Here is a 144,179-nt window from a genome sequence, read left to right on the forward strand (position 1 = left end):
GATCATTTGAGGAACGTAATTTATTAAATTAAAATGAAAGTATCTTCTCAATCTTTAGGGCACATTAAGAAGTTAAAGATAAAGTGATTTATCAATTTAAAAATAAACCATTCAAAGTACTCTGCATTTTTAAATTCAGAGGGATAAAAAAATAAATAACACCGTCTAGCTGGTCATCATAACCATGCCCTCAAAGTTTTTCTTGGCTCTCCAAACAAACTCACCTCCACAGACCCCCGTTACCCCACCCTCTTTGCTCACTCACTCGAGGATGTGGGAAGACTCCCGAAAATGTCTCCAACATCAGCCACCGAGAAAGATGCAAGCCATTTTCAAAAACCACTGTAGAGATCATCTAAAGCAAGACTGTTATTCTTCGCCTGTTGCTTTTTTTATTGGTGGCCAAGAGGCATTGAACCCAATAAAGCCTCACAGGGAATCAGGGGGCCATGGGAATGAAAGTGCCATTACACTTTCATTACCCAGCTGAAAGAAGTCTTGCCACCCTGATGGGAAGACCTGTGGGAAGGAGGTGGCCCTGAGACCGCATCCAGCGGGGAGAATGGCCAAGCGTGCCAACAGTCCAGCAGAGTCCAGTTCCTCTGCCGCCCCCACCCAGGCAGGCACAGAGCATGTGAGCGAACCAGTACTGGAGACTCCACTCCTTCTGCCCCTCTGGAACTCTAGGCCCAGCTGACATTGAGTGAAAAGCAGGAAACACGCCAAGTCAACCCACGAAGTCACAAAAAATAATAAATTGCTGTTTTTAAACCTCAAATTGGTGGAGTAATTTGTTATGCAGCAACGGACAATCAAAGTAGCAATTGCTGCAAGGAATGGAATGTTTCAATAAAAAAGCTAAAAATCGGTGTGGCTTTGGAACCAATTGGCTGGTAGGGGTCTATACAAGACTGCTTGCACAGCTGGAAGGTTGCTAAGAAATCATTTGTGGAGATCTAAGGAAAAGGCCACCCGTGTTTGCGGTTGTAGAAAGTTTTCTACGTTGTCACCTCTAGTTTTAGGGAACACATAGAGTATTTAATTAGTTAGTGTTATGGCTGGGGGAATCCCAAGAGAATGTTCAGTGTCTAGTTTGCTCTGGGTTGCTTTCTGTGATATAAAGCGATTTACTAAAGAAATAATGGTTCCGTTTTTAAAGGGAAATTTAAAGGAAAGATACAGATCCTAAAGTGGGAGTTTAGGCAGTGGCTCAGTCAGTAATGCGCTTGACTTGTAAACACGAAGATGTGTGTTCTGTGCTTCCAGAACTCGCTTAAAGAGCTGGGCATGATGATCTGAGCATGCTGACCTGGGCTTGTGATTTCAGTGCTGGGGAGACAAGGATCAGGGGCTCCCTGAAGCTCCCTGGCCTGCCAATCTAGCTGAATCGATATGTCAGTCTTGCTGAATTGATGATGCTTAAAATCTCACCCTGAGAAAAGCTTGGGGCTACACTGGGATCCTGAATATCCATTGTAGTCACCAGTGGCTAATAAAGACTTTCTATTAGTTTAACTCCATGTTCAAGCAGTCTTTCTGGTGGCTACCCCAAAACAGAGCATGGAGATAAAACAGTTCTCATGAAGAGTCAGCGCCGAAACTACTCAGTAGATTGAGATTATTTAATGCCATCCAGATGACCTGGGGAAGGAAAAGCAAAGTCTCAATAAATTCAGAATAAAAATTAATATCCATCCCCCTAACAGAGGAAACCAAAAAAAAAAACCCACACAGATACATAGGATTTAACATATTTCTATGTTTTGTTAAAACAACCAGACAAAAATATGAATGTAGATATAAAAAACTTGAATATTACTGATAAGTCAACAATTTATAAAAATGAATAGCTGGAAATATTAATATAAATGGATACAAACTGACCGCTATTTATTTATTTGTTTGGTGATTGGTCAATTGTGATTACCATGACATAACACCATTGCTCTTTATGCTAACTCAGGAAATTAAAAGAAGAAAAAGCCTTAAAGGTAGTGAAAATGTTCCTCTCACTGTGAATCTTACAGGCATTAAAGATATAGTAAAAAGATGTCAGGAATATTATTTTTGCTTGATTCAGTATTATTTTAAATTGAAGTTTGTAGTTGAGATGAATGGAAAGCAGGCTTAGGGTCTCCTGCTTGTAACCTGTTAGTCCAGAGGCTATACCAGGAAGACTGTAAGTTCAAATCCAGCCTCAGTTACATAGAAAGACCCTGCCTGGGAAAAAAAGTAATCATTTGTTGTTGTTGCTTTGTTTTGAGTCAGGGTCTCACTCTGTAGCCTTGGTTGACCTGGAACTCACTGTGTAGAGTAGGCTGATCCACCTGCCTCTGCATCCTGAGTTCTGAGTTGGGTGCCGGGATTAAAAGTGTGCAACACCATACTTGATCCCCCCCCCCACCTCTCTCTCTCTCTCATCGCTTGGGTAAATAGGTAGAAAAGAAACCTCCCAACAATGCCCACAAAGTAAACAGAGCATCCTGATAGCCCTGTATCTGCCACAGCCTGTGAATCTGTTCTACCCTCCTGGCAGAGAAGCTCAGACACAAATGGCACCATCAGGGACTTTTCTTCCTTCCTGCATTTCTCAGCTATTTAAGGACAACGAAAAAGAAAAAAAAAAAAAGCTATCAAATTCTTCATAAAGAAAGTAAAAGGAAAAACACTTCTCGACTGTTTTATGGTGTTGTTATTTTTGTTTGACCAACTGAAATGAAACTGAATTCTTTTTGTTGTTATTGCTGTTTTGTTTCTCAAAACAGGATTTCTTTGTGTAACAACAGCTCAGCTCTGGCTGTCCTGGAATTCTGTTCATAGACCAGGCTGGCTTTGTCTGGCCTCAAACTCACAGAGACCATCCATATTCAAAGATTCAAAGTTGATTTAACATTTGAGAATCAATAGGTGTGATTTCGCATGCTAACAGAACAAAGGGGGAAAAAAAAATCACAGAATCAGGAAAAAACACTTCAAGAAATTCTCATCCACTCGGGTAAAAGTTCTTAGGGATCTAGAAAGGGGACACTCTCTTGATCTGATAGAGAGCACTGACAGAAGTCCTGCAGAGCTATGACCCTGTGATGGGCACAGAGCAATGAGAATTCTTTCACTCTTGCAGCTGAGAACATGCCCGAGGTCCTGGCCATCAGATAAAGTTGATGCAACAAAATATTCAAAAGGAATTAAGGTGACAGAACTGGGAAGCCTGAAATGAAGCTGTCATTATTTACGGGTGGCATGATTGTGCACACACCCAAGAAAGCTCATATCTCATAAATAAGGAGTTAATTTAATAAGATAGCTAAATGAAAAATGGACAAAGGTCATTTGTATCTTTATCTGCCAGGCGTACAGCTAGCAGAGACATTTTGAAACAAAATGGACCATTTACAGTAGTCTCAATCGAGCACCTAAGACTACATTTAATAAAAGTTCTTCAATAGCAAAGAATGAAGAGCATAAAATGCCAGACAGAGTGAAGAAACTTTAAGCGAAGTCAGTTTTCAAGAACCAATAATCACTATGGTGAGGATGTCAATCCTCAAATTGGTCTATAGGTCTGATGTAATAGTAATTAAAATCTCAGCAAATATTTTGTTCTAAAACCCAACAAGACAATTTTAGACTTTTATGCAAAACACAAAGAGTCAACAATAACACCCTCTCCCCAATAAATTATACAGTCCAACTTAGAAAGCTATATTGCCAGATACCACCGGGGCAATAAAAGCACCATTCTTGCACAGGCTTGCACATAAGCTAAAGAAACAGCATTGAAAAGCCCAAAGTGGACCTACACCTACGATTAGTGACAGTAAACTGCGTGATGATGTCACACCTACCAAAGGGGCTGAGTAGAGCAGTGGGGGAGGCTGTACTTTGAAATCATTGAGAGCCCCGCCAGTTGAAGACATTCACAGAGAAGAACAGTTCAATTCCAGGCTGACACCGCAGACGGAAATCTCAGGTGGATCACCATCATCGTGAAGTTTCGTTCTTAACCCTTAGATTCCAGGAAGGACACGTTTTTTTATGGTATGTCATCATGGAAAGGGGCAAACGTGACAGGCTCCTCCTCCTTTTCTTTCTTTGCTTGTTTACTTCCAGGAAGAAGGATTTACTGTTCACCATGGCAGGAAAGGCATTGGAACAGAAAGCCAGTTGACCACATTATGCCAGCAGTCAGGAAGAAGAATGTGAACAGGAAGTGAGACCAGACTGTGAATCCTGCTGCCTACCCCTCCTAATGCATCTGTTATAGCCAAGAATCTAATCTCAAAGGAGCACCACCCTCATAACCTTGTTCAAAGACCTCAGTACCTAATGCCAGCCCACGAGGGGCTGAGGTTTCAACATACGAACACAGGAGAATTATTATGTAGTCCAGAACAAGTATTCCTAGTGGCTCTAAACCATCTGCTACAACGGCAATTGATTATAAAATGAAAAAGCTGTGGTAATCTTAAAAAAAAAAAAAAGATGAACTGGTTGTCATATGCCTGTAATCCTTAGACTTGGGAGGTGAGACAGAAAGGGAATGGATTCCAGGATAGCTTGAGCTATATAGTGATACTTGGTTTCAATTATTATTATTATTGTTTTGAGGCAGGAGTTTTCTGTGTAGCCCTAGCTGTCCTGGGACTTTCTCTGTAGACTAGGCTGTCCTTTAACTCACAAAGATCTATTTGCTTCTGCCTTCCAAGCGCTCGGATTAAAGGCATGAACCAACATACTCAGCTAATAAGAGTGATAACTTAAAAGGGAATATTATATAGTAGTGAGGTTGACTGTTATGTTAGCATTCCTATCAGTGAGTCCCACAGAGAACCCAGCCCCTGTGACATAAAATTTTAAGATAGCATTATCCTATGATGTTGGCGGTCAGACTACTTGTCCTTGTCAAGAGCAGCTGCAAGGGGAGACTGAGGACACATCTGTACAGATGTGAGTGGTGACAATAGGTGGACAAAGCATTGTGGTGACTAGCACAGCTGCCCAAGTGTCAACTGTACAATTTTGTATACATAGATCGTACTTTCATAAAAATTCATAATAAAAAAAAAAAACACCGTGCCAGGGTGGGACAGATGACTGGTTTACAGGGTGCAGCTTGAGAGGCACACACATTGTTTCTGGATAGTACCTCCTTCCGGAGCCTGGTGATCATAGGTAAAGCACCACTCAAACCTCAGTAGAGGAGCTATCTTCTGAAAAAGGGAAAGGAACATTATATTCTTCAAGACTGGCAGTGTCTGATACACACATGGTGGCGCACCCTTGTGAGCCCGCATGAAAGAGAGACGGGGTTACAGAGTAAGACTCTGAAAGGCAAAAAAAAAAAAAAAGCAAAACAAACAAATAACAGTAAAGAGAAGAGAACAAAGGAAAACCAAAAAGGAGCCATGAAAACATTGTCCAATTATTTTTTTGGCCAGTGTGGTTCAAAGAAACTGAAAGACTGGCTCCCCTGTTCCAGACCGATATATATATATATATATATATATATATATATATATATATATATATATATATATAGTGTGTGTGTGTGTGTGTGTGTGTGTGTGTATGTGTGTGAACAAACAAAGAAAGGTGTGGAAATCCAGGGATGGCAGAGACTAGAGCTTCAGCTTGCTGATTGTGGCATAGAGGTCCCTGCTCTGACCCTGCAGTGCAATCCTGACCTTGGAGAAACCTTGGTTTTGGCCTCCAAGACTTGGGAACCCCAGAGTGTGGTGATGCACACCTTTAATTCTCACACTCAGGAGGCAGGGGCCAACAGATCTCTGTGAGTTTGAAGCCAGCCTAGTCTATATAGTCCTCACCCAGGATGTCTCAAAAAACAAAACAAACAAACAAAAAACAGAAGTCCTCAGAGTCCAAGGGCACAGCAAAGCTACCTGGTCCACAGCCCATTTTCTGATCTTGCCCTTTCTCCGGAGTCACACCTATAACTAAATGTCTCCTGCATATTGTTACTTGGATCATTAATAGGCATTTCATGCATGTTGAAATTCACATGTCAAAAACCAATAGTCAAGTCTTCCTTCTTTCCCGCAGAATTCCTGTCCCATCCCTGTAACATATATCACCACCCACCAAAAATTTTAAATTGAAAATATTAGAAGTCATTCTTGATTAAACCCCATCCCCTAAACTAGCTTAGTCCATCAGCAAATCCCTTTAGTGCCACCTCCACATTAATTCTGACTGTTGCTGTGCTGCCCTCTGAACCAGGGGTTTTGTCAGGTTGCTGGAGGTTTGTTCAAAAGAATGGAAGGCTCCAGCCAATAGCAAAGTAGCAAAAGGTGTCATCCAAAGGCAGAGGGAAAGTACAAACTGGACAGACTGCAGGACGGCAGCAGGCTCTGAGGGAGGTTTGCTCTCAGGAGCCTGCTAACTCCTGGGGCTTCCTTATGCAAGTGGTGGTAAGGTTGGTTGCTAGGGGTTTATGGGTGATTTTCTGTTTTGACTGACAGGCTTGAACTATATACACCTTTGTTAGCTGTGCACCTCCTTTCCCATAATGCACCTGTCTTAATCATATGCACATCTAACCATGTACAACTATATTATGGAGTCTTTCTCTGAAATGTTCACTCATAGGACACAGTTTGCCTTGTTGCACAGGCACCTAAAACCAGTTCAGACTGGATGAACACACTACCTCTGTTCCCAAAGATGTGTGTGTAGATTGGTGCAGGCATGTGTAGATTGATACAGGTGTGTGTAGATTGATGCAGGTGTGTGTAGATTGATGCAGGTGTGTGTAGATTGATGCAGGTGTGTGTAGAATGATGCAGGTGTGTGTAGAATGATGCAAGCATGTAAAGATTGATGCAGGTGTGAGTATATTGATGCAGGTGTGTGTAGATTGATGCAGGTGTATGTAGATTGATGCAGGCATGTGTAGATTGATGCAGGTATATGTAGATTGATGCAGGCATGTGTAGATTGATGCAGGTGTGTGTAGATTGATGCTGGCAGGTGTAGATTGATGCAGGTGTGTGTAGATTGATGCAGGTGTGTGTAGATTGATGCAGACGTGTGTAGATTGAAGCAGGTAGGTGTAGATTGGTGCAGGTAGGTGCAGACTGATGCAGGCATGTGTAGATTGATGCCGGCATGTGTAGATTGGTGCAGGCAAGTATAGATTAATGCAGGAAAGTATAGATTGATGCAGGCAGGTGTAGATTGATGCAGGCAGGTGTAGATTGATGCATATGTGTGTTGATTGATGCAGGCATGTGTAGACTGATACAGGCATGTATAGATTAATGCAGGAAAGTGTATATTGATGCAGGCAGGTGTAGATTGGTGCAGGCATGTATAGATTAATGCAGGAAAGTGTATATTGATGCAGGCAGGTGTAGATTGATACAGGCAGGTGTAGATTGGTGCAGGCAGGTATAGATTGATGCAGGTATGTGTGGACTGATACAGGTAGGTATCCCAGCGTGGTAAGCAATCTTTGCACAATACTTGCCTCATTACCATCTCTCAAAGCCCTCACTGTAGCCATGGTGATCACATCTATGTTCTCTCTCACTCTTGGCCCTGGCAGTCATTTCCTGCAAATATAGGCGTTTGCTTTCTTAAATCTATTATTATTGTGTATATATGATGTGCCTGAGAGGACATACAAATGCCACAGCACGTGTGTGAAGATCAGAGGACAACTTTGAAGAGTCACTTCTCCCCCTCCACCTTCATGTGGGTTCCAGAAATCAGAATCAGGTCATCACGTTTGTGTGGCATGCACTTACCAGCTGAGCCATCTCTCCCAGGGTGACCATTTAAGACTATGAATTGGTGCTGGGGCTATAACTCAGTAGTACAGTTTTCCCAGCATGCATGAGGCCCTCAGTTCAATCCCCAACATCACCACAAATAAGTAAAGCAATAAATTAGTTCATATCACTTTCTGTTCAAAGTCCTCCACTGACTTCCCACCGTACTTAAAAGAAGAGGTAATGTTTGCCATGATACAGGACATTTGTCATTTTCTGGTTACCCAGAATCCTAACTCAGTTTCTACAAGCTCCAATTTACCTTTGGAGTTTTGATGGGAGGATGACAGCTACACTTTCTACAACATTCCATGTTTTCTCTTTTCTGAACTTCCTCATCCCCAGAAAGTAGACGTATGACTCTTAGCTAATCAACAGTACTCACCCACTGTGGTAGCTCATGCTGTGTGTTATTGCCACTGAGTGGTGGGTGTCTAGATATTTGGTAAAACATTATCTTAGGTGTGTTTGTGAAGATATTTTTTGAGTGAGTTCAATGCTTGAATGGACAGAATGAGTAAAGAAGATAAAATCTCAGTGTGGGTCTCATCCAAATAGTTGAAAGTCTGGGATTAAAGCAAAAGTCTTAGGAGAAAAGAATCCACTATCTGCTTCCTTAACCTCAAGCCTGGACGTCAGTTTTCTCCTGCCTTTAGACCTCGTGTTGTAAGGTTTGGGCTAGACTCGTATTATCTTTGTTCCTGGGACTTCAGCTGCCTAGAGGAATATCCTTGGGGATTCTTGCTCTCCACAGTCAAAGCCAATTCCTTACAGCAAATCTCTGGACATCCCTGTCTAATGTTCCTGCCATTGAATCAAGCTTTGACGTGGGGCCAGAGGAGATGTCACTCATTCACTTGGAGCAGAAACAGGGCTGGGGCTGCTGTCTGGTGCTCTGGGGCTGGCACTTGTAGGGATGGCAGCAGGAGCACCAGCTAAGGCCAGCTATGGCTACGTGTTCTCTTTTCCACATCTGTCCCTCACAGTCCCTTGGTCCTGAGAGCCCCTGGATGAACACCTTTGCTCATAGACTCCTCCATCCCATCTCTGTCATTCCCAACACAGACCTAGAGACACGGCTTACAAAGACCATGCATACTGCGATCACTATCACTTTCCCAACTCCGTGGTCCACCACCTTCCATCTGAGGATGCTACAATCCATTTCTGGAGTCTTTGCTCCCTAAACCCACCTTCCTTCAAACTTTGGCATTGAGATGGGGTGCCCTGCCCAGGTCTCTCTGTGGCTACTGAGACCCTTTACTGAGGACCCTGCTCAAAGTGCAGACCCATAGGTAGACTTTGCGGACCGTGCATCTTAAAGCTAGCTGCCTCCCTGCACAGATGTCTTCATTAACAACTGTTTTATTTTCCTCACAGGAAAACAAAGCATTCTGTTTGCAGTCTCGCTCACTTATGGTCCACCTTCCCCTTGGAAGCTGTCTCAGATCTGGGACCCTGCTTGGATAGTAAGTGCCACGGCTCTCTACCTTCGTTCTGAGAAAGGGCGGGGTTGGGCATTGTCTGCCGAATGGAAGAACCAAGACCCCACTTGAGACAGCAAACCAGATTTCTCCGCAGCCTTCTGCTGTGGCTTCTTCTTCCTGCCTGTTTCTGAATGTAAGGAGTTTGGGGTGCGAGGGTGAAAGGGAATGACACCCCAGCTCTGCAACTGTGCTTCAGCCATCGCTCCTCACTGTTTATGTAGTTTACACACTCCCATCAGAGCACCTTCCTTCAGGATTTCTGGAACTTTCCTCTTGTTTCTTAGCTGTATTTAAAGCCCTGTCCTTTCTCTTCTCCTCCCTGCAGCTCCTATTCATTGCCCGCAGTCATCAGTAGGCCCTGGGAGCTTTTTCTATACCTCAAACTCTGTGATAAGCATCACACTTCTGTCAATCCTTAATCCTCACCGCAGAGGGAAGGTCAGAACAGGCAGCCCCATTTTCAGATAGAAAAGCTATCTGAGACAGAAGGTTTTTGCTTCCAGTCACCTATTTGATAGAATGGGAGCTAGATTCAGTTCTACAGAGCCTGTCCCTAGAGTCCATCATCTCGACTGTCACTTTATTGAATGGCTTCTGTGTCCCAGGTATCTTGAAATCTCTTTATATCAAAGCCAATTGGACTCCTCTCTGTGCTCCCAAGGCATTGCACATACACCAGATTCCATCCAAATCAGTTGTATATTCATGATCCGTCTGCCCCATGAGCCCATATGCTCCTTAAGGACACTGTCTATGTGTGCCTTATTTGTCTCCGTGCCTGGCACCTAGCTGTGTGCTTCATACCGAGCAGGTGCTCAGAGACGTGTTGGATGGAAGACTGTAGGGATTCGGTGATTATCTCCTACCATCTGCTCTGACTTCAGAGACAATGTCTCGGCTTCTAGGACCTGTGGGTTCCACTTGACTAATGCAGACACTGCCTGTACCCAAGCAGCAGGTAAGGCAGCTGGCAGAGAGATTGTGAGATTGCCAGTTAGGATCCTGATTCATCTACCTCAAACTTATATAGCTCCAGGCAAGATCAGACAGCGGTGGGGGCGTTATAAACATTCTTAGACGCCAGGGAGAAGGTTATATGGACAGGAGGCCCTGGTGCCCTCAACTCTGGTTTCCCAGTCCAGGGGAATTCTTTCTGTTACTTCACCTCTGGGTTATGGTCTAATAACCACAACCCCTCATGGCCACCCTTTGGTTGTTTCTAAGAGGGGAGCTCTCATGGGAGAACATGCTAGAAAGAGGCCACCACCCCTTCTCAGCAGACTCAGCTGCAGACATGCATCTCAGACCCTGTGGATACACCAGGTCAGAAGTTTTCAGCCCCTTTCTTCTTCATTTAAGTAGTAGAACTCCTTCCTTTTAACTAGATGCATAAGCTACATGAAGTATCAGGGCTTTAACGGTTCAAACTAAATCAGAGAACTGCAGTCTCATCCACCTCAATGCTCAAGGCCACTGAGTGTACTGGGAATCATCAGCGTGCCCCAACTACCTCATGTCAAAGGTGCCTCCAGCTCCTCGGAGCTTCCACACCCTGCACAGTCACGGGTTGCTTAGCTCAGCGTACTGATGTCACGAGACAGATCTGAGGGAGGTTTGTTCCAGATGCCCCTCTGCTTCCTTTCCCATAAACACGCCTGCTAATCGCGGCGATTAGCATAGTGCTGTCGATTCTTCTCCAGTGTGTGTAATTTCAGGGCAATCTCGGAGGCCTCCAGCCCAGATGCTAAGCTTGTTAGGATCAAATGGAAACCTTGAATTTTACTGACTGAGCTCTCGCCCCAGAGCAGTTTTAGAGTAAAGGGTCTGGGGGAGGGGGCGGTGCTAATCTAATGCTTCCTGCCTTGGACGAGAAAGGATTTATGGCAATTCATGAGCACGCAGGCGGTTTAAGTGACCCTCAGTGTCTGTTGCAACCTCTGCTTTGAGTGAAGCAGTGCACAGTGCTTGCCTGGGAAGTGTTCCCTGGGCATTAAGGAAGCAACTAGCTTCTTGTGTATTTGGGTCTATGGATCAGGAGAGCTTCCGTGAGGCTCACAAGGGAGGCCATCTTTTCCCTCCTGCTTCAGCTGCTGTCAGCACCTGTGGAAAGGGGGATGTGTGCTCTGCCCTGCACCACCAGGCCTAGTTTCAAGGAATCAAAACAACAGTGAGAGCAAAACCTCAGGAGAGCAGCTTCCTCCTTTTAGGCTGCAGCTCTGAGGTGAGCTTGAGAAGTCAACTCCGTTGGGCTCCTCTTGGCTTTCACTTCCTGGTTGTCCCTTGGGGTCTGTTTGGCAGTGTTTCTCAGAACAGATTCTTGGGTACGAGTCTAGAACCCACCTGTGATGGATGATTAGTCTAGATTGTCAACCTTGGAGACAGCCTCTATGAGTGTCTGGAGGATGTTTCTAGAGAGCTGTAGCTGAGCAAGAAAGATTCATCCTGAACGTGAGCATCCACCCTCCACTATGATGTCTGAGCCAAAATAACCCATTTAGTCCTCAAGCTGCTTTTGTCTCAGTGATGAGGAGGTAGCCCATGCTGGTCCATCCAGCTCCTTCAATTATGCACGCAGTTCCCTGCATTAAACTCTTCTCTGCCTAAAAGAGTCGGTAAGGTCTTTGCGTGTGTTCTCTGAAGGATACATAGTCTTACACAAAACATTATAAACCTTAAACAACAATGAAAGGAAAATGAAATGAGCAAAAAATAAGCACAAGATTAGACAAAAAGCGTGCTATCAATTTTCCCTTTTTGCAAGGAGGGGAAGCTAGACTGTCCGTAAGCTTTCCAGGAGCGGCTTTTACAAAGAGAAGATGCAATTGTGTGATTCACAAAACCAGAAGCGGAAACATTTGATCCATGGACAAGTACCATTTGGTCTGGGATGAGGAAAAGATTCCCTTATGCATATAGAATGTACTATTTGTGCTAAGTCAGTAGAAGTGATCTGGGTCATTAATGTTTGTTTTTAATGAGAAATAAAGCAGAAAGCTGGAAAAAGTGGGGCATTTCCAAACATCATTGCCATACAGGCATACCTGAAAACTTCTATTTCAATTAATCCCATGCATCAATCCCCAAGTCTCTCAGAGCAAGGTAAAGCTCCCCTCTCTCTCTGATTAAGAGTTCTCTGATTTGAATTATGGTGCCATCTTTCATATATAAATCATATCTACAATACATCATCTGTGATTTGGAGCTTTCAGTTTGTATAAATTGGGACACAAGATCTGACAACTCATGAAGAATTGTGGGTGCGTTTTTCCCTAGAATTTTTAAAAATACTCCTTTTCCTGTTGTAATTGCTATAGCCACATCTACACAACACATAGAGGACAGCTGTTCTAGTCATATCTATGCCTACCCGCCCAGCATGCTCACCTTCATGAAGTCTTTCGAAATATCCCCCTTGAATTTATTGAAATAAGAAAGTCAATCTTATTTTTGAAATACTTTAATGTAAATAATATATTATGACAATAACAAGTCCAATTGAAGTAGATATGTCTGAGAACAGCACAGACTCTGGTAAGCATACAGTTTTGCTGGTGTGATCAAGTGGGCGGGCAAATGAGAGAATAAGTCAACCCAGAACATCCCATGAGTTTGAACATGAGTCTTTAGAATAGACAGGAGAACTAGAAGGCAATGATTAAATTGATGGTGGCTTCGGGAAGGTGGCGTTTACTAAGAACTAAACTACCCATCCTTAACGTGGTATCTCTGTGAATTCTACAGCCAGCCTCTGAGCAGGAAATGACCTGGGCTCAGACACTATGTGAAACTCCCCTAAAGTCCCCACAGCAGAGCCAAGTGAGAACTAAAGATGTCTCGTCTCCAGGCACCGAACCTTGATCACACTAATTCCTCTCTTACCATTGTTTCCTTAATCTAAAGTGGAAACTGATGGATTACCCCAAGTATAATCTGGTGAAGCCCTTCTGCTATGATAGGATCACACAACCTGATCACACATGCAGCTTATTATGTTCATGGACAGACCTCAGATGTCAAAGGAATGGTCAGATAGAAGGTGCTTCTTCAGACAACAATATGCATGCATTGATTTTTTTTTTTTATCAAGGAGGCATTTGAAGGGCTCTAAATACCAGGGAGTCAGAGGTTACTTGGCCTGACAAGTACCCATAGGGCAGCTATTTTCATTGTCATCAAGAGTAGACTAAAACTTTCCCAATCAGCCCAAATAAAAGCAAGCAAGGAAGGATTGATTGGCATGGGGGGGGTGGGTGTTGGAGAGCAATTCAACAGAAAAGTGATAGACTGCTGTGTTGTTATCAGAAGGGTGAATACCTAATGCTATCCTATGTGGCCTGCCTCTGTCTTTTGTTCATTTTTTATTTATTTATTGTTTTTAACTGAGCTGTATATTTTTTCCTACTTGCCTTCCTTCCCCCACTCTTTACCAGATCTTGTCTTTTGCTCCTTCCTAGGTGGTACGCCTATATTTTAATCACAGGCAGCTCACCTATAGAAGTAAGTGTGTGATTAAAAATGACCCCTTTTCTTCCAGTTTCCTTTAGACACTCCAAGAAAGGCTAGCAGTTTTTCTTTAAAATACATTCGATAAAAATCAACCCAGGAACACCAGTATCCCTACTACTTTCTCAGGACATTTTTACTTCCTAAAGTGGATTATATTTTCAGATTTAATTAACTTTAGTGAGCACACACACTTCTCCCAGCACAGCGCTAGGCTCTCTCATGTGGCTTATCTTTAGTTAATAAACCAACTAAAGTCAGATTTTACTTACATTTCCTGATGTAGCTTTTAACCCAGATATGTGACAGCCTCTGTATTGGGTAGACATGGATGGAAAAACAGATCTCAGATTTCCCATAGCCAATTAGCAAGTTCTTGCCTGAAAATATTGGATTTTTCTGTGTGTGCATAGTATGGACAATTACAGAGATTTATGATAATATGGAGCCATTTTAAGTTAAAAATATAAGTTGAAGGGCTGGAGAGATGGCTCAGATATTGACAGCTCTGGCTACTCTTCCACAGGACCCTGATTCAATTCCCAGCACCCACAGGGCAGCTCACAACTGTCTTTAATTCCAGTTCCAGGAGATCCAGCACTCATACACATGTAGGCAAAACACCAACACCCACAAATATAAAAATAAAATTTAAAAATGCAAGTGGATGATTCTATTTCTTTTAAATAATACACACATAAAAAAATGAAGGGAAAAACATATCAAAGCTATCATTGATACCTTGAGAGTGAGTTGGGCAAATACTGCAGATCTTTAAGTTTGTAGGTTCCATATTCCAACCAAGAAGGATAAAGATTTTAACCTGTACCTCTCACTCTGTGAAGATGGCTCAGGGCATAGAGTGCTTGCTGAATAAGCATGAAAAACTGAGCTTGGGTTCCCAGGTTCCACATAAAAACAGTCAGGCACGATGTAATATAGGAAGAGATTACAGGGAGGAGGAGACAGGAGAATTTGCAGAGATCGCCGGACAGCTAGTCAAGCCAACCAAGAAGACCAGGGTTCAGTACGTGATTCTGTCTCATAAAAAAAAAAGGTAGAAAGCATTATGTCCACCTCTGGGCTCCACATGCACACACATGCTGCACACAGACCTCCATACATATATACAAGTTTGTGAGAATGCATGCAGCGCACACACACGCACACACACACACACACACACACACACACACACACTGTCCCTGTACTGAGGTTGTACAGACTTTTCTCCGTGTCATTCCCTAAACAATACAGCATATCAACCATTTGCATAGCATTTACATTATATTAGGTATTATAAGTAACCTAGAAACGATTTAAAGCAAATGGGAAGGTGTGCATGTGTTATATGCAAATAACCCATTTTAAATAAGGGGCTTGAGCATCCTCATATTTTCCTTCCTGCAGGGGGTCATGGAATCAACTCCCCGCAATCATGAAGAAACAAGCTATATTTAATAAAAAATTAAATAGCAATTTGGAGATAAGCACCTTTGTGGTAGCGAAGCCTGAGAAACCGTGACACAGGTGACAATCCTTCCGCATCTTCCTGTCTGAGTCAGTTCGGCAGTCTGCATTTAAGTAGCTAGGGACTATCCCCCAAACATCCCAAAGACAGGAAGTCGTACAATAACAGGAGAGGTTAGTCACTTACAGCCAAGCACGCAGTGGGAGGATGGGATGTTAAACTACAAGGGACTGCATCGGTTTCACAGAGGTCTGAGGGCCACTGTGGGAAGGGACAGGAGCCTGGGATTCATCGGTCACAGAAACAACTTGAAGCTCATTTTCTGATTCTATTGAAATGGATTTTGGCCAAGGTTTACAGATGTTTTATCTTTTATCCTGAAGGTGCCTAGCCAGTTTCCATCCCCTGTTGTCAACCATTGAAATGGAAAAATGCACAGACACTGTTTGGCATCATGGTTCAGAACAATATCTATAGCTGGTCTCTGTGGACTCAAATTCTGCCTCTGCCACATACTAGTTATGTGAGCCTGGGTGAGTTACTGGGACCTCTGTGCATTAGTCAGGGTTCTCTAAAGGAACAGAACTGATTGAATATATCAGGATAGATAGATAGATAGATAGATAGATAGATAGATAGATAGATAGATAGATAGATGGGAAGTTATTAGGCCTACAGGCTGGGTCCAGCTAGTCCAACAATGGCTGTCTTCCAGTGGATGCTTCAAGAATCTAGCAGTTGTTCAGTCCCCAAGCTTGGATGTCTTAGTTGGTCTTCAGTATACTCCAGAACCTCAGAGAAGTAGGCTTTAACACCAGTGAAGGAATGGACTTGCCAGCAGGAGCAGAAGCAATGAGGCAAAGAGAGAAAGTCTTCTTCTTCCACATCCTTATATAGACTGCCAGCAGAAGGTGTGGCCCAGATTAAAGGTAGATCTTCCCACCTCAAACGATCTGGATTAAAAATGGGTCATCCCATTTTAAATTATTTAATTAAGAAAAATTCCTTTTCTATTGCTGAGGAAAAAGCCATCTCATTTTGTAAGACGTTAGGACATTTGTAGGAGAAAGTGGGTGTTAGTTAATTCCAGATGTAGTCAAGTTGACAACCAAGAATAGCCATCGTGCTTTCCTCATCTATGAAAAAACAACTGTTGCATTTGATTGTTGAAAAGAATGGGTCAACTGACATACTGAAACATTTAGAGTGTGAAAGGGGTGCTGAGTAAAAGTTAGCACACTTAATGCAATTCCCACCCCTAATTCTAGACAGAACCAGTCATCTACAGCATTCCTTCCTCAGAACCTGTTTCAAATCTGTGCTCCTAATAAGCTACTTTATGTAGTTGCTAATTGATTGGCTCACCAAATGGAAACGATTTTTTCTATCACATTGGGTCCACTAGAAAATCTGGCTAAAGTAACAGAGAAAGGCATTTCCGTCATACCAGGTTTCTATACCAAACGCTCTGTAGGAGTAACATATAGCTTGATCACAAGCAGCACTGCCTTAAAGGCAAGCTTGGCACTCCCACCAGGCATCCCATAGGATTCTCAGCCGCCCCAGAGTGCCTGTTCACACAGAAACAAGCAGCCATGAGGAAAGTCTTTTGCCTGTTCTCATTCTTCAGCTGCTACAGAACAAGAGCAACTGTGAAGCCACAGACCACAAAGAAAAAGGTCATTCTCATAAAACACATCATGGTCCCGCTGAAGCGCTCAGAAAAGCACACACACTTCAAAGCCAGCCATGAAGGGAGACACGCCGACAAGCCCCCACTCAAGAACACTCATTTCGCCCAGGAGTATCTCTGCCGAGGACCCAGGCCTTGGGAGGTCAAACCCTTCAGAGAAAAACCCACATCAGTAAAAGCTGCATTCAACCAACAAGGGTACAATTGGCAGTGGAGGAGACATATGGAGGGCAGCTTGTTGATCGGTAACAACAGAACCAACTGCTGCTTTCAGGAGAAAGAGATGCTTGCACACCAAGCCTAGAAGCCGGGGTTCCTGCCTTGTCCCCTCTGTCAGTCCCACACCCCTCAGGGAATCCAGCACATGCATTTTCTCATGAGGCTCAAATGAACAAGGCAGTTCTTTGAAACACAGAGGAAGAGGGGTTCCTGTAGGCCATGAGACGCTCAGGAGACGTGAGAGAATGAAAAGAGATGGCCCTGGGACCTCCCTCATGTGAGCACTCACGGCCAACCGCATTCTCGCCACTATCATAGACACATTATCAGCAGACAGCAAAGCAGCCGTTCTGATTTCTTTACCGTTTTTTTAAATATATTTTTAAAGATGAAATGAAAAGGCAAAATGGCCCAAGGTTGACGTCGGTGTCTGCCAATCTCTAATTTTTAGTGTCACTGGCCTGGAGCTCACCGGTTCAGCCAAATCAGCTAGCCACTAAGCCCCAGAGACCCTCCCGTTCCTGCCCCGCTCAGTGTTGAGATTACAGGCCTAGGATGCTTCCCCTGGCTTTTAGGCAGGTCTTGGGGGTTGAACTCAGGTCCTAGTGCTTATGCTGCAAACACTTCTTCCTTTAATCTTCCCAGCGCCACGAGCTGACTTCCCAATAGTAACAATGACAACCAGAAGAAGCAGGAAGCAAATGTGCTAAAAAGTCCAGTCACTACCCTGAGTTCGGTGTCAGTGAGACTGTCAAGCCGAAGGGGAAGTGATGTAGACCAAGGAGCTTTGTGAGCTGAATCTTGACTATTGACTATGGCTAACTGCTTGCAAATCAAAATGTAGACATTCAACACCCAGACAAGGGCGAGCAGATTTTTTAGCATACAAACAAAAGGGCACCGAGTTCAATGTGGGTTTCAGATAAACAATAAATAAAATAACTGAAAAAGATGATCTGAGATGGCATGAAATAGTTAAAAAATAGAATTCTTAAATAAAGGGAGGGGTTTGGGACACACACACACATGCACACACTCACATACACATACACACACACACACAGGTTGGGGGTGAGAGAGGCAGAGATACGGAAGCCAAGAATCTCCAGTAATCTGCCAAAAGATAACAGAGTAGAGCAAACTCAGCTCTTGCTGGTCCTGAATGTTTGTCTGCCTACCTCCTCTCCTGAAGAGGAAGAGAATTTGCGCCATTTTCCTTTCCCTCATCCATGCTACACTACTCCTCTTTCTACCCTTACCATTCCCGTAGCCTTCCCTCCTCTTGGTGGAGCAGCTGACCAGGCCTTGTTAAGGCGGCCCAGAGGAGTTCTCAGCATTTCTTCCCCCTTGTCCACAGCATAGAGGATGCTTCTTCAGGTCTACGCTCTCGTCAGTTTTGTCTTGGCTTTCCTGGGACTGTTTCCTCCCAGATGGCACTTCTTCGTTCCCAACTGATGGAATGTTTAATTACTTACACGAGAACTATTAATTAACTAACCACTTGTGGAACAGTGTACTTCCAGCTCTGGGGTCTGTCAGGGGGACACTGACACTTGTACTTCAGGAACATGCCTCAAGAACATAGGAACTTGTTGACCATTTCGGGGGCAGGGGGTCAGGGAGAGGCAGCCTGGTCTCCCTCAAAACAAAGCACAGTACACCTGATTAAGGCTGGAGTTCCCAAGGCTGGACCAGAGAAGTACTGTGGTGGATGAGTGACGTCTTCCAAAGACGCGGAAGTGGGAGGTGTCAACACAGGAAGACTGGGCATTTGCCCTGACTGAAGTGAAGATCTGGATGAGATTATAGTTCCATCAACCGCCAAGGGAGAAGTCTTCAGGAACTCATTACCTTTTAGGCAATTTTAATCTCTGTGCTTGCTAGAGTCTTTTTTTTTTTTTTTTTTTTTTTTTGGTCAATATGGCATGAGTGAGAGTCATCAGAGAAGGGAACCTCACCTGAGAAAATGCCCCCATCAGATTAGTCTGTAGGCAAGCCTGTGGGCCATTTTCCTGGTTGATGGTTGACACCAACCTACTGTGGGCAGTACCACCTCTGGGCAGGTGAGCCTGGAGGGTATAAGAAAGCAACTCAGCAAGCCAGGGGGAGCAAGATACTAAGCAGTGCTCCTTCCTTCATGGTCTCTGACTCAGTTCCTGCCTCCACGTTCCTGCCTAGACTTCCCTTCATGATCAACAACTGTAAACTGAAATAAACTCTTTCCTCCCCAAGTTGTTTCTGGCCGTGGTATTTTGAGACAGCAATAGAAAACCATCATACTAGAACATCTCCAAATGACTGCATGATCCAATACTAGGCAGGTACATACTAGTGAGCATATGGGTATTCTGCTAATTAAGACTAGATAAAGGTGGACAAGGGAGCCAGAATAACTCTAGTGCAAGACAGAACTGATGCTAAGAGCCCCCAGAAGAATGGAATGGTGTGGAAATTGAGAGGCGACTTCCAAGATGATTTTTTGTTGGCCTTAAAAGACAAGGGCTTGTTAGGACACGGAAGACATGAGGTGTGATATTGGAAGCAGAAAAGGAGGGTGGGTCACATGTGTGGACAGGTGAGCATGGACGTGAAGCCCAGAAGGTGAGGTAGTCTTGCATTGCTAAGATGGTGGAATTTTGATGGGAGCGTGTAAATCTCACCTGCAAAGTTGTCCGCACTAGGACGCCATTTGCATCTAGGAAGGAGGTAATATAACTGGAAGTGATTATTGAGTCTGTGACATATGTCATCACCAGAGTACAGCACTTCCTTCTACTGCTTACTAACCCCAATTTACCAAGATGAACGTTGTCATGTTTTTGAGCACTGCATATGTTTAGGCATACAAGGTAGGTATTCTTTAACAGTTTCCTATTCGAGCGTTATAGTACTTACTAGATTATGAAACCTGCATTTCAAGAGCCAATCAGCTCAAATTCACACAGCAGTGAATGACAAAGGCAGGGCTAAACCAAGATTTACACTCAATTTGAGCTTGGATGACATGACAAGGGCCTGTGGACCATTTGGGGGAAAGAATATAGACTTATATAGCATGAGCTCCTCAATTGCTTCCAACTCAAGATTTTAAACACGGAAAGGCTAAATGACAGTGAAAGCATTTGGAAAAAGGCCTCTTTGTTCTACGGCCAATTAGCATTCATTCCTGTTTGCAATATGGCAGTGCCCATCGCCTGACTGAAATGTCGATTATTGATGTTGATGCCTTCCTAGCCACAAAAGTTTCTTCTGATTTGGAAGAATTTGTCTTCATTCTAGTTCATCTTTCCTGTTTGGGACACACTTCAGCAGGTGTACGTGACATATCTATACAGCAAGTCAAGAGTGATGGTGTTTGGGTATATGATCCATTCCAGTGTGTATGTAGGTTCATGTGTGTTGAGTGTACACGTACATGTATGTGGAGGCCAGAGGACAACCTCAGGTTTCATTCATTAAGTACTGTTCATGGTTTGTTTGAGATAACTTCTCTCACTGGTTAGGAGCCCCATAGCCCCTTCTCCACCTCTCCATCACAGAGATAAGTGTGTGCTAGCACATCAAGACTTTTCCTTTTTAAAAATGAGTTCTGGGGATGGAACTCAGGTACAACACATGCCTTTACTGAGAGAGCTTTGACCCCCACCTCCCCTTAACCCATTCCTAATAAGCTGTATGGTACAGGAAAGAGCTTTGTCTCAGTTGGTTCCAGTGCTTTGGTTGGTGTTTGCTGGTACATCACAGGAGGATCCTGTCACAGAACAGCCTCCTTGATCCAAGTGAGGATGCTGAACTCCGTCCGTCATTAGAGGCCAAGAGCATCGACCTCGTCTCATGAGGAGGTCATGTCACCTCAAACCCGACACCAAACACACAAGCTGCCTTCTTCAGATCTCTGATATAACCTTACACACTACTACCGAAGCTAACTTTTAGTCCATCTGTTTTAGGAGAAAACATGCTGTGTGAATTAGCTTGGACCACATGAAATTGCTGTTATTTACTGTTATTTTGCCAACAAATAGTCACTCCCTGTGAATCAACCTAATGTTAATCACAGCTATGCGAAAAACTCTCCAAATGTTTTCTACATCTCTCAACTTAAATAGAGACCCTGGGTTCTAAGGGGAGAAAACAGCACACACTAAAATTACTAATAAAAGTCTATTGGATTTTCCCATATACAGATCCTAGTGTGATGAAGAGTCCTATATGTGTTTTATGCAAATGGTGCACAAAACTTTCTGCCTGGGTGGATGTACTTTAAAAAAACAGAAAAATTTATTTGATTTATACATTTACATTTTTATTAGAATTCTTTAGAACTGTCAACAATTGGACAACATATCAGAAAAAAACACACACATGAACCATAACATGTTCAAACTTGCACAGCTTATATATTTACACATAAAGTTACTGTATATATAAAAAATATTTTCAGGGACTCATGGGTCTTGGGAATATTCAAAAGACATTATTGCTACATTTCAATATTTACAAAAAAAGCCACAAAATAAATCCAAACATCAAGCAACTGAAAGAAACATCTGACATTCGATGTAAAAAAAATTATAAAAATATAAACTTTCAAGAATATCCAAGACAAATTCTCAATGGTGCGCCCCTGAAGTACCTAGACATCCATATTTAACAGCTACTTTCCTTATTATAACCAAAGTCGATAGGAATGCAAAGGAATGTTTCGGACACAGTATGGCAAACAGTGACAGCCTCGTCCGTGACAACACAACCGCCACACCAGTTAACTTTAGAAAGGTGCGAGAGTGTGGAAGACCAGTGCAAGCGGTCACTTCCAGCTGGATGGCCACATGTCTCTGAATGTAGTCTAAGGGGTCAAGAGTTGGGGGGAAACCGTGAAGGCAACATACCTGAACCCTGCAAGACAACACGGGAATCTTGCCAGGGACACACTTATCGCTTATACTGGACAGTGATGATGGGGAGTGGGGGCAGGCGTGGCAACTACGTGGTAACATCCAGGCTTCCAGTTTACGCTTTCCTGGAATGATCGCATTCTATAAGGTCTAAGGGATGGGTACAGTATGTTGAGTATAGATAAGAGTGTCATAAGTGCAGGTGGATTTCAAATAAATAGATCCGTAAGCACTCCACTCTGCTAAGCCGCTGGTGGCTTTGGGTAATCTCTTCTGGCCGGTGGGCGATATGCAGGGAAACAGGAGAGAGACAGGAGAAGTGAAAAAAAAAAAAAAAAAGCTGTTACTTCTTGGGTACTGGGGGACCTCCAGGATTCAGGGCAACAAGGTCCCCAAGATATCTCACCCACACGCCATCTACACACACACACACACACACACACACACACTCACTCACACACACACTCACTCACACACACACACTCACACACTTATATAGATACTGGCCCGATGTCCAGGATGTGCCTATAAAAAAGGCAGAATCTAACTTTCGCTTCCTGCTATGTGAGAATCCAAACCAGGACCGCACTGTTTTCTCACTCCTGTGGGAATCTCGGGGTAAAATGGTAATCTTTTCAGAAGGGCGTCAGTTCCCTTGCCTACAATGCCCCTCTGAAGCTGGGAGGCTTGTTCTCGGCAATCTACAGAGCAAGTACATTGGCTAAGAGGTTTTATAAAAATTGTGCTTAGCAGTTAATATTTTTCCTTTCAAAAAAAAAAGGCATTAACTGTTTCCTTCAAATCTGTATGGCTCTTAATCTATTCTTACACACAGCAGACCTATGCCAGGGTTGTACCAGAAACTAAAGCTCGCGGGGTTCCCCCCTCCAATGTATGGACACATACAACGTATAGATGAGTATTTACAAATGCTGGCTAGGGAGGTCTTGTCTCCATTCTACTCCCTAACAGCGAACTCTATTTAAAAACCAGGTCAGTTGTACAAAAGCCTGTGCAGCAGCCCACAGCAAAGAATCTTTGTTCGTGCTTCCGGGGCACTTTCTTTCACAGCCTAGGTCTCCTTCTCAGCATGAACTACTAGATTTCTTAAGCCCAGATGTTTTCAAGTGTCCTCTGTTCTGATAATGGTCTACTTTCCACACAAAAGGCTTGGGTTTCACTTTCTAGTCTTCCTCATCTTCCCCATCATCTTGGAGGGCTCGCTAGGCCAGATGGGACTACTTCTATTCTTCAAATGAACTACTGGCCATACGTTTCAGACAGACTCAGAGGAGCATTGCAAAGAACTCTGGGCACCTAGTTTCACCCCACCCTCCCTTCTCTAAAGCAGGAGTTCTGTTTACAGTAGGAGCTACTTTGCTATTAGGAAAAGATATACATACAGTTCGGACCTTCGCAGTGGGACGGTGGCTGATGGCAACACAGAAAGGCCATCAGCCACTAAAGTGTGCTCATAAAGACAGGATCACAGTGGGGTGGGGATGGGGGACCAGCTACCCTGAAGTAGGATACAAGTCAAAGGAATACAAAACAACCATCATGGGAGCCAAAAGACCAGGGAGGGAGACAGCAGGGAAGCCTGGTGGCCATGATTTCTGCTCAGGCATCTTCGTGCACGAGCAAAGGCTGGGTGGAAGAGGCGCTGCTGCCGACAGAATTCACCCGCACAGAATGGTCCACCACCACGGGGTTCTCTGGGTTGGGATTGCAGTTTGCTAAATTGGAGTAAATCTGTAGAGAAAGACGCCACAGTCAAACACAGCACCACCTCTAAAAACCCAACAGGCAGGGGCACTCATGGCTGCAGAGTGCGGAAGACAAGGGTTTGGCAGGAAGCAGTGGCCGAAACCCAGATCGGGTTTACACCTCAGCCCCCCCCAACGAGGAAATAATTTTACACTAGGTACTAAGTGTATAATGTGTGGAGCGCTTCTCTCCTCGTGGGATTCATCTGAAAGCAAGCACTGGTCAGCCGATGAAGAGGGCTTACGGATCCCTAGAGCGAACTGCTGGGGGTAATTTGCAGGACTCTTCCAGAGTCGCTCGTCAGGAATCAAAGCACTTTGGGTGGAGATGGATGTTTCGTTTGAAATCTGCTTTGATGCCCCACAGAGCAAGCATTAACCCTAGAAAAGAGTTCCCCCGGCAATGGCTCAGGGGGAGGGGGAAGCAGCTAAAACAGAAGTCTAGCCCCAGTAAAGGCAGCTAATTCTTCCATAAAAGCCAAATAGGAAACAATGGATTTATTTCATTCCACACTCCCTAGGAGCGCTGTCCTAACTTCAAACAACCCTTCTCTATGGCTGTGGCATAGCAGGCATTGTGGCTAGCTGGTTCTCACTGTCTAGAACTCGCTTTACTGTGGTGACAGGCTGTCTTCTTTTATTCTAGTCCACACCAGCCCACCCCGGAGAAATGGTCCCGCCACGTGAGAAGGAGACCAGACAGTTCCATGATCGGCATTCCAGGACAGGGAGGAAGCATGGCCTGGCCTTATGATAACATCTAATTCCACAGGTCTGAGCACGAGGCTCCCCTCCCCCAGCTCACATCTCCCTGGATTAGAAGGGAAGTGGAAGTCGGGGAGGGTGTGAGCAGAAAGAATGGGCTTCCATTGTTTTATGTCTACCCTCTGAAGAAGGCCCGTTTATAATCCAAGCCAGGGAGATGGGGGAGATTGGGCCTCGTCCTGGAAGCCTGGGGAACACGACCCTGGAACAGGGAAGAAGAGGGTTCTGGGCCCGGTGGTTACTCACATGCTTGGTGCTCTCTGAGATCTGCTTCTCGATCAGCTGCACGACCTGCTTGAACGTCGGCCTTTTCAGGGGATCAGCGTCCCAGCAAGTCTTCATTATGTCGTATCTGCAAAACAGGGGGCCAATGTCTATAACTCCCCGGCACCCTTAACCCGCTGTCTGCTGCTCACCACAGGACAACCTCAGTAACAAATCTGGGCTACGCACCAGAACGTGTGAAGTGACAGATAGACAGAATAAAACCCTGTATGCGTGAGATACTGTCAAAAGTTTCTGTGCTATCGGTGACAAGAGATTATGAAAAGAACCATAGCCGTGACATTTAAGCAGGGGTAGCCATCAAAGGAACCCAATGACATTTCAAACTGCGCTAGCAAAAACCGTCAACATCTGGGGTTTCTGCCTTTGAAAAGGAAAGCATCTGAAGGAAAAGCCTGAGGGGTCCTCACATTTCTGCAGGTGCGTGCTCCGGACTCAGCATCCGGAAGCCTTCCTTGATCATCTTATAAAACTTCGAATCGACTGGCATCCCTGGGTAGGGGCTGCTTCCTGGAGCACAGAGAGGGGGCAAACCAGTGTTACTCGTGAGTGAGGAGGATGTAAAGGAAGCTTCTAGAAACCATTGGGCAACGAGGCAGTCTCTGGCAAGGAACACCTTACCTAAAGAGAACAGCTCCCACAGGAAAATGCCATAGGACCAGACGTCACTTTCAAACGTGTACACACAGTTGAAGATGCTCTCCGGGGCCATCCACTTCACAGGCAGTCGGGCCTTGAAGGAAACATGGGAGATTCAGCCAGTGAATGAGGATGCTCAAGTGATAAAACGGAAAACTGTCCTGGCGCTGATCTGGCTGGAATGTAGCGATGAGCACCACCTAACAAGACCTCAAAACTTCATGACCCCCAGACACTTCCTACTTTCAACTCGTGGTTCCAATAGCTCCCTTTCAAAAGTAGGGGCGTTGAGTCAGTATAGTAAATGAGCATACACATTCAAGTTCACGGATCCTAACCTCCCTTCCAATAATGGCCTCCAACACTGAAGAGCCTTAGGGTTTCACTCTTCCTCTCTGCCAACAAAATATATGGCCTCTCCCAACTAGAACTACATTTCCCAGCCTCCTCTGCAGCTAGCTATAGCCAGACCACTTAGTTTTAGCTGCAAAGATTCAAGTTTTATGCAGTGGCATGAGAAAACAAAACAAAACAAACAAAAAAACACCTTAAAATACTGTAGTTTATGCACCTGAATCTCCTTTCCTGTGTCACCCCATCACATATCTGCCTCATAGACAAGATTGCTAGCTGTATCTCTGGTCATCTTTGACCAGGATGAGGAGGGCTATGCACAGAAAGGACAAAGCCCAGAAAGGCAGGAGGATTTGGTGCTAGCTTTCTGTTGTAGAACGTCTCTGCCAACCTTGGCCTTGACCGATTCCTTTTCATTTACTCTTGAACTTCTGATACCTGCGATCCATACTACCCCTCACTTGCCCTCCGGAGAAGTTACTGAAATACAGATAAGCCAGCCTCAGAATCATCTTGCAAAACAAAAATAAGATTTCAAACACAAGGAGTTGTTTTGTGGGATGGTAAATGAGGTAATGCAGGTAAAAAGCCCAGCAGGGTCCCGCTCACCCCCATCCACCTGGACTAACACAGGCTGATGAGGGCAGTGGCTGCTCCGAGGTGGGGAGTGGCCGAACCGGTGCTAACACCGGCGTTCAGGACCCTGTCACTTGGTAAACTCAACTCACCGTGACTATGCCTCTTAGAGACAGTCTATCAGGATTTCGGGATACTAATCTGCCACGTGAAGCTAAATCAGTCCTCTAAGTCTGTTGAGGACTGCACGCTGGGGAGAGGTTATTTTAGTGTGGGGGTGGGGCAGGGAATGATACACATACAAACTATAAAACCATCTACTATGCATCCCCAGATTTTATACCAGGGATCGGTTACTGTCTTGAATTCAAGAGGGCTGGGTATCTAAAGACATTAACTTCTAAGTGAATCTGAGTAGTCCATTCGTTTGAAATGGTATTCTGACTAGGAGCCCACAGTCTACCCTGGACTCGGAGCCCAGGGTGGAAAAATCTTGAGAATTAAGAATTCACAAGAACTGAGAGAATTTTCAGAGAACAAAGGGACTTTACTTGAACGTCTATGCAGTACTGTGTCATGTACATCCCCTTGCTTTAAACTCTCAAATAATCGCTTAGTTCAGCTGACTTGACCTGTTAACTGCAGAATTAGCGAGGGAGATGCCGGGGCACAAGCCCTATCCTGGTGGCTTCAATTTCCAAACCACAGAGTAGAAGAATGGGCCTGGCTGTGTTCTGAGAACTCTGCCAAGTACGATTAACTCCTATGAATACAGAGTAACCATCTCTCATCAGTTACAAACCCGCTGAATGGGACCAGAGCCAATCTCAGCCAGGCTGGACCTAGACAACTCACTTCCTCTATCTTGCTCTATTGATATATATTATATATCAATATAAATTATGATATATATTGATATATATTATATATCAATATAAATTATGTTGTGTATAATGTTATATATATGAATATATAAAATGAATACATATATATTCACTTAGCGGCTAGAATAGAAAAGCATTTTCCATCTTCCTTTATGTACTAAACCAGGATGGGAAGAAGTTGGTTTCATCAAATCTCCTGGGGGAAAAAAAAAATTTAACCTTGATGGAGCCTTTTCAGAACCGTCTGACTGAGCCAGGATATAAAGCCAGCAATACCTTTACAAAACCGAGCTGTGCACAGCCTTCCAACAGAGGAGGCACGACGATAAAAGAGAAGGCATTGCATGCATCATCATGACAGACACAAAAATTGACCTCCAGGAATAAATATGGACTGTTCAAATGGGCCTGGGAAAAAATGGGTACCTAGGAATATATATCTAAGAGGTTATGGCCTTCCATACCCATGGCCCCTACTGACTATGCTACCTCAGATATAAATCACTGAAATATACTGCACCTTAGTTTCTCCCACTGTAAAAATTGGAAGACAATGTTTTCTAAGGCACGGGTTTGTCTTGAGGTTACAGAAAAGGCTGGTGGTGAAATAGAGCACTTGGGAAAATTTGCTCTGTTCCACAAACCAACCGTTATTTATGAGTCTACGTAATAGCCAATGCCATACTGACTACAAGACCCAGCATTCCAAATACAGCTAACTCTGACACCATCTTAGACTGTAGTCCTTTCACAGAGTATTTCAACCTCAAATAAAAAAAAGCCTACTGTGACCTTCAGGTCTACATTTGTTACAGTTGAACAAAATCAAATGCATTGCTATTCTCAGGCAATAATGAAAATTAAGGCTATTTCTCTTTCCTTCATATGCCCTCTAATTATACAATTATAACTAAGAATTCTATTATCAAACGTTAGTAGTAGGAGCGTTCAGCACTCCGTGCAAATTTTGCTGAAATACTTGGCATTACAAGGTAGGGATTGGATTACTACAATAATAGAAACCAGTTTTCCAAAATGCTCTGTGTTGATCAGTTGGACAGAGAGGCACTCACGTTTCCTTTGACCACATAATTCGAATCATTCCTGATGTCTCTGGCAAGACCAAAATCACAAATCTTTGTGATCCGACCATGAGTGAGGAGAATGTTCCTGGCCGCCAGGTCTCTGTGAATACACTGTTGGGGCAGAAGAGAAAGCGACAGCCATTCATCTCAGTGCTCAAAGAGAAGACTATTTTTAATACTACAATGCTGTTTACATTTTTTTTTTAAAAAAAGAAAAACTTTTGTTTTAAAGAAGTATTTAGTAGCCCAAAAATAAAAACTATGCCGCAAATGATATTCACATTTTGTGTTTCACACGATCAGGACTCTAATTGCTGTAATTGCCTTCCAACTCAGTCCTGATAAACGTCTTTCTCCCACTTCGACGGCTTTCATTCATAGGAAAATGTATTATAAATAGTCAAATTGCTTTGCTAAACTGAAAGTCTGTTTTGTATGCATCTCTGAATGTCTTCTCCTAAAAAAACATCTGACAGCTTCAACTTGATCTTTCCTAAGGACACAAGGAAGGAAGCTTCATTTTAGTTCATCTCTTAGTGTGGAAGCTGCCTGGAAATATCACTAGAGCAGTCGCTGTGACCGTACTCTGGGATGATTCCTTTCTCCCGAGGGACACTCTGTCCCCTCCAGAATCAATCCCTTCCCCCCCCCCCAAGCCCTGGCCATCCTTTTCTTAATTGTTCATTTCTTTCTCTGATCTCTTACTGCCTAACACTCCTCACATACAATCTACGTACGGGGCTCACCCTGCAGGAGCCCAGCTACATGCCATAGTAACAATGAGGCACGCTCCTGACTCCCGCCTTTGATGATAAAACCATTATTCTTCTATTTTCTACACACGTATCTTTAAAGCCAAAGTTTTAAATGAATTCACCGCATAGGAAAGAATACTTGTGGACGCTCATTTAGACAGGTCTGCACTTTCGAGCTCAGAAATTAAAGCAGGAATTCCAAAGAGACAGCAGTTGGAACATGAAGAAATGAAATTTCCTCTGCTTTTGGTTACCACACTTCAAAATGACACTCTGCATTCTAACTAGGACTATGATGAAACGCTCAAGTTTAAAAACAAACAAAAAAAGACGCTGTGCCACTTGCAGAGTCGCCGCCACTCACATTCTTGGAGGCGAGGAACGCCATGCCCTTGGCCACCTGGTAGGAGAAACTCAGCAAATCTTCCAGGTCCAGAGCCAACTCATCATCTTCCATGATGGCGGGAGTCATGTCTCTTTCTATATACGAGTCTATTAGGAAGACAGGGGTTTCTTAGCAATAGAAACCTAAGAGGTTAGGAGAGGACAGAAGCAGTCACAGTACCAGAGGCTAGCAATGAATGAACAGAGTGAACTCTTGGGCCAATCACCTCCTCAGAGAGGAGGAAAGGTGGACACTGACTCACAAAGCCAATAACCCCCAGAAGGTTTCAAAATCCTTAGGGCAACGGTGGGTCCACTTTCAAAATCTCACGTCTCTAACAGTAAGATATTAGATACAAAACCTGCTTTCGTCCGACACATCTACTTGTGAGCCCTAACGACCACTTGCTTGGCCACAGCAGGTTCCTCCTGGGAACGACACAGCCATTCCCGTTAGTGGGAAAGAGGCCAAATCTTCGTCCTACATCTCTACAAGCTCAGCACCTGACCCCCAGCCCATCTCCCTGAGACAAGATGAAAAATAAAGAACACGGTTCGATCACAGTCCCGGTGATCAAAAAACCACAGGGCCGGATTGCTTTTCCGCTTGGCAAGGACGTACCTATTCTTGCAGATCTCCGTTTGTCTGTCTTGGTTGGTACAACATAGGAAACTCCAGGTTTCATGTCCATGTACTCATTGGTACTGTCGTTGCTGGGAAGAGGAAACACCGAAGTCAGAAGGAAACAGAACACAGCCCTGACAAGGACAGGTCAGGCCACCGCTCTCAGCTGCTAGGCCATACTGCAGACTGATTTTATGTGAATGAAGAGTTTTGAAACGGTTCTGTGAGAAATGAGTGTCTACCATTTACTGCTCGGGTCCAGTCCCCAGGAATGTCTTTTTTCGTGGGGATCAGGTTAGAGGAGTCCCATCTCTAGCTACAATGATAGAATGGGGAAAAGGAGCCAAAACCTATTACCTCACACCACTCCTGTCTCTGAATGAGCCCCTACTCAGACAAGCCGGAAGCTAACAAGGCACTTCCAAGACATGTGCACGGGGAGATGGTTAAGCACACAGAGACTGAGGGAAGAAGGTTTTGAAAAACCAAGTTTGGTTCAGATAAACACCAATAATTTGGATGATTTTCTAGACCATCTGGACCTCTTGAATCTGCAACATTTGGCTGGAGACTCTTCAAGATTTCTAGTACTTCCTGCCTCTGATTAGCATAGAAACACCATGACAACAACCTCCTTCAGAGCGTGCTGGTGGCTCCAAATCCATATGGGATCCCAAAGCGCAAAGAACATCACACAGGACAGAACAATTCAGGCCATTATATCAGAAAGTGGAAAAGACACACACAGGGCCCAGGCTCCAGACTCAAGGCAAAGTGGTTCCTGCCTCTCTATGAAGAGTCTGTGTTCATGAAAAACTAACAAAAGGTGGGTTTTGTGGCATTTCACTACCCCACTAAACGACTCAAGCTTTCAGGATTAAAATGAAAACACAAAGCTTCCCTTGGTACTTTAAGCATTAGTAGTGGGGAAAGCTTTACTAGGTAATTGTCCCTCCACATTTACTGAGGTCTCCTTAAAAGTCTAGAATTGAGACTTCAGAAGACAAAAGCCTGTCATCTAAAACAGAGTCCAATTCCTATGGAATTTCATTAGTTTCTGGGGCTAAGATTTGAACCCAGGGCATAGAGTAAAGACGAGAAGAGGTAAGTAAGATCCACCACACAACTACAGCGTTGTTAAGTACAGGGTCTAGGGCGTGGATAGGAGTTCCATCAAGTTTGGCGGATCTCGGAAGGCTTCTTCCATGGCGGAACTCAACCACATTTGAGAAGAGGAAACAAGAGCCATGGCAGAGATTTCTTTTTTCTTTTCTTTTTTTAATTATAAACTGATTGGCCCATTAGCGTAGGCTTCTTATTAACTAATTCTTACAACTTATATTAGCCCATAATTCTTGTTTCTATGCTGCACAGCAAACTAACTTTGCTCCAAGGATCTCGAAGCTGCATATATTCCATCCTTTGCATCCTCATCCTTCAGGGCAATCTCAGAAAGGCCCAGAGGTCAAACAATGTTCTTTAATAGCGATGACTTTATAACAATGACACGAGGGACGTGGCAGACAGAAAAACACTATGATGACAAGAAGTCTACATATGGAAATATGCTCAGTCCCCAGACTTAACCCTGGCTGTATGACAGCCTTTCCCTCTTCCCTATAAACAATCCCACTATGAAGATGCCTGCAGACCCAAGCTCAGGAACACAAATGGAAGCAGAAAATGGAGCCACAGTAAAAAGAAGAGGTAGAAAACACATTCAGTTCCACAGAACCAAGGCTCAGGGAAGAACAGAAACATGCACTAAGAGAAATCAGTAGCAATCTCAATTTGAATCTTCAAGGGTACTATCTGAACTTCTGAAATAGTGAATCACATTTAAATAATTTAATAATTCTGATTTCACACCTCAGAGTACCTCAGTTCATTTTTTTAAAAGTAAGAATCAGCCTTGATTGCAAACCCTTATGACCCCTTGAACTGCCTGTCAACGGCTGACTATTTATGCAAATCAGCCTTACCAGGAAGTCTCCTTTGAATGCAGAAGGTTCTTATAAAGTGCCGCTTCTGCCTGATCTTCTTGCTTTGAGAAAATAAATGAATCACGTTTTCGTCTCAAAAAATTCAAAAGATCACCATAGCAACAATATTCTGTAATGACCAGGGTGGGCCCTATGAGGATATAATAAAACGTTAGGAAGACACAAGATACACTCTAGATAATCCAGCCTCCTGTAGAAATACCCAAGGGTGACTGTGGCTATTAGCATTCAGCTTCAGTGCTAAGCCTTCTTAGTACCAACATAATTCTATCTGTTAACATCACTTATCAAAAAAGCAGCATTGTGCTGAGTGAAATAAAACAAGCAATCCCCTTTCTACCTGGATGTCTAAGTGACATGAACGTTAGGGGCCAGGCGTGACTGCTGGCTTTGCAGCCACAAGGGACTGCTTTCAAAGGCTCTACTGTGATCAAGCTTCCTCTGCGGGAACTCTTTGATTCACTTCCGTGTACGACAGGTTTCTGTGTCCTTGCTGTAATATTATTATGAAAACGAAGGACCTGAGCTGTAGCCTGGTAGGGAAGTAACCACATGGAACAGGCAGCTAAGCCCCGACCCGAAAGTGGGCGAAGAACTAGACGCCACCCATTTTGCCAAGCACCACTGGCTGAAAAGAGTTGGTGCGCTGAATGTTTAAAAGCGTGGTTCCGAAGTTAACAGGCCACTAATTACTGTGGGTAGAAACCGCCTTGTGAACAGTTCACAGGGTGATGAAGCATCAGTCACGGGGGCTGTCCTGAGACACTGTTCAAACGTGTCTACAGTGCCGTGGCTGTAGATAAACAGCAACAGCTCACTCTACACACCTTGTTCCTTCAGAACAACAGGCCTTCTGCTAATGTCAAGACATCCTCGATGGGAACACTGACTAAGGGGTTAAAATTGGAAGCTTTTTCTTCTTCCTCTTCTTTTTTTTTTTTTTATCAGAAGTGAAAAGCTTGCTCTATTTGGTGTGCATTTGAGAAGTGGGAGGCTCAGGGCTACTTTCAGTTATAGCAGGCAAATGAACATTAACTCCTGAGTGACTAATTATGACCCAGCAATATATAAAGCTTTAAGACCAGAAAACCCTTCTGGGGGAGTCGAGTCAGCAAAGAGCCCATGTTGATGTAAGCATCAGTGAGAGTCTGTTGTATATATCCTGGCTATTCCTCCACCTCCACCCCCCACTTGGGATGATACAACCAGAAGCTATATCCCTGTACCTGTTTAAGGGGGAGGGCATTATAATTCAACACATGCATGCAAAGTATAATGGGCAAAAGAGGATTGCGCAGTTCCACACAAAGAAAAATCCCGTGTGTTCTCCCACACTTGTGGGAGTTAAAATGTTGACCTGCAGAGAGCTGGAGAGAGACAGTCCATAAGACTGTCAGGGGGCAGAGGAATGAGAGGAGCAGAACAGTTGTGGGGTGTCTCTCCAATGCTCTATAACCCAGCATGACAGCTAGAGCCAACATCTCAAAATAACAAGAGGACAGGAACCTGAAGGCTCCCAACATACAGAAATGATTTTTTTTTTAAAAGAAATTTTCATTTTTAGGAGTGGGTTAAAGACAAAAAAAAAAGCCCTCCCAAACAACTTATAATTAAGCACTATCCAAATCATATTTTGATCACCCAACAGACAACAGCAGGTGCCGTGATGACAGGACTCACCTCCCACGGTGCACGCTCCAAGAAGATTCACGATGTTCATGTGATTGCCTAGATAGCTCAGAACCTTCAGTTCTGACATGAGGGCCTCCCTTTCCGTTAAATGGGCACTTGCTAAAATGGAAAACACTGTATTTTAGCAAAACAAAGACAAGCAAACCCATGAGGCAAACTGGCAGCGGTGAGTACAGGCAGTGAACGCCCTGGCCCTGCAGTCACTTACGTTTAAGCATCTTCACAGCGACCGTCATGGCGGCATCTGACTTAATTAGGCCATAGGCAGTGGCCTCGACAACCTTCCCAAAGGCACCGGCACCCAGCGTCTTCCCTTTAGAGAGGAAGACAAGGTCAGCGTGAGGACCCGACGGGACAATTAGGAGGTTCCAAAATCAACAAGGCAACTGAGGGTGCATATTGTCTGGAGACAGAGACACTTCACTGTTCTGTTCCTTGTGCCAACCCAGCCAACCTCTGTTCGGTTTGACAGAAAGCACTTCTTGTTTCAGGTGAAACAAGACAAAGGAAGCTATGCAGGTTCCTTAAAAACACACTGTTATGTGTACACAGAGAGGGCTGGGTGGAAAGCCCCTGCTTCATACTGACCAAAACTCAGCCTGTTTCTGGGAAACTCCCATTTGTGATCGTAAGGAAGTTGTGTCGGGTCTATGTAAACATAATTGTTTCCATTTATCTCCTCGACAACCTTCCATTGTACTTCATACATAGGTTTCTGGAAGAGAAAGGGAAAGCCAGGTCACCGGTTAACCATCAGCGCCTCGGTCCCTGCGGCATCCGGGGGAGGAGAGCACAGTCAATGGTCACCTGGAGGTATTTGTAGGCGAGGACCATCACGATGATGCCCATCATGCCAGCTGTGATGACAAAGCCAATCAGCAGGGGGGTGAACAGGGTGTGGGCTTGGATTTGCTCTGCAAGGGAAGAGAATTGTGATGGTGAGCTGTGGGCAGGACAACGGCCTGGCTACCACCACCTGTCCCCAGCCGAACCACTGCTCTCCTGGCGCATGCAGGGGACACATCTTACTCTCGGTACTCAAAGACACCACTCCTCCCTCTCTTTCTTTCCTTCTCTTATGTTAATACATTATTGTCACTATTATATTATCATTCTGTGCTAGGGATGGAGCTGACACCGTGCCACACCCACATCCACCTCACTGGATGCATGAGCATCTTTAAAGACGTGAGTTGGGGACCAGATTACAAAGAAAATCAACTTTCTGGGGCACACGCATAATGTTAATGAAAAGCGACGTCTGCATGGGTTTTCTTTCTAGGTGGTTTGCGTTTTCTTCTTTCTGTGCTCTTATGTTTTCTGAATGTTCTACACTGAACATAAACGTCTTTTACAGAGAAGAAAGAAAGGCATTTCTGAAGTACCCTTTCTTAGCGCTGCCTGGGAAAAGTAACAATACAGAGAGCAGTGTTATGGTTCTGTCCCTCCTTATATCCAAAAGCTGAGGGCAAGCAGCTTTTTGGCATGAGCCCTGCGGCCAATGTTAACCACCACAGGAACTGGGCACAAAACAAAACAAAAACAAACAAACCCAGAGCCCAGTTTCCCTGTCTCATATGTGCCCACTCAGCAGTGCTTTTAAGGGTCATTGGGCCTGCTAGCCACTCAGGAAGCACAGCTGGCTGTACAAGGAGTGTAGCTCACAGAAGGCCACACACAACGCATGCAGAGTTCTGTATGATTCTGGCAGTGCAGATGGGCAAGCATGTACAAACACACACACATCACGGAAGTGAGGGGAAAATCATTTGCTGACAAGATCATAGAAAAGACACTTAATATTTTGATACAAATATTTAACAAAATGTAACTCATCTTAAATAACTAAAATTTCAAATTGAACTTATTTATTATTTTGTTTGTTTCTGTTTCTTGGGACAGGGTTTCTCTATGTAATTCTGGCTGTCCTGGAACTCTCTCTGTAGACCAGGCTGGCCTCGAACTCACGGAGTCCACCTGCCTCGGCCTCCCCGGTGCTGGGCCTAAAGGCATGTGCCATCACATCCTGTGCATTTAAAAATTTTAAAGTGCCCCCAATTATGTATCTGTACAAGGCAGGAATGCCCCCCCCCCACTCAACTTATCCGTACACATATAACTTGTCGAGAAACTCATACAGGCACAAAGAGAACCGGTAAAACAAAATGGCCAAGATTACATTGGTAAAAGCACAAACATCATCAGCAGACTAACATAGAATGAAGAGTTTGATGACAGCGTGGTAGGATGCAGGCATTACCAGAAATGATATGGCCAATAATGAGATGGAGTTAAGATCATGGTATGGTACACAGAAGCTAAATATCCCCTTAAATTGGATTAAAAGGAAATATACCTTTGTTGTTACCTTTAAATGCAAAGTTAAAGAAGGCGGAACTCTTGCCCACATCGTTGTAGGCCTTACACTCCACCGTGCCGTTGTGACGGAGGACGCTGGAGTCTATGGAACTCTGGACCACCAGTTTCCCAAACGGTGACACAGACACGTTCTGGATCTGTACATCCACCGCTGGGATGGGAATGGCACACCTAGAAGAAAACGGCAGTGTGGGCTTACACCAGGAAAGCTAAACAAAAGCACATGACCCCTTCATCTGGCACGCTTGCACGACTAGAAACCCAGACGCCATAAAAACTCCCTTTCACAACCAATCAGTCCAGAATGGCCCGAGGAGACTGACCCCTGGAGGTCCTCTGAGTACAGTCGGAGAGCAGAAAGAGGGAGTGATGGTCTAGAGATTGGACAGGGACCTGGGTCCTAACACCAAGTGCAGGGTTCCGTCAATTCTCCGCTGCTAGGTTTCTGTGGCATACTGTCTCAAGGGGGGCTGAAAGAAAGGGATTCGAACAGCCACCGGCACCAGATCCTGCCACACCACAGACTCTTAGAAAGAAATGAATTTGGAAAGGGTGCATGACGATTGAAGATAAAAAGGGTAGAGGAGGAAACTGTAGGAAATCAACAAGAATGAAAACAAGAAAGGTTCAAAAAGTGCAGGGGGGAGGAGCCTGAGGTCCAGAGGCAGAGGCGCAGCCCATGTGTACAATGACCACTCTGGCTAAAAGGATCTTCTCTTAGGAGACAGTCCCCAAAGGCCTCTTTTCCATGGCCTTCTCAGCACCTGCACACGCCAGTCGTCTCGTCTGCTCCCTCTCTCCACCCACCAGAATTCAGATTCACCCACGCAGAGGAGCCGAGCATGGCGTACGCTAGACCAGTGTTTGGCGCACGGCTTGCTTCCACGTAAACATTTTACTCAGGCCACATCATAGAAGACACAACATTCAGGGCTTTTATGCACCCACAAACAAAACATTCTGCTAAAACCCACACCAAAACAATAATCCAACATGATCAATCCCAACGCGTTGTCAGGAAATGTATTCCTTGAAAAATAAAATTTCTACCGCCATTCTGACTATTCATGAGGCCAAACTAAGCTTTTGAAGCTGGAGTATAACACGGTATTTGATGTGTAAAAATGGCACATTCACCCCTTTTTCATCTTCAGGGAATATGAGAGGACAATTTAAGGCTTAAATGTGGACAGGGAGGGAAAGCCACACAACGGCAGATGTTCCTTGTTTCGGGGGCTGAGCGCCTAACACTTTTTCAAACCCATCGCTCACAAATGCCATATGTATGTTGTAATTGTGAGATCATTACTTTTTGGTTACTTGGCAATTAACTTCTGAGGTAATTTTTTTCATGATAACCGCAGCCACATTTCCCACACACATTACCTCCTGTGTATAGAATGGAAATCTAATTACTCTGTCCAGGGAAATTGCTTTATCTACCTGCAGGCTAGAAATTGCATGATAAACCCAAAAAAGATAACCACCAAAATAGAGAAGGCATTCAGTAATCATTTTTCAGCAAACAAAATTAATGTCGGCCAGGAAAAATATAGCCATTATCCCTTCTTAAAAAGCCACAAAGATATAGGAGAAAAAGAAGTAATCAAGGAGCAGCTTTTTATTCAAAAATAAAAATAAATAAATAAATAAATAGTAAGCCTGAAGACACATTTGAAATGCAACCCTTCTGAATTTTAAGCAGCGCCAAAAATAATCCTCTCACCTTTGCTCTGTTCCCGAACAAAAATACCAATCTATTGTGGGCTCTGGGAATCCCTCTGCCACACACTGGAGCATGCCATTCGGGAGCCTGTCAGACGTCCGGATTTCCGGTTTTGCTGTAGGGAAAATAGCCATATGTCAGTCTGCTAAACAACCCCGGGTGGCTTTCTCCGTCCTTTCTTATCCCATCCCTAGGTCCTTCCAGAGGCAGCTGAAGAACCTGACTTGCTGCTCTCCCAAACCAGAGCTGGGAGACACCCAGAGGTGGCACGAGGGTTCAGAGGGCCTGCACCGACCCTGCCTGTCCATCTGAAGGCACAGGGATCCTGAGGAACTCTCTATAGCAAGAGGCTGCCAAGACCAACCTGACTGGCTTCTTCAGGTTGACAGTCAGCATCCTAAACTTAGACTCCTTGTCAATAGGAGTTCAAGCCACTCCACCTGCCCAGAAACTTCATGTCAAATTCTGGGCACTGGGATGGATGAAATTAGGAGTTGTTGTGGAAAAATAGAAGCTATACTCTCCTTTTAAGAAGTACAAGAGGTGGCGCTGATAAAAGAATGGGATTGCTATACTTACGGTAAAGCTAAATCTTGAGAGTGAAGGGCAGTGCGAGCATCTAATCCTTTATTTCACATAGAAACACAGACAGAAAATGGAAGAGGAAACCAGCCCCAGAGTTTTGTTCACACATATATCTACAGCTCAAGTACAATCAGCAAAAACATAAATTGTACCAGCAGGAAGACTCTAATTTGACAGTCCTGTGTAACTACAATAATCAATTGATATTCAACAAATTCAAGTTCTTGAAGTTACTTCTCAAGTGAAAAGATGAACTTCTACTGTATGGTTCTGAGGGTGATATTCTCAATGCTAGTCCTCTGAGGACGAATGCTGTAGACAGTCAATAGTATGCAGGTAGATAGTCACCAATATCACTGAAGATGAGCCCAGGCTACACGAACCGGCAAGGCAGGGTGTAGTGGACAATCCCAACTGATTTAGCTTCTGCATGCCTCTCCTAACTCTTCATTCATAGAAAGGGAACCATGGTGACCACCTTGCAGGGTGATGAGTAAGTGTGGCAAAGACCTAAGAATGTTGAGATGTCCCAGCAGGTAGTTTGATTCCTGGGACCCACATGGTGGAAGGAGAGAACCGACTGCCACTAGCTGCCCTCTGACCTCCATGTGCACATGGTGGTATTCGTACACTCTTGCTTTCACAAGCATGCTGAGGCACATGGCACACACTGTCCCGAAACACACGCAACTAAGTAAATATAATAAATGTTTTTTAAAAAGAACCAAGAATGACTCACAGATATATAATGATGCATTTGTTGTTGTTGTTATTATTATTATTATTACTGATCTGGCTTTCTATTGGAATGCTATGCTCCCCAATTAAGCAAGTTGACTACAGACTTAGTGGACAATATTTAACACCCTTCAAGCTCCCTTTAATGCTCTGTAAATTGTTTCTTTAGGACAGCGTGACAGTGTGTTTGAAGCTGAAGCACGGGGATTTCAACATCAATTACACATGAACTAGTCATGAGATCAGAGACAGAAAGACTGATGGGTCAAGAGCTTAAGGACTTCACTTCCCCAAAGGAAGCAACCATGATAAATGACATCTCTGAGAGCCACCGCTCAGCACCCCACCTCCTCGAAGGCAAGAAGGGTTGGCAGGGATCGGTGTCCACATGCATGACACACCCACCTGCCACTCAACCTGGTCCTGCTGATGGCAGGCCATTTGGCAAACACCACAAAAGAGCCACTACTCTCCAAAGCCATCCTCAAGGTAGGAGCATCCTTGAGAATTTGGATCTAATGCCAGCTTTCGCAAATAGAGCAAGAAGACGAGCCATCGTCTTGCGAAAGCATCCATCTGGCAAGTTTCATTTAATTACCACGGGCAACTGTGGGATCAGGCTGAAAAGTAGGACACAAAACAACAGTGGGCTCTTAGGAGAATGCCATTTTCCTGGAGACTGCAGGAGCCATTAAGACGGTGGGTCTCTCCAGACTCAAGAGTCGTCTCCCTTTTCTCAGGGGACCCCACACTTCTCTCATCTCCAGACTCAACTCAAGAGTCATCTCCCTTTTCTCAGGGGACCCCACACTTCTCTCAAGCCAACTGAATAGGTCTCTATCCCCGTTCCTGGAAGCCTTGGGGAGCACCCGATTTTGTTATTCAAGCTCATTCATGCTTTGCCTCCTCCATCAGACTCTCAATGGCCAGAGTGACATGTTAGACTAGCGACGGAGGTCTGGTGGCAGCAAGAGCTGGTGGATGAATATGAGACCACCCCAGGGAACAAATGATTGATATCATAAGGAGATAACTGAGAGAGGAGTCTTACTGAGGCTTTCCTGACCAGGAGACCTCGTCCCCTTATTCTCAAGACAGGGAAGCAAAAGACAGGAAATCTACAAGTACGCATAGACACATGGAGTTAAAAAAAAAAATACTGACATTGACAATAAGTAGGGAAGAACACAAAGAGGGGGCAAAGATGGCAGGACTCAAACTTCTCAGGTTCATTAGGGATCTACTTATTTTGTCACTTGTCCTCGCTTGGGTTATCATGTCCTAAGATGGGTTTTTCTCAGGTTAGCGCAATGGAAGAAAGAATCCCTAAATGCTAAAAGGATACTTTATGACATTAATAGTGTTAACACTGGCTAGAAGGCATATGGATTGCTTCTACTTTATTCTTCCTGCCTTTTTTGTCATACAGTGAACATGGAGCTGGAAATGACTGCATAAAAACTTTCCATTAAAAAATTGAACAGCGCAAACATGAACCATCAATTGTCCTTCGCTTTAGTGACATTTAGTGACAAGCGTTCTCTAGGATCCAGGCCTCCTAGCGTGACACCTGGTAGCAGTTACGTAATGACTGGACCAGGCCAGCAATGCTGTGGTCTGGCTTGACTACTTGTTCCTACGATTGTTGATTAACTGAGTCGGTTTTGGTGGTGGTGTTTTGTTTTTTAAAGCTCCTCTCCCAGGTGGGTCATTGCCTGAGGCTAGTTGAATCCTTTTGCCCTATTGGGTCTCAGCAGGTCCTAAACCTTAGAGCGGCATTAGACTCTCTAAGAGAAGCTAAATGAAGATTCTTGCTCCAACCCCCAGCTTCCTCTGCAAGCTAAAGACCTGAGTCAGCACTTTGTGTGGTTCTGTTGCTGTTGTTTTGTTTTTTAAATAAAGACGGAGGCCAGGACCAGAAGGGGTCAGAGCAGCAGCCCACGGGCAACAATCCAAAGGTGCACATGGGGACCAGCGTGTGAGTTCTTCCTACAATCTTGTTCCCTTACTTAATCTTAGTCCCAGCCCTGTCCTCAATACTGGTGGTGTGACATCTCGTTCTGAAAATGCTAAGGCACACTGGTCCAGCATGGGCTGTCCATGGCAGGTTGTATTAGGAGAATGTTTAATGCATAAAGAATGAGCTAGGTAGATCTGATTCCTAAAATGAAAATCTGAGCTTAAGTGGCTCAATGCACCATGTACGGCATTAAATATGCATTTCACTGCTAAAGACACATAACTCGTGCAATTCTGCAGGTTAAGTCAGAGCTGCAGCTTCTTAGACATTCTGAAATAAGTAGGCTACCAAATGACACATTCCCTAATTCCTCCCAAGTTGGGGTTTTTGATAAGCCTAAGAAGTGTCTAAGTTACATGTTTCTTGTGTAGGTTTTTTAAACTAGCCTTTTCTATTTGAACAGCATCCCAGACTTAAGCCATCCAGCGCCCCCAACAACGGCGATCAGCCTGTAAGCTGCCATTTGTTAATGAAATGTGAGAATTTGTTGCTCATGCAATTAAAATCCTAAACACTAGTTTACTCTGCAGATTGGTGATTTTGAAAAATATTCTTCTCACTACCATCAGGTCCATGTGGAAAGCAAGAACAAAATTAATTTTAAGAATGTGGTACATATAACAAGAGCTGGCAGCCAGCACTGGGAGGCCGCAGGCACACAGAAGGAAGCTGGGAGACTCGCCTTTCATTTGGTCTCCTACAAGGAAGTGGCTCTGAGCAGAGATCTCTGGCCCTGCTCACCTTAACCAGCTCCCATGTGGAATAGTTTGCCCACATTCTATAATCAGCCTGAGAGGGGACAGACTCGGGTCCCCAAAAAGACCAAATGGGTAGTGGTCAGAAGGATGGATTCCTGTTTTTATAACTGGTTTTGCTGGGACAGAATGGTGATGCAGTGGCCATGTTTAACAATTTGTCGCCATTCTAGTTGGGTCTGGATAGAAGCTATAGTGAGTTCTGCCACAGTATTGTGAGCGTGGGAGGGAACAGAGACCAGATCAAGCAGTAGCAAAATACCTGCAGCTGACCTTTTAAAAACAAGTTAAAGGAAATAGTGTAGACACATGTTACAGAGATTCTCAGAATAGATACTTTGGAAACATCTTTTGTCCTTTCTTAGGGGTATCTAAAAGTGTCAAATGGGTATTCTGGCTGTGTCTCATCTAGCCCAGGCTAACTTCAAATTTCCTAGGTAGCCAAGGATGACCTTGAACTTCTAATCTTCCTGTCTCCCACCACACTCATTTACATTGGAGATCAAACCCAGGGCACCTCGTGCATGATAAGCAAGTTCTACAAACTGATCTACATACACCATCAACCCCAAAATAGGCATTTTAAAACAGAAATTGGTTCGACAGACAAACAAAAATAAAACCTTCAACTATGGTCTCCTATACCCATATATTTTAAACACAGAACCCATTTTAACAAAGCACCACCTTAATAAAGTGGTATCCCCGGCTAAATAATGAGTTTTATTCTTTATTTTATTTAAAACTCTTTTGACCTTTTGAACTACTTAAATTTTTTTTCTGGATCCACTGGCTGCTCAAACCCAGTGGCCACATGGGAGCCCAGTTTTCTGAATCCCTGCTCTGAAAAGCCACCAGAAAGAAACCCTAGGAGCTGGGGAGCTGGCTCAATGGTAAAGCGCTTGCTGGACAAGAGCTAGGAAATGATAACTGAGGTTGGGAGCCCCAGCACCTACTGGGCAGCCCACTGGTAACCTCAGTACTTGGAGGCCAAGACAGGGCTTGCTGGCTCCCTAGGCTAGCTGAATCAGCAAGCTCAAGGTTCAAGGGAGAGACCTTGATTTAATAAATGTTCAACCTCTGGCCTCTACACACTGTCCACATGCATGTGCAAACACACGGGAACATGCAAACGCACAGGCATGGTGCCGCATACACAATTCAAACAAACATAGAACCCCTCCCAGTTTCAATATGGAATCCCCAAATAATGTCTCTACTTGGAAAAGCCTCTTCAGCCAGGCTCAATGAGCTCAATTCATGGTTCCTCAGTGCTGAGTGGTCCAGATGTGAGCAGGGGACCCAAACACCCATCACGAAGCTATGCGGGCTGCCAAGACGCATAGGCACAGGTTGAAATGTCATTTTTCTACTCTGCAAAGTAGGTAATTCATTTTGCCACATAATTCAGAGGATATTGACATAATGCCCACAGCAAAATTATGTACCTATTCTTGGATTAATTTAAATTCTCACTGAATCAGAGGCGACCCTGCATACATTTATAAACGAACAAGGCTAATGTGATGTAAAAACACACCTGGCTCAAATGAAAAGGAAATTTCCACACAGCAGAAGGTCCACAGCATAAAAGGACCACTCATGCAGCTGTCAGGAAGAGCCAGGGGGCATCGGCATCCAAGTTTACAGTCACACCCTGAATGCATTTCTCGGCTTTTCCGCCATTTAATTAGGAAGAAACGGTTAGAGCACCGGAGCCACATAAGCAATAAAGGGCCCAGGGGCCTAGGCAGGTGACTGCACTCTCTAAGAGGTTTGGCATTCACAGACCCTCCCATGAGTGTCGTGATTATCTCATCAGATATGAAGGAAAGGAATGGTGGTAGCCCTGGACCAGAGAAAAATGTTTAGAAGTACATCTACTGCTGCCTTTTGTTCAGAAGAAAAGAGATTCAGGTTCTATGTTAATGGCTCATTTCTGTATCTGTTTTCCTTCTAGTTCAACATCTATAGCCCTTCCAGTACCTAAGAGAGTCTCTTTCTCTGAAGAGATTTTATGGTGTCACACAAGGGGCAGGTAAGACGGCTCAAGTGAGTAAAGGCACTGGTCCCCATGCCTGACACCCCGAGTTCAAGCCCAAGGATGGCATGGATGGATGTGAGTGCCAGGGAATGATGTTTAAAAAAAAAAAAAAGATTTTAAACAAACATTTAAATTATTAGAATTAAATTTTTTACATAACTTTTTAAAACAACTGTTTAAAAGTCACATCAAAACATTACTCAGGCTGGGTTTAAGAGACAATAAAAACATGTTCAAGTACTGCCAGATCTCAAATAAACGTATGAAGTCTATGAATAGATTAATGTGAAAAGACCGGCAACTATTTTTAGATGGATTAACTACCATTCTAAAGACAACCTGAGAGCGATTCCTTAATTTCGCATGGTCCTGGGAACTGACAGTGTGTGGAAGACAGAAGAACATGAAACACAATGACAGATGGCGATTTCATAACTTCCACGCACTCGGGCAAGGTCACTCATTCAAGATTAAACAAGATGATTATAAACTCCTGACAGATTCCTTTTAAAACTCAGTCTCATCATTTTAGAGCCGTCGTACTGTATAATGTCTCGAAACTGTATCAGACATGGGCTCAAAGGAGTTATGAAAGACCCGTAGAAGGAGATACCACAGGGAATCTGTGCAAGACTATCGCAGGGCTGGGAAAGACATTCTCAGGACATCTGTGCTCAGCATTGAAAAGCCAGGATATGAGCTAGCATAACCTCATTTGTGTTAAGATTTATTTATTTCATGTATATAAGTATTTTGCCTACATGTATGTATGTGTACCACGTATGTGTACCAAGTATGTGTCTGGACAGGGTCAGAAGAGGGCAACTGATCCCCTGGAACTTGAGTCAAGGACTTTTGTGAGCCACCATGTGAGTGCTGGGAACCAAATCTGTATGCTCTGCAAGGGCATCCGGCTGATAGCCACATACAGATGGACAGACAGACAGAGGCAGAGAGACACACACACACACACACACACACACACACACACACACGCACGGGCTAGAAGAAGATAATAAGGATTATTAACAATGAGAAACAGTGAAAAGTATTTTTGAAAAAAAAAAAACCCTCTTAAATGGTAGCATAAAATTTGCTTTTCATTTTACTTCTTGATACATTTTCTGGGTTTACCAAACCTAACTTTTGAGGTAAGAAAAACTTGAATTTAAAAACATATAAGCAGATACATTCAACTACATTGTGGAACAGCCTGCATATAAATCACACGGCAAGCCCATCTGCCAACAGCGAAGGTGGACCTGTCAAGCTAGCCATGTAGACCACTTCAGACCACCTGCCAGCCATCTGGGTGGCCCACCTGGCTGGAATCTCAGGGTCCTTTACCAGTGAGAAAACAGGAAGTCCCTGCCCTCAGGGAAGACTCAGTTTGGAACCTTGGATTCTGCCCTTGAAAGTTCCTCCTGGAACAAGACAGCAAAGTTACATGTGACTCCTACATTCCAGTCACCTTGGAAGGCCACAGCTTCGAGAAGCAAGTAAACGGTCTGGACTTCCACGAAGGACCGCTCTAGTTACTGTTATTATTCTGTTTCAGAATCCCAGCTACTGACTGCTGGAGCAACCCTCATAGCAGCACTAAAAGGCAAAAGCCTTTTAAAACAAAACCCCACAGAGAAAAGCATGTTGGTTCAGACAGCCACTTGTCTGGAAAATCTTACACCCTTTTTAATAGAAAGCAGGGGTGCTGGAAATGCAACTCAGAGACAAGAGGGCCTGCAGAAGCCTTAGGCTTCAATTCCAGTATCCAAAATCTACCAGTGAAGAGGAGGAAAGAGGAAGGAAGGCAGGGATAGACTCTATGTAGCTAAGGGGTGGGAGGCGATCTCCAGTTCTGGAAAGAGTTTTAGCTTTGCTCTCATTGCTCCATGAGGAGCCTTCTTCAAGGGCAGACTCACGCCAAGCCCCCAAATTGCACAGTCCCTTGAAGGCAGGCAGCCATTCTTGTCTTCACACTGGTACAAAGACCCTGAGATTCCAGCCAGGTGGACAACCCAGATGGCTGGCAGGCGGTCTGAAGCCATCTCCATGGCTGGCTTGACAGGTCCACCTTCGTTGTTGGCAAATGGGCTTGCTTCTACCAAGTGAGGCTCTAGCCATCTGTAACCGGGTCTATCTATTGATAACCCAAAACACATCGAAAGCAGTCTGGGCTTCGCAAATGCGGTCAAAGGGTAACTTTCTCATCACGGAGCTTCATTTCGGGTGATTTATTACTTTGGCTGATTTGGGCATACTTCAGCATCTATAAATAATCACGTGAGCACCAAGCAGGATGTTAATTATTTGATGCAGTGATTTAGAAATAATCCATTATTGAGCATTCTCTTAAATTGCCTCTGGCGCCCTGTTAGCGCCCTTCCAGGAATGGAGTGAAGTTGTGGTGGCGCAGAGAGTCAGTGTGGTGTGGTCCAGCCCTGTGGACTCCAGTGTAGCTTACCACCAGTCGGCTCTGTAGAATGCCCTGAGGGAGGTGAGCCCTTGCTGGCCCCTTGCCTGTGGACCTTAGTAGCCCTCCTCCATGGCTGATGCTTGCCACTGAAGGAAACTCCTTAAGACTGGAGAAAGAGCTATCCATGACCCCTTTAGACCACATTTTTGGCTATCAGACGATGTTCAGAGGTCTGAACAATAACGAACATTATAGCAAACATCATTTTCTCCAACAACAATATAAATAACTCCAAGACTCACAGGGATATTTGAGATTAAAAGTCAAAATAAATTTATAGAAAAGATTTGTTTTGCTGATCACCCTTTGAAATCCATTAGAAAGTCTGTCCTTTATTCAAAAAGTACAGACTTGGAATGAGAGAAACAAATCCCAAAAGTCAAGTGAATAAGTTCAATTGAATGTCTGCATCTGGTCTTTCATTTCCTTCTCCTGGCAGACACCTAAGTCTCTGACCTGTGTGGTAACCGCCGCCAGAGGCTCCAGATAAGCAAGCCATGCAGTAATCCAGGGCGGTTTCTATCTATTAACTATTTCTCCCAGTACGAAAGGACAAGAGAAATGAGGCCTACCCACACAGAATTTTTCCCATTATCGAGAGGATTCTGAGAAAGAGTAGTATCTAATGGAGAAAGCACTTTGGAGTAAAGTTTGGGCTTTTTACAATGATATGCTTCCCCCAAAGTTTCATTTGCAAGGGAAACACATCACCATTTTCCCCAAAGGGCATCAAACTTTTCAGAACTAAGAATTTGACTTTTACATACACCTTGGGTAAGCACTCCCAAGAGGACTTACAATAATGAAATTCAATGGGGGGAAAAAGTGTGACTTTATTTTGTGTTTATGATAACTCCAAGTCTCATATATATATATATATCCGCCCCACACACTAACTATACTGAAATCAACATGAGAAAATTTCAGAATAAATGGATTTCTCAAGAATTTCGACCACGACAAATCAAGGACTTACATTAGCATTTCTTAGCACCAAATCTTATAAGCAATTATGCGTCAGTGTCACTAAGTAGCCTGAATTCCTGTACTAACCCGGTGCATTTATTATCTTGACTTTTATTAATTCTAATTTTTGCAGAACATAATTCCTTTCCCCCTGGAGGCTAAGCTTATTTACAGAAGAAACCATGCATAGCATTAGCCATAACTGTCAGCGTTACCCTAGGATGTCAGAATGGACACCACTGATTCCCAGGGTCCCGATTTTAAAACAGCTTTGTTTGGTTGTTGGTTGGTTTCAAACACAACTCAGGCTAGCATCAACTCACTGCAGAGCTCAGAATGACCTTGAACTTTTGACCCTCCCGCCTTGTGCTTAGGCTTGGTTTTATGCAATACTAGGGGCTGGAGCACAATAGGGAAGTATTTTACCAATTGAACAACATCCCTAGCCCCTGATTTTAGCTTTTGATTTTAAGTCCACTGCAAAAACTAAAAAAGAAAGAAACCTAACCCATAATACTATCAAGTATAACAGCAATTGCGACAGGCCTCACAAGAGGTGGACAGTTTGAACTGCTGTGTGTACCGTCAAAGCCATTTGTAAATCCAATGTGCCTTCTGAGTGAAATGAATGGCTTCTGTCAATTTAGCATTTGCAAGAAAGTGACTGAATGAAAAGGCTTCCTGAAGAGTTTAACCTGGGAGAGCAGAGCCCTTCCCACCGACCTCCACACACCCAGAGTGGTGAAACGGGCCAGGGCGAGGTGCTTGCTGGAGAGCCCAGCGCTAGACAAGAGTTCTCCTGACAGGGGGCGGATCATGTTGGAAGTCAGTGGTGTTCCTCAGCAGACCTGACTGTAAATGACCCTGCCTGGTGGGGCCCGGCAGCGTCATAAATCAAACAACAGCAATTCTGCCACCAGAGAGAGAAAGAACCCTACTGGGTCAGTGTCTCATGCCCAAGTGGCAGATGATAACCCTGGGAAAGGAGGGGAAAGAGTCACCTATCTAAATGCCCCTCTGGTCGAGAGGCCCAGGCAAAAAGATAACGGGATGAGCTTCTCGATGGGTTCCATGGAGCAAGCTCCCCTATGAGCTGCTGCCTCCAGTCCACAGAGGGAAAGCACAGGAATACACAAGTGGCATTTGGAAGGAGCGACCTGGAAGAATGTTTCTCATACCCGTGAAGCCTGGCGAAGCCTTATGCGATGTCCACCTGTTTCTTTATTTTGCTTCTCTATTAACTGGCTCTTACTGTATTTTCTGGAGTATTGATCAGCAATGGATTGCAGGGCTTGGAGCAGGTAGGTGAGAGGTGCCCAGTACACCCAGAATCAAGGTCTGCATGAACAATTTCTACATTATGCTTGCAAAGATACTCATTTACCTACTGTCGTCTCTTAAATTAGTTGAATATTAAGGTTTCCAGAAGTAGGTAATTTTGCCCATGTGTAATATATTAAGCTCCCTTGATTAACATCTGAATTAATCTAGAAATATTTGAATTGAGGACCAATGAGATACCAAATAATCAAAACTGTTCTGAGGAACAGAAATATTAATTAACATTTCCTTTGGAAAGGAGGAGCTCTGGGGTCCAGAGTTTGGGATCGTTCACCCCATCCCACAAACCGTCCCCCTTCAAGGAGGCAGAGCAGTCAACAGGGATTCTGGAAAGGTCAGTAACATAAAGGTACTTAATCACGCAACTCTCTAGATGACAAGAAAAAGCAGTCCAGAGTAGAGCTTTGCTAGCTGCCTCCCTTCTTCAATAACCACAAATGGATCCGACCCCACCCAACCTGCTATAAAGAAAGACGGGGCCAAATGGAATGAATATGTGAAACCATAGCAGTAAGCTGTTCCAGGGGTGGGAAGACGCTCCCTTCATGCAGTAGCATTTTACTTGTATTTTAATAAATAAATGAATAAACTTGCCTGAGGATAGAAAAGTAAAACAGCCACCCTGGGTAGCCTTATAGACCAGGCAGCAATAACACACACCTTTAATCCCAATTAAATTGCCACACCAGCATGCCATAGCAACCAGACAGCAATGGTGCACGCCTTTAATCCCAGCCCTAGAGAGGATTATAAAACAGGAGGAGACAGCTCTTGGTCCATCCCATTCTGAGATTCTTGGAAGCGGGATCACCATTTCAGACTGAGGTAAAGGTAAGAGCCAGTGACTGGCTATTTTGCTTTCTGACCTTCAGGTTGAACCACCCAATTTCTCCCTCTAAATATTTATTAATAGTGCTTTACCGTTGCTGTGCCCCCCTCACTCTACCCTACCCTCCCACCACCATCTACAACCACTGAGGGTTGCGGACTAGCTTCCGGCCTCAGTTCTCTACTTCCTGGTTAGTCATAAGGTGAACAAGTTAAGCTGCAAGCTCCTACTGTCACAGACTTAACCCCAGAGCCATGCCCTCCCTTTCCCCACAAGCATGAACCCCAAGTCCCCTTCCCTCAAGCTGCTCTTCTCCATTCTCTTGCAACAAGTAACTAATATGGGAACATCCCCCCCCAGACTCCACACACTCAGGATGGATGATAATTCTTAACAGTCACATGTTTACTAGGCCACCTTCTGGAACACTCTGGTAGGTATAATTCTTCCTTGTCCATGCAGGCTGGACCCAGAACAGAGCCAAGAAGAAACCCTTCACTGGGCAGAAGCTGCAGCAAGGGTTGACTCCTGTCGACTTGGCCTCCACCTCTGCTTAGATATTCTCTAAGAACCACAGTAGTGCAGGACTTTGGTGTTGAGTTCCCATGACGACAGGCAGTTGCCCCCCCCCCACCACCACCACCAAACAACTTGCGGTCTGCTCCCTCGGTACTCCTAAAGTACTCAGGATGACCCATCGAGCTGGGTCAATATCGCATTGATCTTAGTGGGCGAACAATCTAAACATAAGTGGTATATCACAGCCTGAAGAGAGAACGCTCTGGGAAGAAAAAATTCATGTCAGGGCTTAACAGTACCTCTCCCCCACCCAGCGGCAAATCCCAGCTCCCATCCAACATCTGGCTCTCCAGCTAAACAATCAATAATAATACACTTTCTCTTCACTCCTAATGTCAGCCTCCCCAGGCTCCTCTGTTTACTTCAGAGGCGGCCTTCGGAAACTCACACCGCTTCTGCAAGGTCGTGTGGCCAGTGAAATGTAGGACAGGGAATCGGCTTCTCTTCCAACCACCAAACCACAAGGTCTTTGTTAAGGTCAAAATTATCATGAAACATTATTTACATAGCACACAAGAAACGCAGCTTGGCAGCTGTTATACACACGAGCTGCTGCGTGCAATAGCACCAAATAAAAAGATAAGGAGTCCTGCAATTTACTTACTGTTCACATAAACGTTAAATGTCACGGAAGCGCTGACATCAGAGTTGGCCACCAGGAAGGTATAAGTGCCTCCTTCTGTGCCTTTTAATCTGGTCAGATGAAGTTCGCTGGCGTACCTGCAAAGGAAGGACAATCAATCAGCCCCCTGTGGACAGTCTGTCCTAAAATACAAGTCTCTGGTGCTGTTTCTACTTGGAAAGAGATGCCTATTGGGGGAAAAATATCAATGAATCATTGGATTCACACTGACATGCACATCACTGCTTTTGGGACAAAAACCTGTGTGTGAAGACACAGTAATAGGCTAGCCAAGCCTTTGCCTACCTGCCCTGGGGTACCCTCCTGACCACTTCCTATTCTGCACACTGTAGAGTACCTTGAACTCTTGTCCTAGCTCAATAGCCTGCACACACCCTCTATCTTCATATCAATTCCTCAGGCCCTTGGGATCCACATAATCACGACCTCCTCCACCCATTTTCACCCTGCCTTGCTTCTGTCAATAACAAACGCTATGTTCCTTTGACTCCCAGGGTTGCCGGCAATATTTGTTATTCAAGTGTCTGCTCTACTCAGGGACCTACAAGATGGCTGTGAAGATGGGACACTGTATAACCCATGAGCTAGTGTGAGCTCTAGATGGACGGATCAGCTGTGCAAGACCATGGCCAGCTACCCTGCTCGGTGCCCTTGCTCTATCTTTCCACCACTCAGTAGACAAACTGCCACTAGATCAAACTTCCTAATCTCAACCTCGTGTGTAGGTGCCCCTCTCTGCCCTGTGCCTCTCTCCGGGCCTATTTCCATGCCCCCTTGGACCACTGTTATGGGATGCAGTTCAGCACACCTCACATCTGTACCCTTCACCCAAGGGTCCCTTTGAACAGCCAGGTACAGCAGCTCAGTGCAGAGTTCCCTAAGGTCCTTACTCAGCAGCTTTCCTGTTCCCTCAGCTTTCCCTCTGCAGAAATCCCCCGTGCCACTGAACTCCTGTCTCAGGCTCAGCTTCTAGGGAACTGGGCCTGTGGCAATTCCTTTTTAAACAAAGGCATGCAAGGTCCCAATGTAAGTGCCCCTCACCTCAGCCAGGCCTCTCCTACTGGGCAGGCACCAACTGGGCCACTCCTTCCCCAACTCCCCTCCTGCTTGGTACTCCCCAACTCCACCCTCTTCAGCCCAACCATCAAGAGTCCAGGCTAGTCTATCCATTCTCACTTGTGTTCACCCAACAGGCAGCAGCTCTGGGAGTGAAAGAACAAACCCCACCCAGTTACCAGCCCCTTCTTAGTCATTTGATCATGGTCACCTCGGTTCACCCTTCTGGGCTTTGGTCTCCTCGTGCACAAAAATGGGGGATTAAGAGTGCTCCGGAGCCAGTGAGAAGAGTGGGTGAAGACGCATCCAACACGAGCACCTGAGTTTGATCCCGGGAACGCATGGAAAAGGCAGAAGGCGAGAACTGACTCCTAAGGGCCTGTGAGCTTCAGGCGTGCTGTGGGACGCTCTAGGGATGCACCATGCCGCTCGCTGTGTCGTTACACAGCCACACAATAACAAACTCCATTTTAGAAAAAAATTAAGTGTCCTTCTAAGATTTATGCTGAGACAGGTCAGGCAAAAATGACAGAAACAAATGAAAGCACACAAGGTATCGTTACTGCTACTATTGGAACTATAATGTTTCAAAGATCTAATAAGAGATCTGATAGCAAAGAAAAGCAATTGATCACCTGGCCCAAAGCTTAATAATTCATAGTTATCAATAGTTACCCTCAGAGTTCTAATAAAGTAGTGACTATTCTATCTTCCCTTTCTTCCTAAGGAGAATTCTTGTGTCCTGAAGATGTGACAGTCATTGCTTTGGGTGACCCTTAGAAACTAAGAGAAACGTAACCCCCACTTTCCAAACGAGAAACTGAGTCGGCATGCATACAGCTGTGTGCAGTGAACATTCTAACCCACGCCAACATGGAATCCTCAGGCTGAGGACACGGGTAGCTCTAATCTGATATCTCTCCACGCGTGGCCGGGTCACCAGGACCTGGGAAGGCAGCCGGGAGAGAAGGGCTCGAGTCCCTTTCTTACCTGATGTTACTTCTATTATCAGACTTGAGATAATCTTCCCACTTGTTAGGGGAGGTCCTGTTCATATATATCCATTGCTGATGTTCAGGTTTGGGGTAGGCCTCATATTCAACCACCAAATCCACATTTTCTCCGTCGTTTACAAATACCGTAGTATTCTTCACGGGGAAGATGTTGATGAATCCTTTATCTGATTGTGACAGAATAAGACAGCCATCAGTATTCACAACTGACAAGGAACACACGCCACCTTAGGATTACAAAAGTGATGACTCCCAGTGTTGATGAGCAGCCAGGGAGAAGATGTGAGCCCGCCTCTGCCCTCCTCCTGCTCTTCACTCCGTCCTTGGGTGAGAAGAGGCACACACCCAAGTCCCCGCCTTGTATCTTACATCACTAGCAATTCCCTAAAAGGTCCTCTCCAGCCACTGTCTCCACACTTGGGAGGTTCAAGGCCTAGGGTGTTTTACTAAAATAGCCCCCATCTAGACCCGGAACAATTACAAACGTAGCAAGAAAGTACCACCACCGAGTGAAGACTAGTCCAAGCTCTAATGTGTGATGAAAACATCATTGTGTATCTGAAGAGAAGGATCCGGCCATCAGTCAGACAGCGTTTTAACACGAAAACCGGACTCTTGCTTCTTATGGGGGAATAGTGGTGGGTGACTTTGGAAGCAACTAAAGGAGAATATCGTGAAGGGCAAATTTGAATTAAGGAAAGAGGACATTAAACTACAGCTATGGGGGGAAGAATGTTTAGCTAAACTGGTAATTAAAATATGGAGAGCACTTTCCATTTATTAAAAATAGCAAAACTAATTTAAAATAAACCCAAGAATCTCAAGTGTGTTCAAAGAAGCGCAGAGAACCACACACGACAAACTGGCACGCTTCTTCTCAGAACCCGTGAGCGATCAAGATTTTCTTTTTTTAAATTATCTATTTTTAAGTCTAAATCCTATAATTTCCATTTGAGGACTCTTCTTAAAATGGGTTAGAGATGCATGAAGTGCTATTTGTACAGGTTACGATAACTCTTGAAATGACAGAACGTTGGTGAAGTAAATAATGCAGCCTTCGAAATGGCCACATAACAATCCAAGAGCCAGTCTGAAAAGGAGCAATAAACTAATTGCCCAGTTTTATTTTTTATAGCCACCATTTAGGGGATGCTCACTATGTGCCAAGAACTGCCCCAGGCACTTTAGCACACATTTTATTTAATAATTATGACATTATGTCATTCTGGAACATAGAGCTGCAGCCTCTAATTTATAGATGAAAAGCAGGTTATGGGTTTTCTCTGCATGTATGTATGTTGTGTTTGGTGTCTGGGGGTATGGTACATGCACATAAATAGCAGAAATGCCTGTCAGGCTAGAGCAGCACGCCAGGTGCCTCCCTCACCACGGGCCAATCTGATGCCTTCAGACAAGGTCCCCCACTCTGTCAGAGACCCACCATTTCAGTGAGACTGGCTGGCAGGGGAGCTCTCGGGACTTGCCCATCTCTGTCCCCCCGTAGGGGGCTACAGTCATGCAAGCCGTGTTTGGTTGTTTTTATGTAGGTGCTGAGGATTTGAATTCTACTTCCTGAGGTTTGCAGACCGAGTGCTTTTATCCACTAAGTCATCTCCCCAGCTCCAGGTTAGCGATGGAGAGATAACTCTAATTTACAGGTAATGCTTGTTATCTCTAATTTAGAGGTGAAATTGATGATTTATATTTGGATCCAAAAACATAAAGCAAAGTCTAGCTTCGAACACAGGTCTAAGAGAAGCCAAGAATGGCCTCTTTTTTTAGAGTCTCTATACATGTTAAATGAGAGAGAATAAGAACATGAATAAAACTGTATGTATAATGAATAATGAAAACCCATATACAAAAATAAGCAAAATACTCAAATCTTTAAAATCAGCTACATCAAGTTAAAGTTTAAATTTTATTCTATTTCATTTTCAAATGCTTAAAATTAATTGTAAACTTTCACTTACTTTGCATTATCTGCATATATACAAGAGACTGTCACTGCAGTTGGGGTTTTTTTCCCCCTTTTTTGGCTTTTTGAGAGTCATTACAGTTTTTAATGCTCTCTGGTTGTCTATAGGTTCAGAGTCAAAAACTGGTTTGTTCCAGTGTCCTCTGGCTACTGAACCAATTCAAAAAGGATTGTTTTCAGGGTGGAATGAAAAAAAAATCTTCCAAAATAAAAAAACTGGAGTTGGAGCTGGTCCTGTCCTAACATCAGAATCGCGAACGACATAAACCCTGCCACTCTTTAAGACAAAGCAGGGGTTTTTATTGTTTGCTAGATCTTGCTATATTAAAAGAAGAAATGTTGCATCCCAAGGTCATATATCCAGATACTGCACAATGAAAAAAACATATCATAGTTACCATAAAGCAAATATGTAAGCGGTCCTAGGTTTTCTATAGTCTCCTTTGCTCAATATTGGTGTTATGATTAAGGATATTCCTCCCACAGGCCCATAAGTTAAAGGCTTAGTTGCTAGCAAAAAGGCTTGTTGGAAGTGACTGGATCATGAGGGGTCTAAATTCATCAATGGATATCCATTGGTAACTCTACTGCTGAATGGAACAGGAAGGGGTCTGTTTGAAGCAAACGGGGTCATTATGGGTATGTCTCTGAAGAGTCTGTCTTGTGCCTGGTCCTTTGTGAGCATCTCTCTGCGTCTCTTCCGCCTCCTGCTCCCACCATGATGCTCCAGACTTGCCTCAAGTCTCCAGAAGGAATCATGAGCAATAGAATCTTCCCTCCTTTGAACTGCTTGTGTTGGGTGTTTTGCTATACTAACAAAGGCTGACTTAACACAGTAGGATTATGTTCTGTGGTGGAACGAAGCTTTACATTTCTATAACGTAAGAATTATTAAGACTCTACCTTAGGTACTATAACATAAACAGAGACTAAACAAACTGCTACATTCAGTTGTTTTTCAAGTACCCCTTTATTAAGAAATTGGTGGCACATTAACTTCCAATCAGGCTCAAACGCTATGTCTGACACTCCCTCTCCTCATCTCCAATGCTGTGGGAGCTGGAGATTGCAGAGAAAAACTGGAGGGCATTAAACAGCCAGTGGCAGAGCCCCTAACCCAAACCCAGGCCCGATTCCATCCGCTCTTGCCACAAAAAAACGACCAAAGGGTACTGTGGGAGATGGTGGGTGTACTCATTTGCTTTGCGATCATAAACTTTTTATGATCTAGATGCAGCCCTGCAACATGAGTCGTGGGCCTTCACTGTACACAATTCTAAATATTAAAGAATAAAAATAAAAGTCAGCAGGATCCCACAGTCTTACTCTAACGCCCATCCCAGGTTGGATCTGAACCCCCTCACTGTCCTTTCCTGTTCCTGTCCCACCACGACCGGCTCCTAACCCACGGTAAAACCAGATTCGGATTTCACAGTCACGGGGCTGGCTTTCCAGTCACACACTTCTAATTCTTGGAAACTGATGAATGGATTTTTAAAATCCGATTACATACTACAATATGCTCAAAACATCCTTCCTAATTGCTTTCTGGAGCTGAAGAGGATATATCAACATGCTCCCTAATCAACTTAGCAAATTAGTGCTTATGGAGTTTAATATTTTAAAAGCATAGCCCTCTATTCAAATTAATAAATGGCTCACGATCACATTTGGGGACAGAGGAGCACACTTTCTGTGTGATGACTCTATAATTACAAGCAGAGAATCTTCTCTGTGTTCGTCTGTTCAGAGACTTCCCATTAGAAATTTGGGCACAAACACCAAATTTTTATGACATAACTAAAGGGGGTTAAAAAAAACACACACAGAGCTCTGTTCCATAAACTGCTGAAATCTGGGGTGGGGAAAGAAGAGAGACGAAAACAAACAGTGCTTTGCTTTATCACTGCTTACGAAGATGGGTTTCACCGTGCTACATGTGGGCTATCAAAAGGCAAGTAGCAAGAAAATGGTTGCATTAAAAAGGTATGAATATATATATATATATATATATATATATATAATTTTACAATTCAATTACATTAAAGATGGACAATTAAAAAAACACATAGGAACCAAAGACTGAATGAATAAAAAAAAAAGAAAGAAAAAACCTATGACTAAAATAATTTTGAGACAATTATTACTGGTCTGGGTAAAACAAAAAATAACAAGGAACCCACTATGTGCTGCCTCTCTTTAAGAGCAGCTGCCTGAGGAGTAAACACTTGTGGAATGTCTAGCCTTGGGAAGACCAAAGCAAACCCTACTATACAGAGCAGATGTGGAGACTCCGGGACAGAGAGAGGACCTGCTCTAAGCAATGCTTGCCAGGACCAATCCCGCCTTCCTGAAGGCCTCAGCGATGAAATTTCAAGCTACAGTGAGCAGGGAGGGAGAAGAGCAAAAAAGGCTGGAGAAGCCCAATTCAGCACAGACCACAGCAGGACTAAAGCTGACAACCGGCAAAAGCAAAGTATTGAAGACAGAGAACTCCTCCAGGCTCTACACATCTTTGATGCCTGACAAAGAACATCTATGGTCATTTCCAGGCTCATATCCCCCAGCAAAGGCTACAGTGTTGGGGCAAAGTCAGGGTGTGCTCTGCTTGCTGGGGGAGAGGAAGGTGGGAGTACAGAATGAACTTCAGGGGCTGTTCTCCATTGTCTTTTGGGGCCAACTGGTAGGATTTGGTTTGGTGTTCTTCTGGCAAGAGGCTCCTGGGATAACATTCACTCATTCATTCATTCGGTGATAATACATTCTACGAATCAGTTCTTAGAATCCCATTTGCATAAAAAGGAAACTATCTAGCAGTTTCTCCTCTCACTATTGCCGGTAATTTATACATTCCCATAGAGATATTTACCTACTACTTTCAAGGTTGTTGTGACATTTGCAGATCCAAAAGTATTATTGGCATAACACATGAAGACACCAGAATCGTTAACTCTTGCCGAGCTGATAGTCAGTGTCTCCTGGCGTTCATAATCGAAGTCACCCCGATGCCAGCTACTCTGTTTCACCTGCGCTTTAGCCTGTGGTTTTCAGAAAGGGAGGGGGGAAAAAAATCAAAGATTACCATATAATTTATATTCAAGATCTTTCCTAAATTAAAAATAGCAGCAATTAACTTCTCCATATTAGCATTCATTATACACTACCGAGGAGGAATAATAAGGCGTCGTGACAAGCCTGTCACTAGAACCCTTCATATCACAGGATTATATTGAAAGATAGTCATTATGAATGATTGGGGAAAAATGAGAAAAATTCATTCCAAGTTCTCCGCCGTATTAGATTTTTAGTCGTCCCCACGGAAGAACTATTACAGAATACTGATGTTTCATAATGAGTCAGCACACTTACATCATAGGAACATTTCCGACCCCACCCCCTTGAAGGCAGGATCTCCACGTAGCAGCCCAAGATAGCCCAGGGTAGCTTCTAACTCCCTATGTAGCCAAGAATGACCTAGAACCTCTGCTTGAGTGCTGGCATCACTGGCCTACTCTGCATGAGTGCTGAGGTCACTGGTCTGTGCCACAGTTTCTGCTGTGCTATGCACTGAGCCCAGGGCTTCGCATGCATGCGTGTGAGGCAAGCAGGCTTCCGCTGAGCTCCATCTCGAGTCCCTCCTGTTACCTTTTCATGTGTGCATCTAGGGACCAAAAGGAATCATATAATCTCTGTATTAACATTTAGTTTCTTCCAAACTAAAATGAGAGTCACAATACGTACAGCTGACTTGGAGGTTCACCATAGTTAATCAACCCAGTCACATTTTCTGAACTACGGAAGGGACGGGGCACATGACACATACAAGACCACATCACAAAGCATTTGAGCAGGCTGACCAGAAAGGACCATGGCTCTGCCCTTGTGACACGGCTCTTGTGATCTGGCTGCAGACCACACATGGAGAGATGCTTGCATGGGAAGTACCACAGGCAGCCAGCGCTAGGCTGCATTTGCTGCCATGTGCACAATGTGTGTTGCTGTTATAATGGGAAAACAGCCACTAAAGAACACAAGCAAGGAGGAGCTGCTACTGGGCGGCCAGTGCTTGTAATGGGAACGATGCTGGAAAGGAGCAGGGCAGGACCCGCAGGTCCTCAGATCATCTGTGTCTAAGGGACAAGACAAAAGTTCCAGGATGTGACTGCCATTACACTTGAAACAACATGAATTTCCATCAGATGGATGTCACAGTGAAGACTATGACTGTTTAGGAAATGAGAGAAATTTTTTTTATTACTTAGCACAGGAGGGGGCAGGGCAGCTCACCTCTGTAGAGCCAACATTTAGCAGCTGAGACAGGCCAACGGCCACAGGTTCAAGGCCAGCTTGGGCTACAATAGTGAGAAGCTATCACAAACAAGCATCAATCTTACAACTGCAACCAAGTGAAAAGGCACGCACAATGGGGAAAAGACAAGAACAACAAGCATGGCAAACACACAAGCTACCTGGCCACTTGTGACCATGGAACACGCACTCCAAATGTGGTGGCTGTGAGTCCATATACAACATATGCCAGATTCTGGCTACTTAAAATTAGCTAAGATGCAGAATACATTAATAACCTTTATGGTAATTTTAGTAAGAAATGATGGTATTTCTTATTTCTGAGTCAAATATGACATTAAAACCACTTACTTTTGGAATGTGTCTACTGGAAATTTTTAAATAGGCTGTGAAGGTCACATTAAATTTCCATTATATATACAGCATTGCTAGCGACAAACACAGACAATGCCTTTCTTTTTCCTCATATAATTATAGTTTAAGAACTGTTATTCGGGAATGGAGACCGAAGGCCTTACACAGGCAAGGCAAGTGCTCTGCTACAGAGCTGACACCCAGCCCACGAGGTTTGGAATCCCATGACAATAAAATAAGCATACATAAAAGTTGATGGCCCGAGGATTAATAAAAGAGAATCTATGTGGCCATTAATTGGCTGTGAGCTCTTGATCAAGTCAAAGACACAGCTGGCCTCGGCCTCTGTTTCTAAAAGGTGTGAGCTAACAATAGTGCTTCAAACGCTGTTCCCATATAGACAGCTGCAGGTTCCAGGCCACCACTTCTAGGTGTTTATAAGTGGTAGGAAGCTGTCATTCTCCCACATAGGATCACTATCGAAACAAAATGAACCACCCTCATGATGGCCTTCAGGCCACTCTTTCTGAATTCTCTCCAAAGCCACAGTGACACCGAGCAGATGGGACACCACTCCCTTCTAGGGTCAGAGAGTCTCCAAAAGGGCGCTCAGCACAAACTCTGAGATGGTCAGGGCAGAACAAAACAGCTTGGTCAAAAATGGCGTCCTAGCAACACCTCAAGTCAAAGACCACAACTTAGCAAGTAAGAGCGAATAGAAACATTAGCATTTGGAAAGCACTAGGAAAGCCAGCCGAGATCAACAGCCACCACAGAAACCCCGAGACGTATGCTTGAGCAAATAATCACAGCCAATCTTAGGATTGCATTGTGGCTTCCATTTCTCATGAGTGAAACTTCCTCTAAATGGTCAGAAGCAAATATTATGGATTTTTTTAAATAATCTGATAGTGCTAACAGCATTCCAAATTATGTCAAAGGATCAATAAAAGATTCCTGGTGAACCCTGGCCAAGAGCCAAGAGCCCCATCTGCAAGTCACACATTGCATGCTGTCTGCACATGATTTGCTTTGCTTTAACCCTTGGAGGCACACACTAGGAGCTCCCCGAAGAGTTCCGAACACTAAAGAATTAGCTAGCATCGCCAGAGGGTTAATTGGGAATGGCATGAGGGCTCCTGGGAAACGTGGTTCAGAGCAAAACCACCTGGGGCAATTGAATTTCTCATCTTAACAGGGCTAATTTCCAAATAGACACACACACACAGCCTAAATTGTTCTCTCATCTGAAATCAAGAATTTATGGAAAGCCAATTAATACGGGATTGTGCTCTGTAAGGTTAGCCCAAAATCCATATAGAAGCTATGCTTTTTATTACATTAGATGGTCTAAAAACTAAACCTTGCTTCTCTGAGTCATTGGTTTAAAAGAATGAGTCTCCAGTACAAGCCATTCTCCAGGCCAGGGGCAGGCTTCATAGACGGAGCAAGATATCATCCATCAAGGTCTGGACAAATACCATCATTGTGCGGATCACCATGGTTATGCGTTTAGCACAAAACTCTTTATGCAGGCATGAAATTGTCAACGTTGAACATTGGCCAAGAGGAGGAGGAAGAGGAGGAATGAAATGTATTTTTTTTTTCATTTCACATTCCCATATGTGAATGGGCTAGGGAATCATCTACTAAAATTACTTAAAAATAGAAGGAAACTCAGTCAATGGGAATTTTAATGCAAAATGTTAGGAAAATTAAGTGCTTCAAAAGCCTTGTTGTTGAGTTATTTCAGAAAAAAAAAAAAGAAATCTTCGAATAAAACTGTCTAAAATTGTAATGACAATGCCCTTGCCTACCTAGCAGGCATAATGCCTCTGGGTTCAAGTCTCAGCACTGAAGGAAAGAGAGATGGGGGAGTGGAGTAGCTGGCTAGAATTTATTTAAGATAGACAGATTTGCCCAACACAGCGAATCTGACATGCAGTAGGCATTCAATATGAATTTGTCAACTGAATGAGAACATAAGCACGTCCAAACGTTTCACATTCACGACAACCGTTTTATTAATAGCAACTAAAACAAACAGAAAACCATTAGCAACTTAATCTCAGGTAACCAGGCTCAAAGGGGGAGTTCAAGCTGTGTGAAGGGAGAACCCCATCCCTGGCCACTCTTCAGGGCTCAGAAGAGCTTTGTGGGTCACACATCACACCATTTATTCTCCACAAGGAGAGAGGGTTGCTGGCAACGCTTGCTATCATCTGGCCTAAGCAGGTTATACAGTGATTCATTTGCTTTGTTTCTGAATTTCCTTACTAAAGTTTAAAAAAGGAAAGAAAGAAAAGTATTAAGCAATAACCTGAGGCTAGTGTCCACTCTTTTCTCAAAATATAGTGAGAATATGGCAGATAGTTCCCACTAATAATAAAAATGCATATGTTGTAATATATACAGACAAACAGCAAGCGAACACACTCTCGGCGAGTTGCTAACAGCCATGTGGTGTCCACCAGTAGAGTCATCTGTAAGCAGGTTTGTAGAGAACACAATCTCCCACAGAGAGACAGCCACGAGCCACTAGGAATAAGCAAAGCTCCTTACCTGCGTGTTCCCCTTTATCCACATGGAGCCCACGGAACTAGACACATCCTTTATGGTGCATGTCACCGTAAATTTGTCCCCTTCCCTAAGGAGATGGCTTGTTTCGGGCACAGATACAACTGGGATGGCTTTGATGGCTAGAATCAGAAAAAAATATCTGCCTGAAGTCAGTGGTTCCAACACAGCACGAATTTTAACCTCTCTTAGTTCAATGGTCATTTTTTTAAAAAGTATTTTAGTTATGTGTGTGTGTGTGTGTGTGTGTGTGTGTGTGTGTGTGTGTGTCTAAGTGTATGCCATTTGTGGGTGTCTGGGAAAGCCAAAAGGAGGGTGTAGGCACCCTGGAGCTGGAGATACAGACAGGTGTAAGCCACTCAAGATCAGTGTTGGGATCTGAATTGATCTTTTGGAGAAGTAGCAGACATTTTTAATTCCTGAGCAACCTCTCTAGGCCCAAACTTGTTTTTCCTTAACTGTGGATAGCTTGCATTATATCATTAAATAAAATACAAAACACAATACATGCTAACCTATGTGTATTACTTACACATCTAAATACACTACCAGTTATGTCATTTATCCCAGACGTATAGCCATTCATGCTGAGTGAAAAACACAGGAGTGTCCACTAGAAAATAGATACCGCTGGCTTTTCCAGCCCAGGTGGAAGATGCTAGCATAGTGAAGCAGGGTTAATCTCTACCTGGGACACACTGGGTGATTTCTTGAGGACCTCGCCTACAGCTAAGAATAGGCTCTTAGCCAGTGGGTACCTTTCCTGTGTATTATACAATAACACCTTGTTTATTTCTAAAAACTTCAGGTTTTAAATAATTAAAATTTCCTTCATTTTAATGAATACAGCTTTTCAAAAGTGGACTAAAAATTCTCCTCATCAGTTGAATCCCAAAGTGATGCTGATTTAAATAACTTCAAATATAAAGCCTTGCTCATCTTTCAGCTACTGAGAGGCTAGATGTGACCCCACAGTAGTTAAGGTCCACAGGCCGTGGGCACTTTCTTTCTCAGAGCTTGAATGGCTTGGGAATGCATTAGAACCAATCAGCTAAAGAAATAATAATCAAGTCACTTGTCCACAGCAAATTAAAGAATAAACCCCTTGTTGACTAATCTTCTCAAATCAAATCTTCCCATTGAGCAGGAACACTGGTGGCAAGGATGCTGTCACTTTGGGATGCCCTAAACCAGCAAGTTTAGCATCCATCTCAGCCAGCAGCAGCCATGGGCCTGTCGTCCTACAGGAATTCACAAATGGCATTACTTTGGAAGCTGGTAATCTTACTATCGCAGTTTGTGTCCTGATGCCCTAGGCTAAGAGGGTAGAGAGAAGCCGGCGCCGGGAACAGGGTCTCCATCTCCCACGAGCTGTAAGACACAACCATACCTGCTCTCACTTTCAGGATGAACTTGTCCGACAACACCCATTTGCCTCCCCGCTGGGCAGCACAGCGGAGACACAGCCGGTGGTAGGCGCGCTTCACGTTTTTGATGGTGATGCCAGCCTTGGGGTTTGGGACGAATGTCAGGTCCTTGGGGAGAGTTTTCCCATCACACTCCCTGAGGGAGTAACTGGACACCTGCGGGTCTGTCAGAGGGCAGCGGACCAGCGTGTCATTGTCTTCTTTCCCATACAAGGGAGGGTCAACCAGGAAAAGTACAGCGGGATCTGTGAAGCAGAACAAAAAGTCAGCATGCTGCGTGGCTGGATGTGGACACTGTTGATGTGGACACTGTTTCTGTTTGTTTTGACAGGGTCTTACTATACTGGCCTGAAACTCGAATGTAGACCAGGATGGCTTTGAATTCAAAAGAGATCCACCTGCCTCAGCTGGGATTAAAGGTGTACACCACCACATGAAAACATTTTTAAGACTTAAAGCATTACAAGCTTGCATAACACAATGGCTTTCCATTTTTCTAAATTTGAATTTACAAGTACGTGCATGCAGACTGAAGGCTCGAAGAGGATGTCAGATCTCCTAGAGCTGGAGTTATACGTGGTTGTGAGCTGCCCTGTATGGGTGCTGGGAACCAAACTGGGTCCCCAGTAAAAGCAGCGTGTGCCCCTCAAGGAGGTGCTTCCTCTCTCCAGCGTCCAACACACTGGCCTTTTGTGTGAGCACCAGGGATCTAACGCAGGCCCTCAAGCTTGTGTAGAGAGCACTCAATTGCACTAAGCAAGCATCCCAGCCCCCTGAAGCTGTCTTAAAATTATCCTCTCCACCTGGAAATCAAATGCTACAAACACACAAACGGAATCTGTTGCCACTGAAATACACGCGTTTATCGTTTAATTAAGGAAAAGAAAAAAAAATCAAACCTTCATGACCAGACTATGATCAGAAGCCACAGCTGGCTTTCTACCTAGACTTTCTCTGTCACCAGGGTGTAGTCTCCAACAGGTGCCATTCTCTTTCCTCACAGTGCCACAGGCCAGTTAAGGGTCTACGCGTGAAGAAACGGTGTGAGCTTTGCTCCAGCTAACTCGGCCGCTTCCTCAGACAGGCACTTGTCTATGCAGCTCATCGTCAGGCCTAATGGTCCCTTCACTACCGCCTGGAAATTACAGAACACCTTCTTCTCCATCCAATGTCACCGGCAGCTGGGGGTGGGCTTAACAATTCCGAGCCGAACCCTGAAGCTAAGCCGTGGCTTATCAGGCAAGCAGGTCTCCTCAGCTGCCCACTTAAGGAAGGACAACCGATAAAGCAGGCAGAGGCGCAGTCAATTTCATGGCAATCTTCCGAGGCAGCTTTATTAACCCCTGTTTGAGCATGCGAAGATTTTTATAATTCTGTCTCCCTAACAATCCCCTAAGGGAGACTGCTCATCTTATCTAAGGACCACAGTGAGAAATGGAGGTGCCAGGCTAGGCAGCACACCTCCCAGGCACAAAAAAGACATCTCCTATGTACACTCAGAACTGCAAGCGCGTTTTAAACGACAGGCCCGGTACCAATGCCCCCAGTGGCGGGACTGGGGCTTTCATTCCCTGCCTCTTAAACTGTCCTTAGCTTTGTTTTTAATGTCACCCAAAGGATGCAGCCCTTTGGGCTCTGACATCATAGCAAAAGCTCACGTATAGATTGATAGATTTGTCTAGGAAACAAGGTATGGGAATAGAAGCCTCATCCCTTCGTCTTTTGTTTTGAAGGGGTTGTGACTGTTGAAAAGAGCCAACTCCAAAATAACATATGACTGATAAGGGATGCTTAGCTGTCTGAGATGTTTCTCTGGAATTTACTTCCTGAAGAGTGGGCCAAGTCTTTTGAAGTGCTAATCTGTTTAGGACTTTGGAGGCCTTTGGTTTCCCTGAAGTGTTTTTACTAAGTGGGAATATTTAGTATCTCAAGGCATTAAAATGGAGTTTTCCCAAAGGGCTTAATTTTTTCTGAGGGTTGACTCCAAGAACCAGGACAAATGGGCTAACCAGATTGCAATCCAGTTATGGCCTTGGAGACCCCCAGCTAGGGCCGCACTCAAAGCCACTGCCAATCAAAAGATGAAGGAGGCCAGCAAAGGCAAACATTTATGTTAGGACTTCTAAGACCAGCCAGGAAAATCCTGTCTGTGGTTTGGTCACCTACCTGTCACCTAAGTAAGAACAGGGTACGAGACACGCTATGCCATGGCAACAGAGAAAGGCCAGCATTTACCTCTAACGAACACGTAAATAGAGCTGCTGAGGCCAGCACTGTTGATACACGTGTATTTGCCCGTGTGCGTGGCCTCGGCTGGTTCCTGAATCCACTCGTTGTGTTTATTCTCACTCATCTGATTGATGGTCTCGAAAGTCCATTTGACAAAGGCGGGATCGACACACATCAGCCTGACTGTGTCACCAGCTTCGACGATTAACTCCGGTTGCGCTGGCTGGATGGATGGTGGAGACAGCTCCCCTGGACTCACAGATGGCTGGGAAGTTCCTGCCAAGAAAAACAAGGACTGTGTTGAGTGTGAGCTGTCTTGGCAAAATAAAGCATTTCTTCTAATATTGAGTTCCATCTTCTGTGTATTCTACAATAAAAATAGCCCTGCTATTTGTGGCTGAAAAGGGAATTCTGTCTAAAGTTTAAATTCATCTATAAAGTTATTTTCTGCAGTCTTCAATTAGTCCTATGGGTCACATTTGGTATGCGAGCTGCCAAGCTGGACGCGCGCCTTTCTTCAGGTCAATCGCGCACAGGGCTTGCACTGATGAAGGTCTGGCCCTCATGGTGCTACAACACTTATGTTCACCCTAAAAACCACAGCAATGGAAACCAGAAACAACGATGATCCACTGTTCACCCTTCTGGGGGAGCATGGACATGACTTATTCCTCAGTGGGGTAGCCCCTGATAAGTTGCCCCAACTTAAGGAGATGAGCCACGAACATGGCTCACATTAAAGTCAGTGGGTCACACCAAAGGTAAAACAAGTAAGACTTTCTGTAAGGAGGAGGTGGCTAGGGATGAGGAGGTTGAGAGGAGAGGGAGGAGACAGGACAGCCGTAGGCAGTTATGATAAATATTATGTATAGCAGCAGGTATGATGAATACACATATGCATATATACACACATATAATGTGTGTATATAACCGTGAGAAAGTCAAAAATAAGAGTGTACACGACAGGAAGACATCCTTCTGTTTTTCTTCAAACTTCGGAATTCACCTATTTTCACACAATACTCCTTACATGACAATGCTCACAGAAATAAATATCTACCTAGCTCCAAATGTCAAGGTAAAAATGATGACCGCACCTTCCAGATTAGACCCTGAGACAGTTGACCACATTTGTTGGCTTCCAATCTGATCAACCAAATGCCCAGAAAGTCCACATCGGCACGGCGTACGGTTTTGACACACATTTCAGAGTTGAGGAAAAAACTCTCTCCTCCAGAAGCCAGGGTGGAAAGCGCTGTCAGGGAAACCTGACCATCAGAACTAAATGTGGAAGGATAGACCCCATCCCTAAGAGCTGCCCTCTGACCTCTAAAGGTACGTGAGTGTACACACACATGCAGTAATAACAAATAAAGATGTTTTAAAAGAACTCTCTTCAAGTACAAGAGTAAGTGAAATATAGCTGTAAGTTGAGAGTGAAGAAAAAGAGGAGGGCCGGACCTTAGCCCTACCAGATAAAGTGGAAGCCAAGACTTTAGGAGACTAGGCAGCGAGGGAAAAGGGCCTCCAGAAAGCCCATGTATGAGGTGCCCACAGTCCTTGTGGGGCATGATGGGTAAGGCTGAAGAGCCTGGAAGACCACCTAGAGTCCCCACACCTCGGTGCAAGCCTGGTCCAGCCTGCAGAATGGACAGGAATGGCTTCAGGAGGGAAGCCATAAAAACAAGGGTCCTACCAGACCAAAGCAGGTGGGAAAGCCATGCAAAGGCTGGTTTTGTGATACTGTTGCTAAATCACCAATGATGGAAGGAGGGGGAAGGGAGGGAAGGGAAGTACAGGAGAGAAGGGAGGCCAAGGCAAGACTGTGCTTTAGAAAGTGCCAGGAAAAAAAAAAAGTGGGTTTGAGGCAGATACCACGTGGTAAGAGCTCAGGCAAGAAACAAGTCCTCTAAGTCAGTGACAAAACACACCTGGGAGCTAGCCAGGCACACACCATTAATCCCAGCACTGGGGAGACAGGGATAGTCTCATGTCTGTAAATCTGAGGCCTGGTCTACACACTAGGACCCTGTCTCAAAAAACAAAAACAAAACAACAACAAAAATAAAGATACCGCGTGTGTATGCACATGCGCGCACGCACACACACACACACACACACACACACACACACACACACACAAAACCTAAGAGACTCCTGGAATTCAGGGGCACAATGGAGTGGAATTTCTGCCTGTTCCAGGGCAGGCAGCTTCAAGTATGGAGCTCTCCTTATGGCAAGAGACGGAGAAAAAAATAAATGTACAGGCAAAGACGGCTGCAAAGTACAGAACGCAGGGGAGTGCAGACAGAAGGCAGAGAGCCTGGAGAAGGGGACAGAAGGAAGGCGCTGGAGAGGAAGGCTCAAATTGTACTCTCTGGGCTTATGTATGCATCATCAATTTCAATCCCTGTCTAAATCCAGACCTACGGCTCAACTGTGGTCCCATTGTGCCACGCAAAGGGTCACCCCAGAGCAAAGACTCTGCCCGGGATAACAATGGCAGGGATTTTAGCCATCAGATGCCACTAAGCACCGGAAACCAGCGAGACGTTATAGGGGTGACAGAGCCTACCTGGGCCACCAGGCCTCAGAGCCCAATGGCGCAGCCTGCTTAAGGACATGGAACAGTGGGGACCATTTCCAGAGGCCTAGGGAGCATTCTAGAAGAAAAGTGGAGGTAGCAACAAATGGAGAGGCTACTGTTGGAGTTCCTTATATTCCAATTATGTAGCCTCCTGTGGAAAAGTGGGAGGGGAGGGGAGGGGAGGGGAGGGAGGGAGGGAGGGACGGAGGGAGGGACTAGTTCCAGTGAATGGAAAATGCATGCTTCGGACACTGACAGCAAATTTAATCCAAAAATTTAGTTGATGTCTTACATCGCTTCGTGGAATTTAAAAATAACTGCCACTAGGAGTCTTCAGGGTTTTATTTTCAAAAATGTAAGTTCAGCCTTCATAAACAATATAAAATAAAAATAGTTTTATTATGGATCAAGTGAAGGTGATGTTTATTGCCTTGTTTCCAAACTATCTTCAATGTTGTCATCACGGCCTCTCTAAAAATAATAATAATAAATAACAGTAACAGAGATTCAGGTTCAGAAAACTAGAGATTCACACTGAAGGAGCACCCCTCAGAAAGCTACTCCAGGATTATAGGGATGCTCGGGTAGGAGGGCTTGCCGAACAAGCCCAAGAGTCTGAGTCTGGATCTTCAGCACAACATAAAAAGCCAGGCATCAAAGAGTGTCCCTGTGAGTCCAGGCTGGCAGGCAAAGAGATCCCATGAGCTCACTCTCTGACAGCCCAGCCCAGACAGCAGCTTCAGGTCAGTGAGAGATCCTGTCTCTGGCATGTGGGTAACAAACAGCAAAGACGGCACCTGAGGTCCTCCTCCGACCTCTGTGCTCAGGGGTGTAGGTGCCCGTTATACACAAACACACACACACACACACACACACACACTCACACACATACACACACTCACTCACACGCGCACACTCACACACGCACACTCACACACACACGCACACACACTCACTCACATGCACACTCACACACACGCACACACTCACACACTCACACACGCACACACTCACACGCATTCACTCACACACACGCACACACTCACACACACACTCACTCACACGCACACACTCACACACGCACGCACACTCACACTCACACTCACTCACACACGCACACTCACACTCACACACGCACACACTCACACACGCACACACTCACTCACACACACTCACACGCACACACTCACTCACACACACACTCACACGCACACACTCACACACGCACGCACACTCACACTCACACACACACACTCACACTCACTCACACACGCACACTCACTCACACACACTCACACACACGCACACTCACACACACACTACTTCAGCTGAGCTGTGAAACCACTCTGAGATATACATTCTGAAATGTATACCTGCTGTTCAGCAAGCCTCCAACAATGTAACGATTTGGCCGTCTTTTGTCTATGCCGGGCTTTTTGTATCACCAGATGTGATACTTCCTTGATATTAGTGAGAGTTATTTTCTTGTCCCTGAGTGTCTTAATGAACCAAAAGAAAATGACATATGATGAGCCTCACCACCCTAGGGACCAGCGGGGGGGGGGGGGGGGGGGGGGGGGAGACGGACATAGACAAACAGCAAAGAGAACACCAGTGCCAAAGAAATGTCAGCGTAGCCTCTGCTCGCAGCCTCTTCACGCACACGCAAGTCTTCCCTGTGAGCTGGGTAAAAGCTGTCCAAAGTCAAGGCAGCTAAAGTCAGGAGCTCGAGCACACTGGATGGCAACACCCGGAACGCCATTCAGGAGAGCCAAAAGGCAGAAAGAACACAACTGTCTGCCAAAAGACAAAACGACATGTGGGCTGCTTGTGCGATGAAATATTAGTAAGCTGTAAAAAAGGATAAAGCGTCCGCTCAGGCTACAGCATGGGAGGGCACAGATGGATGCAGGGAGGACTTCCTTACACGAAGCACACAGAGCAGGGCCATTCAGAGACAGAAAGTAGCACGGAGGTCGCTAGGGGCTAGAGATGGGGGAGAAAGAAGAGGCCGTTTAACAGATGGCAGCTCTGCCGCCCTGTCTGGGAGGGTGGAGAGGCCTGGAATGAGAAGGAAAAGTGGCTGACCCACACCGCGTACTCGCTCTCCTCAGAGCTGAACCAGATAATTTAAGGTAGCACTCTATGTCACGTATGTCGGACCTGAAATTAAGCCAGGCAGTGGGGGAGCACACCTTTAGTCCCAGCCCTTGGGAAGCAGAGGTGGGCGGATCTCTGAGTTTGAGGGTAGCCTGGTCTACACTCTGTTTCAGGACAGCCAGGGCTACACAGAAAAACCCTGTCTCGCAAAACAAGCCAACAAAGACGCAAAATTAAAATAAAACAAAACAAGCAAAAACTCTCAACAAGGACCATCTTTCCTAAATAACACTCCCAGCCCCGACTGAGCTGCTGAGGCCCCCAGTGTGGCTTGAATAGAACAAAAGCAAAACACATTGAACCCCTCCTTGGCCGCTGTTCCACGCAGGTATGTTCACGCTGTCCCTTCCAAGAAGCAGCCAATGTATATCAGAGGTTTTTTTCACTCGGAGTTGGAGACCCAGGAGCTCATGCTGACCCCATAACAGGCTGGAGCCCAAAACATGTGTGCCCCAGGGTAGCCAACAGCCACTCCCACTGCCCGAGTCACCGGTCTTTATTCCCAAGCCTGCTCAGGATGTGCACACTACTACACATGTTTGAAGTACATGTTGTGAAAACACACACACACACACACACACACACACACACACACACAATGTGTGCATGCCTGTAAGGGGGAAACAGCTGAAGGCTCGTGATTAATGGAAACTCTAAGGGGTGCCTCTGTTGGCCATCCACTGTTGGATTTAACGTGGGTGAAACGTTTAGATTAGATTGAGATTAGAGAGGGCCTCCAGCTCGCAGGCCGCATTCAGCATGTCTGAGGAGGGCTTGGGAGGAACTAAGCTAGAATCCACAGAGCTTGCATTTGGGGTATGGTGTCTATACAGCAAGGATGGCTACTCAGAGTGTTCCTGAAAACTCGGCTCAAAAGCATTCGGTCCTCTAACTGGAGATCTAGTATGCATGTCATATGCCAACTTTCTTTCTTTTTTAAGAAAAAAAAATGTCTAAGGCATTTGTTACAGTATGTCAATGAACAAAATCATCCTCATAGACCTTTGGAGCCTGCTGGTCCCCCGCCCCTGCGGTAGTGCTTGGCTCTTACTAACCTTGACTTCTAGAGCCGTATTTTTGGACAAAGGACCATCTTGGCAACACCTGGATTTCTAGCTGGGGTTAAAAGTGGGGAAGTCATTTCGTAGCCTTTCTGCCTTTGGGGGTGGATATAAGGAACCAGGTAAAACGATGGTTGGGAAGGAAACCCATGCAGAGGGGCCTAGCCTGGTTTTGGGGAAGTAGGCCAGGAGAAGACAGAGCCTCCACCTTGTAGTTCAACTACTCCTCAGTTTCTGTATGGTTTGGTTACAACCCATAATAAAAACAAAAGCTAATGATGCATGTGTCATATTGTTTCTGACATACTTTTGCAGCCCCGTAGGAATAGAGCAGCTAAGAACCGTGATGAAAGGAGCTAGTAATTACCCACAATACCCCGGAGACCTCACAAAGATGATACTGGGAATAGAACACCACTGGGGGCAGTGAGGAAGAGCTCAGTGAATGTCATAGGGGCCCTCGAACCACTCCCAGGGGTAGGGGGACTCCGGGTCACCCGCACGCTAGGGGAACACAGGCCATGCAGGGTCTAGAACTATCTGCACGCTGCTAGGCAGAGGCCAACTCCTTTAGCACAAATCCGTTACATAACTAAAACCCATTGCTGGTGGGGACCCCAGAGCCTTGTGCAGGAGACAGATGATATGAAAGGAACAGACAGTGCAAGGTGAGAGAGCTACGGGTTACAGACTGAATGAAGATTGGTACGCTGCCCTATAGATCAAAGACGTCTCGGGGGGAAAAGGCCATGACTCCTGAGTTTGGGGAATCGGCACGTGTGCTTCAGGCAGAGAGCAACTTCTCAAAGCAGATGTGTCAGGGATTCAGGGTCAGCTACGCCTGTGAGGGAGGGCAGGAACGTGCAGTACCTCAGTGGTGAGCTCTCAGCCTCCAGTACAGCCTGCAGCTGTCTGTGTCTCTGGAGTTTCTTAGAGACCAGGGGCACAGAATGAGCTCAGTAAACGCAAGAGGGCAGGGAACGAGAAGGTGCATCCAGGAGAGGGGCCGCTAACTGTTTGCTCACGTGTTTGACTAAGGTCAGCTCCAATGTGTAACCTGAGGGAGCTGGGTGGTAGACGCCTTTAATCCCAACACCAATGTGTGGCAAATTAACCTTACCTGTTTATTCTGTTTTACATATCACACAATAAAAATAATAAAATGTACTTGGGGGACAGCACACACTTTGAAATAAAACAACACTACTTTATGCCCAAACTACTAAGGACTGCCTACCTTTCAAAGTTATCTTCCTGGTCAAGTGTGAGCATGTACGTGCACGCACATGCACGGGCACACACACACACACACACACACACACACACACACACCCTGCTCTGAGATCCCCAAAGGACTTTCTGAGTAACATTTAACCCAGTAACACAAAGATGGCAGTTCTAGTAGAAGTCATCATTAAGGTCACACAGGTTCAGACAATACTGTAAATGAACTTTGACAGCAGCTCCCAGGTCCGGGCCTTGAAAACAACCTTTTGGTTTAACGCAAATTTGTTTAGCTTTTAGATATAGATTATTTAGAGGTTGTACAAAGTCTGTCAGATTTATGAGTCAAATTTGTGCTGTTTCAAGCAACAGAAATGCAGCCGCTTGCAAGTCAGTTCGGAGCCCACGAAATAACAAGGCATCTTGGCGGGGTATTTTTAAAAGCAGCTCCCTGAGCAGTGTATGGCAAGGCTGGCCTAAAGCTGAGGCTGTCTGCAGAAGAGAGCTGAGAAACTCGACACACCAAAGTGGGCGTGCCAGAAATTAACACAACAGGTGTGAGCTGCGGTTGGTAACTCAGCCCCTCCAGTTAACTAGGGGAATGTGAGGGTCAAGGAAACACCACCCACACCCCACCTGGCAGGAGGCAGGCTCCCAGCCAGAGGTCATTACCATACAATGAAGTTAGCCTTGGCAGAAGTGCTAGCCACGGTTGGCTTTTCACCTTCGGAGGGCCCAGAGGCAATCCTCAGAGGAAACTGGGCTTCGGATATTAGCAAAGTACTTCTTAGAAGGACTTGCCAACCGAGAGAAACAATTTAAAATCAAACAGGCTTTGTTCTAGATTATTTTGCCCAAGTGTGGGCTAACAGTGTTCTTAGTCTCAGATAGGGTAGGCTAAGCTAGATGTCTGATAGGTTGAGCGTGTTCATTAAATACATTGAAAACTTCTACTGATTTTATTAGTGCTGATATTGTTGTAACTTGAGGAATATTTAAAGTGAAATGGTCTGAGAAATGGAGTGTCAACAACCAGAAAGGGGTTCCTTAGAGTTCCAAGTTCAAGTTGAAGAAAGAGCGCGGCCAGGCTGAGGGTGGGATGAGAGAGGGCAACAAGGGGCCCGAGTACCCGTATCAGCTGGAGGTTAGGGTGGGGAAGACCATCCCGGGGCCTGCTTCTCTGTAGGAGGGGTAAGGAGCCTACCCTGACTGCCATGAGGAACAGGACTAGAACAAAGCCAGCTGAGGATAGGAAGAGCCTAAGGCAGCAGCCGGTGAGAACAAGCAGTCTATAGGACGGTCAGGTGAGATGGGCATATCCAGGTGCTTGAGGGGACTGGGGTGGGCTGGCCCTGGTCGGTTAAGAAACAAGACGTTGTTTTAGCTCTCTGTGATTGGATGATAGCAGTGTCAAGTGACTAGAAGAAAAACAGACTCAGGGGCATTTGACCCCGTGTGTGGCTAAACTCTCTAGATTAGAGGCCAGGGTCAGGGACACACTTATTCTTACTAGCCCAAATAGTAACTAGGGGTATCTGTAAAATCACTAGGGTAAGGGGTGGATTACAAAAGCCAAAGATATCAAGGACAGGACCCATTGTCAGTGAAGGAGGAAGCAGATTGTTAATCCAGGGCATTTCACGGGAATAGTGCAAATGGACCAGGGGCAGCTGGGAGATCAGGAGGCTGGGTAGTACTGGAGCCCATGATAGCCGAAGGGCACCAAAGTCAAGGTAAGGCACTATGTTAAGCCTCTCATATTTTGGACCCAGTCTTGTCAGGAAAATATCTGCAGTACAGGGGAGATGAGGCTCTTGGCTGCGTTCTACAGGAGTCCAAGTGGAGAACAGCGGACAATGAGACCACTGATTTGCCCAGATTTCATAAAAGAGCTGGGACCTGGACAGTGTGGGGCAAGCCTGCAGTTCCAATGCTTAAAAGGCTGAGATGGGGGGATCCCCAGGATCTTGGAAGAAGCACTAGAGAAGGAAACCCCTGACAAACAGGGCAGGGCTAAGAGGCTGCCCACCCCCTCCACCCTCCCTTCTACCTGCTCTGCTGCAGGGAAACTTGGGCCAGGAGGATCCACCTGCAGCTTGGCCCCTTCCTGCCTCCTCTACTGAGAGCAGGAACTTGGTCGGCTTCAGCAGCTCCCCCAGTTTCTGCCTTCACCACACAGACAGCCGGGGGGCTCATAGACTGCCTTTCCTGTAATGTCCGTGTATCCTTGCCTATCTGGTTTTTGGAGTTTGGGGCTTTATTTTGGTTGTTGTTTCAATCTTTTGAGATGAAATCTCGCTATGTGGCTCAGGCTGGTATTCAGTTGAGGTGACACCCGCCCCCCCTCCAAGTTCCTCATCTCTGTTACTCTTGAGCAGTAGGGACTAGAGGAGGGCACCTCTGTGCCCGCCTCCCGGCGAAGACACCCCCGGTGGACCTCCTACTCTGCTGCGTACTGAATTCATCTTAGTGGGATGTGTCCCACCCCAAAATCCCAAGCAAGCTCTCCAGTGGCAAAGAAGATGCCCTCAGGCTGCCTGTGCCCCGTGAGAAGCATCCCTGAGATCAAAGGGATGTCACATGTTCAGCCGCTGCTAAGAGACTGACAAGGACGCTGAGGATTTTACAACAGCGGTATTCAGCACAGCCCTGCACCGATTGAAGGACATGAGCAAAAATGGGAAATGTTTGCTTTAGACGTGATTTAATATTTGTACATGTAAATAAAACACCTAATTGCTTCTTGCTTGTTTTTAAGCAACTAGTTAAGGATAAAGAGGAATACCCCAGGTGGAGACCCCCAGATGTTCGGAATTGTCCTGACCCAAGAATTAAAGTTCAATAGTCTCAAGGGCACTAAGAGTCCAGGGCCTGCTGGGTAAAGCCTGCTTAGTGCACCAAAGGTCCTGGGTTCGACTCCTGAGGACCTCTTATGCTGGAGCAAGGCACACAGGCCTGAAGGCTGAGGAAGAGTCAGGAGTTCAAGGCCATCCCTGACCTCAACCAGCTCCTGGCCCACCTTGGGCTTGTTGAGACCTTGTCTCAAAGCCCCCACCACTACAGGAAAGTTAGATCGCTGCTATTAAGGTGTCTGCCTAAAATTCCAGGGGGCTAGCAAGAAAGCTCAGCTCAGCCAGCAGGAACTTTGCCGGAAGCCTGGTAAGCTGAATTCAATCCTGGGATCCACAGGCTAGAAAGAAGGAATAGACTCTGGAAAATTCTCTCCTGACCTCCAGACGTATGCACTGTGGCGCACACATGCCCTTACACGCACACACAAAGTAAATAAATAAGAATTAAGGGGCTGGAGAGATGGCTCAGAGGTTTAAGAGCACTGGCTGTTCTTCCAGAGGTCTCAAGTTCAGTTCCCAGCAACCCCATGGTGGCTCGCAACCATCTGTTTTACACAATCTCACTATAGGGCAATCTGGAATGCAAACATACACGCAGGCAGAATATAGTACACATTATAAATAAAATATTTTTAAAAATAAAATAATAAAATTAAAGATAAATATAAAGACCTATAATGAAATACTTAGAACCAAAGACGTAAGGAGATAAAGAACTCTCCTTACAGACTTAAGGGCTGGACACAGAAGGTTCTTGAATGCCTGTCGCACAACTGAAGGCCACAGGTCAGTAATTCCTGGTTCACACCCACACTCCAACAAAGATTCTTGTTTTTGAGAACTTCTTCCAAACACACAGTTACCAGAAGTCCAGGCTTTCCCCGGACAATACTTTCCATTGAAACAATCCCTGCTCTCTCATCCCAAGAAAAATCCAGCTGAGCGTCTGAGGAAGCAGGACTCCTGCCCCGCCCCCCAACTCCATCTCAAAGTCACTCAAAGACTCAGAGAGAGGAAAGGCTCCTTACTCATGGACTTGGCCTTTGGGGAGTCAGATAAGCCCTGGGTTTGACAAGGACAACAGATTGGCCGCAGCACAGAGGGAAGGGAAGGCCGTCCTCATTTCCACTGGGTTTTCCCACCACCAGCACAGCCCCTGCTGTAAATACGTAGGTTTCCGTGTTTGGATTTCTGAAAAGAGCTTACTGAAATGTGAACCAGATAAGAAGTGCTAGGAGCGGCCTCTAATAAACAGCAGAAAAAAGGGGCCCGGCCATCTGTTCAGCCAGGGCTGGGGATGGTGTTGGAGGATGTCCCCTTCTTTCAACACCAACTTCCTTAACTTAAAGAACAGCAGAGAACAAGGTAGGAGATGGGTCAGGAAGAGAGGCAAGGGTCGGCCACGCGCACAGACAGCTCCGCACAGCCACGCCTGCAGGCATCTATCTATGTAGGCGCCTCCATAGATCCAGGTCAGGAGTGTTCTGTCTTCACTGTGGCTGGAGTGGCCTGTACACACGGATACAGTAGCGCTTGTATCCTCCCGGCATGCTATGTTCTCTCAGGAGTCCCAGAATTCTGCAGGCCCAGGAGGGAAAAGTAAGGGGTGACGGGGACTAACAAACGTCTGCCAACAAAGCATCAGCGACCCTAGGCTCTAGTTCCAATCCTACAGCATCAAGTTCGAATGGTGTCAAATGAGACATTAGGTAAGAAACGATTAACATTTTCACACATCCGTGTGTATGTGTGTGCACACATACACATACATATGGACATGCATATGGTAACTGGGGCATTTCAGAAATTTATTAGCGAAAATATGCATAATATTTAATTACCATTTTAACCATTTGAAAGTCGTGGCATTAAGTACACTGGCATTGTTAGGCCGTTACCGTCATTCGTTTTTACTATTTTTCATCTTCTCAAACAGAAACGTTGCCCGCTAGCCAGTAACTCTCAACACCTATCTCCACCACTTCCATGAGCCTACTTTCCCACTCCCTGAATGTGGCTGCCTAGATACCGTGAGTAAGAGTACTCATGCGTTATCTGTCCTCGTGTGACTTGCACGCTTCCCTCGTCATGCCATAGAGATCCACGTACACCGTCGCGTGTCGGGACGCTACCCCTGTTCAAGGCTGAATAATGTTCCACTGTGAGTGTGTGCCACACTTTCTTCTGCGCTCATCCTGACATTTGGATGGTTTCCCTGAGGCATTTTCAACTGTGATCAACACTTTGGAAACGCCTCTCTGATTTTCTAGCTTTGAAAGATGCTAGGAATTAATTATACTTGACTTAACTAGATGAATATGCTAATTTTCTTCATAATGGGTAAGTCAATACATTTTACTCATAAATATACTCTAAAATCTACTTTTAAGGGACCTGTCAAATAAGGAAAGTCATACCTTCCCTGTTCCTACACACGAGAGCAAACAGGAAATCTTCCTTCTATTTCTACTGTCAAGATGTCATCTCACAGAAGCAAGGACGAAAGCAGTACCGCTTCCGACAAGAAATGTTATCTGAGGCAGTTGCTGGAGAAAGGGGGCAGAGGCAGTGGCAACTCTTCTGCCACCGGACTTTAGTTCCTCGAGGGGCAACCGTGTACCGCAGGCCGGCTAACAGGCCGGGTCGAATCCCCAGGGAACCAACTGGGGAGCCCATCTCCACTCTCCTTCCTGTTATCTTGCCAAAGAGGAAAATCTGTTTTGCTGGTGCTAGAGATTTCTAGGAAGACAGCAAGCCTGCGCAGAAGGTACAGGATTTAAGGGGCTCCCTCAGGAACCTGAAGTGCCCTTCTTGGTTCTTCCCAGAAGGAAGGAAAACAGCCCTCTAGCCAAGGGCAGAGGCAGCCTGGGTGGCCTGCATGTGCTCAGAAAACCAGCACATGAGATGCTTTTCAGAGCATCAGAGAAAAAAAGCAAGTATCAAATGCTAGCAGTTGTAGCCTGGAGTTCTCTGCAGCCACTGCACTCACCTTGCAGCTTCTCTGGGCCTTTGCAATTATCCACCTCACCCTACCCAGATTTTAAAAAAAAAAAAAAAAAAACAACCCTTAACAGGCACAGGGGTGGGGGGATGGATCCAACTGTGTGACTTCATACATCACTTTTTAAAATCTAGACCAGAGGGTGTAAGTGGCAGGTGCTGCAGTAAGCTTAGGATAGCAGGTGATACCCCAGGAACACAGTGTGGCACAGGTAGTAGGGTCTTAGAGCCAGGCACAGGGACCCCGAGCCAAGACAATGAAGCTTTGGGGAAGTCCACTGACCTCCCCAGGCCTCTCCAGGCCTCAGTGGCGATGTCTAGAAGCTATGCACAGAGTTGTTCGGGATCCTTGCATCATCTCCAAATTCTTTAAGAACCTAGGCTTGACAAAACTTGCTGTGACGCTGCTGCCATCTCTGATGTGATAGGCAGAGGATAAGGACCTGAGGGCACTTGGAAGAAAACACTCCCTGGGCCCAGGACAAGTAGGAAGACGGAGTGGGGGAAAGGCAGTCCAGAATGTGCTGAGGTTAGGAGGGAATGGTACCTGATGAGACCATTAAAACAAAGGACACAGGAACCAAAACCACATGCCTTTGGGGTAACAATGCCCCCAGCCAGCTATGTACAATAGTTATTGTCACACGATTCTTAAAATCTGGAGCTTCTGTCCCTAAATTTACTCAATCAAGCAGAACTTACAACAGGTATAAAAGTATGTTGAGGGGACTACTATGTGTAGCTCAGGGGCAGAGTGCTTGGCTAGCACACAAAAGGCCCTTGGTTCGAGCCTTAGCATGGCAAAAACAGAGCGTGTAGGGCCGTCAATGCAAAATGCACACGAATACCCCCCCCCCCCGACAATTTTCAAATAGTCAACAGATCACTAGCTTCTCTACCCAAAGCAAGACTGCCATGAGCCTATGGGCACTTCTCTATAGATCTTAAAATACCATCCTCAAAGCCCAGGCTCAAGACTACGCGGTTTTTGTGAATGGTGTGCATGAATGTTACTGTAACTCTTCGCATAAAGACCAAAGGAGCTGGCTTTCTTATCTTAGACAAAGGCCCCATCTCAAGCCTCTGCATGGCTGGGCTCACAAGCTGTCACCTTCTAGGAAGGGAATACAAGGCTTGAGCCAGGGCAAAACAAACCAATGCCAGTAACTGTATCTTTCTTTTCATTTTTATTTACGTGTGTCTATGTCTGTTTGTGTATGTGGTGTGTGTGTGTGTGTGTATCTGTCTGTCCGTCTGTGTGCAGGCACCCTCAGGAGCCAGAAGAAGGCACTGGTTCTCCCCTGAAGCTAAGGTGGTGGTAGGCACCGCAGCTGGTTGCTGGGGCTCAACTGATTCCTCTAGAAAAACGAAAAGCACTTTTAACCGTTGAGCCATCTCTCCAGCCCCTGCATGTCTCTTCTATTACTGTGTGGGATGCACAAGACACCCCTTCAGTGTACAAAGAAAGAAGCTGTGCTCAGAAGCCCTGTGGGAGACAAGACAGCACTCGTCTCAACGAAAGCCTTCCCAGCACACCTCTCCAGTACAGACTGCTGGCCTCTGACCCTGGACCATGACATCCCCAAGGGGAGCTTGTCCTTCCGCCACCTCCCTGTTGTCTTAAGGACAACACTCAAAAACCTGCTCTCTTGGGTACCCCACAGCCAGAACTCAGATGAAAACCAAGCAAGAAGATGCTGCTGCAGCAGGACCAACTTCCAATTCAGCTGGACCAGCCTTCCTAAAATTCAGCAAAATCGGACAGTTATCATGTAACCTTAAATCCAGGCATCCTTGAAATAATGGTGAGGATTGAACTCTGCCTCCATTCCCATCATTCGTCCATCCAAAAATATCACATTGAAGTCTTGCTATGTGCTGGGCCCCTGGAGCAACAGTGCACAGCCCTCCCCGCCCCCATGGTGCAGTTTATACTATCTCCTGGTTAGGCAATAGACCAATAATTATGCATTTGTATAATTTGTATAATTACTCTGTGATAAGTGTGAAGAATCGGGCAGCATGAGTGAGAGGACCTGACCCACCCCAGGGGTGGAAGAGCAAGGGGGAAAGGCAGGAGATGGAAACTGGGGTGCATCAGGAGGCCAGGAAGAAGCACCATTTCCTCTGTGCACCAGACAGTGAGCAGAGGGCAGGAAGCTCATACCTTTATGGAAGTCAAGGGGCTCTGAGTGCAAAGGAGGAGGCAGGTGTGCCAGTAGAGAACCAGGCACCCCAATAGGATATCTGTAGTTCCCCATGTAGGTGAGGGCAGTAGCAAACCAGGCCCTCCAAGGGGCTATTTATAGTCCCCCATGTAGGTGAGGGCAGTAGAGAACGAAGCCCCCCAAGGGGATATCTGTAGCTCCCCATGTAGGTGAGAACAGTAGAAAACCAGGTCCCCTCAAGGGGATATCTGTAGTTCCCCATGTAGGTGAGCAACACTGGGCGGGTAGTCTCTGAAAGCATGGAGTCGAGGCAGCTATCAATCTTACTTATCCTTTGAAGATATCACCTCTAGAAAGGACTTTGCTTCTCCTGCTGCACCGCGCATGCATGTTTCTGGAAACCTCTGCACAGTCCCTCAGTGCTGCAGCTTTCTGTCTTCCTGTCTGGACTAACTGAAACTCCTATCTATCTTTCTTAGGCTGACAGAAGGAGAACTGAGAACTGCACCCTGTCCGAACACCACGGGACTCAAGAGGCCCCGGACTTCGTGCTGAGATGAGGCTCAACAATTCCGACACCCTTAGTCGATGGTTCTCAGCCTTCAGCCTGCAATGGCTTCCCCTGATGGGCTGGTTAAAGGGACTGGGAAGCCATGTTCCCACCATTGCCAACGCAGCAGGTTTCAGCGAGGCGGGTGCTGATATCTTTGCCTGGTGTCAGGGGCTGCTGTTGTGGCTGATCCTGGCCACAACTGGGGAACCGGTAGCCCCCTGCCTTACACGGTAGTCAGACAGTGAGCAGAAGAACCCAGACTCGGGACATTAGCGTAGCAAGAAACTGTACCAGGATCGCTATCTTGGAACTCGAGTCAAACCTGCAGAAACAGATTTTCTTGAGTGAGCGAATCTGCCTGGCTTTTACACCTAGAAATCGGCCTCGCGCTGGGTCCCCCTGACAAGCCTTGGCAGCCAGTCGCGCACAGATTTCTCAAATCCCCAAGCTTTCAAGTGGGAAATGTTGCAGAATGCACCAGTCACAGCGACAGGACTCCAGAACGGTGACACTGGTGACGAAGACAACTTCTGCAGCGCATCAGACCTCAATCTGGCTCAGTGAGTCAGAGGGCCTGGCACCCAATCCTCCTGCGCCCCCGCCCCGGAGGCCTCCACCCCGAAGGCCTCCGAGCCCGTTCTGGTGCATCAAGGAACACCGGGGTCGCTTCCACAGGCCGTGCTCTGACACAGGACTGACTTTTCTCGATTCTCGCAAACAGGAGTAACTGTTGCCTGCAGGAGAAACAGAACCTCCGTGGGTGTTTTCCTCAGAGAACCCCATCCCTCTGGTCTGTTAACACCAGAACTCTCTCCAGAGGGAGCCCTCGCCAAGCGGTTGTCTGTCTGTCCACAGCGTTGTTTCATCACCAACCAAGCATTTCTTGGTTACTCAGCTACCAGTCACCATTTTCTCCTCGATTGCTAATGAGATAATTGCCCTGCAAGAGTTAAAACTCTATAGCCATTCTCCATTCAAATACACAAAATAGAAAATAATTAGACCCAAACAATCGCATTGGTTTTAAAAGCACTCTAATGGACAAAATTGGGGGTATTCAGATTTGATCCAACATTCATCAGGATGCTTGTTGGTCAATTTGCTTAATGAGTGCTCACTTTTCTCTTAAGTTTTCTGGGGTGATATTCTCTCGGAGCAACACATTAAGCCCGCTTCCCTTTTGCAAGGAATTCTTAATGAGTGGCCCCTTGTGTAAAATGAACTCAGTGCCTGTAGGAAACAGCAGAAAATGCCTGTAACTGATCTGTTTTCCAGAACTGAGAAAAATCGACAATAAACAACAGCAAACCCTTCCAGTATGTCCCTGGTTTCCCACAGCTTTAGAATATGGCCATCCCTGAGGGTGGGGGGAGCCTCCTTTTGTTTGAGGCTCTGTTTAGTCCTGCCACTCCCTATATAGACCAAGCTAGCCTCGAACTCACAGAGATCCTCCTGACCGACTCTGCTTCCCAAGTGCAGGGTTAAAGGCGTGCAAGGGGTGTAGGCACCTCTACGTCTGGCTAGAAACCTGTTAATATGGTGATTGAAATCAATCACCGATTGATTTCATCAACTGAAACTCACACTGGAGGAAGAAAATTTGGTAATTTCTGGAAATTTAAATTAATATTTCAAGCGCTGGCAACATTTTTTTTCAAATGACTATAATTAGAAATAGACAAATATTTTCCACTGGGGGGAAAAAGGAAAAGGCACCCTAAATCAGGTGGCAATGATATCTTTTACTAGATGGCATTAGAAGAATAGATGTGGCTTTAATGCTTTGGAAAACTACAAACCGACTGTCTCCTTCAGAACTCCCAGGCGGACCAATGGCACAGCGAGTCATTTCTTACAAATGTTCCTCAAAGACAACAGCTCAGTAATGAGCTTCCTGGTCCTTGGCGGCTTCCACCATTATGTTTTGTTGTAAACAATAAGCTTAGACAGCCAACGTCAGAGGCTAGGAAGTACGTTTGTACACTAATCTCTTTTCAGACTGCTTACGAACGCCACACGTCTCCAAGACAAATGTCTTTAAATTGTACTTTAAAAGAAAAGTACTTGCAAAGGCAGCAGCAAGTCTTTTAATATTTCACTTTGGTCCAAGCTTAGCAAATCCAAAAATTAACAAACTATACAGTAAAAAGGGGCTCTGGTGTCCGGGAGCTGTTTTGGCTTCAGGGGTGGTAACCGAGTTGCTGAATCTCAATAGCAAAACTGGGTAGAAGAGCAGAATCCAATACTCCAGATGACATCACAGCCTTGTGTGATCCGGTGGGCGGGGCACCCAGAGTATGATGTCACCGCCCTGTGTGAGCTGGTGCGTGGCACGCCAGAGTGGGACAAATGACCAGCTGTAAACATGGCTCGCCACAGTTCACTCTGAAAAGAGCCAGTAAAGATGAGGGCAGGGGAGGCAGGGAAGTACTATGTCCAACGTGCTGGAGAGTTCTGAAGGGACATGGTGGGGATGGGATCTACAAACAGAATGAGGGCAAGGAGAAGGAAGGAAGGACAGAGGGGCTGGGGACAGGCACAAAAGACAGTAAGATTATCATTTAGTTACAAGAGCAGATAGCTAGGACCTGCCCTCTTCAAAAGGTAGGAGAGAGAAAAACTAAAGAGAGGAAAAGCATCTCCAGTGTAGAAAATAAAATCTTTCAGCTGGTGGCACACCCTTGTAATTCCAGTATGTAGGAGGTGAGGGAAGAAGAATCAAGAGTTCAAAGCCAGACACAACTAAATTGTGAGTTCAAGGCCAGCCAGGGATACAAGAGAGCCTACCTTAAAAAAAAAAACAAAAAAAAAAAACAGGCGGGCAGTGGTGATGCACACCTTTAATCCCAGCACTCAGGGCTCAGCACTCAGAAAGCAGAGGCAGGAGGATCTCTATGAGTTCCTGGTCTACAGAGCAAGTTCCAGGACAGGTTCCAAAATTGCAGAGAAACCCTGTCTCGAAAACAAACAAAAAACAACAACAAAAAAGCATATGGAAGACTGGCATAGTGAAGTTTGGTTTTAACCCTAGCACTCGGGAGGTAAACACAGCCAGATCTTGTCCCTGTGATTGATAGATACAGCTTGCATTTATGATAACTTCACCCATGTGACTCTTATATGAACTGCCTGAGGCTCTCTGAATCAAATTGGCTGTGGCATGAGAATTAAGCCCGCCCCTTCTATCAGCTCCATTCTCCCAGGTCCCACTGCCTCTAGAGAAGTGACAGCTGGCACCCAGCACATACCTGTAATCCCAGCCCAGAGGGGTGTGGAAGGAGAGAAAAGAATTCCTGAAACCTACTGCAGTCTAGCTGAGAAAACCCAAACTATAGATTCAGGGAGAGAGCCTGCCTCAAAGGAATATAGGCAGAGAACACCCAGCACCCTCCTCTGAGCCCATTCACATGTGAATACAAAAGCTACATGTGTGTGTGCATACATGTAGGTGTGCATATACTTTCAGACACACATAAGCAAATCATTTTAAAACTTGGAAGCATGCTGAGAAAAACGGAGATTTAAAAAGTGGACATGAAAGAACTAAAAAAAACACCCAGAAATAAAATACAGAACACAAGAACAAACACAAGTGGATGTGTCACAGAGGATGTACAGTGTGGCCCTTCCTGTAATCCCAGAATTTGGAGGGCTGAGGCAGAAGATCCAGAACTTGAGGCCATCCTAGACCATACAGAAAGACCCTAGACTGTTTTGTTTTGGTGGTGGTGGTGGCGGCGGCAGCAACAGTAGTAGTAGGGGCAGGTGTGTGTGTGTTTGTGTGTGTGTGTGTGTTTGTGTGTGTGTGTGTCTGTTTTAAAGGTTGAGGAAGCAGCAGGAGTGGGGGTGGCAGGATACCTCAGACAAACAGGATGATTTGAATCTAAACAAATGATAAAGGAACTATCATTTCCCAAGAAAAAAGTAGGTCTGGAAGACAAAGAAGATCCAACATATCCATGCTGGTGGCTCTGAAGCCGTTGGAGAACAGAACAAACACTTCTGATCTTTGACACGTCTTCAGGGAGGGAACGTGTTCAGGGAGGGAAGCCACGCTGGGGATTATAGATCAAGGGAGCAGTCACATCTGGGGGAAAGTCAACCCCAGCAGCCAACACTCAAAACTACTATCCTGCAAAGGGTAAAAGCAAGCATTCCTGCGGGTGTCTAAGGTAAAGGTGTGGCCAACTCACAGGCATGGAAAACCAGATTAGTGTTCCTGACTTTGACAGCACTTCATGACCAAAAGAGACAGTACAGCAAAAATACTAAAGATAGTTGAGCAAAGACAGGATGGCTGTGGCTTTCTATCAGACATCTGACCTTTAGAATAAAGACTACAGAGAACCTATCGCTGGGACAGCCGCCAGCACATCCCTTCAGAAAGAGGAGCTCCACAGAACACCTCCGCCAGCAGCACCAGGTGTACACCGGCCTGCAGAGCCGAAAGTAAGGGATGGAGGGCAAGAGGTGAGCTCTCCTCAGACAAGAGCTGATTAGAAAACAGGAGAGAGCAAGTTCTGCAAACAGATATCAGCTGAGGGCAAAACGGGCACTTACTCCTTCAAATCCCCAGTTCCTGGCACAACAGGCACAGGGAGCAGACTAGCTGCTAATTTAAATGTCACTCATGGTAGGAGACGAATAGAAAACAGCTCTCAGAAAAAGCAGACAAGAACGCTACCTAAGGTATCTGCCTAAAGGCACCCATTAGAAGAACATTATTGCCATCGGAAAAGATGAACACACTGTCTACCCAGCATTCTCTTTAAAAACAAAATCTGATCATGCTCGAACCACTCAATCAACAATTTACAGGAAAAGCAGGGACTGAAACATGCTAATTGTGGCGGGAATGCAATCAGCGTAATTCCCGCTGACTGACGTTGACAGGGCAAACACACAACCCCTTCCACGGGAGAGCGAGGCTGAACCCCGCCAAGAAGCAATGGCAGGGCGAACCTCCCAACCAACCGAGGCGCGCTCCTCAATTCAGTCAAACATTTACAAACTTCATATTACTTACTTCAGCAGGAGAAAGGTGAGTACTGAATACTCCACCGCAGGGTAGAGACATGATTCGTGTTCCAGGTCAAATAGAGTGTCCCTCCCCCGTGTCGAGGGCTTGGGATGGGAGGCAGTGCAATGATCAGAAATGATATGATTATTGTTCAGAAAAGGGAATCAGTATTTTACAGCTAGGTACTGAAAATATTTATAGATGAAATTGGGCTTCACGGGATAAGCAGATGAACTGGGAAGGGGCAAGGACGAATGATCATGACCGGCTGCTCTTGTGGATCTGTGTTGTCCTTGAAATGTCACTTTGATAAAAACCTGTGTTAGCCAGGTGTGGTGACACACACCTGGAATCCCAACATTTGAGAGCTGAGAGCAGGAAGACCAGGAGTTTGACATATCCTTGCCTACCTTGAAGCCAGCCTGGGTTACATAAAACAACGTCTTCAAAGGCCAGCAGCAATCCAACCATAAAATTAATGTCTGCTCCTCCATGTTGAAACAAAAATGGTTGCCAAAAGGAAAGGTTTTCAAAGAGGCCAGGGAGCAATACAAATCAGAGGCTTCCTGCTGCTGTTTTAAATGTGTTTGCTCTTTCCCAGACAAGTGACAATAAATTTAAACACGGTTATACTCGCTAGTTTTTATTATCAACCTGACACAACCTAGGATCACCTAGGGAGAGGAAGCCCAGGCAGAGCAATTGTCTTGATCGGACTAGCCTGCGGAAGTCTGTCTGTAAGGCTTTTCATTGGCGATTGAGGCGGCAGTCCCAGCTAACTGAGAGTGTCGCCATTCCTAGGCAGCTGCGACTGAACTGTGTAGGAAAGCAGGCTGAGCAAGTCGGGTGGGAGGAGCCAGGAAACGGCACGCCTCCATGGTTTCTACTTGGGTTCCTGCCTCCAGGTTCCCACCTTGACTTCCCTGGATGATGGACTGTTAATCAGGAAGGTGTGAAATAAACCCTTTCCTCCCCAAATTGCTTTGGTCATAGTCCTACCACAGCAACAGAAAGCGGGAGCGAGGGTCTAGTTAAACAGAGGCCCTGAAATTCTCACCCCAAACCGTAGGTCCTATCCCATGACAGAAGGTCAAACTCTGAACAAGCATTTCCGACAACTGGCTTTGTGACGCACGTGTGCATGTTCGAAGCCAGCGATTTTTATCAATAGTGCTTGATGCCACATGTCAAGCTCCTCGGGCTTCCTCCCTAAAACCCTCAACTCAGAGATGTCCTTCCCAGTTCCAGTGGAGGGGGGCCATCCTCTGGCCCTAGATCCCTCCACAAGGGCCAGATCTCCACATCCGGGGCAGACAGAGAAGACCTTTTAGCCTTGATTCGGCAGTTTCAACACTCAGTTCACTGGGTCCCAGACTTTTTCCTCTTTTCCTTTTTTTTGGGGGGGTGGGAGGGTTGGGGAGTGGGGTGGCGTTCAAGACAGGGTTTCTCTACGTAGCCCTGACTATCCTAGAACTCACTCTGTAAACCAGGCTGGCCTCCAACTCAAAGATCCACCTGCCTCTGCCTCCCGAGTGCTGGGGACTAAAGGCGTGCACCACCAGCGCCCGGCTTTTGTGTGTGTGTGTGTGTGTGTGTGTGTGTGTGTATTTGGTGCTCTCTAGAAGGGCACACCTGAATCGGCTTTGGGGATAAAAGAGACACAAAGAGAACTGACAGAGCGGACCATCGGATATAGTTTTCTTCATAAAGCCCACATTTTCTGAATGGGATCGAGACGGCCAGGTTGGCGGTATGGATGAAACACTGGTACATCTGCCCCCCGGATCCTAAAGGTGAGGGCTGACCCAGTGTTTCTGTCAAATGAGTTCCAGCTGAATCGAGAATGGCAAACCACTGGGACAGAAGCCAATGGTCAGTCCTTCCCGGGAAGGTAATGGTCCCATCACCCAAAAAATCCCACCCACCTGGTTCCTTTGCTGTTCCCTCTACGCTATCTCTTTTTCCTTCACGGTCACCTTCTCTGACCTTTCCCTCTGCTTGTCCTTCATTGACCAGATGCTGCTGGTCATTAAGTCTAAATTCAATGGATTTTTGTAAAACAGGCCTTCAAATGTTTACTCTTTTCCCCTCCCTGCTTTTCTGGGCTCTTGAGAGAAAAAGAATTCACTAGAACAGAGGCCCCAGGTCAAGGGTGTTCACTGCTATCCCCCACCCAACACTTCAATTTAAGAACAATATAGCCTAGCCGGGCGGTGGTTGCCTTTAATCCCAGCACTCACGACAGAGGCAGGCTGATCTCTGTGGGTTCACTGAAGGCCAGCCTCGTCTACAGAGTGAGTTCCAGGACAGCCAGGGCTGTTGTATGGAGAAATCTTGTCTCAGAAAACAAAACAAACAAAAGAATACGACAGAATGAAGCTGCGCCACCACTCAGCGGACGACACCACCACAGCTGTCACTCACTTCCTGTGTCAGCTGTCTGTCATGCACCCCCTGTGTCGGGAGGAGCCCCTCCCCACTGGCACCTCACTCGTCCGGCCCCTTTAGAAGACAGGGGTTCTAAACTGGATGATCATTTTAAATAATGTCCCTTGAAAATGCTGAAATGTAAATTAGCCAACACATTCAGATCTGCAGAAAAAAACTCAAAACCCCTTCTACATATGCTAGCTTATTTTAAAACTGGGGCGGGGAAGGGAGGAGGTGGAGGGGCAGGGGAGGGGGTCTTCTATCAAAATGGTGCTTTCTGGTTCTGGTCCAGTTCAAAACGTACCTACTACTTCCCTGCATTAAACACACATAGTATATGAAAATAAATCCAAGAACATTCAAGGACAAATTTGCTACTAGCTATTCTAATGCCTTCATATTAAGAAAACCACAGCTGGTTGCATGGCAATACATCCCTCTACCCCCAGCACTTGGGAGGGTGAGGCAGGAAGATCAAGGGTTTGAGGTCCACCTGGGCAACATAGTAATTATGAGGCTAGCCTGAGCTACATAGTGAGACACTGTGGGGTCAAACAATGAAGGAAATCTACACTGTGACAATTAGGATGGAAACAGAAATGCGTTTCAAATATTCTACGACCTAATAAGCACCTTAAAAATGCCTGTCTAATTTCTCTGCTTTTAATACAGTTCTGTTTCATTTTTAAGCATACACTAGCCTGGTAGAATGACAGTCAATGCCACCAACCCTGAACATTCTAATATCCCCAGTACAGTATCCCCCCTGAATCGAATACATGCACTGGACTCCATTCTGTGCGTAGCTCCTCCCAATAGAGACACAATAACTGTCAAATCCATTGTGACCACCGTCTCTTTGTTCTCAACACAGAGAGAAAACTCTCAGCTTAAGAGTAGACTATTATTTTCAAATTACTGGTAGTTTCAGAACATTTGGGAGGACCCCTCCCCCACTTCCTAAACCTTTGAAACACTCCAAGTCACTTGAGGCAAGCTGGATATTTTGCCTCACAATTTAAAGAGGCGGACAAAGACAAGTTTCTCCTCTTTTTCATTCTTCTCCTCATCTTTTCCCCACTAGGTCAAGTGTCAAGAACCTACACCTTCCCTTACTGTGCCCACTACAGCCACCTCCTCCTTGTCAGGTCCAAAGGAAACTAGTTTCCCGAACTCCAAAACACAGTCCGTATATCCAGAAATGAGTTCATTCCTGGGTATACAGACTGCCGGAGACCTAGCCATCTTTCCCATATTGTTTGGGAGAGGGCCCACCAGTAATCTAAGAGCTTTTTTTTTCCCCTTTTCTTTTGGGGGGGGGGTGAGGGGTTCAAGACAGAGTTTCTCTGTGTAGTTTTGGAGCCTGTACTGGAACTAGCTCTTGTAGACCAGGTTGGCCTCAAACTCAAAGAGATCCACCTGCCTCTGACTCCAGTGTACTGGGATTAAAGGTGTGCGCCAACACTGCTTGGCTCTAAGAGCCTTCTAACGCAACAAGGCCTCGAACTCAGAGATCCGCCTGCCTCTGCCTCCAGAGTGCTGGGATTAAAGGTGTGCGCCACCACTGCTTGGCTCTAAGAGCCTTCTAACGCAACAAGACCTCGAACTCAAAGAGACCCGCCTGCCTCTGCCTCCAGTGTGCTGGGATTAAAGGTGTGCGCCACCACTGCTTGGCTCTAAGAGCCTTCTAAGGCAGCAGCAGCCACAGAATCTGGAAAGAACCTATGTGTTTCAGCCCAAGCAGAGACCTTTCCAAGGTCTTGCTCATCCCATGTTTTGCTAGATCAAAAAAAATTCACATTAAAAAAAAAAGCTTTTGAGGCCTGTTGAATACCATATTTCTCATTTCACTAAAGATTTACGTTGTCACTGAATGAAGAACGGGAGTCATCTCCTGTCACTGTCAGATGCTCAGGTATTTGGAATCACGGCTGAGAGAGGCTTGCAGAGGGTGGCAGGGAGGGAAAAGCTGGAGTGCAATTAGCCTTGGACTTAAAAACAACTCAACTCACAGCTCATACCTGAACTGGATTTGCATGATACACACACAGACATAATCACATGCAGAAGCGAGATGCATACTTTTCCATTTTTTAAAGTTATTCCTTTGAATAGGCAATTACTTGACCAGATTTCATTTACAAAAATCTCATCACATATGGCATTGTGGGAAATGCTTCAATTTCTGAAGCGTTCTGAAAAATCCAGGTGCCCTGAAGATGAGCCCACATCACCTTGTACTCCACTCTCCAGAGCCTCTTCGTGTGGGAGCCTTTTGGCTCACTCAACACTTAACTTTCGCTGTTCAAACCTTGACAGAATCACAGCCCTCTTCAAGATTTACTTCGGGTCCCTGAAATGTCTCTGAACCCACCATTCTACTCAAGGAGCAATGCCTTGTCCGCCAACCCAATTGTAAGGCACATGACCAGACTGCCAACTAAACCTTCTGACACACGACATTTCAGGGGGTCTGCCTAGCCCTGATCTCCCTATGGAGAGCCAGGAATCCTACCTTATACGCCATCATTCATTCTTTCTTTCATGATGTCAGTGACCAAAAGAAGCTGATGAGCCGCGCCGAGGCTTCTCCTACCTTACTCCAGATCCCGGTTGATCTAATGTGTGCCTCTGAACCATGACTGGGAAAAGACCCAAGGGAACGGGCAGACGGGAAGGAAGAGTGTTGGGTAAGCCACAGAAGGAGCAACCCACCCTGAGTAACCAAGGGTGGTACTGAGCATCCTGGCTGAGCGTTCTGCATCCTCGCTGAGCTTTCTGCCCAGCCACAGTGCAGGGTACCCCCAACAGCACAGGCGACCCCCGCAACACACCATCCTCAGGTGGGAATGGATCTCTCTAGACCTCAGACTTCCTTAGGTCCCTTATCTTGACACTCCACGGCACAAGTTACTCTGTGGTTAGGTGACCTACCCCAACAGATCAATAGCCTATTTTTAGGCTGTGGCTTCCTCACCGGCTGTTTTCCACAGAGCCAAGAGCTGTGAAGCCCACGCAACACATATGAGAAATTCTCCACCCCACACCAACGGGGTGAGGAAATAAGCAAGGCCAGTTATTTTCTCATTTCCAAATTACGTAACGAGGATTGCAGACCATAGAGGGGACACCAAGCCAGCTGAGACAGGCAGGATGGGACCATATCAAAATGACATTTGGCTTCTCTCCTATCTCCTGCAGAGATCCATTAGCCAGCTGTGGTAGTCCTTCTCAGCCCACAATTAAAGAACTGTTTTCCGAAAACAATCCCAGTCTCCTTCCAGGGCAAGGCATGCCCACTGGCAGCTTGTGACACTCCTGTCACAGACTACAAATACTTGAAGAGTGACAGTCGCTAAACCTCCCTCACCCTATCGTCTCCAGGTTTAATAAATCCAATTTCTCTAAGCCGCCTTCAAAGTCCTTGTTTCCCCAAAGTGCTCTGTCTGCGTCTCCACCCAAAGCATCCATTTTATTCACATCCCCACTGGACAGTTCCTTTCACAACATCTTTCTTTTCGTCATATGACCGGTGCACACTTAACACAGAATTCTTTATAATCCCCCAAATCCTTTCATAAGAGTGCTGAGCCAGAGTTTGAGACTATGGGGTTTCATTTTCTTTCTTACATGGACCTGACCCGGAAAAAAAAAAAAGAATTTCATTGGTATCGAGCTTTGTGTCTGTGAAATTGAGTTTCCGGTAAGTGTAACCCAGAGGTGATGAATGAACAAGATGGTCACCATGCTTTTCCCCATAAAGAGCCCACGCCCGGCCTGAACTGTGAACCCCAACATTTGCCATTACTCCCAGGCAGCCACACCAGAACTCTTTCCCAAGGCTTGGTGGCTGGGAGGTAGTGCCAACTGGATGCCATCTTTACCCATCTCAGCCTCTTGGGCACTCTTCCTTGTTTCTAGAATATGCCTAACGCGTACAGCTTCCCATCCCCTTTGTCCAATACCACCGAAGAGCCTAAATGAATTGTCCTTCTCTACAGCTCTCCGTTAACACAGGGCTCTCATTCTGAGGTGAGGCACCCTTAAAAAAAAAAAAAAGCTCCCCCCAAGCCGCCATGAAAGGATCATCCACAGTTTCCAGAAGGCAGACGCAATCCAAGTGCCCATCAGCTTGTGAATAGAGAAACAGCATGCACAGTATACACATAACAGCAGAAACACTGGTCAGTCTTAGGAGGAGGAAACCCTGTCAGGTGTGGTGTTAGCATGTGCCACCAGCACCAGAGAGAGGGAGGCAAGGTGGCCAGTTCAGAAGCCAGTTTGGTCAACATGGCAAGACCTGTTTCAGAAACACAAACAATTAACATGAAATTCTGGCCTTACACAACACACAAGACCCCCTGGGGGACATTATGGTAACTAAAACAAGCCAACCAGCAGGCAGATACTGTGGGGTTTACCAGTCCCAGACACAGAACACAATTCGGAGTCAGTGGTAGCCAGGGGGATGGGTGGGGAGGAGTTCTCTAGTGGGTACTGGCTTTCAGTTTTGCAAGATGGAGCGATAAAGCTGGTTTCATAACAATGTGAATGTACTCAATACCCCTGAACTGTGCATTCCAAAGTGTTAACGTGGTCAATTTTAGGATATACAATTTTACTTTAAAAATAATAACTAAAAAGACTCTCCCTTCTTGACTGCCTATAGGAAGACTAACCCAAGTTTGGGGGCAGGACGGGGCACTGCTTTCCAAGCTGTGCTTAACTGAACAGAAGGCAAAGCAGGTGGCCCTGGACTGGTGACCTTGTTCACAGTCAAGTCCACCTTGGCCTGGCCTCCAAGGCCTTCCTCACAATCTGGACCTAGCTCAACACCAAATACACTCCCTTCCCTTCCCCATCCTCCCCTGTCCCATTCCTTGGGCTAATCTAATCGGGAGGCCCAGGTTTCTACCTTTATACCCTGTTTCCTTACCCTCAGCCATCTGACCAAAGATTGGGTGATCCTCAAGCAAGATCTGAACATCTTGTTCCACATTTCTCTCGATTCTTCCAACTATCACAACTATAGATCTTCTGCTCCCCTTCTGAGGGGTTCGGTCTTATCTCAAAGTAAGATCTCCTATGTGGGGATCCACAGTCCCCTGGTCTGTGCTAAACACCCGCCCAACTAGACTTGAGGCGCCTCTCTTTGAAACCGCTGCCCACCCACCACGCATCTGCACCCCCAGTTTTACTCTGAGCACGTCCCTGCCACAGAAGCTCCTATCTGCTGTCCCGGTGAGGACACAGCAAAGGATTGATAAGCTTCGTTAAACTGATCCAGCGTTCTCTAGCCTTGCCTGTGTTCAAAGTGTGGTCAGGTGAATGGCAGAGCTGTTAAAGCCATGGTTTCCAGCCCACCGTGGGTCGGAACCCAGCCAAGGGCAAGTTTACAAGATCGCTGCACTCCCAGGGAAGTAGTCCAGGAAAGCCCCTCCGGAAAATTTCCTATGGTTCTATATTTGCACAGCCACTTTATGTAAGGGAAGGACTACGGAGACCAGAGGAGGGGCTCATTCACCTGGATTCTCACTCCCTAAACTTTTATCCCAAACTCTGTAAGCCCTTTGGTAAAAAAGTCAAGGGACCTAGGTGAGGTCAACTACAGAGTCAGGAAAAGCAGCGCACATCACCATGGGCAGAAGATGTTTTTAAAGACCTAGTCATTCAATGAATAAGTTTCATCTTAATAAAAAAAAAAATCCAAACAGGTAAAACAACCAAAGCCATCAGGTTTTACGCCAGTTGCACGGTTGCCTTTTCCCTCTAAGAGACTGAGCTGAGAGGGCTATAAAATCCCAGCCCTGCAGAGACCACCCACTTCCTGAGAAGGGCTCCATGCTAGGCATGCCAACTACAGAACCTCCTGTGATCAATCCCCAGCCTTTGCGCCTTGACCCTGCTGCCCCTCCCCCCACGCAGAGGGTAAGCATCTGGTATCTGATCACACAGCGGGTAAGTGGCAGAACGGGATGTCAATTCCAGAAACTGAGCCCTGAACTCTGATGCCATCTGCCCTAAATAACTGAACTTAAACGTTACATTCTGTCAAGGTGTGCATGGGGACACATGTCAGGGCCAAAACGGAAGCTGACACATAAGAGGGATGGCAAGTGATCAGGTTGGAGCATTTTGTTGGAATCGTCTTCCATGTTTTCTAGAAGCATCCAGTCAGCCAAACAAGCATGCCTAGGAGCTAGCTGGCTACTGGCTTCAAACGACTCTTCATTTATTGGAGACTGAAGTCCGAGATGAACCACACAATCCAAGCCAGGGGGCCAGGCTTGCTCCCAGGTCTCTGCGGCTCAGCAAGATCCATGCCGGATTTGTCCTCGATTCAAGCGTTTCCCTACCGCTGACTCCCTTCCAAGCTCTGCTCACCCCAGAACTGCAGCCGTGAAAATAGCGACTGGTGCTGCTGAAGCTGCATATGAGATTTTACATATTTGGATCCCTACAAATGTCTTTTAATCCCACTTTTGGAAAAGTTACCACACATGACTACAGCACTTCCCACACTCCCGCCCGCCAACTCTTGAACCTAACTCATCCTAGAGAGATGAGACTGTGGCCCCCTGCTTCTAAGGGCTTAGGATCCAACTAAGAAGTCGGTTCTGGACATCCTGGCTGGTTTGCTCATTTCCTCGTGTCCTCTCGTCAGCTGGAAGTAATGAGTCAAAGTCCTAGAAGTAACTTCTAAGGACTGTCAACAACCATGGCAAAATCCGTTACCAAAACAACACCTGCAACCTCAGCTCACTCAATGAAGTCCACGGAATACTTGGCACGTTTCTGAGGAGAATTTCTTCTGGGAGTGCAGTAAAATGGTCACTGTATTTCTCGGTGCTGGGCCAGAGTAAACGGCAGCTGAGAAGCCAGTTATCAGGGACAAATATATAACGGTATAATCATCTTTACTTGAGGGGGGCTGGGAATGGTTTCCAACTTCATTTTAGAGATAACTTATCTTCCTTTCTGAGGAACCCTAACTAGATGGGACAGGCTAACCCCTCCCCCAACCCCTTATACAACAGGTTCACTTGCCCTTGGTCCAAGCTATTCAGTGAATCCTCCTGGCAAATTAACTCACCTAAATTGAAAAGACTAACCAAATGTTCTAAGACAAACAGCCTGAAGCCCTCTTACCCAAATCAGCAGTCCTGTGTCCTTGAACCCTCAGAACAGGGCTGGGCATATAATAAGCACTCATTAAATGATTTTGTACGTGTCTTACTTTACAGCAAATCCTGGCGAGCTGTTTAAATGGATACGCAGTGGGCATATGGAGCTGAGCTCAGGGTCCTTCACTGATTATTTTGGGCAAGTAACTTGTTCTCCAATAGTTTAATAGTAGAGGCTGTAGTGGCCCAACCTCCCGGGCCCCCTAAATAGGGAAACAGCAGGGAAAGCCCTCACCACGGGGCCTGGCAGACATTTGTTGATTATAAAGTCCCACGGATGCACAAAGCACATTCATGATATGATATTTAAGGCACGTTAGAAAGCATGTTGCAAAGGCACGCCTTGAATGATTTAAAACGTCATAAGAAAAAAAGAATGCGTGGATGGGTGGGGAAGGCTCTCTCTATTCCAGAATTATCAGATTATTTCCAGTAGGATCATAAACCAGAATGCCAGGTGCATAAATTACTAGGGTCTTGCACCTGCCGGAAAGGGGGAAGGTCTGATTCACTGTTTCAGGACCATCCTGTTGAGCTCCAAAAGCTGTGAATGCCCAGGAAGGAGGAGGGGTTACTACAGAGCAGGCACTTGCTGGCCCTCCAAATGGAGAGTACAACATAAACAAAAACACAAAAGAGCTTCCTGCTAACCCAGCAGGACACACACACACACACACACACACACCCCTTAGACCACGATCCTTCATGATGCAATGTCTTCTAGAACCTACAGAGAAACCAAAGCCACCCACCCACTCCGAATTCAAATGACCCACCCAAGAGTGCAGAATCAAGGAGGCTGTAGGTTTGGAAAGGGGGCCTGAAACTGGAGGGGCAGAGCAAGGGTTTGTTGCCAGAAAGTTACTGGTCAGAGCACACTAATCAGGAGGAAGACGTAAATCATTGAGTCGTTTCAGCTTTTGAAGGGGAACTATGATCTTTCTGGTGTTCCACCTTGTCTAAAGAAGAGCAAGGTGGAACGTGTAAAGATCGCTGGGGGCGTTTTCGGCTAAGCGGTCAAACACATCTAGGAATCCAGACACTCATTTGTATTTCCTGGCGACCCCTCCTCTGGCACAGGGGTCCAGTTGCAAGGTCTCCCCCACAGGAAAGCCCTCCCGGGCCTTTCAAAAGCATCGGGGAGTGGGATCTGGAAAATGCCGCGATCTGGAAAATGCAACCAGCGGCGGGCTCCAAACAGGTCAAAGCGTTGCTGGCCGTTGAGTGCTTCATTCCAGAGCCCGATTCTCCCTAACCTATAGCATCAGGGTAACCTCAAAGGGTTTCTAGGTTTTGTTTTGAAAACGACCTGGCAGAAAACAAGGATTCAGGGACTAGCCAGGCGACCCGCACAGGCAGCGCACCAGCGACACCTGGCAAAAAGGGGCAGGGCTAAGGAGCTCCAGGAGCCTGCAGATCCTCTTCCACCTTGAGACCCAAGTTCCCATGCAGAGGTACCCTGGTTTTCCTAACAACTTGAAGAAACAAATGGGATTTGCACGAAGTTCACCCCTTTACCCCCACCCCCCACCCTACCCAATGCGGCCAGAGGATGGCTATCACGTGGGAGGAGGTGTCTAGATCTCGGGATTCCCAAAGAAAACGGCCACCTGCGATTACAAGTCTTATACACTGCGACTAGGGTTTCCAAAGCTGGGGTGGCCTGGCTCGTTCCTCATACTGGCGCAAAAGGTGGCTTGGAACAGCTGCGTCCCCGCACGAGGACCCTGCTTCCCAGGAGCTGGCGGCCAACGTAGGCTGCAGCAGCTCCCCGGCGCGTGGCAGCAATGAACACCGTGCGGCTGCAGAGAGGGGCGAGCCTTTAGCAGGAGATTTACAAAAGGAAAAAGTCTGCAACCTAGCGGCTGTTCGCCACACGCCTGGCTCAAGTTGTCTCTGTAGCCGCCACCTACAGGATCGCGGGGTCCCGCCCCAGAGCCGCACGCCGCGTGTTCCCCGTGCAAAATAAGGGGGGGGGGGGTCACAAACGAGCCCGAGATTCATTTCCACGGGTGGCGCCGCGCACGACTAGAGTGACTGCGGCTGGATCCCCAGCCCTGTGCACAAAGAGCGCCCACGGTGGGAAAGCAGCGGTCTCAGTGTAAAGAAAACGGCTCTCCAACTTTGCCCGGCGCGCGTCCGGGGACCCGTGGGCTGATTTCTCACGGGTGCCGGTCACTCGCACGCAACTTTTAACAAAAGGAAGCCGTGACCGCGCCTCTCACTGAAAGAGGACTCTCTCGGTGCGAAGCCCGAGGCCGCCCGCCACTGCCACCCGGGCTCAGCCCGCACAAAAGCATCGCCAAACTCGCCCGCAGCCCCGCGGCCCCGGCTCCCGGAAGACTCTCGGCCCCAGGTCTCCACAGCCCGCCGCTGCCGGCTCCTGGCGCAGGTGAGCGAGGCGGGCCAACAGAGTCCCGCAGCCGCCCTCCACCTTCGCACGGGCTGTAACGCTCAGGCGGAGGAAAAGCCAACAGTCACCACTCTGAACGCACCCCGGCTGGTGGCACCCCTTCCGGACCCAGGATTGTACCCACGGGGTGGAGGGTGCAATCCTCTTATCTGCCGCGCTCTCCCACCTGTCTGGCCACGGAGCAGGACAAACAGGACGCAGAGCAGATCCCAGGCGCCGCGAGCGCCTCTCATCGCGGTGGCTGCGCTAGACTCTGAGATCCTCTCTCGGCTACAGCTCTCGCCCAAGTGCACCGAGCGCGGCAAAGCCGAGCCCCCAGAGCCACTAGCGGCGCGCGACAGCCCCTCCTCCAGCGCCCTCCCCCAGCGCGCGGCCACGCCCCTCCCTCCTCCAGCCCGGGTCGCGCTCCCTCCCGCTGCCCGGGACTCTCGGGATCTCCTGATCCCGAGGTCGCTGCGCCCTCTGAGACCTGGAGCACCCATAGCCCCTCCATCCTGGATCCTCTTTCCTCCCGGCACTCTCCCTCCACCGGTGGTCCTCCAGCCCCAGGCCGCTCGCTGGTCACGCAGGTGCTGCCTGCGCTTTGTGAAGCCTGGCGCCACGCGCGCAATAGGCACCGGCCAGCCACCTGGCAGGTGCTCCCTAGACAATAAAGGACAACCGCAGGGGTCCCCCCTCCCCTCCGCCCCAACACGGTCCGGCGCGGAGAGGCTTTACTCCGCCTGCAGTGGAAGTGTTACGAGTCGGGACTGCCCGGCGAAAGGATTAGGAAATTGGGTCCCCTACATTGTTCTCCGTTCCTGCTAGTAAAGGGGCCACATTTATTTGTGGCGCCCCGCACCGCGATGAAAGGCTAAGCCCACGTTTAAGTAATTTTTCTTGCTCAGTTTCTCCACCTGCTGTGAAACCTGTAAGAACACAGCTGATTTCCATTGGCCAGCGTGGACCTCCGCCCAACCAAGCTCCTGCTGAGACTTGTGGAAACTGGGCCAGTGGAGTGTGGTGAGGCTCCTTGCAAAGTAGTTAGCTTTGGAAACACGAGTTTTAAGGCCCATTTGCATTTGGGTGCCTTTTCTCTTGCAGGTTTTCTTTTTTTTTTTTTTAATCTAACCCACTACCCTGATCCCCACGCCACCCACAATCCCCCTCCCCCCACCTCTATCCTGTTCTGGCCAGCCTTAGGAGCAAATTGAAAAGTAAAAAAAAAAATGACTGTTTTGCCCACATATATATTTGTGCACCACGTGTGTGACTAGTGCCCAGGGAGGTCAGAAGAAGGCGTCAGATGCCCTGAAACTGGAATTACAGATGGTTGTGACTCACCTTGTGGGTGCTGGGAGCCCAACTGCTGGGAACTCTTCCTGTTCTTAGCCAGTGACGTATCTCTCCAGCTCCTAAAGTAATCCTGTTAACACAGCATCTACTTAGGAGCATTTTGTGGTCACTGTGGCTGTCTGTGGGTGGACAGTAACAATCGCCCGTAGTGGGTTATAGTTCTGTACCCCATTATCCAGGCTTCCAATTAACTCTGTGAAGTAGGGAGAATAAATGACTATTACTTTAGTTCTTAAAGTGACCCAAGATTACACACCTAATAGTGGGGAGACTCAGAGAGTTTGAGGCCTCATTCTAAGACTTCCTCTGGGAACTGTGTTTTCCCTGTATATTCTTTACTACTTTTATCATTTTTATTAGTTTACTGATATACTTAATTGAAGTTGCCACATGTGTATGTCAGAGAACAACTTTCGAGAGTGTGTTCTCTTTTCTCTGTAGGTCCTGGGAGTCAAACTCAAGTTGTCTGTCTAGCTTAGTGACAAGTACTCTGAGTGGTCTCACTGGCATCCTGGTAAATGGATAAAACACCCCCACAGGGCGCTTAAGAGAGCGAAATAGGGCAGACAGACACCCACAAACGTTAGATAGATAGATAGATAGATAGATAGATAGATAGATAGATAGATAATATGTAAACATTTTTTTAAGAATGGAAAATAAAGGGAGATAATCATCAAGAAAAACAATTTAAACACATGTGGCCTCTTTGAGTATCATCAAGAATGATATATCACTTCCCAGTTCTCTGACTTCATTTAATTTTGAAGCTGTCCTTTTGGATGTTGACAGGTCCTATGTTGGCTTAAGAAAATACTTTTTTAAAGCTATCCACTTAAAACTTATTGGTACCAGAGGATGATCAAATGATCCAGGCATACAACTGCCTCTCCTGAAACCATTTTATTTGTTCCTTCATTCAAAGCAGTTTTTGAAGTGCCTATTGGACAGCAAGGAGGAGGAAGGCACGTTATTAGTAGATGTGGCCTTATTATCACAATTCTTAGGGTCCAAGGTAGGAGCCCGTGCTCATGGTCCTAGGAGATAGTTCCAGTCATACATTTGTAGAGAGGTGTCAAGCTACACTTTATTCTTAGGATAGCAGAGGTAAGAGATACCACCTCAAAAAAGAAATCCTAAATTTTTGGGATCTTGATTTATTTCTAAAATCCATTTTATGTTAAGGGAAAAAAAAAGCCACTTGAGTTGAAATATCAACATTATGCCTGAGAGAGAAAAATGATGATTCTCTTCTTCAATCAGCTGACATTAGAGAGGATGACATCTTTGGGAGTGTGGTGGAAAGAAAACACACTGCAATCTAATTCCAGGCAAGAAATTTCTATCAGGGAAAAATAAAATCAGAATGGAGAATTACAGAATTTTTGAATTGTCATTCGTATTTATCACTCAGCAAACATTATTGAATGCCGGGACTTGCCTGTAGGCACCAAGACCTATGCACAAATTAATAAGACAAAAATCCCTGCCTATAGGAATTCACAGTGCAACGGGGAAAACAGCCTCTCGAATAAGAAACAATAATATCTGAGAACGGAGCTCATGTTGAGCCCGTACACTCCAACAAGGCCATACAGGCTGGCTGCTAGAATATTGAAGTCTTACTGTACTGATTTTTTGTTTTTAAAGCCAGCCCCTAAACACGTCCTAAGTGCCCCCCTGTTCCCACCCACTCTGGAGACACCTCACCTCTCCTTAGATCCAGCTATTGCAGGTTGAATGCTGAGCACAGCAGAAAGCCTCCAGTACCTGTGCTTTTAGGGTTGTTAGATATTTCCAGCAGTACCCCCTGCCTGCTTTGTACTGCATGAAGACATGTGTAAGGCGCTATTAGTGCAGGGCTATGGGCAGGAACTGTGTTATAGATGAGCACTGTCCAAGTGAACATTTCAGAGATGGGACTGCTTATTGTTCAGAGAGTATAGACGGGTCAGTTCTATACTGTATTTGTGATCGCCATAGACGCTATCATGATTGTGTTTTATATATATATATATTTTTTACTGTCTTTGTCATTATTTTAGTGAGGGGCTATTGACTGCAGCTGGCAGGAAGGCATTTCACACTGACTTAAGCAAGCAAACAAAGAAACGGAATTTATTGGTGCTTACACCTGAAAGGCTCAGGGGTGTTTGCATTTCAGACTTTCTTGCATCCAAGGACTCCAGGTTGTCAGGATTTGAAAGGTGGTGGTGAGTGTGTGTGTGTGTGTGTGTGTGTGTGTGTGTGTGTGTGTTGAATGAAGATGGTTTTCCCCCTCCACCTCCATCCTCACACACACTTTCCTGTGTTGCTCTCTTGGTGTCGTGTATACACAGGCAGCTGGGCTTACAGCTTCCTTTTGCCAACGAAGCCACAACTTTTCTGCCCCATCATCCTCTTCTACAAAAATAGTGATTGGGCGGCAGTGGTGGTACACGCCTGTAATACCAGCACTTGGGAGAAGTAGAGGCAGGCAGATCTCAGAACAGTTAGAGCTACATAGGGAGACCCTGTCTCAAATAAATAAACACATAAATTAAAAATAAAAGTAGTGACTGAGTCTCACTGTCCAGTCTTAAGTCACCTGCTCATCCCTGAAGCCAGAGGGATAGAAGACAGAGCCTAGGCTCAGGTGTGGTGGCAGCACTCAGGAGGCAGGACCAGGTAGATTTCTGTCGAGTTTGAGGTCAGACTGGTCTAAACAGTAAGTTTCCGGATGGCCAGGGCGACGCAGAAAAACCCTGTCTCAAAAAAAAAAAAAAAAAAAGAAAGAAAGAAAGAAAGAAAGAAAGAAATTCAAGGATTAGCTGGTTCTGTTTCATACGCCCATCCCCCAATGGAGCTGGGGTTGGCGGTCTTCTTCACCCATATTCTTTTTTTTTTTTTTGTTTTGTGGTTTTTCGAGACAGGGTTTCTCTGTAGCTTTGGAGCCTGTCCTGGAACTATCTCTTGTAGACCAGGCTGGTCTCGAACTCACAGAGATCCGCCTGCCTCTGCCTCCCGAGTGCTGGGATTAAAGGCGTGCGCCACCACCGCCCGGCCTTCACCCATATTCTATAGGCTGAAATAGTAGAGGGTATGTGTCCAAAGAAAACTGCAGGTCTTTCACTGGAAGGACAAATAAGATGTTTGACCCAACACAGTAGCTCATGCCTTTAATCCCAGAACACTGAAGGCAGAAGCAGTCCAGTCTGTCAGTTCGAAGCCAGTCTGGTCTACATAGGAGTTATAGACCAGTCAGAGCTACATCATGAGAACCTATTTAAAAAATAAACAATGTTTACTCTAGAACTCATACAACCAAGGTAGACTTCACTATGTGTAGCTGAGGATGGCTTTGAACCGATCTTTCTGCCTCTGCCTCACAAGGGCTGGGATGCAGACATGTGCCATGCCCAGTTTTTTTTTTTTTTTTTTTTTTGCTTTTAATAAAAAGTTCTGATTCTAAAAGTAGACGATTTAGGAAATACCAACAATCAGAAAGAACAAACCAAAAATAAATCAAGGTGTCAACATCAAACAGTTCATTTTAATGTTTCCCCCTAACATTTTCTGCGAGCATGTGTGGTTTTTCCTTTGTGTAATTTAAGATCTTACTGCATTTGTTAATTTTCAATCCATGTTTCTTGTAAGTGATATGAATGTTGTTTCATATCACTTAGGACTCTATGAAACATAACCGAAAATGGCAGCACAATGTACAATTGTATGGTTGTATCACAATTCTAGACACCCAATTATTTCTGTATTTTTTTTAATAAATTTGATTTCTGTGTATGGGTGTTTTGCCTGCTTCTATGTCTGTGTATTGCTTATGTGCCTAGAGCAGAAGGAAGCCAGAGGAAGGCACTGGATCCTCTGGAAGTGAAGTTACAGACCTCTGTGAACTGCTGTCTGTGCTGGGAATTGAACCCTCAGCTGTCTGAGGAACAGCCAGTGCTTTTAATCACTAAGCTATCTGTCTCTCTAGCCCTCATTTCTGCATTTTCTCTGGTGTTTTTCGCTGCTGTGAATTACTCTCTGATGAGCATCCTGGTAAAGTTTGCCTGCCTCTGAGTATTTTCATAGGTGAATCCGAAAAGAGAAGAGGCTTGGCTGCCAGGAAGTTTGGGGGAATCCATTTATGGACACCAGATGATACCAGGGAATCTGGGGTACCTTCTAGGGGTTCTTAGTTTCACTGATAAAACAACAACAACAACAACAACAAAAAAACCCTTAAGAACAGACTCAGAGGGACCACTTGAGGACACTTTTATTAGGGTTTAAAAGAACCCTCACCCCACCACCCCCTGGGGAGTTAAGTTGTAAATCCTGGCCACTGTCACAGGAACAAGGATGAGAAAGGGAAAGAAAATAAAAATAAAAGCCTTGCTGCTTGAGTTAAATCAGTGTGGCACTTGGCAGCAAGGTAGGGAGGAAGTGGAGCTAGAGAGTGAAGCCCAAAGTCATAGGGAAAGTGATCTTAGAACACAGGAAAAAATAAGAAAAGGAAGAAAGCAATGCTTTTCTGGCAGACTTACGAAGCTGCACGCCCGTGACCCTGTACAGACAGCTAAGGAAAAGTACATTCTCTTACTAAAAGGATAATTATTCCACCTATCTCTTTAGCATGGCTCAAGGAGAACCTGCCTTTCTAAGGGGTGGTTCTGCCTTCTTGGGAATCATCCTACCTTCCTGGAGATGGTCCTGCCTTCCCAGGAGCAGTTCCACCTTCCTGTATGGTGACCCCTTAGCCAGGTCATTGACCATGCCCAGCTGGAACGTCAGGGCTCTACCAAGGCCAGAGATTGCATTTTCAAGACCAGAACTTTTCCCTAAGGGGCCTTGGACACTGCTGTGCCACCTCCACCAACAGTATAAGCCTTTTCAGCATTGTTACTTAACAGTCCTTGCTTGGTCAATAGTCATCTGGAAGTCTTCTGTTAAGGGCAGGCATAAAGGACCCTCACTGTGAGACACACTGTTAACAAAATACCTCACAGTTTGTGAGGATGGTCCCTGATGCAGTATGTACTGAACAACTTTGGTGTGCCAAATGTACCGTGTTAGGTACATGGAAAACAAAGTTTGTTGAAACACAGATGTTGACCTCGTGAAACTGCCAGGGGAAGAAGTGAACCCCGTGGAAGTCGCAAGAACTACATTGATATGTCTTCTAACAGTTACTCGCTGGATGGTATTTGAAGCCAAAGTCACCTAAATCAGACATGTCGTGACTCCAAGAGACTTCCTCAAAGAGGCAGCCATTGGATCCTGTGGACAGGGAAGAGGACAAGGGCAAAGAGGAGAGACCTAGTGAGCAAACAGTGGGAAGCCCTCCCCGCAAAGGGCTTGAGGCAAGAAACAGTTGTGGGATGTGAAGAACAGGAGGAAGAGCAGGAGGAGGGAAAGAGAGCCTGTAGGTAAGACCATGGACCACACATAAACAAGAGTCTTCATAAGTCAAAAAATAGGACCTTCATCCTCTGAAGGATACAGACTCGCTAAAGGGCCCTTGTAAAGGGAGTGAGGAAGCTCAGGGAAGGATGAGTTAAAAGATGACAGACAACTCAGTTGGAAGGAAGCAGTGAGAAGCATCATGCACGCAGCCAGACGTGCAGGCCTGGGGCTCAGCACGGGAGCCCCAGAGAGAGGCAGCTGCAGCCTGGCTCTGGCTGAGCTCACTCTGTTGAGTGTATGACGAGGAAGGCAGAAGGCAGATGTTGTCTCCTTAGGGAGTTACCCGCATGGAAAGGACAGGCATATTGAATGAAAATTACAGGAAGCCATTGTTTTGGACTAGACTCTGCCGATAGACAAGACTAAAAAAATTAAAATGGAGTCACTCATGCTAAATTCCAACATTACCAGACTTAAGCTAGGCTGTTTGGGTGACCGTTAGGAAGGGTGCAGCTAGGTGACTGTCTAAGTTCTGTGCAATCATTTCAGCCATGTTAATGAAGCCCCCTCTACGCCCACGATACAAAGATAACCTAAAGCCACCTACCACTAGCCATGTTTTCTACCATTCTGACTTCCTGTCTTTACCTTGGAGGGACCGTAACACTGGAACAACAATCCTGATTTTTATTTTTAGCTTTTGTCAGTCTTTTTCTGTCCATAAAACAGTCTTTCCTCTTTGGAACACTTATTTAATTTTTATGGACCTCTGTGTCACCCCCCCCCCCAGTCTAGCACTGAAAGAAAAACCAATGAAAACCTCCATACGCTCCCGAAACCTGCATTTTCTCCCCAGCCAAAAATAAAAATAAAAATAGGGCCTAGCAAGACGCCTGAGCAGGCAAAGCATTTCCACGGGAGCCTGACAGCAGCCACAGAAGGAAGCTGGAGAAGTGGCGTGCATCTGTAATCCCAGGACTCCTAAAGTGAGACAAAAGGTGAAGACAGGCGAACCCCCCAAAGCTCATGGACCAACTGACCTGGACAGCGAGTCACAGTGGAAACAGAGAGATCCTTGCCTCAAAAATGCAGACAGAGGAAACTGACCTTTGAAGCTGTCCTCTGACCTCCACTGTGGCTTATTCATGCCTGTATATAAGCAACCCCCCCCCCCACACACACATCCACACATACATTATACACTCTCACACATGCAAAGAGTCTAAAATAGAAATAGCTTTTAAGTCAAGCGGTAATGGTGCATACCTTTAATCCCAGCACTCGGGAGGCAGAGGCAGGCGGGTCTCTGAATTCAAGGCCAGCCTGGTCTACAGAGTGAGTTCCAGGACAGCTAGGACTATGCAGAGAAACCCTGTCTCAAAAAAAATAATAATAATAATAACTTTTAAATAAACTGTTGTAATTCTGTCCTTAGCAGGTAGAAAAGTGAGCTGGCAGGTGGGAGGGTCAGAAAGACAAAGGAGCTGTAGTGAAAGGTGACCTCTATGAAAGGTATCAGCCCTGTCATACCCCTGGAAGGCCACACAGAACAAAAACAGAAAACGTGACAAACTTCAACAATCCCTAACACAACTCTTAAGTTCATTTTACAGATGAACTCATTTAAACATTTAGATGTAGGTGCCCTTGTTCTTCTGATGTTGCTGATGAGGAAACTGAGGCACAAGGTAACCTTACAGAAGATTTGAAGCAGAATTGGACCCCTGGAGAGTCTGCCTTCAGCACCTTGTGTTCCATTGCTGTAACTCTGGGCTAACTGGAAGGGGTTTTGTCCTGAGAACTTCTCAGCCTCCTGACTCGGTTTCCCAGTATATGCCATGGTGCCTGGTTTTATGCTCTGCTGGTATCAAACCCAGGACTTCATGCATGCTCGACAAGCCCACCATCAATCTACTAACACCCCCAGCCCAACGTGGAAGTTTGAGGTGAATATGCATACCTGCTCTCATACTCCACACTGAGTTTGTGGAGACAGAATTTCTACCACAAGGGACTGAGCAATAGGGCAAAAATGAAAAGGGAGGCCCAAGCAGGGCGGTGGTGGCGCACGCCTTTAATCCCAGCATTCGGGAGGCAGAGGCAGGCGGATCTCTAGGAGTTCGAGGCCAGCCTGGTCTACAAGAGCTAGTTCCAGGACAGGCACCAAAGCTACAGAGAAACCCTGTCTTGACGTCTAATATCAGAAAGCCCAGAGTCATACCCAGGCTAAGGGGAACATGCCTTTCACACCCACACTCCAAAGATTTGAGGCAGGAGGACTGTGAATTCTAGACAAACCTTACTAAATCCTTAGTAAGACCCTTCCTCTGGAAAATACAAACCACCCTGTAGTCACACACACGCACACAAACACACACAGAGTGCCGTCACAATCATGAGCGTTGCTCATTCCTGGGAGCTTCCTATATTTATCTCCTGTTATGTACTTATTTATTTTTGAGATGAAGTCTTTTTGTGCAAACCTGGAACTGGAACTGCCTAAGTAGACTATACTAACCTCAAACTCACAGAGATCTGCCTGCCTCTGTCCCGCTAGGGCTGGGATTAAAGGTGCACACCATTGCATCCCAGGTACTGCTCAAACAGGTTTGGTTTTGTTGTTGTTGTTTTTGTGTTTTTCTTTAAAGAGCTAGACCTAGTAACACAGGCCTATGGTCCCAGCTACTTAGGACACTGAGCCAGGAAGACCACAGACTAAAGGCTGATCTTTGTTACAGCCTGAACAATTTAGTGACATGCTATCTTAAATATTTTTTAGAAGTAAAACTGAGGTGGGGGATTTATTTCAGTGGTAGAGCTCTTGCCTGCCCTGTGGATGGCCTGGATTTGATCCCTAGGACCCGGAGAAAAGGAAATAAGCAAGAGTAGGGCCCCTTATCTAAATCCCTGTCTCCTGCAGAGAGGGGAGACATTCTGAGTTCATAAATCCCCTTGGAAGCTGGTTGGGATGCCACTTAGGTCATACATTTTTCTTGGGCTTGTATGAGAATTATCTGTAACCTTGTCATACTCTCTCCACTAAATAACAACTCATTGAGGAAACGACACTGTAATTCAACTGTGGGTCTCACAAGAAAGCTTACTCAAACAAAGCCCACGCACCTAATAGACCCCGCAAGTTTGCAAAACTGAATTCTTGACCATGCATCTTAGTGCATTTTCTTTGAGTTTTAAAATTTTCATCAGGGTTTGCTTTGTATCCAGAAAACCCAATGTCAGCACCCTCATTATTATTTTGACAAATATATGTAATCTAAATCTAGGTTAATTGCACAGTAAATATCCTAACCTCTTCATCGTTTTGTATTCTCCTTCTCATCCAATAAAGAAGTCACGCTGCTGCTACAGGAGTTAGAAACACTTTAAGTCTGCAAGTCTCGAATGGTTGAGTAAATACAATAAGTAAATATGTATTTAACTAGAGTCCAGATCAACCAGGTTTCCTGATAGGTGGGAGACAGGGAGGCGCAGTTGTCTGCAAACTTTGAGCGGCTCCTAAAACTTGCAAGTGTTTAACTCACGCTAGGGTCTACCTCTTATTTTTAATTGGTAGACACTATTTTTACCAAGGAAAAGACTGGAAGCTGGAGCTAGCATAGCCAGATGCAGCCTCTCAGTTTAGGGCTTGTCCCCAGGCTTCAGTCCCCAGGCTCCGGAGGTTAAAGTGGCTGGGGGTGGGGCTATTACGGCCCTAGGAAGAGAGGCAAGAGTATGGAGATGAATGGGGGAAAGATGAGTAAACTGTGATCTTTACAAACAAGCCTGATGTTTTGCATTGGCTGTGGGTGGGGTGGTTGCATAATTTATCATCCATCCTGGGATATTTCTGGTGGCATTCCCCTTGTTCTGAGTAACAGCCATGCCTCTGCTGCTTCCTTTGCTTTGGGAACTGTTTATCTATTCTCTTTTATCTTGAGACACGATCTTACTTGGAGAGTCTGGAACTCACTTTCCAGCCCAGGCTTGGTTACAACTCAAGGCCCCCCTGCCTCAGCCTCCTGAGTATTAATTGGCATTACAGGCAGATACAACCTGGAGTCATGGTACCTCTTCTGAGATTTGAACCTCTGTGGAAACAAACATCTTGGAACTGTGGCTAAACAGGCTGAAAGCTTCTGATCTCTGCCTAGAGGTGGCTGTACCCAGTCTCTGTAGCATTGGCTTGTACCAGAAAAGCATTTTCAGTACCTGAGAGATGACTCAGCAGTCAAAGACATTTGTCCCCAAAGCCTGGCGATTTGAGTTTGATCCTCGGAACTCGTCTAAAGGTGGGAGGAAAGAACCAACTTGAGAAAGTTGTCCTTTGACCTACACAACTTCCTCGACCAGTCCCATAGGCCATTCACAAACACATATGCACACAACTGTTAAAAACTGATAAAGGTAATTCTAGCTCAGTCTGCAGAGTGCTTGACTGTCTTGGTTTAAACACTGGGTTTGACACCTTCCATGGCATTAACCCGGCAGGGACTTGCAGTCCTAAATAATGGACAGAGGGCAAAAAGAAAAGGAGAACTGGAAGTTCAAGGTTATTCTTTGCTAACAAGTTCAAGGCCATCTGTGGAGTATACAGGAAACTGTGTCCAAAAGAAAAAAAGAAAGAAGGAAGGTAAAAAGGAAGGGGAGAGGGAGGGAGGGAGGGAGGGAGAGAGAGAGAGAGAGAGAGAGAAATTCCTAGCAAAGTTTAGTGTAGAGGGGCTGTAATCCCAGCACCAGGGAGGCTGAGACAGTGTCACTGGGGAAAATCAGGGTTCCCTCTGGAGGAGTCTCATTAATAAAAGAATTTAAGGACAAATTCAAATGGAAAGTCGAGGACAATCTTATTTGAGCTGAGAAACAAAAACACAGCCCAGAGTAGGCAAGCTGTAAACTCAGCAGTTGCCTAGAAGAGGAAAATGGAGAAAAGGCAGAGAAAAGGGCATGAGTTTGAGTCAGGCAGGCAAGAATGTTAGTCACACACTGTGGGGAGGAGCTCAGAGAAAGTGAAATTCCAAGTGTTAAAGAAAACATGCTTAGAAAAGAGAGAGGGGGAAAAAAAAAAAAAACCAGGGGCTAGGTAGTGGTGGCACACACTTTAATCCTAGCCCTCGGGAGGCGGAGGCAGGCAGGTGGGATCTCTGTGAGTTCAAGGCCAGCCTGGTCTACAGGGCAAATTCCAGGACAGGCCCCAAAGCTACAGAGAAACCCTGTCTCAAAACAGAAAAAAAGAAAAAGAAAAGAAAGAAAAAGGAAAGGGAAGAGAACAGAAAGAAAAGAGAAAGCGGGGCTCTGGCTGCTCTTCCAGAGAACCTGGGTTCAATTCCCACCACCCACACGGCAGCTCACAGCTGTCTGTAACTTCTGTTCCAGGGGATCTGATGCTCTCATACAGATATACCTGCACACAAAAACACCAATGTACATAAAGTAAAAATAAATACATTGTTAAAAAGAAAAGAACGAAAAGGAAGAGAAAGAAGGGGGAAAAGTTATGGCTCCCTTACAAAGCAGTATGGCTGCGGCTCTAAGGGAACTCTGGGAAAAAAAAAAAGAACATTGTCTCATTTAACAGACTAATTATTTCTCCCGTCTCTTTAGCTTAGCTTAACACAAATACACTGCTTTCCTGAGGGATAGGCTTTAGGCACTAGAATTCTGGGTCACCACCCAGGCCAGAGAGTTCATTCTCTGGACCAGAAGGAAGCATTTTTCCTTAAGGGGCCTCACTGCTTTTATGTGAGCAGGAGAATCATTGGATGTTCAAAACCAGCCTGGGATACATAGAAAATACCAGGTCAGCCTGGCTTCATAGAGAGACTGTTTGCAAAAAATCACAGCAACAACAAAAAGCAATTCCTGGTCCAAATCATCATTATTATAATAATGACATACAGTAAAGGTTATGTGTTATTCTTTGTGACATAGCCAGCAGAGAGGCTTGCCTATTGCTTATTAACAGGTCATAACCTGTGATGGATATAACCTTGCTGTTTCCTGAGTGATTATGAAGTTCCATGGATGGACCAGACCGCCTGTACTACAAGACTTCTCTTTCAGGCAGGTCTGTTAGCAGCCCCACAGTCAATGGGAAAGGAAGGCATTCACCCACAGGTCACCTGATTAGGAAGCGGCAGAGCAGTCTTGGACCCTGACAGCTTAAATGGTTTCTATGTGGGTTGCCCGACTCTTGGTGCATTGTGGTTTTATTTCCAGCTTCATATGAAACTGCTTGGAACCAGAGGGCAGGATCACTTTGAAGCATCACCCCTGTATCCATCTGCCACAGCATTGAATGCTGGAGGAGAAAAATTTCCATATTCACTTACTATAGAACAACTATTTTTTTTTTAATCTGTGACAAATAAAACAATTTGAAATCATGGTTGGCCATTTTGAGCAAAGTTCTATATTACTTGTTTGTTTCCTGACAGGGTCTCGCTATATAGCTATGGATGTCCTGAAACTCACTACATAGAACAGGCTGACCTCCAACTCACAGAGATCCACCTGCCTCTGCCTCCTTCCAGGGCTGAAGTTAAAAGCATGAGCCACCAAACTCCCAACTCCTTTTATTTATTTTTGTATTTGGATTATTATTTTATGTGTATGAATGTTTTGTTTGAATGTGTACCTAATACCACACGTGTGCCCGATATCAAAGGAGGTCAGAATTAAAATTACAGATGGCTATGACCACCCTCTGTGCATCCTGGGAATTAAAACCAGGTCCTCTCCAAGAGCAACAAATGCTCTTAACAACCCTTGAGCCATTGCTCCAAGCTCCACAACTTTGTTGTTGTTGTTTTGTTTTTTTATTAGATGCTGCATCCTGGACAAAATCAACACAAGGGAGAGAGGACTGATGTTGGCTCACAGTTTGAAGGGGTAGTTCGCCGTAGCAGGGATGTCAAGGCAGAGAAGAACTTGAGGAGGTTTGCTCACTGTATCTTCGATGGGTCAAAAAGCAGAGAGAGATGAAGGCTGGTGCTTGGTTTACTTTCTCCTTTTTATTCAGCCTGGACCCCAGTCCACATCAGTTAAATCTCCCTGGAAACACCCTCAAATACCTGCCCAGGGGTTTGTCTCCTAGGTTATTTTAGATCCTGTCAAATTTAAAGTCAAGATTAGCTATCCCAGTATAGTACCCAGCATGGTACTAACGTTAAAACCAGAGACCTTGCAGTTTAAAGATGTATACTGTGCTTATGACAAGGTGTTTTGATGCTCAAGAATCACTCCGAAATTTTCTAATGGGAGGAAGATGGGAGAAGGAGGTACAGAATGGGAGGGATGCGGATGGAGCAAGATTAGCCAAGTGGTAGTTGAAGCTGTGTGGGAGGCCTTGGAGGACATATATTACTGTGATGTTTGCCTTTATCCAAAATAAATGGTTGTGGGGATTTTAAAAATTGTGGTTTTTGACCAAATGGAGAAAGAAAGCCATGGGAACAAACAGATGTGGGGTAGCTAAATCTATGCTTGCACCCAAGCCCCCTGACTGCTCTAGGTCCAGAATCATCCTGCCCGAAACTGAGAGATTTGTCCTTGGCATTCTCTGAGGTTCCATCCAGCTCTAAATGTTAGCAGTCCTCATCTAGGGGAAAATTAAACAGAAGAAGTGTTTACCGACCACCTCTGCAGTGGCCAGCTCGATCTTAAGAGGAATTGTGGGTTTATCCATACGGGAAGAAGGAAAGGAAGGAAGGAAGGGAGGGAGGGAAGGAGGGAGGGAAGGAGGGAGGGAGGGAGGAAGGGAGGGAGGAAGGAAGGAAGGAAGGGAAATGACCATACTTGCTTCAGCAGTATCTCTGCTACAATTGAAAGAGTACAGAGAAAGTTAGCGTGGTCTCTGAGCAAGATGGCATGCAAATTTACTGTTTTCCATATGTTTAAATTATCTCTCCCATGTCTGTACTTAGTGACCTTGGTAATAGATCACATAGACCAGTCATTAAAAAAAGTGAACTTTTATCTGCTTAGAAAAAGAAAGGAAAAAAATTATGATAGATTGGAACTAGGAAAACAACTCATTTCTTATCGTCCTTCATGTCTCACGTTCCTGCTTACACTGTGTAATTCCTCATGATCTAATATTACCCTTTATTGGTCTCTTCTAAACACTGCAATATACTGATGCTTTCATCCTTTTGGTATACAAACATGTATACATTATAGCGGAGGATCCACATATGAAGAGAATATGTTTTTTTCTTTGAAATTTCTGGGTAATCTCACATTTTGAATCTATCCATTTTTCTACAGACTTCATTTTTCTATTCCACTGAATAATATTCCATTTTGTATATATGCCACATTTCCATGATCCACTAATCTGTTGATAGATGTCCATTTCCTTACTGTCATAAATAGAACAACAATAAACATGGATGTGTAAATATCTCTGTGGTCAGATATAGAGTTTCTCTGGGTATGTGTCCAGTGGTAAAATAGCTGGGTTCATTAGTGGGCTTTTTTTCTTTTCCTCCCTCCCTCCCTCCCTCTCTCCCTCCCTCCCTTCCTTTCTTTCCTTCTGTGTATGTTGAATAATTCTATAAAAATATAATTGGTAGTAAAAGTGTAGAACCCCAGGAAAGTTCCTTGGCTTCAGAACGGTCATTTTAACTGCACAGAAGTTCACTGAGATGCATAGAGTTTGGAGTTGGGCAAGAGTGTGTTTGCGTGGCTGCGTTAGTCTAGCTGTGTGGTGTTTTTATTTGTGAGTTTGTCATAAGAAAATGGTTTTTAAAAAGAAGGGCCATGGACACCACACCATCCTCTGTCTATCCCTCTTCACACCTGGCGCACTGCTCTGATAGCAGCCTAACTTGGGGCCCTTACTACCTCTCAGTTTTCTGGTCTGTAAAACGGGGTGAGTAGAGAACATTAACCACCTCCTTAGGCTATGACGACAGTCACAGTCACGCGAGTAAAATAATTCCTACACAGTGCAGAGAGCCAGCTGTGTCCAGCATATACTGAACACCCCATCCATGGCAGATACACCTTTTCCTCGCTCTGTTTAATAGCTATGGAAACTAACTGTGGCTCAGTAAAGACAAGCAGTTTGGTCAAAGTCTATCTGTTTTAATAAACAGCTATGCAGACATTTAAACGCAAGTTTCTGACCTTAAATCCAGCCTTGTTTGCACTCCAATTGTCGTCTAAGGGTATTGTTATGAAAAGCCGGAAAGGTTGACAGATTAAGCTAGGCAGTGATCTAGAAGGATCTGGTAGCACCCGAAGAGTCCAACAACCCCCCAAAAATAAGTTAATGTTTGTTATTAACACAAAAACTTAGTTGGCATCGCAGACTGCAGCCCCAGGGTCGTGGAGCCAGCCGGCCTCTCTCCCAGACAGCCTGGAGCCCGGCACCGAGCTGTGGGAGAGCACTGGGTGACTGGGAGGTAAATTACACCAACCAGAGAGCCAGCCCAGCTCAGGGAAGGCGGCTAGGGTGCTCTTTTGTTTGCACACTGAGAAGCTTTGTAACCCAGCACACTGGCCATTTGAAACAATCTCTACCTTCTGAATATACTAACCTCAGGTGACCAGGCACTATTTTTTTTTTAAATGTAGTTTGTGGTGAGTAATTTTCTCCCTCTCTCCATCACGGGCAAAATTTTCTCTCTCTGTAGCCTCCTTCCATCCTCTCAAGATTCATTTATTAGTATGTTTAGAGATTGTCTGTGCTTGGTAAACAAGAATGATATGTTTGGCTACGTGAAGAGCAAGTATGTTTAATGGCATGAGTTGTTAAAAGCAAAAAGGAGTTTACGTAAGTATGTGGAGGGTGATCTCAATGGGCTCAAATGCTAAGCTGATGCTACAGAACTGTGGACGAGTCAGCAGGCTTTGACTAGGAGTAAAAAGAATCACTCTGTCCCACAAGCTCACTGGAAGGAGATGCGCCAAACCGTCATTGTTCCTCTTTGGCTGAAAGGGTGAAACTGGGGGATGGAGAACAAGAAGGGAAGTTCAGTTTGCCTTGAATTTATTATGTAAATTACCAGGCTAGCCTTCAGCTCTCCATCCTCCTGCCTCAGCCTCCCAAGTGCTAGGTTTACAGGTGTGTATCACCACTCTCACCTTGCATTTGATCTTTAAATGCAAGGAACTGTCTTTTTTGGGGTTTCTATTGCTATGACAAACACTGTACTCATGAGCAACTTGGGAAGGAAAGCGTTTATTGAACCTCAAAGATTGTGGTCTATCTTTGAGCAAAGGCAGGACAGGAACTCAAGGCAGAACCTAGAGGCAGAACAGCAGAGGCCATAGAGGAAGACTGCTTATTATGGCTTGCTCAGCCTCTTTTCAAATACCACCCAGGACCACAGCCTCATGGTGGCACCACCTACTGTGAGCTGGGCCCTCCTACATAAGTCATTAATCAAAAAATGCCCCACAAACTTGCCCACAGGCCAATGTGATGGAGGCAATTCCTTAGCCGAGTTTCCTCCTTCCCAGATACATCTAGGTTTGTGTCAAGCTGACACAAGACCAGCCTACCCAAAGACAGGCTTTGTTATATTGCCGAGCCCTGCAGACAGGATTAGGGGTTCCTAGGATCTGTTTGGATGACTGTGCCTTTGGCTCATTTGGTCTCCCTCCCCCACTACCAGCAACAGCAGAATAAACTGTTCTGCACTGCAGTCTGCACTGTGACCTCCTTTCTGTCACATGGCCATTACAATAGAAGCTCATCACTATCTGCTAAATGAATGAAAGCTGGCCTGTGTGGGGGAGGGCCTGCTACTTCTTCATAATATATGCTCTGGTTAGAGCCACGGTAGGGCAGAGTTTTACAGATGTACTCGTGTAACAGTTCAAGGGCAGCGAGTTGAAAGCAAATCAGAAACTTCTTCGTGTTTTGTTCAAAGCCCCAGTAACACTTCGACATGTATTAAATGTTAATAAGCAGCTATCTGGGTCAGTGGGTTAAGTAATAACTGTGGAGGAAGGTGAGAGGTGAAGGAATACACGGAAATTACATTCGAGCACGGCTTGGCTCACCAGAGCGAAACTTGGATAATAGCATGCCAGCGATTTAACCAGGCTGTCTGTCCCCTTCCTCACACAGCGAGCTCGGGACGGAGACAAGGTTCTCTTTACCCAGGCAGCTGCAGGACCTGGTAAGACTTGGGAAATGTTGGGAACCATCCAAAAGGTGGCTTACAGGGTTACAGGGTCACTATCTTCTCACAAAAGAAGGAGAGAAAATCACTGTGTTTAGAGAAAGTGTTTGGGAGCTGATTACACATCAGGCCATTCTTTCTCTCCCTCTTGCGTTTGAGGTGTTTTTTTTTTTTTTCACATCCTAATGAGGTCCAACAAAAGGAACAAAGGTTGTCGTGAGTACAAAATTGCTACTCCTGAAAGTAGCATGATGACAGTAACAGCTAAGCTTCTTTGACCATTTACTATATACCAGATCAATTTTCCCCTTTTTCCTCTCTCTCTCTTTCTCTCTCCCTCCCTCCCTCTCTCTCTCTCTCTCTCTCTCTCTCTCTCTCTCTCTCTCTCTCTCTCTCTTTCTTGTTATTTGAGACATGGTTTCTCTTTGTAGACCAGGCTGGCCTTGAACTCACAGAAATCCACCTGCCTCTGCTTCTCAAGTGCTGGCATCAAAGGCAAGTGCCACGCCTACCTGTCTCACAAAATCAATTCTTAAAGTCAGAGGTTTGGTAAGGGGGTTGTTTGGTCTCTCAGGGAACACTTGGTAAATCCATCTGGAGCATTTTGAACTGTCAGGACTAGGGTAGAGGGGAACTGAGAACGGATACAGGCATTGAGTGGATAAGTCAGGAACACTGCTCAACTTTCCCCAAAAGCACAGGACAGTCACCTATTGCAAAGAACTGTCTGTCCCCAGCACTGTCACTTTCAAAGGTGATGAAGCCAGCTGTTGGCGAATTTCCTCCCTCCCCCCCCCCCACGCACATGTACACACACCTTGAAGATTATTGTTTTTATTTGCAGATATGAAAACCGAGGTTCAAGGTCAGTAAGAAACTTACTCTGAAATGAACCTCATAGCAGCAGAATATTTCCCAGTCCAAAGCTGGCTGACTCCGGAGCCCTTACTCTAGGGATGGACTGTGTGTGGACACGAGCATGCGACCTCTGACCAAGTCTTTGCTTTTCACATTAAATAACATGCCTCTTCACGACACATTCCTCGTGTCCACCAACGTCCCTTTCTACGGACTTGGAAGCAGATGACTTCAACTCTGCCTTCTTGCTGAAAATATATATTTTCCATTCCTGTGAAAAATAAATAATAATAAATAGAAATTCGACTTCAAAAAGAAAATGTCAACTCTGTGCCACCTTTCCCAACTAAAACATCCTGACATTGGCTTATTTTTATTAAGATAATATTGATTTATAATTAGGAATAGTAATGTTTAATAAAAATATTCATGAAGGAGTTCATGAGTAGTTCTCCAAAATAATAAAAGTATTATTGAGATAATGAAATATCAAGTTCAGTCTTTCCTTTGCTGTGGGTGTTTTGTGGCTGTCCTGTGTTTCATGGAAAATTGAGCACTGTCCTTGGGACCGGTCCACTCACTCAATACCCACATCTCTGCCCCATGCCCCCTTCTCTCTAACAACTCGAAATGTTCCAGGGCATTGCCAAATTTCACTGCTTTTTCTCCAGCTGTGCATGCTGGTGAAAGAATGTCCCACGTTATGTGAAATTTATAAAACAGTCCTATATCCCTTGCCAACTGTCACTTTGCATATTCATAGAAAGTGGACATCTAAGTGACATCTCTACCAGAGCAGAGTTCTAACCAGTTCTGATTTTATGTTCAGGGCTCTCTTTTTCCTTCAAAGGCCTCAAAGGACAGTCACTGGTAGACATTACCCCCAAATCACCTGTTTTCTGTCCGGCTGAAGGAGGTTCCATATATAACGACCCACATTAGCAGTACAGAGAAGAGCAGGACGTGAACACACTCCGTTGTTACCTCAGGGAGCCCTGCTTCATTTACTTCTCCATAGCCTATCACAATCTGATTGCTCACTTGCTACTACAGTTTACTTAATAGTTTCCCATTCCACACTCGGGAGACAGTGGCTGGTAGATCTCTGTGAGTTCCAAGCCAGCCTGGTATACACAGCAGTTTCCAGGACAGCTAGGGAGACAAGCAGGACCTCGTCTCAAAAGCAAGCAAGAAAGGAAGGAGGGAGGGAGAGAGGGAGGGAGGGAGGGAGGGAGAGAGGAAAAGTACTCTTCATGGCATGTGTCTCATACAATCCTTAAATAAATGTGGTTAGTTTTTGGTTTATCAATGAAGTATATTTGAGTAATAATACATTTCTTTTTCTTCTCTCTTTCTCTTTTGGTTTTCAGGACAGGGTTTCTCTGTATAACAGCTCTAGCTGTCCTGGATCTCGCTCTGTAGACCAGACTGGCCTCGAGCTCACAGAGATCCACCTGCCTCTGCCTTGTGAGTGCTGGGCCTAAAGGCGTGCACCACCATTGCCTGACTCTTCTTTCTCTTTTTGGGACAGGGTCAGTACAACCCAGGAGTTCTTGAACTCTTTGTGTAACTGAGAATGACCTTGAACAACCTTTGCTGTTTGTTTTTTGAGACAAGGTCTCACTGTAGCCCTGGGTGGTCTCAAACTCACAGCCATCCATCTGCCTCGGCCTCCCAGATGCTAAGATTAAGGGTTTGAGTCACAATGCCCAGCACACTTTAGGCTTCTTTTTTGTTGTTGTTGTTTCTGTATTTCGAGACAGGGTTTATCTGTGAAACTGTCCTGACTGTCCTCCAACTCACTCTGTAGATCAGGCTGACCTAAAACTCACAGAGATCCACCTGCCTCTGCCTCTGGTGTGCTGGGATTAAAGGCTTCACCACTGCCTGGTCTTTTTCTTTTCTTTCTTTTTTTGTAGATTTATCTACCTCGATTTACCTCCTATATATGGAGGAGAGGCAAGTCTACTCCAACTGATCTATGCCCCAACCTTATAAATTCAATTGAAAAATAATAATAATTTGAGGATTAGGATTAGAGCAGAGTGGCTAAGAATTACTTAGCATGCTCAATCTATGTGTACACAGTCAGCCCCCTCTCAATATCTCAATATCTATCCCTTCAATTAAAGAAGAAAGAAAAATCACTTTCCTGGGAGGTGTATTGTTCAAGCCCGCCCTTAAGTTCACATTCAAGACCGTCATTAAACAAAATAGAAATTAATCAATATTTTGCATTCTGTAAGATTAAAGATAATGACAAGCCCAGGTTAGAAATTTCAGAATAACTGATTTTTTCCCTCTCTCCCTATCCCAATCATCCCAACCTCTCTAGTGAATGCTGGACGCCGTGGTGACAGCTATCTGTTTAAAATAAAAATGTGATAATTCTGATGCTCAAAAGCCTTAAACAGTTCCCTCTTTTTTTTGGTGGGGGGGGGGGAGGAAGGCTTTTGTGACTGACAGTTATGGGATGCATTGCATCATAGCAGGGAAGTCTTAACAGCAGAGACAAACAATTCACTCCTACAAAGATATTGTCTGGGTGCCTTGGGACCCTTGACACTTGGGACCTTTCTGCTTTGGCTGTAGCCCAGCTTTCTAGCCTCGTTTCTTGTCCCCTCTCCCATGAAGCTCTAGCTCCAGCCCCAGCAGACCTGGATCAGGTGTTGCCGATTGCCAAAGTCTTCTGCGTAAATGGTCTTTACTACTTCACCCCTCAAGTAAATCAACGTTCCAGGCCCAATCACAATGCTACCGCGCCCAATTATCCACAGCACACTGCTTACCTCTCAACAATAGTCTACTTGAAAGTGTCCAGATGCTGCCCAGGAGATGGCTCAGTGGGTAAAGGTGCAAATTCCTCAAGTCTGACTACCTGAGTTTGACTTCTCACCCTTACAAAGCTGGACATAATGGCACACAGCCGTAATCCCAGTGCTTCTACAGAGATAGTCGAGGTAGAGAGAGACTCATCGGGAAGGTCATGGGCCAGCTAGACTGGAAAACACAGAACAGCAGCAGAAACAAGAGAGACCGTGCCTCAGCATGGAAGTGAGAACCATCCAGAAAGTTGTCTTCTGACTTCACACATGTGTGGTATGCTTACTTATATCTATGTGTGTGCGCGCACACACACACACAGATACATTTAAAAATTACAGTGCCTATTTTCCCCACACAGAGATATTTAAATATCTTCTGCTATTTTATAGGCTCAAATTTTATCTTTCTTTTCAAACACAGCATCATGGGGTGGGAGAGATGGAGCTGCAGTTAAGAACACTTACTATTCTCCCAGAAGACAGAATTTGATGGCAGTTCCCATTCCAGGCAGCTCCTAACCTCCTGTGACTCCAACTGCAGGGGATCCAATGCCCTCTTTAGGCTTCCATACACATACATGTATATATGACAAGAATGCATGTCATACACATATACACAAGCACACAAAAATATAAATGAATCTTTTTAAAAATAGAAGATGGAGAGACAGACTTGTGATTAAGCATTTAAACTAGTCTTCCAAAGGACGTGGGTTCAATTTCTAGCGCCCACGTGGCATCTGTAACTCCAGTTCCAGGGGATCCAGTGCTTCCTCTGGTCTTCATGAGCACTAGGCACATGGTGATACACAAACCTACATGCCGGCAAATACCCTCACACGTAAAATAAAATAAGAATTTAAAAAACGTAATTTCAGCCTGATAGTGGTTGCCTTTAATTCCAGCACTTAGGAGGCAGAGGCAGATGGATATCTGAGTTCAAGGCTAGCCTAGTCTACAAAGTGACAGTCTTAACGATCTCTCAGAAGATCCGCAGATCAGCTGATCTCAGAAGATCAGCTGTGAAGTTGGATTCATTCACAAACAACTTTCTCGGTTCTAGGACATCGGAAGTCAAATCCCTCATCCTCAGCCACCCCACCCCAAGGCTTATGATGCTTCTGAAAGATTCCCTATTTTTGTCTTACCTGAAAAGCCACTTTTACTTTAATAATCCTAGCCACACAGTAATTATTATATTAGTATAAAGATGTTAGACTTGGTGCTACATAATTTTCATTATATCTTCTACAAACCTGGCCGTTTAGTTATGTTGTTACCCTTGCTGGAACTGCAGGCAACCCGTTGTTCAAAGCTGCACGATGACACCATATCTCTTCTGTCTACTCCAGCAGAACTGGCTGTCCTGATCAAAGAGTAAGCAGAAACTGAAGCCACAGACGACCCTTAGCTGGTACCAGTTTGGTTAAAAAGATCTCAACCCTCTACATAACCCTAACAACCAAGAAATGCTAGCCATGCGAATGACCTGGGAACAAGAGGCAACAGCTCCAACAACTTCAGACACCAAGCAGGAAACATGTCGTATGGGGCAGGTTTGTGGACATTGCGATACAAGAACCGTGCTCCTGGTCCTTTTTAAAGGAGTGAATGCTGCTTTGCCCAATCAGCAGTCACTGATAAGAATGGGAGGCCAAGTGTTGGCAAAAATTTACAACTTTCTGAGAGAAGATGAAACAGTTAGATTTTTCAAAAGTGAAATATACCAATTCTGAACATGCCATACAAACCCAGGTAAAATCAATTGGCATGTTGGGTGAGACTTGGGGTCACAAGTTTGTGATCCTTGTATGGGTAATTTCATTTGTCTCATCACCATCATTGATGGACGTGACACAATGATGAAATCGATTTCACTTAGCCAGTGACAAGAAGGTACCTGGAGCCCAGGTCTTCTGATTACCAGTTGTTTGCTTGTGGGCCACCACCCAACGCCCAAATCATGACATGGAGACTTCCTTTTAGTTATTAATGCTTGGCCTAGCTTGGGTTCATTTCTGGCCAGCTCTTTATCTACCTTTGGCCTCGGGGCTTATTTCTTTTCTTTCCTTCTGTGTATCTTACATTCCCTGCGTCTCCTGTCGGACTGCCTGGAGACTGCCTGACTTCTTGCCCCAGCAATGTCCCCTCTTTCTGTTTGTTTTCTTCTTGTTTTCTCTCTTCTTGAGACTAGATTTTTTCTGTAGTAGGAGGTTGCTTGTTTGTTCCCAGGCCATTTGGCAGCTCAGACCTGAAATAATCACTCAGAAGCCATATTATTTGCAATACTGTTCGGACAATAGCTAAAGTGTATTTCTGGCTAACTCACATCAAACTAACCCATCTCTATTAATCTCTATTCATCTGTGGCTTACCAGGTAAAATTCTGTCCAGCGTCTGTCTCCAGTGGGGCTCCATGACTTCTCTCTTTGACTCCACCTTCTTCATCCCAGCATTCAGTTTAGTTTTTCCCACCTAGCTAAATTCTGCCCTGCTATAGGTCCAAAGCAGTTTCTTTATTCATTAATGGTAATCACGGCATACAGAGGGGACTCCCACATCATTTTTCTCATATTTATTCTCTCTGCCTGCCAGCCCCACCTATCCTTTTCTCTTCCTAGATATTGGTTATTCAACTCTTTATTAGACCAATCAGATGCCTTAGGCAGGCAAGGTGAAATAAATGAAACACATCTTTACATAATTAAACGAAGGCAACATAAAAAATAACATACCTTTACACCATTAAAGTAATATTTTACAGCATAAACAAATGTATGACATCTCTACATAGTTAATATTCCACAGCAGCCAGTCCCTCTTTCTTTCTTTTCTTTTTCTTTCCACTCCAAACAGCATTTCTCTGTAGCTTTAGAGCCTGTTCTGGAACTCGCTCTGTCGATCTGGCTGGCCTCAAATGCACAGAGATCCGCCTGTCTCTGCCTCCCGAGTGCTGATATTAAAGGCATGTGCCACCATGGCCTGGCCCAGCTGGTCTCTCTTAAGATCATACACACTAGATTAGGCAGAGAGTCTGAGATAATTGGAATAGAAGGACCAAATCAACCTGGGGATGGTAGGCTCTTTTCAGGGTATTTGTAGATTATGGTCTCACCTGAGTGTGAAAGCAAGATGACAGATCTATTATGAGTAAATATCATGTGTCAAAAATTCTGAAGAATTAGACAATTCCCTAATTTTACTTATCAGATATACCCAAGGAGCCCTACAATATGTGGATGTCTAGGCCAAATAAGAACCAAGTAATCAGAAGCATGAAGGACATCAGTAGTTTTAGTGGACACTTGCCAACCTGACTTGGTGGTAATACCTGTAGTTCCAGCTCTCTGAGTGGCTTCTGCCTAGCAGTTCAGGGCCAGCTTAGGCAACATAGCAAGATCCTGTTTCTAAATAAATAACTAGACAGGAAAATTCCTACAAGGTGAAGCTTGGCCACTCTAGGCCGGGAAGAGAATATAGAAAACCCAGATCAACCCTCATCCAAGTTGTACTCCTGTCCCAGTAAAAAACAAAACAAAACAACAACAAAAAAAAAAACACTTAGGTTTTCCAAGTAGTGGTTGCACACGCTTTTAACCCCAAACACTGACTGGGGAGACAGAGGCAGGCAGATCTCTGTGTTCAAGGCCAGGCTGATCTACATAAGTTCTAGGACAGCCAGGGTTACATAGTGAGACCCTTTATTAGAAAAAACAAAAAAACAAACAAAAAAAAAAACAAAAAACAAGCAACAGAAAGTGATTGTTTCCCATGGGCTGGGGTTGTAGTTCAGTTGGTAGAGGGCTTTCTTAACACTCAGAAAGCTCTGGATTTCATTTAAGACCACACGAGCCTGGTAGTGATGTATGCCTGTAATGCTAGCTCTTGAGAGGTGGGAGCAGGAAAATCAACAGTTCAAAGTTAGCCTAGGCTATGTAACAAACTTAAGGCTAACCTGGGATACATACATCCTCAAGACTTGGCGCACACCTTTAATCTCAGCACTTGGAAGGCAGAGGCGGTTGGAGCTCTGTGAATTTGAAGCCAGCCTGGTCTACATATTGAGTTCTAGCAGCCAAAGCTCTGTAGTGAGACCCTGTCTTAAAGACAAACAAGAACACACACACACACACACACACACACACACAAAAATGAATCTTTCCATTTCCCAAATTCATGTTTCTCAGATTTTTAAAGGAAAAAAAATGGGTCAGTTGGATGGCTCGGTGGGTAAAAGTGCTGGCTGCTAAGCCTGATGATCTGAGTTCAATCCCCAGGACCTGCCTGATGATGATGACGGAAGGGGAGCCCTGATTTCTGCACATGGTCCTTTGACCCTACCGCAGACCACGCCCCGTGCACACACGCAAACTCTCTTTCACATACATAATAAAAAAAAAAAGATTAAAAATAGAAGATAAAAAGATAGTAAGGTAAAACTTCTGGTTTTCAGTAGAACTGAGAATTAGATATTTTTATTCAGGCATGAACCTGAACAGCTGCAAAGAACTACTTAATTAAATCATGAATGACAAATTCGTCATAAATTGTACTTAAACATTTTATAATTTTGATAGTTCTTATTTTTTACTATAATTTGTAAACATTTAAGTGGAAGCTATGAATTAGATTTCAAAATAGATGAGTAATTTTAGACTGTGACATCCATTTTCACAGCGTTCCAGTTTATTTTAAGGGACAATTAGTACTTATAAAAATGTATCTAATTGCTAGGCTAAATCAGACTCAGTACTGCTGGATGCTTTTATCCTCATCAGGTCTATTTCTTTTCCCACAGTGACCAAAACAGTGAATAGAGGCAAAAGGCAAAAAGCTTACAATAAGCTTAATTATCATTTTGAAACTGATGCGGATTTGCTTGGGAGCAAACTCATTTCTTCTGATTTCCACCCTGTTATCCACATAGCCAGAGTATTTTCTGATAAAAAATATAACTCTAACCCTTCTCTAGCAAGGATAAACAAACAATTTGATTTTATATTGGGGGGGAAGGTATTTTCAAACATCTATATTAAAAACTCAAATTTCCATGATGATGATGGCAATACTGAGACAATGGCAGGAACAGTGGTGGGGTTGAGGAGGATGATAATAAGGATGATGCAGTTGATGGTGGGGATGACGGACTTGACTGGGATGATGAAAAGCGTGTGGCAGGAATGAATGATGATGGTGGGGATGATGATGTAGATGATGGTGGGGATGATGGACTTGATCGGGATGATGAAGGGGTATGACAGGAATGAGTGATGATGGTGGGGATGATGCTGATGATGGTGAGGATGATGCAGATGATGGTGAGGATGATGGACTTGATTGATCTCCGTGGGAACAGTGGTTCTGTAAGTCTATTTCTCCATTAAAGCTGTATATATTTTTACAATCTGTCTGCATTTGTTTATGCCGTTACATTTTGGCGCCCAACGTGGGGCTTGTGCTAATTTTTTGGGAGACATTAATAACAACTATCCAAAAAGCAAGAGGCTTAACTTCATAAAGAGAACTTCTTGGATCCTTCCTCGAATCGTCCGTGATGATCCAATAACTGGAGCCCTTTAATCTAACTCAGAGTATCGTGATAGTGAGACACAATTGCTCCTGGCAACACAGCTCTATTCCCGAGAGAATGTTGAGCACCAAAGACACTCCACCTGGAGCCTTTCTTTTTGGCAGAACTGGCCTTTGGGCAAAGAAATGCCCATACCTCAACCACTGACAGAGATACTGAGCGTGCCTCAATGGATAAAACAGGACTGTCATATCCTGCCAAGACAGGGTAAGATAGTTTTGAAAAGTTCCTTGCCTTTAATAATGGTATGTCAGTTATGTTAGGCCTTAGCCAAAGTTGGTTGACTCAACATTGCAAACGAGACTTTGGGTGATTGCCCAGGTAGTCAGTTGTCTCTGTCAATTGTTGCACATTTTGGATATATCTCGTTTGTTAAGTAATATTTATTCCCTTCTCGGATCTTTGACGGAGTTGAAGATTATATAATTGTAGTTACTCTCTACATTATTAGGCTCCTTAAGATAGAATGTTTAGCAAAACTTTTGTTCTCAATATTGTTTGTTATATTTATTATTTGTTATTATTGTATATAGTTGTATTTGGTTTAGTTCTGTCTTATTTAGACAAAAAGGGGAGATGTAGGAATAAGTCCCGCCCCTTAGGGGGCGTGTTCGCCTCGGGCTAACGTTTACCTATAAATCTGGCAAGCGTGCTCCAGTGCTGGGATTAAAGTTATGCAGGCTTAAACAGTACACTTCTGTAAGACACTTGAAACTGGCAGCCTGAGACTTTGCAAACCACGTAGGAAGCATTACGTTGTGGGTTTGTAGGCCTAGTACTCAGTCAATTTAGAAATGTCTACCTGGGAAGCTTTGCTATGGCAGCTAATACACAGGTAATGTCATGTGCCAAGCAATGGTGTAGACGCTGAAGAGACAGCAGCATCAGAACACGTAAGATGAAGCATGTATTTGTGTTCATGGAATTCATAAAAAATGAGGCAACAAAGTATGAGGAGTTGACTCCCCATCCCCCGTGGACACAACAAATTAAAGGGGAAAAAAGCAAATAAATTTGAAAGTAGATGATTTTTGCTTGTGCACACATATGTACACACACACACACACACACACACACACACACGGGGGGATAAAGATTTTAAAGATGAGTCAATTAAGATGTGAAAGCCAGGCATCATGCTGTGGGCCCATGACTTGGGAAGTGGAAGCAGGAGGATCAGGAGCTCAAGGTCACCCAGGGCAAGAAGAGGGTCTGGAGTTCAAGCCATCTTTGACTGCATAGGCAGTTTGAGGTCATCATGGGATCTTCTGTCAAAGAAACAAGAAGAGCACAAGGAGATTAAAGTAGAGAAGTGTCTGGCTAAAGGCCATCCTGAGCTCCAGAGCAAACCTGTTTCAAAAACAGAAGTCTTATTTAAGTTGGATGATCAGGAAGATGGTCCACAAGGAAGCCATGTTTAAGCTGAGAGAGGAGAGACAATGGAGCGAGGGATGGGGAAAGAGAGCATTTTAAAATAGATCAGAATATAATAAGGTTTTCATAGTTTTCTTACAGTGGAGCCGTGGGATAAAGCCTCTATAACTCTACGACAATGGTTGAGCCTGGAAAGACAAGCAGGGACTGCGTGGTCAGCTTGGGGGCTGTTCCCCAAGCCTAAAGGAAGTTACTAAAGCACATCACTCAAGGAAGGCAGGATCTAATCTACACATATCACCCTGGCTGCTGTGTGTGTGCAGAATGCACACATGAAGAAGGTCAGTCCAGACCCAGGCAGTGAGAACAAGCTGCAGCTACTGTAGGGAAGAACCTACCGTGATGGTTGACGGCCCCAGAGTGATGGCATTGTAGAAGGATGGAGATCTCAGAGCCACTGGTCTTCTGGGGTTCCCCTCAAGTCCCACGACTCTATCTGCTCATTCTTACGTTTTCTCTAGGAAACAAACATCATAGGGCTGAAAGCTTTCTCTAAAACTCCTGCTAGGAAAGTTGGGACTGGGAGGGGACATCAGCCTCTCTGGACCGACTGTCATTGCGTATAAGTTCACAGAGCTGGAGATGAAGGGTGTGATGTGTCTAAATGACTCCCTCAATGCCAAGGGCTTGAGTCACCGAGAGCTCTCTGAGTTCTGAGAGCGATGAACATGTCTTATCAAAATACTCAGTATATTTGCTCGTTTGCTTTCTTACAGGAGAAAAAAATCCTGACACCATACTTAAACAAGTTTTACTGTGACCTTTAACCCAAAATAAACAAATGAAGGGTTAGTCTTGAAGAACGTTTAAATGAATCCAAAAAACTGTCTAGCTCTGACTTGAGATGCCTGAGAGCTGTTTATTTTTTTACCCAACAGGATAGGACTTACCACTAAAGCCAGCCTGGTTCAGCGGAGCCTTGAACTCACGAAGTCACAGAGGATGATCTTGAACTCTTGACCCTCTGGCCTCCACCTTTCAAGTGCTAGGATTACCTCCCTGTGTCTTTCACTGTGTCCCACCTAGTGGTATTTTACCAACACAAAAAAACGAAAGCTCTGTTTTAGTTTTCTTTCTGTTGTTATGATAAATACTCTGACCAAAAGCAACAAAAGGGAGGAAAGGGTTTATTTGGCTTACACTGCCAGTCAGGGCCCTTCACTGAGGGAAGTCAGGATAGAAACTCAAGCAGGACTTTGAAGAGTGACCTAAGGAGGAACGATGCTTGTCGGCTTGCTCTCTGGTTCACGCTCTGTGTAGGGATGGGGCCACCCACAGTGGGCTGGGCCCTCCTGCACCAATCATCAATGAAGACAATCTCTCATAGATGTGGCCACAAGCTAATCTGATCTGGGAAATGTTTCAGCTGAGGTTCTCTCTTCCCAGGTGACTCTAGCTGTGTCAAGCTGACAATAATATAAAAACTCACAGGCACCGGCCTTGACATGTGATAAAGAGGCAATGAGTGGCACAGGTGACGTTAAACCCAATCTGTCCCCCATTAAAGCCTTCTATGCTCTTTGGAGACTTGGCTTTTATTTTATTTTATTTTGAGACAGAGTTTCACTGTGTGTGTGTGTGTGTGTCCCTGGCTGTCCTGGAACTCCCTCTGTAGGCCTCAAATTCAGAGATCCGCCTGCCTCTGCCTTCCAGGTGCTGGGATGAAAGGCGTGCGCCACCACACCCCGCTAGGGTTTAGTGTTTTTGAGGAGGTGGAATGGTGGAGGCAGAGTCTTACTAAGTAGTTCAGGTTAGCATTGAACTCAAAATCTTCCCTTCTTGGCCTCCTGAGAGCTGAGATCACAAGAGTGAGCCGCTGCCACTACACTTAGTTAGAACAGTAGGACTGGATTGGTCTCCTCCTGGCGTCAGATCAAAGTCACAGCATGGTGGCAAAGCTGTCTGTGAAGCTGGACTCTCCCTACCACAGTCCCAGCATCTCTTCCTCCACAGGCAGATCTCAAAGTGGAGGAAAAAACTTTAGAGAGAAACAATACAAAATATGATAGGACCTCAAGAAGAAAGAAAGACCTGGAGAGGTGCCTCGTTAAGAATGAGGAAAGATAGCCTGGTGGTGGTGGCGCACGCCTTTAATCCCAGCACTGGGGAGGCAGAGGCAGGTGGATCTCTGTGAGTTTGAGACCAGCCTGGTCTACAAGAGCTAGTGCCAGGACAGGCTCCAAAGCTCCAGAGAAACCCTGTCATAAAAAAATGAAACAAAAACAAAACAAAAGAATGAGGGGGAGGGGAGGGAGAATAGCCACCACAAGAGGGCTGGCAGGAGGAGACCAGAGCACCCTCTCCAGAAGGAAGCCTTCAGAACACTGCCGGGGCAAGCCCCCCACCTCCCAGGAGACCCAGGCAACTCCCCAGCACAAAGGGAAAATTTGACTTTTATACTTTGTGGGGAAGGAAGCAGGAAGGTTTTGAGATTTAGTTCACTTAGTGTACCCAGCAAAGGGCACAGAGGAGCCAGACACTGTCAATGGAGAGCTGTCAGGTCACAGCCAGCTTCTCTGTCTCTGTCCCCAAGAGGGCTGCAGGAACTCATACCCTGATCTCTTCATGTCATCTTGGAATCCGGCCCTTTAAAAACAACCCCTGCTTTTTAGGAGCAAGTCTGTATCCTAACAGGGCCCAGCCCTTCAATACAGAAGGTTCTGAAGGACGCATAAGGTCTGAGCTGGCAAAGAAGGCGCGGTCGTTATGTATGCCCTTGGTTTTCTGTTGATTATAATATCAGCTTATTGAGATGTAACCACACCTCACTGAGGAACATCTGTACTAATCTGGCATGTTTATTAAAAGCATGAGCTCTGGTTCATGCAAAGCTGGCTATTGCCACTGAATAGCCGTGTGGCCTCGGGAAAATTTCTGAACATCTCTGTGCCTCAGTTGTGATGTGGAAATAACAGCCCTAATAATGAGGCCAGGATTTAATGGTCTAGTCTGTGTAACTGTACCTGACTGAACAAACGTTAGCTAGAAATCGCTTCATTTAACAGTCCCAATTCTAGTCTATTTGAATAGAATTACAAACTTTCTCATAGTGATCTGAGAAACTACCAGACACACACAGGTGACCATTAAGGTAGAGAGGAGGAGGGCAACCCTGAAAATGAAGGAATATGGTCTCACCGTGGTCCTGACTCCTGGCCTCAAGACTTGGGAGTTTACTGAGCTGTGCTGTGCCTCACTGTCTCTGTTGCTAAAATGGGGTAGGGTGTGTGTGTGTCTATGTGTGTGTGTGTGTTGACACCTTTATGGAGTCCATTTTCTCTTCTCGGTCCACGTTAATGTGGGTTCTGGAGCTCAAACTCCAGGCGTTTAGAGCACACACCTACACCTGCCAGCTCCAGTTTAATAAAAGGGAAAATGGGAGTAAATACCAAAAACAAGGTGGGCATTTCTCCTTTAGTCCATCTGTTTATGAATCAGGCCGATTCGCATGGAGTGACTTGAGCTTTGCGTTTACAATGTGTTTTGTAATCACTGTGAGATTAAACCAATTAATATGTATTACTCAAAATAGCCCTGGGAAGTTATCTGAAATTCTTGAGTTCTTGCGACAAGTATTACAAAGTCAAGGTCATGTTGGAAAAGGAATTCGCAGCCCCTGAGCTTTGGGTCTTTACTATCTGAGCTTGGCGACTTATCACCATCAAAAACAAACAGTGCTTGTTTATTTGGTACCAAGGTGGCTGGGCTGTACAGTGTTGTGCAGGGCAGCAGGCAGAAGTTGCCCAGCTGGCTTCCACCCACGGTAAGAGAAGACTTAGCAGCAGGAGAGGGTGGGGAGAGGGCGGGAGAAGGTAAGTTCAGAAGCTGCGAAAGCACTGAGTTTCTGAAAACATTATAAAAAGGCAGAAGACAATGAGGGCCCTTTAAGAAAGGCGGAGTCCACACCTGCCCAGAGACAATCACCTTGTCAGAGAGTTCATCACTGGCCAGATTCTGAGAGTCTGGGAGGGAAAAGAAAGATGCTCTTTCTCACCTAGGAGGGGTACAGAGGTCAGCCCCCATATCACCCCACCCCACGCGGGTCATGAACTGACTCCAGGGGAGCTGCCCAGCAAGCTGACTCTGGGCAACAACCCCCCTCATTAGGGCAGAGTAGGTCGCTGCTCAGGTACAGATATGGGGAGCTAAAGGGAGTTTCTTTTAAAGCCTGGAACCCTGCTTGCTTTTCCAGGCAAATGGGCCCCAAACCCCTTCTTGATAAACGCTCAACCTGCAGATGTACGGCTGGGGCACTTTGAATACAACAGCTCCGGAGTCAGAAAAACAGAAGGCAAGAGCCAAGTGTTACCCGAATTGCTGAGGGCACGCGGATGCCATCCCCCGAGGAACCCACAGTCTTCTGACACGGAACGGGGCTGCCTGCTTATCCAAAGACCACCCGGCTAGGGCAAATGAGGTACGTTTGGGGGAGGGGGTAGCGGTGATGTAGCATTTGAAAAGATGAACCTTTTACCTCTTGTATGTTGCACCCAAGCATGGATTTAACCTGCAAGCTTTCAGCTTTTGAGTGATTGTTGCAAAACTGTATCAATTGGTAAAGGCCCTCCCAATCCTTGGCCTCTGACCTCAGCACAGGGCCTCCAGCAAAAGGCCCCAGGGGACTTTCTCATAAAACAGATGTGTTTGCATAACACAGCAGGTTGATGCTCCGCGACTGCTGCGAGTCTACCTTTCCAACCAAAGAAAGCAAGGGGTTTAAGAGGAAATGCTGGAGTCCTTGACTTTGTAAAGAAACAGCCCAAACTTCCCTCCTTGCCCGGAGGGAGCACCCGCCCCCAGAGAGGCCTCATTTCTCTCCCTGCGTATTTTTATTTAATTTTTGTTTTGTTTTGTTTTTCCGAGACAAGGTTTCTCTGTAGCTTTGGTGCCTGCTTGGAACTAGCTCTTGTAGACCAGGCTGGCCTCGAATTCACAGAGATCTGCCTGCTTCTGCCTCCTGAGTGCTGAGACTAAAGGCGTGCGCCACCACCGCCGCCGCCCCCCCCCCCCCCCCCCCCCCCCCGTTTTTAAATTGCTCAGCACTAACACAATAGAACTCAAGTTCATGCATAAACCATTGTCCCTCTTTAACTGGGCCAGCACACAGAGTTTCTAAGAATGACGGTTCCCCGTGTTGTGACAAATTGGGAAGGTGTGCCCAGGGTCTCCAGCCTCATCGCCAGCACTAAGACAGACTGAAAAAGTTCCCTTGGACCCGCTAATTACCAACCACGCCTTTCTCTCTGACAGGAAACAGGGAGGCCATTATTCCAAAGGTGAAGACCCTCTCCACTTTGAACACCCAGCATTCCCATTTCAAATCTGACAGACATCAGCGAAGGGCATCCTGACGTGTCTTAACAGTTGCCAAGGGACGAAGGCTGATTAGGCAGATGCCAGGACCCAGCTGTTGCCCAGTTCCACCGAGGTCAGACCAAGGAACATTTTATAGCAGTTGGAAGGGGTGAGTGGAGTGGTAGCCTGGACATCAGGAGAGAAAAGTGTTGAGTCAGAGAGGTGGGTGGCAAGGCGCTCCACAATGCTCGCTCAGAGCAGCAAACACTCTAACGGTGGCTGCAGGAAGCTATGCAATCTCGTGACTCCTGTGTAACTGGTTCACCCCTCAGCACACCTCAGAGATGAGCACGTGTGACCTTCAGGCTTCCTTCAACTCCTTTGTTCCTGAAATCCCTAAAGTGTACAGTTGCACAAATACTTTAGGGAGCGTGGCCCTGTGCCAGGCACCTAGGAGCTCCTGTCTCAGAAGAGAAAGGGACCCGAACACAGAGCCTGCCTTCTGGGGAAAGCAACAGGAAGAGAGTGTGAACCTAATGTGGAATATAAAAATCTGCTTCCAGATCATTTCACTAGATGCTGAAAAAGCATTCGACAAAATTCAACACCCCTTTATGATAAAGGTCTTGGAGAGAATAGGGATACAAGGGTCATACCTAAATATAATAAAAGCTATTTACAGCAAGCCAACAGCTAACATTAAATTAAACGGAGAAAAACTCAAAGCCATCCCACTAAAATCAGGAACACGACAAGGATGTCCACTCTCTCCATACCTCTTCAATATAGTGCTTGAAATTCTAGCAATAGCAATAAGACAACATAAGGAGATCAAGGGGATTCGTATTGGAAAGGAAGAAGTTAAGCTTTCGTTATTTGCAGATGATATGATAGTGTACATAAGCGACCCCAAAAATTCTACCAAAGAACTCCTACAGCTGATAAACAGCTTTAGTAACGTGGCAGGATACAAGATCAACTCCAAAAAATCAGTTGCCTTCCTATACACCAAGGATAAGGAAGCAGAGAGGGAAATCAGAGAAGCATCACTTTTCACGATAGCCACAAATAGCATAAAATACCTTGGGGTAACCCTGACCAAGGAAGTGAAAGATCTACTTGACAAGAACTATAAGTCTTTGAAGAAAGAAATTGAAGAAGACACCAGAAAATGGAAAGACCTCCCTTGCTCTTGGATTGGGAGGACCAACATAGTAAAAATGGCAATTCTACCAAAAGCAATCTATAGATTCAATGCAATCCCCATCAAAATCCCATCAAAATTCTTCACAGATCTGGAGAAGACAATAATCAACTTTATATGGAAAAACAAAAAACCCAGGATAGCCAAAACAATCTTATACAATAAAGGATTGTCTGGAGGCATTACCATCCCTGACTTCAAACTCTATTACAGAGCTACAGTATTGAAAACAGCTTGGTATTGGCATAAAAACAGAGAAGTCGACCAATGGAATCGAATAGAAGACCCTGACATTAACCCACAAACCTATGAACACCTGATCTTCGATAAAGGAGCTAAAAGTATACAATGGAAAAAAGAGAGCATCTTCAACAAATGGTGATGGCAAAACTGGATGTCAATCTGTAGAAGAATGAAAATAGATCCATATCTATCACCATGCACAAAACTCAAATCCAAATGGATTAAAGACCTCAATATCAGTCCGAACACACTGAGCCTGATAGAAGAGAAAGTGGGAAGTACTCTACAGCACATGGGCACAGGAGACCACTTCCTATGTATAACCCCAGCAGCACAGACACTAAGGGCATCATTGAATAAATGGGACCTACTAAAACTGAGAAGCTTCTGTAAAGCAAAGGACACTGTCACTAAGACAAAAAGACAACCCACTGACTGGGAGAAGATCTTCACCAACCCTGCAACTGACAAAGGTTTGATCTCCAAAATATATAAAGAACTCAAGAAACTAGACCGTAAAAGGCTAATCAACCCAATTATAAAATGGGGCACTGATCTGAACAGAGAATTCTCAACAGAAGAACTTCAAATGGCCAAGAGACACTTAAGGTCATGCTCAACTTCCTTAGCGATCAGGGAAATGCAAATCAAGACAACTTTAAGATACCACCTTACACCTGTCAGAATGGCTAAAATAAAAAACACCAATGATAGCCTTTGCTGGAGAGGTTGTGGAGAAAGGGGTACACTCACCCATTGCTGGTGGGAATGCAAACTTGTGCAACCACTCTGGAAAGCAGTGTTTCGGTTTCTCAGGAAATTCAGGATCAACCTACCCCTGGATCCAGCAATACCACTCTTGGGAATATACCCAAGAGAGGCCCTATCATACAACAAAAGTATATGCTCAACTATGTTCATGGCAGCATTGTTTGTAATAGCCAGAACCTGGAAACAACCTAGATGCCCTTCAACGGAAGAATGGATGAAGAAAGTATGGAATATATACATATTAGAGTATTACTCAGCAGTAAAAAACAAGGACTTCTTGAATTTTGCATACAAATGGATGGAAATAGAAAACACTATCCTGAGTGAGGTAAGCCAGACCCAAAAAGAGGAACATGGGATGTACTCACTCATATTTGGCTTCTAGCCATAAATAAAGGACATTGAGCCTATAATTCATGTTCCTAGAGAAGCTAAATAAGGTGAATCCAAAGACAAACACATAGGCATCCTCAGGAATATTAACCTTCATCAGGCGATGAAAGGAGACAGAGACAGAGACCCACAGGGGAGCACCGGACAGAAATCTCAAGGTCCAAATCAGGAGCAGAAGGAGACGGAGCACGAGCAAGGAACTCAGGACCACGAGGGGTGCACCCACACACTAAGACAATGGGGATGTTCTATTGGGATCTCACCAAGGCCAGCTGGCCTAGGTCTGAAAAAGCATGGGATAAATCCGGACTAGCTGAACAAAGCGGACAATGAGGAATACTGAGAATTCAAGAACAATTGCAGTGGGTTTTTGATCCTACTGCACGTACTGGCTTTGTGGGAGCCTAAGCAGTTTGAATGCTCACCTTACGAGACCTGGATAGAGGTGGGCAGTCCTTGGGCTTCCCACAGGTCAGGGAACCCTGATTGCTCTTCGAGCAGATGGGGGGGGGGACTTAATCGGGGGAGGGGGAGGGAAATGGGAAGCGGTTGTGGGGACGAGGCAGAAATCCTTAATAAATAAATAAATTTAAAAAAAAATAAAAAAAAAATAAAAAAAAATAAAGCATTAGGAACAAAAAAAAAAATAAAGTGGACTTCAGTAGAAAAAAAAAAAATCTGCTTCCAGCTTCGCCCTGGAGGGTGAATGCATGTACTTATTGACACTTGTTATTAGTCCATTCCGTCATCAAATATTTATTGAGTGCTGTCTGTATTCCAGGCACACTCTGGGCTCTGGATAAGGCGAGATACACATGACAGACACATTCCCTGCCTTCCCCGGGAAGAAAGCAGACAAAAAAATAAATATGTAATGTGTCGGGCGGTGATAAATTTTGGGAGGAGAGATCGAGTGAGATAAGAGGTATACAGAGAGTCACAAGAGGGTATTCACTCATCCGTGAGGACTAATCGGCGACAGTCACTGCAGTGAGGTGACGTGTGAACAGGAGAGACGTTTGAGAAATCAAGAAACAAGCCTGGAGTTGCGGTGGGTGGGGGTGGGGACAGACACTAGAGCTAGTGTGAAAGCCCGGAAGTAAGAACGAACTTGAAGTGTCCCAGGTACAGCCAGGAAGTCGCTCACTGTTACTAGATCAGAGCAGGAAGGAGAAAGTGGCCCATTAGACCAAAGACAGAGCGGCAGCGGCAGATGTCTTAGGGAAACAGGAAAGTGCTGGAGAGATTTGAAGAAGCAGCGACAGGATATGCCTGGTCTTTAAAAGGAGAGAGCTGGCTGCTGTGTGGAGAATTAACTGTTGAGGGGGCAAGGTGGGGGTGGGCAGAAAACCATTCGATGTCAGGGACAGTCAGCCCTGTTCTGGACTTGGGATGGCAAGGCTGGGGTGGGGGCTGAGAAATGGTTAGATGGGATATTCTCCTTTTAAGTTGACTTTTAAATGCATATTATTTTATTGGTGCCTTGTGACAAAACCCCTCGGCCGAGGCACCTCATAGAAGAATTTATTTGGACGTGAATTGTTTCACATAAGGACACTTTCACGTCCAAATAAATTGCAGATATACGGTATGCTGATTCCACTCCCCTATCCTTCCGTTTCCGCCCCTCCCACTTCCTGTTAGTCTCCTTGGTGTCCTTTGGCAGTTTTATTTATATTTTTGCATTATGTGTCCATTTATGTCTTCGTGACTGTGTATAAAATCTAGGGACCAGAGATGAGTGAAAACATGCACTATTTGTCTTTCCGAGCCTGATTTAATTTACTTAACACGATTAGCTCCAGTGGCATCCATTTTCCTGCAGACAACCCAACTCCATTCTTCTTTATGGCTGAAAGATGGTTTTGTGTCCATGCGTCTGTATCCTCCCTGCTTGGCCATCTAGGTTGGTCCCATTGGCTCTCGAGTCACGCTATGACAGCACACTGATGTGCAAGCATCTCTGTGACATGTGGGCTTGGAGTCCTGTGAAGGAAATACAACAGCTGGGGCATAGGGTAGATTTAGTTTTGGCTTTCTGTGGGACCGCCATACTGATTTCCACAGTGGCTGTGTGACTCATGGCCTCTACTTCAGAGTCCAGCCGTTCCCTACCCTCCACCTTCCTTGTAGTATTTGCTGTTATTTGTGTTCTTTATGACCATCATCATGACTGATGTGAAGAAGAATCTCAATGTCCTTTTAATGTGCATTTCCCTGATGACTAGCAAGGTTAACGGTTTCTCTTGTTTATTTGCCATTTGTATTTATTTTAGCTTTTGGAAATGTCTTGTTGTTTTCTTAGTCCACTTATTGATTTCTGGTGATTTAGAGTTTATTATTGTTATTACTAATGATAGTACTCACTTGTCTGTTGCTGTGGTGAAACCCCAGGGCAGAGACAACCTAAAGAAGAAAGAGTTTATCTGGGCTCACGGTTCCAGAGCAATCAGAGTCTGTTGTCATGGTGATGAGTGAGATGTGAGGACAAGCATGGTGGCAAGGACAGGAAGCCGAGGGTCACATTCTGAACTGTGATGTGCATAGGGGATGGGGAGAGGCTCTGAAAATTCAAGAGCCTGTCCTCAGTGACGTACTTCCTCCAACAGCTCCCAGCTCTTCCCAGATAGAGCACCAGCTGTGCACCAAGTCTTCAAATGCCCGAGTGTAGGAACAGCTCATTGAAATCACACCATCACATTAGTTTTGAATATTTTTTTTCTCTCTCTCTTCCTCTCTCTTTCTTTCTTTTTCTGAGAAGGTCTCACTGTGTAATCCCTGTAACTTGCTGTGTAGATCCAGCTTGCCTTGAGCTCACAGGGATCTGCCTGCCTCTGCCTCCCAAGTGTGAGATTAAAGGTGTGCACCACCACGCCTGGCCCCATTGTTACTCTGTTTTTTTTTTTTTAGTTCCTTGTATATTCTAATATTAATCTTCTGTTAGATGTATGGCTATCAAAGATGTCTTTCCCCATTCTGTATGCTATCTCATGGTGGTGAAGTCCAGGTGGCAGCTCCTGGTTGTATCATATCCACAACCATGAACACAGAGAGATGAGCCTATGCTCCCCCTCTCCATTTTTATATGCCAGGCTCCCCTACCCAGGGAATAATCCTGCACACAGTGTAGATAGGTCTTCATGCATCAAGATGATCTCTCTGCAGCCAGAGACCCATCTCCCAGGCGACTATATTCTATAGAGCTGACAATTAACACTAACTACTTTAAGTAGGTGGGTGGGGGGAGCCAGAGAGTGGGGGTGCATTCCAAGGTTGACAGTCTAACCAACTGGAGGAAAGGGCAGGCTATTTCCTGAGGGGAGAAGGGTATAAAGGTTCTGTGTGGACAAGTTAAGTGGTGCCTACTAGACCCACGTACAAATGTCACATTAGCAGTAGATGACTCCAGTCCTGTTTAGAATTCAGTGAGGCTGGCAGCCTCGACCAAGGAATTGTAAGCCTGGAGGTCAAGAAAAAGTGAGAGTATAGATGGTGAGTGAAGGGACTGGAGATGTGCTTGGGGGTCTTGCAGCAGGTGAGAACCCGGAAAAGACTCTGCCAGTTCCCCAAAGCAAAAGTATAAGAGTAAAACTCCTGGCTCGTTAGTGAGCACCACTTCCAGGGTCACAGGAAGCCAACTGGGAATGAGAATCTGAGCCAAAAAACTGTCCGTGTTATGACCTTAGAAGAAAGAAAGAGGAGGAATTGGTATACGGCTAATTATGCAAGTGACACACGGACATCTGTGCAGGACAATTCAAGGGAGGAATGTAGCAGATACTATCTAAAAATGACAAATAAATTAGCACTATAAACCATGGAGGAAGGAGCCATTGAGATGGCTCAGCTGATGAAGGCATCGGCTGCCAAGGCTGATGATCTCAGCTTGATGACCTGAACCAACAGGATGGAAAGAGAGGAACGGACTTCTGACAAGTTGCCCTTTGACCTTCACACAACGGCTGTGTGTTTGCATGCATGTGCACACACGCAGATAAATAAATAAGTAAATAAATGAATGTAAAATCAAGTTTGGAATCAAAACAGAAAAGAAAGGCAGAGGTACACACCAGGATGAAGAACTAAGAGTTGAAAGTGGCTTCTTTTGGGGAGTCAAGAGTGCAGAGTAGAGAGCAGCGCAGTAATGCTACTTAATTTATTGTTGTTGTTGTTATTTGAAGAACATGTAGACCATGTTGGCCTTGAACTCATAGAGATAAATGCCTGCCTCTGCCTCCTCCTGTGCCACCACATTCAGCACAATGAGATACTTTCACATGATGTTATTAGAGGCTGCAGAGATGGCCCAGCAGTGAAGAGCACTTGCTGCGCTTCCAGAAGATCCTCCATTAGTTCCTAACCTTCATGTCAAGGGGCTCACAACTGCCTGTAACTCTTGCTCCAGGGGCTCTGAGGCCTCTGGCCTCCTGAGGGCACCTGTCCTGGCATGCACATAGCCACACACATATAAAACAGCTACTGTCTTCATTAGGGTTTCTATTGCTGTGATAAGAATTCCATGATGATAAGAAACTTGGGGATCAAGGGTTTATTTTTCTTACACTTCCATGCCATGGTTCATCATCAAAGAAAGCCACAGCTGGAAGCCAAGGCAGGAACCTGGAGGCAGAAACTGATACAGAAGCCATGGAGGAATACTATTAATTCGTTTTCTCCCTGTGGTTTGCTCAACCTGCTTCCTTAGAGCACCCAGAACTACCAGCCCAAGAGTGGCACCGCCCACAATAATCTGAGCCCTCCCACATTAATCATTAATCAAGAAAATGACCCATAGACCAAGCTGCGGAGAGTTTTCTCAACTGAGGTTCTCTCTACCCAAATAACTCTACCTTGTCTTAAGTTGACATAAAAGTAATTAGCACAATCCACCCCTTGTCAAATTGACACACAAACATATCTCTTATTAATCCATAGCTTTTCCTTTCTTGTTCATCCCACGATCTCATATTCACATCACAATATAAAGCATTCCAACTTTTTAAGTCACACAGTCTTTACAAATTCAAACACTTTAAAAGTTCAGTTTCTTTAAAATATACTGTCTCTTTCAAAGTTCAAACCTCTCCAAAATATCTACTTTCTCTCTAAAATATCCAAAATCTCAGTAGAAATTCAAAGTCTCAATAAAACTCCAAAGTCTCTCAGCTCTGGGCTCCTGTAAAATCTAAAACCAAGTTAAACACTTTCTTATTTCAAGAGGGAAAAGCCAGGGCACGGTCATAATTTGAACAAAGCAAAACCCAGCTTGAAGAGTGTAAATAACTCAGTATTTGTCGTGGTTTGAATGAGAATGGGTCCCATAGGCTCACATGTTTGAACATTCGGTCTCTAGTTGGTGGAACTGCTTGGGAAGGCTTAGGAGGTGTGGCTTTGTTGGAGAAGGTGTCACTGGGACAGGCTTTGATGTTTCAAACAACTAATGCCATCCCAAATGTCTCTCTCCCTCTCTTTATCTCCTACCTGAGGATGAAATACGAGCTCTTAGCATCTGCTCTGGTGCTGTGTCTGCCTGCTGCCATGCTACCCATTACTGAAGGTCATGGACTCTTGACCTCTGAAACTATAAAACCTAAATTAAACACTTTCTTCTAGAAGTTGCCTTGGTCATGATGTTTTAGCACTGCAGTAGAAAAGTAACGGAGACAGAAGTTGGTGCCAGAGAGGGGGCTGCTGCTGTGACAGACACGATCATGCTGAGTTTGGGAAGAATGTGGAAGACTTTGGGACTTTGGACTAGGAAAGCAGTTAAACGCTGTAAGTGGAGATTAACTGGCCATTCAAGCAGGAGTTTGAAAGACAGTAGTACTAAGAGCAATGTGGACATGGAGGCGAAGCCCAAGAAGTTTTGGAGCAAATAATATTATCAACTGGGCTTGAGCCCGTTCTTAAGATATTTTGGCAAAGAATGTGACTGCTTTCTACCCTTGTCCTAAGAACCTGCCTGAGGATAAACTGCAAAGTATGTCAAGACAGCCTAAAAATGACTCTGCGTGTACACACACACACACACACACACACACACACACACACACAAGTCTGGAGGTCAGAGGACAACTTGCAGGAGTCAGTTCTCTCTCTCCTCCTACCATTTGGGTTTCCAGGATTAAATTTGAATTGTCAGGCCTAATGACAAGTATCTTCACCCACTGAGCCATCTTACCAGGCCTTTGTTTTTGTCTTTATTTTCCCTGCCATTCATTTCGTTCACTCATTCACCTTTGAGACAGGCTCTCATTGTATCCCAGGCTGACCAAGAACTCATTATACAGCACAGGCTGGCCTTGAACTGCTGATGCTTCTGTTTCAGTTTGGGATTATAGGTGTGAGCCACCGTCCTCTGCCGCTCCAATTTCAACTTCTCATTCCATTTTCCTTTTTAGTAGACCTGGTCAGTGTCCAGCATAGAGCCGCAAAAAACCCACAAGTAAGAAAGATCCGACAGGGGGACACGGTATCAGAGCCCCGTGTGGCTCATAATGCCTGTGCTTCCTCTGTTCACGGCAGGGGCAGCCTGCCTGTGGGGGGAACGCGGACTCCACTCAGGTTGGTCCTAGTTGTGAGTCTTGTTGATATCTGGTGCCTCAGCGATCTACCAGTCTGAGTTTGTGAGGCACTCTGGAACAGGAATGGAAATGAAACATCAAGGGACGTTGGCCATGCTGCCCCCACAGTGAATGCCCAAACGTACGCAGGATTTCAAGACTCCAGCAGCAGAGCAGGAAAGCAGACCTGTGGCCCTTCTGAGTGAGAGACCTCTGCGATGGTGCGGGTTTCATGCCCAGAAGCCAGTGCTGCTGTCTGAACCTCATTAACACCCACAACCTGGAATTCAAAGGGCCGGAAAGCATCACCATTTGCTGTCAGGCTTCCAACATACATAAACATAAGGGAGGTCAGAGAAAGTAGCTCCCAGTGCCAGCTGGGAAAATAGGGAGGAAGCCCTTATTTCGTTTTTCTCTCTCTCTCAGTCTCTGCCTCATTGCTGTCTCTCTGTCTCTCTCTCACTCTCTTGTGCTGGAATGTATAGCATGTGCTGCCAAACTCAATTTCTTTTTTTTTAAAAAAGATAGCTTATTGTTTATTTATGCATTGGCATGTGTCTGTGTGTGGGTACCCTCGAAGGTCAATAGAAGGTCTGATCTCCTGCAGTGGAGTTACAGGCAGTTGTGAGCCACTGGACACAGGTGCTGGGAATTGAACTCTGACCCCTTGAAAGAGGAGCAAGCTCTTTAACTAGGGAGCCATCTCTTGGGCCTTTCCTCTTTACCTCTTGGCCTTTCTCTCCTTTCACTGGCTCTCTCCAAAAGGAAAGTCCATTTCAAGTCAGTCACCACCATCTGCTAATGAGCTCTGCATGTCTGCCTTCCTCCTGGTCTGCCTGCAACCATCCTGTCTGGCTGGATCAGAACGCTGTCTCCAGGACCAGTGGCTCCTACAACCGAGCTTCAGTTGCTGCAGTTCTGGAGACGTCGAAGCTCAAGGTTAAGGAGATGGCAGACTAGGTGTCTGCTGGGGCCTGTTCTGCATAGACAGCTGTCTTCACAGGACAAAAAGGATAAAGGGCCTCTCTGGGGTCTTTTTCAAAGGGGCATTAATTCCTTCAGAGCTAATCACCTCCCAAGGGCTTCATCTCCTGCCTCTGTCATTTTGGGGTTAGAGTTTCAGCACGATGGGAAATCCAACCCTGCAGATCAGAGCATCTCCTTTGACAAGTCTAAGCCAGCTTCCTTGCTGTCCTTTAAAAACCCCTCTGCCATCATTGTCGATGCTCAATCGCAACCCTCAAACAGCTCCTGCAACCAGAACCAGACTCTTCTCACTGGGTTTGGTGGCCTTTAGCTGATTCTATCTGCGTTCCTTCTGTTTCTTCAATAGGTGCTTGGTGCTAAGAATTCTCTTACCAGGCTTTGATGCTGTGCTTTACAGTTCAAGTTGGAGCTGTGCATGCCGTATTAAAAACTGATTGAGTAAGTGAATGAACGAAAGTAAATAAAACAAAATGCAGGGTAGAGGTCAGAAAATACACCCAGATTCTGATTTTACTTTTATTGATTTCTATCTATCTGTCTGCCTGTCTATCTATCGACCTATCTGTCTGTCTGCCTGCTTGCCTATCTATCCATTCATCTATCTACCTATATATCTATCATTTGTTTATCAATCATTTGTCTATGTATGTATGTATCTATCTATCTATTGTCTATCTATACATCTACCTACCCACCTACCTACCTACTTACCTACCTATGTATGTATGTATCTATTATCTATCTATCATCTATCTATCTATCTATCTATCTATCTATCTATCTATCTATCATCTATCTATCATCTATCTCTCTCTCTATTATCTGCCTACCTATCATCCATCTACTTACCTATCATCTATCTATCCACTGGTGTAGATAGTTTCTTCTGTTTGTGTGTTGTTTTCATTGGTTAATGGATAAAGAAACTGCCTTGGCCTAGTTGATAGGGTGGAACTTAGGTAGAAAGAAAAAAACGGAACTGAATGTTGGGAAGAAGAAAGCAGAGTGAGAGATGCCATGGATCCTCTGTCCGAGATGGACACTGCTTAGGATCTTTCCCGGTAAGCCACAGCCTTGTGGTGATACACAGATGACTAGAAATGGGTTAAATTAAGATATAAGTGTTAGCCAATACAAAGCTAAATGGCCAAGCAGTGATTTAAAAAATATGGTTTCTGTGTGATTGTTTCAGGGCTGAGCAGCCAGGAACCAAGAAGTGATCTTCCTACAACATAAATACATACTGCAAATGTCTGTTTAACAAATAGAAAAACAGGCCAGAAAAAAATACATTTTATTTATTTATTTGTTTTTTGTCTAAGCTTACCAGGTAAAGTTCCAGCATCTGTGTCCAGCAGGGCTACATGGCATCTCTGACTCCACCTCCTTTCTCTCAGCATTTAGTTTAGTTTTCCCCACATATCCACCCTGTCAGGCCAAGCCATTTTTTTTTTTTTTTGTTAACCAGTGGTATTCACAGCATACAGAGGGGAATCACACATCATCTTTACTTTGCCCATGACAAATCATACCATGGCCACCACTGTTGGATTTTCCTGGGGGACCAGAACTGTAGTAGTACCCACGAGAATAGTGGAAATACAGCTTAATTTTTAAA

The 144,179-nt window shown here is 45.3% G+C and overlaps 1 protein-coding gene and 1 non-coding gene across 3 annotated transcripts; one reads left to right on the forward strand and one right to left on the reverse strand.

The window, feature by feature from the left end:
• Window positions 1-21,454: 21,454 nt before the first annotated feature.
• Kit (KIT proto-oncogene, receptor tyrosine kinase) lies at window positions 21,455-98,826 on the reverse strand. Of its 2 annotated transcripts, none has more exons than XM_041671424.1 (21): window positions 98,713-98,826; window positions 65,901-66,170; window positions 63,629-63,910; window positions 62,224-62,360; window positions 57,869-58,037; window positions 52,999-53,188; window positions 50,914-51,029; window positions 37,980-38,094; window positions 36,243-36,424; window positions 34,682-34,788; window positions 34,463-34,589; window positions 34,083-34,187; window positions 33,863-33,973; window positions 32,162-32,312; window positions 30,177-30,268; window positions 29,535-29,662; window positions 28,404-28,526; window positions 25,499-25,610; window positions 25,288-25,387; window positions 24,839-24,944; window positions 21,455-23,813 (listed from the first exon to the last, which is right to left on the reverse strand). In XM_041671424.1, exons 1-21 carry the CDS (start codon window positions 98,777-98,779, stop codon window positions 23,682-23,684), a joined length of 2,922 nt encoding a protein of 973 aa, XP_041527358.1. In that variant the 5' UTR covers window positions 98,780-98,826; the 3' UTR covers window positions 21,455-23,681. The 2 variants fall into 2 exon arrangements, with proteins under 2 accessions (XP_041527358.1, XP_041527357.1); XM_041671423.1 differs by having other exon boundaries at window positions 36,231-36,424.
• A 14,227-nt stretch (window positions 98,827-113,053) lies between these two features.
• Window positions 113,054-113,157, forward strand: LOC121460988. The gene has a single exon (XR_005976132.1). It is a non-coding gene; the product is annotated as a U6 spliceosomal RNA (small nuclear RNA).
• The last annotated feature ends 31,022 nt before the right edge of the window (window positions 113,158-144,179 follow it).

This window comes from Microtus oregoni, unplaced genomic scaffold, assembly GCF_018167655.1.
Source record: "Microtus oregoni isolate MIOR12 unplaced genomic scaffold, Mior012 000021F_ref0000039, whole genome shotgun sequence".
NCBI classification, from domain to species: Eukaryota; Metazoa; Chordata; class Mammalia; order Rodentia; family Cricetidae; genus Microtus; species Microtus oregoni.

Bases quoted from the DNA above. Each gene is read 5' to 3' on its own strand.
- Kit (XM_041671423.1), bottom strand. From the start codon at position 98,779: ATGAGAGGCGCTCGCGGCGCCTGGGATCTGCTCTGCGTCCTGTTTGTC. The intron at 34,188-34,462 runs GTCAGTATGAAG...TCCTCTCTAAAG, and splicing joins CAGAAACAGGCTGAGTTTTG to GGAAGACGCTGGGTGCCGGT. The intron at 25,611-28,403 runs GTGAGTGCCTCT...GTTTCCTTCAAG, and splicing joins ATTATGTGGTCAAAGGAAAC to GCCCGACTGCCTGTGAAGTG.